We start from the raw sequence: 144179 nt of genomic DNA, 5'->3' as shown, positions 1-144179 counted from the left end.
CCTACGAGAGGCTGTAAAGTTCGGCAGGCGAAACCGATAAGGCAACCTACAGGCCAGTGTATTTGACTCCCTCCTTATCGCCCGCGGGCATGGTGGATAAGAATAAGTCGCCCTATTCCGTGTATATAAGTGGTTCAGTACCCTAGCACACACACGCACTAATCACGAGGGAAACTCTGCCACAACAAAGACTAAGTGTAATATCAGTCACGACAGAAGTCTGTCCCCGCAACCAGCACTAGCATGAACCGGAGCACCGAAATATATAAATAAATTTAATAGGAGACCTAGTCTCAATTACTGTCGACTTCAGTGGGCCCAGATTACTCCGGATGACGCGCACGTGACGTCCCCACATCCATCTAAACAGCTGGGCCTTGAGACTAGTGAGATAATTCGTCTCTTATGTTGATATAAAAGAGACGCCAAGTCCTCTCAAACTTGGAGCAATAGACTCCTAACCATCCAATCCTTTGGCACCGTTAGGCGGAGTGAATGTTTAGCTGGACAAACTGTCAGTCCAAACAATGATCTGGCTTTTAAAATAGCAAAAATACCCCATAGAAAAACACTAAAATAACTAAGTTATCACTAAATTAAACTATGAGTTAGTGAAAAGTGAAATTCCCCTAAACACTGTCATCTATATTTAACGTTACGAGAATTTCTTCCCGCAAAACCAAACACAGACACTATTCCAAGCCCCGGCTATGCATTGACATTGTCCCTGCATAACATGACAGCACTTAGAACACACAGCGTAGAGAAAACTTCACAATAACTAAAAACCCACACATGGTAGTAAAGAATCTCCACAACAGTCTAAACTTAGCGTTACGACGATTAAAATCCCCGCAAAACCAAGCACAGACACAAATTCTAAGTTTAAATTCACTAGGATAATTCCAAGTAAAAAACAAACACAGAAAAAGTCGCGGAGAAACTTCACCTCCCCGCACTACGTTACACCCGAAAACCAGAGTCACTGCTAGCCCGGTCGAAGAATGAATGCCCCTCCCAACGCTCCGCACCGGCCTTTTATACCTTTTACTATGGCGACTGAATGGCGACATAACGGCGACATAACGGCGACTGAGCGGCGACTGAGCGGCGACTGAGTGGCGACTGAGTGGCGACTGAGTGGCGACTGAATGGCGACTGAATGGCGACTGAATGGCGACTGAATGGCGACTGAGTGGCGACTGAATGGCGACTGAATGGCGACTGAGTGGCGACTGAATGGCGACTGAGTGGCGACTGAATGGCGACTGAATGGCGACTGAATGGCGACTGAACGGCGACTGAATGGCGACATAACGGCGACTGAATGGCGACTGAATCAAAACAAAGATACTGGCGACTGAGTGGCGACTGAGTGGCGACTGAATGGCGACTGAGCGGCGACTGAGCGGCGACTGAGTGGCGACTGAGTGGCGACTGAATGGCGACTGAATGGCGACTGAGTGGCGACTGAATGGCGACTGAATGGCGACTGAGTGGCGACTGAATGGCGACATAACGGCGACTGAATGGCGACATAACGGCGACTGAATGGCGACTGAATCAAAACAAAGATACTGGCGACTGAGTGGCGACTGAATGGCGACTGAGCGGCGACTGAGCGGCGACTGAGTGGCGACTGAATGGCGACTGAATGGCGACTGAATGGCGACTGAATGGCGACTGAATGGCGACTGAATGGCGACTGAGTGGCGACTGAATGGCGACTGAATGGCGACTGAATGGCGACATAACGGCGACTGAATGGCGACTGAACGGCGACTGAATGGCGACATAACGGCGACTGAATGGCGACTGAGTGGCGACTTAATCAAAACAAAGATACTGGCGACTGAGTGGCGACTGAGTGGCGACTGAATGGCGACTGAGCGGCGACTGAATGGCGACTGAGCGGCGACTGAGTGGCGACTGAATGGCGACTGAACGGCGACTGAATGGCGACTGAGCGGCGACTGAGTGGCGACTGAGTGGCGACTGAGTGGCGACTGAATGGCGACTGAATGGCGACTGAATGGCGACTGAGTGGCGACTGAATGGCGACTGAATGGCGACATAACGGCGACTGAATGGCGACTGATCGGCGACTGAATGGCGACTGAATGGCGACTGAGTGGCGACTGAATGGCGACTGAATGGCGACTGAATGGCGACTGAATGGCGACTGAATGGCGACTGAGCGGCGACTGAATGGCGACTGAGCGGCGACTGAGTGGCGACTGAATGGCGACTGAATGGCGACTGAATGGCGACTGAGTGGCCACTGAATGGCGACTGAATGGCGACTGAATGGCGACATAACGGCGACTGAATGGCGACATAACGGCGACTGAGTGGCTTCATATTGAGATAAACATTATTCCAAAAGTACCAGGATACCAGAATTGCAGAAGAGGTCGTTTGCCTCGGGCGGGTAACAAGGTTCGATTCAAGAAGAAAGATCATAAGTTACAGGTTGTTTACTAAACCATATGTCTTAAATATTAACGTTCATTATTGCTTACTTCAGAGTATAAATCATGTCCTTTTTTACTCACGCAGTTTAGAGAAAGACGGAGCTATTTTTAATGACATCTACGCACACATTCATAGGCAATAGTCGAGTAGTCAGTTGGAGTAGACTAAATTACGATAAAAGGGAACGTTCGAAAACTCATCGCGTACGAATTTGTAAGCATTATTTTACTTTGAGATATTTTAAGTTTATTTCTAAAAAACGTCCCTGTATTGAAGTATTTTATGTTTATTAGTATCAAATATATTATTTAAGACATCCGGAATTTAGAAGAGTAATTATTATAATATTTTTATTTATCTTATGAATTTTTAGATTTTATGTTTCGAAATTGTACTAAAGCATCAGCGTAACGGAACGTCGAGCTGTCATCATCAGTTTTATTGTCAACGTCAATACCAATTTGTTGTTGATTATTTCCTGAGGGTTTATTTTGTTTATTTCTAAGTTAAAATAAAGATTTAAAAAAAAGAAAGTCACGTGATACCTATTATGGATTACCATGGAATTGCTTCAAGTTTCAACTGTTAGAATATTCGATGGAATCATGAATGAAATATGCGACTGAAGAGGTCTTTAGTTTTACAAGGTATTTCCTTTTATTTTCTGTGTTTCAATGAAAAATGTGGTTAATACTAGGCAATAGGCATACGACTAGTCACAGTTCGCCCCCGATTTAAGTGTTTTATGAATTACTACAGTAATTTGTAAAAGACTTCAATCTACTCTAGATTAGTCGGATATATCCCCCCTTTTCTAAACGTGTAGTGTGTGTCTCAATACTAAGTGACCGCTAATGATTCAGTTCTGAAATTAGTTCATCAGAATTCTGTCAATGAACCATGACAACTTTTTCCCCAGTCACCTCGCTCCACCAAAGATATTAGGTTGTGAATCTAATAGGCTACTAATTAACCCGTCCTTGCCAGCTCAACCCGGCCGCGTCGAGTATTACTCTTGTCTCTACCCGAATTGCGCCGTACACTTCCGTAGAAGAGCATCTGATGAGACAGCAAAAACTCCCCAAGCAAAACGAAGAGACCTTTAATTTTTATAAGTACGAAGCTTTCAAGTTCCATCGCCAAAATTCGAACCAATTTTATTGCCTTATCACCCTCAACCACGTTTTCTTGGCGCGTGTCTCATACTTGAATAAAATATACCGACCTTTAAGTTTGTTTGGGTGTGTATTTTTTTTTAATATATAAACAAACTTAAAATTGACATAAGTAAATACCCCAATATGGTATGATAAAGATGTTTTTGTTTGAAAAAAAAATTCGACCAAAATAAATTAAATATTTGCTTATTATTATACCTTATATTGATGAAAGCTTCACAATATATAATTGTACTTAATTAATCTATTAAAAAGAGCCTCGTCCTTTTAGACGCTCCCGGCCCTCAAATATGTCGAGTGTCAGATATATCTCATCCAAAATGAGTGTGTGGGTTTCGTAAGGGTCTTATTACCTTGTGTAGTACTAGCCATAAAAGCCTACCCTTGTGAATGGGTCGAAATTTTAACCTACCGATAAGGTTTTTCTGGCTAGTTGTGTATCCCCTTCCCCCCCAGTTTGTTCCCCTGCAAGTACCGACAAATCTAGTTTGATTACCCTCCAGCTTTTGTCTATCTGTATCAATCCGTCCTTTCCAAAAAGGTACACCCATCAACTTGACATCCGTCATCTCATATCATACATCTCTTTCATAAATCACCACAGACTCATAACTATAAGCACTCAATACACACACATTTTCATTCCTCCTCTGTTACACTTTCACACTGATTTCTACAGACAGCCAACGCGTCGATTAGTAATCAAAATGAGAATATATAAATTTATATTAATAGCCACATAATCATTTGAAAAAAAAAAAACTTACTCATTTTGTCCTAATCCCATACTAGCCCAACATTTCTAGATGATTCCCAGATGATTTAAAAATCCCTCAATTTTCCAATTAATCATTTTATTTTATGTTTATTTATTTATTTAATAATTACTAGTTAAAAGTACTTTGACACTAAGTATTAGAATCAAATGATATGCACATAGGGCTTGCAAATATTCGAAACTTTCAGGTATTCGAATATTCGACTTTTTCTGACGAGATATTCGAATATTCGAATAATTATTCGAATATTTAAAAAAAATAAGAAAAGGAACGAAAAATCGGTTTATTATCGTTTCATTCAAAAGCTTTTTTCACATATTGCTAAAATTAATGATATTTTGCAGAAATCCACTTATTGACTAGATTTTATCATCCTACTCTGAAATACCCACGTTTATAAAAGCAAGTAAGTACCTAAAACGCAAAAATTAGACATTTTCAATATTTCTTCATAAAACTTTTTATTATAAATGCGTCGTTGCGTGAATTAATATAACTTTAACCATCCAAACACGTATGTAAGAGAGAAAACATTTAATAGGTAATCACTAATCATTTTCTGATTTAAATTAACTTCTTGTCGTTAAGAAGCCTGTAAAATGGCCTTTAATTCCATTGTATTTTGAATCTTTATTGACTTTATTAGTCTTGGCAAGTTTAGTTTTGATTCCTAATGGTCAGCTGTTATATAATAAGTTATATAATTGGTATTGGAATATTTAAGGGAAAAAGTTGGCTGGTGGATCATTCGTTAGCTAAAGGTGCATGGTTAGATTACCTAGTTCGGTAGGTTTGGTATGATCAAATTTGTGAATTGCGATAAAGGGCAAGGTTTAGACTTCCAATATTCGCTTAAGGTACGCTTTTACTCAATAAACAAAATGACCCTTTATCTTAAAACTTACGTAAAGTTACTTGTACCTAGAAAAAGCATTAGCCGCACCGTAATAAAACATACTTTTTGATTTCGTTTCCTTTGAAATTGAGTTAGGTTCTTAGGTTTAACTGTATTCACGAAGCCTATTGAGAGGAATACGGTAAAAACATTATTTCCTTCGCATTTGGGTACCTACGGTTCCTCATTCACTGTTAATACCCGGCAAAATACACAGAAACTGTAACTATAACGGATGAAAATAGATTTTACCTAGTAATAAAAAATATTCGAATATTCGAAACCTGAGCGGCCGAACATTCGAATATCAAAACAGGTCGAATATTCGACATATTCGAACATTCGAACATTCGAATTGCAAGCCCTACATATAAAGAAAAATCTGCACTTTTGTTAGATTTTATGATAACGCTCCGCGATTAATTTCTCTATAATCCCTATCTTTCGCTCACTTACTGTCATTCAACGCGCGGCATCAAAAACCTACTATGCAATAAACCACCGCGGAAGTATACAGACAAAAAAGAGTCGAACTTGAAACGCGCTTAACCGTTCCGCTGCCAAACCATGGCAGTTCACACGGCTGCTTGTAACGTCTAACTATTGCTCATAACCGTACATTGTATAGCCTTTAAACGACCTTAATCTCACTACTCCAAAACCCACGCACAGCCACGAATATATAAAAAAACTGACCTAAAGCGATTATGCGATTAATACATTTAAAACCATAATGAAAGACTCTACTTGTACGTTGTTTTTATATAATTAGCCCATTGGCCAGCCAAAATAATGCAAACATGCTCACAAATAAATAAAAATAAATTTTATAAGACATTTATAATGATGATTTCTATGAATGATGATGATGATAAATCAAAAATTATAGTAGCGACGAATCATAAAGTATAGTAACATAAATGCTGCAAAACATATTTAAATAATTTTTTAAATTTTTATAAAATTATTATCCGTTTTAATGCATTTTTACCAGCCTATTTACATTATAAAACACACACCGTTTGACTTAACGTACCTATAAAAAAAATCCAAATCATAATATTATTAGCCATGTTATTCAAATTACTATTGTGAGATGTACTAACTCGTTTATGCACTGTTAGTGTTAGTGCTTAAAAATGGAGGCCTAGGCACCCTAAAACATCCGCGCCAGTGATTAAAAATACGTGAGTGAACATCTAGGTATTTTAAGAACTAAGTACCCAGGTGCTCCTAATACAAATACAACTGCATTGGAAGGGTTAGGTAGGTAATGAATCCATCTTTGATATAAAGAGTAAGTAGGTAAGTATTTATCTAAACATTGTGCAACAATTCATTTGTGTAAATAATTTTAAAAAAATAGCCTACTGAACATAAGTTTATTCATAACTCCAGTTTATTTTATAACGCTACTCGTAGATACATATCCAAAATAAATTTTATTTATGCATAGTTTTTAAGAATTTTGTAAACAAACAGACCACAGGACTAAAATAAATAAAATAAAATAAAGTTCTAAAGGGATCCTAAATATATTAATAATCTTGCAAACCTGTTAAATAAATTAAAACGAATTATTTAAAAAAAAACTAAACAAAAAAACTTATTTGCTTGCCGGGATTCGAACCCACTCCACGTTCAAGTAATCTTCATACATTTGTCCACCTTGATATCCACTAGACCACGGGAGAGTTACAAGTGACGAAAAATTTAACAATGGCTTTCATAACAAAGTGATTTATTTTTCAAGTGTTTTTCGCACTAAATGACTAACAAAGAATTTTATTTATCACATGAAAACCATGTAATATAATGCAAATACCTATGTATATACCTACGAACACATTATTATGGAATCCATTGAAAACGTGTTACTAACCGAATTCCATTTAGAAAAATCAAGAAAGCATGTGATTATATTCATATTGAAACGCTTGAAAGATCTGAACGTCAATTTAGTATTATTTCATATAATGTAAACAAGCTATATGCGTTTTATATACTAACATATTCAACAATTGTTCTAGGCTTGCCAAAATTTCTACTCACGTGTTTATTTGTTAAACGCACGTTTCTTGCAGATGAATACTATTTTCACCACATTATCACGTCACTAATTTCACCCACTACACTATTCTACTATTTCAATATAGATTTACTACAGAATACTACATGATTTTTGTTATTTGTTTCCAAAATGCACTCGTTACTTGCGTCCGCAAAATGCACGTAAAACTAACCATTTCTCGCTCAAATACACATTTGCACTCAATTATGGACTTTTTCCGGGTTAGTATCTAAACACTGTCCATTCTATTTTATCACTTCTTAATAACATAAATATTTCCGTTCAAACCAAAGTTGTTTCGTTTACGAAACCGCAATATTTTATTTTAACACGTTTTGACCAGATTACCATCGCTATCTATTGATTTTTGCAATTATTATCAATACTAAACGAAATCGTTCGTGTGAACAAGTTTTTACGCATAGACAAAGTACTAATAACCAATTTACAATCGCGTACAAGACAAGCGGCAAGACGAGCCGCGAAACGAGACACGGAACGAGAGTGTAAACGGGGGCGCGTGCGTCCATGCAATGCGACAAAATCAAAAACACATTCTAATACTCCCGGCAACATACCAAGCACAACCCACTCAATTTGGTCGGGTTCTTTGTACGACTTCTTAAGTAACAATTCCGATAGATGGCGTGAATAACTAAGTGGTTTTGAATAACTATTCGAGACTGAATTATAAACGTTCAACAGTGAAACATGAGTGAAACGAAATTTTGTCTTTGGCAAATTATAACTGCTGTCATTTCAGATTATGCTTATTTTTTGAAACGTAATTAATTTATCCTTAATACAAGTAAACTAATCGTGATGTTAATGATTAAAATTACTTCAGTTTCCGGTGACATTTTGATCAAATACCTAAACATCTGACAATCGCTCAAAACATGCTCAGAACAAAATTAAAACGCCATTTTGAATACAAGCCATTGCCTTTGTTTCACAATGATTTCCTACAGTAAAATACCACGACGCAAGCTTTACGCGATGTAGCGAGAAAGGATTGCCTCCAAGAATGCCCTAATGGTTTCCAAAATATAGCCCCTTGAAGAATTTACTATAAAACGAATGAAGTGAAAGTTCTGTTTCGTCGCCGCATGGCTGACCTTTTCTCAGCTTGCGTCTTCTATTTTTCTGTGAACCTAGTGCCCATAACTATGACCTAATGTTTGAACTATCTAGTACAAAGGATGTGTAATGAGTCTAGCTGTCGATACTGCGAATGAAATGGACTTAAATGTGGAAACTGTTGCTTCAAACAAAGGTAAGATTTTATTCCTCTTCTTTCTTTAAACAAGTTGCTCCTATTTAAAAACTGTTTTGCTTATTAGAATATCAACTAGTGAAAAGTAATTGATCACAAATTGACCTATCTATCAATAAATCTGCGTTCTATTTGGTCTTATCGAATACAGACAAACATTAAGGTTTCCCTAATTTCATATCATTACGCTTGTAATGTTTTTACCTAATGTAGTGAGTTGCCTTATTTTTATTCTTTGTTCAGCAACAAAACACATTTTTTTCTGCAAAACTTGAAAGTGATCAAAGTAAAAATCAGTATTAAAGGAATGACATGTTGATTTTTGATTTTATGCTGTCTGTCTAATGCAATATCTGTTCTTCACTACATGTTTGTTTTCTGCTGCAATAAGATTTACAAAGTATATTTGATTTTTCAGCAAGCTGACAACTTTATTAGAATGAACCCCGGTATACATATATCGTTATCGAAAGAAAAGAAGTTGAAATTTTGCTGTGATGACTCCCTTGCTATTTTCGATGAATCAAAACAACTGTGAAACGTAAGTATGATATTTCTACTATTAGACATTTACTCACTGGTTTGACCATACTGCTTTTGGAATTTGAAAAATGTTGTCGCTCTAAAAAGATGACCCGGGTCAATTTCTTTCGGAAATACTAGCTTCCTAAATTTGGAAGTGCAACATATTATAAAAATCATAATTATATGATAATGTCAACTAAAAATAAACAGGATTTCTTGCATGGCAATGAAAATTTGTTAATAAATATGTATTTTCTTTACAAAAGGATCCCGCAGTCTTCCGGTAAATTTAATATAATTTGTGGGCCTAACCCTAGACCTGTCATAAATATTCCTCTTTTTGTAATACATCTTACAATTTATGCTGTTATTTTTCAGCAAACGAAACCCAATACCTAGTTGTCAGTGAGCGGAGCAAATTTCCATTGATGCCCTCATGGGTTCTTCCGAGCCTTTCAACAGTCCCCTAGTAAGTATAACACCCATGCTACTAGAAAACTACTGTAACATATACATATGTACCTAGAAAAACAAACTTCAAAATTTTTCATCACTCTCAAAAATAAAATAAAAATTGATTTTATTTTTATCTTGACTGTAAAGACCCTACTTGTACTAAATAATAAACACTTTTAATGAGACTTATGAATAGGTTCTCTTAAATATACCCTACTTTAGCTAACTTTTATACTTTATCAATTTCAGAGTTCCCGGAGAAATGGCATCGCTCCGCAGTAACAATATGCCTGCCTTCAATGTACTTCTATAGACTGTCTCCAGTCATGACAGGTATTTTATTTCATTATATAAATACCAAACTTATCATAAGCTATAAAAACTCTTAACTTATGTCTGACTCTAATATTTCAAAATAATGAGCGAAGAGGTTCCGGATGAAAGATCGGAGATATGAAAACTGCCATTAACCTTAATCCTATTATGATTTTGTTGACTAAGTAACTTAATCTAGCTTATTTGTGACCTCACTTTATGGAAATGTGCCCTGTAAGGCAAAGATTCTCAAACTTTTTTGGATTTTGAAGAATTTAAGTACTGTCTAGTCTACTTTTGTGAAACCTAATATTTCCTATGAGTGTATTTGACAATAAAATAATGATGCGCCCCCTCTAATGAATGACTGTTGATATTTTACTACTATTATTGTACTTATTCAACTCTTTTCTCTAAGGTTTCCTAATACTTGCCTAATTTATTCCAGGCTACCAAGAACCTCTGACTTCAATACTTCAACACTCCTGTTTGATGGCCGTATCTCAAGAATTTGCTGCTAAGGTCGCTCTAGTCTTCAATGGATACAAGAAAGAAATGTTAGGTACTAGCGTGTTAGCTTAACCAATTATTGTATATTATTACTTAATAGCAATCAGAATACGATTGAAAAGTACCGTCAGCAGAACTGTACTGTAATCATAAGTTAACAGGCTACCTTCATACTACAAATATGTCTTTGTATGCACGCTGTTCGTCCGGCTAATTGGCGCGTTGCATTTCTCAATTGATTTTCATGAAATTATTTGAGCGGCTTAAATAATGACAATAAGGTACACAAGGCAGCTCGCAGGAGCTCTTATAGATAATAGTAATAACTATAACCAGTAAACTATACATATCTCAGCGCTGTTCTCGATAAATGTTGTGACTCTTAGGGTTCCGTACTGAAAAATATGTAGATAAACTTTCATACAAATGTGTATGTTCTACTTATGCTCCAATAGTGATTGCAGCATGTACTATTACTCTTTTCTTAACCTAAATATCTATAAATTGGTTTAAAAATAGTCTTAACATACGATTTCCTATTCAAATCCAAGCTCATGCATACATATATGCTCATTTTTCTTATCCTACAGTAGCAAATGTATGATGTTTTCGTACATTAATGAAATTTAAGCTTATTACTGGCATGTGTGGTTGTCATTCGGACCCACACGTGAAGCAAATAAAACCTAACAGAATTATCTGTAATATCTGTTTCTTACTCTTACTCTATGATCGACAGGCCTATCCAGGACCGTACATACATATTATGCAATCTGTAACTTAACTAGTTTATTATAGTGACAGCTTATCAGTAAACAAAGCATGTAACAAAGATGGAACTCCAATGTTATCTATCACACACGAGTACCTAGCTATTTTTTTTTTTATGATATAGAAGGCAAACTAACAGACATATACCCGGTGATGAATGATTGCCGTTTCCTCGTAAAGCCAGAGAGGTTGTAAGTGCGTTGCCGGCTTTTAAGACGGGAGCATAAGAAAGTAGTGAAATACGCCCCCTATGCCTTAGTATTCCTGCGTGTAAATGAACAATTACACGCCCCCATAATTTTACAACTAATGTATATATTTGTAATACGCCCCCGGTTCTGTAATATTACAAGTAAGCCTACGTGAAATGAACAATTTCACGCCCCCATGATTTATCGACTAAAGTACATGTTCTTACACAACTAGATATCTTATCTGACCACATCCTAGGCTAACTTAGGTAAACTAATCTTATCTCTAGACTATGGTAACAGCCTCCTAACCCAAATTATAGTAACCCTGCCTACAAATGCTGCCTGGCAAAGGCCGTCTACCACGAATATGAGTTTCCAAGTCATGGACATTATTTATTAATCTAAGTATGTATTTATCTATACAAGTATGTACTGCGCCGCCTAGTACCAGCAGTACAAGTTTTGCCTAGCCCCAGGCCAAATTGATATGTGAAAGATTGTCTCTGGAATATTTATTTATTTATTATTGGTACCTGCAATGAAGCTAATTTCTTAATAAATGTATGACAGGAGATAAATAAGACTGATTGTTTTCGCTTAAAATAAGCGTTAATAAGTGCTAATGTTATACTACATAGGGTTTAATTTTGTAACTTTATTTTTCAGATATCAAAGACGCAAGAAGATGGATCATTAGTAGTGATGACAAACATCTTAAGCTGAGGAATATGAAAGTAAATCCCTAATTACGGCGCGCAGAGAACGAGTAAAAAAATGTAGTACCAAACTCATCAAGAGATGGCGCCACCTCCGAGATAGAACGCGCCAACGATGTGTCAACGTAGAATCTTGATATCCGAGATGCAAATTACTAATCGTTTTTAAATGTTAGGAGAAGATTAATGCTTGGTTGGCTGCATAAGTGCATACCCCTGCTGAGGTCTCAGCAGCTACGCACAAGTTATCAGTAATTGTACATAGTTAGTGTTTTAATAAATAAGCCGACTGATATAATTACGTTCTTTTCGTCTGCGGATAGATAACCCTTACTACAGTGGAATAGTAATAATTTTTCTTTGCGTACATAGTAACTATTGAATAATAAACTTAATGTTTCATGACTTTTATATAAGACCTTTCTACGTGTACATAATAACTATTGAATAATAAAATGAATGCTTTATGACTTTTATTTAAACCATAATAAAAACAGAGTCCAAAATCAAGTGTACCCATTCCATTTCACGCCAGCAAAATGTAGCCTGGAAGGCTACTTTTACATACATATACCTTGAAGAACCGTAGTAACCCAGGTAAACTACATCCTGCGTCACGGTTTCACCAAAATGTATCTTCCCCTAACCTACTTACTTAACCTACCTTAATATAACATCCCCTTTAGATTTACCCTTAAAATATGGCCATGTGATCGTCTAGCTAGTGGTTAGGACCCCTTGAAGTGAACCGCGGCAACCTCAAATTCTTTAATGAGTATCAGTTAAATTTTGGACTCTGACTTTATTTATTATTACCTAGATTTTGAGAACAGATATTTATGGTAATAAAATAATTATTTATGCAAGTAAGAAATAATTTAAAGAAAAATGAATTACAAAAATAGAAAATTATTAGAATTTATTAGTGCAATGTAAATGATGGTGTAAAATTTACTATAATGTATTTAAGTATTGCAGCATATATGATGATATAAAATATATAAAAATGTTGTTGGTAAAATCCTGCCACACCTATTAAGCTCCCGGGATAACATAGAAGCAGCACTCCTGAGATAAGCTCTTTTACACCCTAGCATTTCAAGGATATTTATAGTTAACTATCATCTTCTAAACGATGTGTGATTTATTCACACGTGCTGCTCCGTACGCCCGATGCAGGTCTGGAAGCTCTTAGTCCGATTTGCAAGTATCAATCGGAACACCTACCCTACCAGTTTAGCCAGACGGACTATGACCAACACTTCGTAACCTAAACGCACCTAGATGATGATGAAAAGAAGTGTCAAAGTATCCATCAATCATCATAATTACTTATCTTTTTTATATTCAAAAGCTAGGGATGCTAATCCCATAGTCCCATTCCCCAAAGCTGATAATCTAGACAGAATTCCTAGTTCTCTAGATGTATAAACGAAGCACCGAGTTTATTTATTAACTATTATGTTTAGTAGAGGTCGAAATTGAGTATTCACTCAATAAATCCTTTGTATTGCTCTTGCCTGACAAAGGTTCCCTAAAACAAACCGTTCTTCAATCCCAGAATAGTCTGCGTTCCTAAATCCAGATTGATAATTAAGAGTTTATGTTGTAAATACCTGATTTTATTACTCAGTACCTCGTTCCTACACCAGACAACCAGAAATGAAAAGTAGAAATAAAATTTTATAGAAGCACTAATTCTTTCCCCATATAAATGAGAAATTAGAAAGATTTAGGCAGTTAAACTCTTTACCTTTTAAAACACACATATTTTAGGATTAAGAAACCATATTTTAAAACCCTTAAAGATAAATATATATCAACCATTTCAAATTTATAGACCCTAACTAAAAAAGAACGTTAATAGACATCAAACAAGTGTGTGATTCTACCCTAATCCTACCCTTTGTCCCTAATCTAGTATATTCAAAGCATAGTTCGTTCTTACCATCGACCTAATGCTTTGTAATATACGCAAGTGTAGTCCCTACGAGAGGCTGTAAAGTTCGGCAGGCGAAACCGATAAGGCAACCTACAGGCCAGTGTATTTGACTCCCTCCTTATCGCCCGCGGGCATGGTGGATAAGAATAAGTCGCCCTATTCCGTGTATATAAGTGGTTCAGTACCCTAGCACACACACGCACTAATCACGAGGGAAACTCTGCCACAACAAAGACTAAGTGTAATATCAGTCACGACAGAAGTCTGTCCCCGCAACCAGCACTAGCATGAACCGGAGCACCGAAATATATAAATAAATTTAATAGGAGACCTAGTCTCAATTACTGTCGACTTCAGTGGGCCCAGATTACTCCGGATGACGCGCACGTGACGTCCCCACATCCATCTAAACAGCTGGGCCTTGAGACTAGTGAGATAATTCGTCTCTTATGTTGATATAAAAGAGACGCCAAGTCCTCTCAAACTTGGAGCAATAGACTCCTAACCATCCAATCCTTTGGCACCGTTAGGCGGAGTGAATGTTTAGCTGGACAAACTGTCAGTCCAAACAATGATCTGGCTTTTAAAATAGCAAAAATACCCCATAGAAAAACACTAAAATAACTAAGTTATCACTAAATTAAACTATGAGTTAGTGAAAAGTGAAATTCCCCTAAACACTGTCATCTATATTTAACGTTACGAGAATTTCTTCCCGCAAAACCAAACACAGACACTATTCCAAGCCCCGGCTATGCATTGACATTGTCCCTGCATAACATGACAGCACTTAGAACACACAGCGTAGAGAAAACTTCACAATAACTAAAAACCCACACATGGTAGTAAAGAATCTCCACAACAGTCTAAACTTAGCGTTACGACGATTAAAATCCCCGCAAAACCAAGCACAGACACAAATTCTAAGTTTAAATTCACTAGGATAATTCCAAGTAAAAAACAAACACAGAAAAAGTCGCGGAGAAACTTCACCTCCCCGCACTACGTTACACCCGAAAACCAGAGTCACTGCTAGCCCGGTCGAAGAATGAATGCCCCTCCCAACGCTCCGCACCGGCCTTTTATACCTTTTACTATGGCGACTGAATGGCGACATAACGGCGACATAACGGCGACTGAGCGGCGACTGAGCGGCGACTGAGTGGCGACTGAGTGGCGACTGAGTGGCGACTGAATGGCGACTGAATGGCGACTGAATGGCGACTGAATGGCGACTGAGTGGCGACTGAATGGCGACTGAATGGCGACTGAGTGGCGACTGAATGGCGACTGAGTGGCGACTGAATGGCGACTGAATGGCGACTGAATGGCGACTGAACGGCGACTGAATGGCGACATAACGGCGACTGAATGGCGACTGAATCAAAACAAAGATACTGGCGACTGAGTGGCGACTGAGTGGCGACTGAATGGCGACTGAGCGGCGACTGAGCGGCGACTGAGTGGCGACTGAGTGGCGACTGAATGGCGACTGAATGGCGACTGAGTGGCGACTGAATGGCGACTGAATGGCGACTGAGTGGCGACTGAATGGCGACATAACGGCGACTGAATGGCGACATAACGGCGACTGAATGGCGACTGAATCAAAACAAAGATACTGGCGACTGAGTGGCGACTGAATGGCGACTGAGCGGCGACTGAGCGGCGACTGAGTGGCGACTGAATGGCGACTGAATGGCGACTGAATGGCGACTGAATGGCGACTGAATGGCGACTGAATGGCGACTGAGTGGCGACTGAATGGCGACTGAATGGCGACTGAATGGCGACATAACGGCGACTGAATGGCGACTGAACGGCGACTGAATGGCGACATAACGGCGACTGAATGGCGACTGAGTGGCGACTTAATCAAAACAAAGATACTGGCGACTGAGTGGCGACTGAGTGGCGACTGAATGGCGACTGAGCGGCGACTGAATGGCGACTGAGAGGCGACTGAGTGGCGACTGAATGGCGACTGAACGGCGACTGAATGGCGACTGAGCGGCGACTGAGTGGCGACTGAGTGGCGACTGAGTGGCGACTGAATGGCGACTGAATGGCGACTGAATGGCGACTGAGTGGCGACTGAATGGCGACTGAATGGCGACATAACGGCGACTGAATGGCGACTGATCGGCGACTGAATGGCGACTGAATGGCGACTGAGTGGCGACTGAATGGCGACTGAATGGCGACTGAATGGCGACTGAGCGGCGACTGAATGGCGACTGAGCGGCGACTGAGTGGCGACTGAATGGCGACTGAATGGCGACTGAATGGCGACTGAGTGGCCACTGAATGGCGACTGAATGGCGACTGAATGGCGACATAACGGCGACTGAATGGCGACATAACGGCGACTGAGTGGCTTCATATTGAGATAAACATTATTCCAAAAGTACCAGGATACCAGAATTGCAGAAGAGGTCGTTTGCCTCGGGCGGGTAACAAGGTTCGATTCAAGAAGAAAGATCATAAGTTACAGGTTGTTTACTAAACCATATGTCTTAAATATTAACGTTCATTATTGCTTACTTCAGAGTATAAATCATGTCCTTTTTTACTCACGCAGTTTAGAGAAAGACGGAGCTATTTTTAATGACATCTACGCACACATTCATAGGCAATAGTCGAGTAGTCAGTTGGAGTAGACTAAATTACGATAAAAGGGAACGTTCGAAAACTCATCGCGTACGAATTTGTAAGCATTATTTTACTTTGAGATATTTTAAGTTTATTTCTAAAAAACGTCCCTGTATTGAAGTATTTTATGTTTATTAGTATCAAATATATTATTTAAGACATCCGGAATTTAGAAGAGTAATTATTATAATATTTTTATTTATCTTATGAATTTTTAGATTTTATGTTTCGAAATTGTACTAAAGCATCAGCGTAACGGAACGTCGAGCTGTCATCATCAGTTTTATTGTCAACGTCAATACCAATTTGTTGTTGATTATTTCCTGAGGGTTTATTTTGTTTATTTCTAAGTTAAAATAAAGATTTAAAAAAAAGAAAGTCACGTGATACCTATTATGGATTACCATGGAATTGCTTCAAGTTTCAACTGTTAGAATATTCGATGGAATCATGAATGAAATATGCGACTGAAGAGGTCTTTAGTTTTACAAGGTATTTCCTTTTATTTTCTGTGTTTCAATGAAAAATGTGGTTAATACTAGGCAATAGGCATACGACTAGTCACAGTACATTATACCTATGGTTAATAAGTTAAAATATTTCTTTATAATTTTATAATTTTCATTTATATGTATTTTAGCTTAAATTTTACAATAACACGTCATTTTTAATTACTCGTTAGCAATATCTTCCGATTCACGAAAGAAATTTCAGACTTTCGGGTAATTCTGTTTATACTACTGGCAACACAGGATAGCGCTGTGGACATTTGACAATTCGGATCTAGATAACTTCATGCCCTGACCGTCATCCTTGTCGAACGCGTGTTAATTGTTATTTCCTTCTCGCTCAGTGTCAGCAGTCGCAGTGTTTTCCAAACTTTTCACGTCGTAAGCTTGGTAATTAATGTGTAACTGTGAATTAGTTTTTTAAACGTTTGTCTTGTATAGATAAATAAAGTTTAATTTAATACATTAGATTTGTTTAAATTAATGCCGTTAAAATAATTTTCACCGTTGGTTAAAATTCTCCCACATTTCAAAGTTTGAGAACCTGTAAACAGCATGATGACGTAGGCGCGTGTCAGTTAGGTCATACGCGAATCTCGGAATGGAGTACCAGGCGGAGTATATTATTATACCATGAGCGGTACAACCTGAAATTCGGGAATCAGCTGCAAATGGTGTTAAAGGTATGAAAATCGGCGCGATTAATCTTTAGGCCATTTGAATCAATTTCACCCGTAGCACCAAAAAAAAAAAGCAAACGGAAAGGAGTTATGACGTCATCTTTTTTATGCTGATTTAAACTTTCACGATTATTAAACATTATCAAACTGCACAACGGGACCTTTATCCAAAGTAGCAGGGAGCCTAAGGTCACCGAAGGACGTTATTCCGTTCCAGTCACCTGGCGTTTATAAAATAGATTGCAGTTGTGGTAGTTCCTATATCGGAGAAACTAAGCGCACCATAGCAGAAAGAGTTAAGGAACATATCGCAGCTGTCAAAAATCGTCAGGTCAACAAGTCTGCGGTGGCTGAGCATTTGCTGGAGTCAGGACCAAACCACTGGATTGAGCTGCATAACCCTAAAATCCTCTCCACGGATCGCCATTTCTACAGTAGAAAAGTGCGGGAAGCCATTGAAATCAAAAAACATTGCAATTTTAATCGGGACGAGGGTTTTAAGATCTCATCCACATGGAATCCAGTCATTAGTAAATGTAAGCGGAAACGAATATCGACAGTCGATAAATCGAATATCGTTAGTGTTGTGTGTCGACAGAGTGACATCCCTAGTGCGCAAAACGTTCAAACTGATAAACAAGACCAAGTGCGGGTAGTTCGAAAAACTCGCGCGGCTAGAAGATGTTGATGTCAACTTGAGCCAGTCTTCTCCGAGACCACGGGGACAACGCCGTCCTCGAAACGTCGGAGGTAAATCTTAAAACTTAAATACGCGATTAAGTCCCGTTGTGCAGTTTGATAATCTTTTTTATGTATGGAAAATAAATAAAAATTGTTCAGAAACCTACTGTGTGTGGTATTAAATGAAAGGGCATTTTGAGCTGGTTCTAAAAATATATCACATTATTATATTTCCGTCACTTACATTCAATTAAAATAAATATAATTTTCAAAACATACCAAGTTTGGGCTCGGCCAGATACGAAACCGTTGCATTATTTTTTGTAAAATATACCTCAAGTAATACCCAATATCCTCGTATCTAACCCCAAGAAATTAATTTCGAAAATACTTAGGTTTAGTTTATTTTTTTAGTTTTTAATTATTACAAATTGTGATCTATCAATCTGTCAATGAAACGGCCTCCTAGCCTAGTCAATAGTGACCCTGCCTATGAAGCAGGAGGTCCCAGGTTCGAATATTATTTATTCTTCACGGAGCCTAAATGCATCTATGGAGGAAGGGTGTAATGACACGGAAGAGAATTCGCACGAATTTGTCTATTTATTTCATCACACGTGCTCGTAAAAAGTGTTATTTCAAGTAGGCGTCGCGTAAATCCTAAATTTGAACCCAGGGCTGTCATGTAGGTACGTCCGAAATTAGGCAGTTAGAAGTTTTACACGCCTCTATTGTGAGTGCGTGTTCAGATATTTTTGTGCACCTCGCCTGCCTCATCTTATGGTGACTGTACATATATTCAGAGCCCACTGTCTCCCACTGCTGGGCAAAGGCCTCCCCCCTCTTCCTCCACTCGTCTCTATTTAGTGCAACATCTGGCCAGCCTCTCAAGAAGGAGTCCAATTATCCCGCTATCGCCGACGAGGCCTGCCGGCTCCCCGGTTAGACTCGTGGGGCTCCCACTCTGTGGTTAACTTGGCCCACAAGTCGTCCGGCATTCGGCAGACATGACCAGCCCAGTCCCATTTTAACTTAGCCGCTTTCCGAGCTACGTCCATTATTCGAGTCTTAGAGCGCATCGTGGTGTTTCGGACTCGATCCCTTAATGTTACACCTAATATGCTGCGCTCCATAGCTCAACACACATACACTGTACATAGAAAAGATTTTTCACGTAAATCACATTTCCACCCAGAAGATGTCGCGGGCAGCACCTATACTCTGTATCTTTAGTAATTAAATAAAAATAAGGAAATACGTTGTACATTTTCGGGTATTTATAACATTTATTGGTTAACCAGCCTAATACAAAACCACCTGGATCTGCCACTGAACGACCTGACTTTAACCTACATTATTTGATCGTGTAATGTTTTCATCTACCCTCAAGTGGCTTAAGCAGCCATTTGAAGGTAGATTTTGTTAACTTTTATTTAAATATAGATACAGTGTATAGTATGTTATATGTTACATTCCTTGGGTTTAACAGTAATCGAATGCCTAAGGTTATTTATTAATGAAAATTCTTCAAACGCAGTCCGCGACCTACCCTCAGTTCAAACAAATAATTTGTGACGTCATCTACGATAAGGGACCTTGCTGTCGATGGCGCTTACGTCGCTTATTTAGAAATAAAAAACCGGGCAAGTGCGAGTCGGACTCGCGCACGAAGGCTTCCGTACCATAATGCAAAAAAAAAACAAAAAAAAAGCAAAAAAAACGGTCACCCATCCAAGTACTGACCACTCCCGACGTTGCTTAACTTTGGTCAAAAATCACGTTTGTTGTATGGGAGCCCCATTTAAATATTTATTTTATTCTGTTTTTAGTATTTGTTGTTATAGCGGCAACAGAAATACATCATCTGTGAAAATTTCAACTGTCTAGCTATCACGGTTCGTGAGATACAGCCTGGTGACAGACGGACGGACGGACGGACGGACAGCGAAGTCTTAGTAATAGGGTCCCGTTTTACCCTTTGGGTACGGAACCCTAAAAAAGAAAGAAAATAAGTACATTCATTTGACGACCGGTCTGGCCTAGTGGGTAGTGACCCTGCCTGCGAAGCCGATGATCTTGGATTCGAATCCCGGTAGGGGCATTTATTTGTGTGATGAGCACATATATTTGTTCCTGAGTCTTGGGTGTTTTCTATATGTATTTGTATTTTTTTTATAAAATAGAGTAAAAATATTTATATTCGCTCAAACGAATGGCCACGGCTGACCAAATTTGAAAGTATAATTTGAAAGAAATCCCTGAACACTCATAAAAGCTGCAGAAACATCACTACACCTTATAAAACAAAGTCCCCCGCCGCGTCTGTCTGTTTGTGTGTATGTATGTTCGCGATAAACTCGAAAACTACTGAACGGATTATCATGCGGTTTTCACCTATCAATAGAGTGATTCTTGAAGAAGGTTTAGCTTAATTGTGTAACCCATGCAAAGCCGGGGCGGGTCGCTAGTTAATATAAAAATGTAACCTACACACGTCTTTAGTAATGGCGTAAGCGCCATAGACAACAGGGTGCCTCTCGTAGAAGCTAGAAAACATTACATTTGTGTTAGGAATCTATTAGACAATACCCAAGAGACGTAAAGCGGAGGGAGGGACCCTCGGTGAGGGTCACCTGATCCAAGTAATATGCTTTTTATACCACAAAAAATGCCGGTTCTTTACCCGACCGCGGGTAGAGGGTTATGTTTACCGAGTTTTTTGGGTATTTACTTACCACCAGGGGGCCGATTTTTGAATTTCGACCGCTCGTGTATTTCGTTCAATAATATCTCCACTACTAGGCATTTAAATTTTTCTAATAAAATTGAAAACGAGTGGTCTATACCACTCGATTCCCAATTTCTATCGCTCGTATTTCATAAATTAGCATTTCGCCGTTTTCCACCTATTTTCGAGTGACGAAATCGAGCGATCGAAATTCAAAAATCGCCCCCCAGGCGGGCCATATACTTGTTTACCACCGACGTGGTATTAAAAAATACTTACCTAACTCATTTATGAAGTCATTACCGTAAAAAGTTGGTAACCTAATGGAAAACATCACTTTTTATAAAAATCTGGGACCTCAAAGACTAATAGGCTATTACAATTATGTCATTTATGTATATTCAAAGTGGTTCTATTAAGTTAGGATTGTAAAAAAAAAAATTTTTTAACAAAGACGGAATCTTTTTTAGGGTTCCGTACCCAAAGGCTAAAACGGGACCCTATTACTAAGACTTCGCTGTCCGTCCGTCCGTCCGTCCGTCCGTCCGTCTGTCACCAGGCTGTATCTCACGAACCGTGATAGGTAGACAGTTGAAATTTTCACAGATGATGTATTTCTGTTGCCGCTATAACAACAAATACTAAAAACAGAATAAAATAAAGATTTAAATGGGGCTCCCATACAACAAACGTGATTTTTGACCAAAGTTAAGCAACGTCGGGAGTGGTCAGTACTTGGATGGGTGACCGTTTTTTTTTTTGCTTTTTTTTCGTTTTTTTTTTGCATTATGGTACGGAACCCTTCGTGCGCGAGTCCGACTCGCACTTGCCCGGTTTTTTATTGGTAAGTCTGAAAAGATAGAATTTTGTATATACGTTTAATAAGTGTGCATATATTATTTAATAACGTGGCTTGCGGTAGAATCTAGACGCTGCCGTAACTTTTATGCCTTTATGATTATAACACGTATGAAGACTACGTAAATATGCAAATCCTGACGAAATTTTATGTAAAGCCGTATACTAGTCTGTATCTATGTAGGTACGTATTTTATTACAAACAGAATCAACTCTGGTAGTTGAGACCAGACCAGGCGTGTCTCACTCCGCGATTTCGTCGCTTTGCTACAGGTAGCTAAACGTACATCCGTTCGGCCCCAATTTTGGGGTTTGCCATAAGCCGCGCGTGCCGCTGTCGCCACCTAGCGGCCATATCTGTGCTGATCGTAACAGACGCGTTTTGTTAGAGAGTGAGACTTCTGTACTATTATTTATTCTGTGACCAGACTAACAATTTCTTGACATAATATATTTCACAGCACTAATATCTACGATTCGTATTTTTTCTCGTTAAAAATACACGTCATATTAATATAATTCACAAGTTTTTAAAAATCTCTTCTATGGGACGTGTCAAATCGCTGTGAATTTATTCAGCGCAGTTTCACACACCCGAGTCACCCGAGTGGCTCACGAGTCCATACCACAGTTTAAAGGTAACAGTAGACCGACGTCTTTGATAAATGCCGACACCGCCCAACAACACAGTGGAGTTGTCAGTGTTGTCACAGATTTTTGCCCAACTGCCCAAAACTTACACTTCACTTACTAAGACACGCTAGCCCTGCAAGTACCGAGCTACTAACAATAGCGAAGTAATAAAATTTTAAAAAAATTGACCCACCCCTTGCACCTTGCACGGTTGCCCTGTTTAATTCACAAATAATTCGTAATACAACCATCTGCGAGGATATTACGGTTTGTTTTGCGGTTTTTGAAATAAATAGATTTTTTGTCTCTACTCCATACATTTTTTTCGAAAAAAAATCATAACTCGACACTCTTTATGCCAATTCGTCCCAAAAGTTACCGTGATAATGCTGGGCAAAACCTATTTCAATTAAAAAATATTAAAAATAACAACTTTGGTTTCTACGTCAATGAGAGCCGACTTTCAACCCACAGTGCGGCTTCGTCGAATGTCTTGAATGAATGTATTGTTTTACTTATAGACTGTGTCCACGGTGTGATAACCGCATGGCTTGCCCTAACTTTCGACTCGCTCGAGTGTGTATAGCGAATAGCAATAACACCCCTATTCCTTCGCGTTCAGTACTCTCCTGCCCTTGGCATTGTTCGGACGCGCAGCACCCTCCCTTAATTCGTAATCTGGTATATTTCCCGTAAATACTGATAGAAATGTTTGCATAACAGTAACATTGGGACTTGCGAAGTATGACTGTGTTACCAGTTGAATAGGATTTAGGATATTGAGCTAATTTTATTTCTTAAATTATTATTTTTAATTACTCAAGGAGTTCGGCAATTGTTTTTTGTGAGTCTACAATTAGAGATTTGAGACCACGTTTAATTTAGACAGAGCTTACTAGCATATTTATTTTTTATATGTTAATTATGTGACAAAGTTTTTGGACAATTTTGTGACTTTTAAAAGGCTACAGAGGACTTTATTTTTGTAAGTTTCGTCTAATAAAGTTGGAAGTTTTTGGAACTGTTTTTAGACTTGGTGAAGTGTTGAGTGAACAACGTACGGATTTTTCAAATTTGGATTTTGTTGGGTAAGTTGTATTTTTGAATAGTTAAATAAGTATTTGTGCTACGAGAGAGGAAAGTTATTTTTTGGCGCGAGCGAGCGTGATAAGTGAATTATTCATAGGTGGAAATAACTTTTCAGTTCATTAGTAAGAATAAATACCACGAATAAAATTAAACCACCTTTTGTTGTGTTTTACATGTTTTTTTAGGTAGAATTCCTATACTATTGATAGTATATTGCATATTTTATATAAATTCAAATTTATTGTCAAAATTGCAGTGGGTACATTTAATCTTAAGAACCGCCGACGGGATGTCGGTAAATGCTGAATCGGCCTATAAATGTATATTTTAATGATAAAAAAACTGCCATATCACCCAATTACACAACATACAAAAAAAAATAGTGTACACTGCGTTAGTCCGGAGTAAACTTGAAGCGGCATCGGTCGTGTGGAACCCGCATGGGGACAAGTACGTCTTGCTTCTAGAAAAAATCCAGAAAGCCTTTCTGCGGTTCCTTTATAAAAAGATGCACGGTTATTACCCATACTTGTACCCTTCAAAGTTCCTGCTTGGCGTTTTAGGGTTTAATTCCTTAGAGGTAAGGCGTAACTACGGGCTCTTGACCACAGTATGTAATGACTTACGGGGGAACTCGGACTGCCCTGAACTGGTTGCACAGCTCGTACGCCTGTTCGTTCCATCTATGGCTAAGAAGGCCCAATTTAATTTTCGACCACGAAGTCATCACCTGTTAGATGTGCCTAAAACACGCACTATGTCCCATGGCAAATCTACAATATATTACTGCGCTCCTCGCATCAGCACCGGAATGTGATGTATTTGCAAGTAGTTGGATGGACCTGTGTAAAGAATGTATGAAGTTCTGTGAGGCGTTGGATAAGCGTGAATCATCTGTCTTGTATTAGTTTTTCTTTCTTACATTTTGTTCTGTTTGTCCTTTCTAGACTGTATCATGTACCTTGTTTGTACAAATACTGTCTATTATAAATTTCACAGTGTATTAGTCCGCTGTAATGCTGTGTAAATTTTATGAATCAATAAAATAAATAAATAAATACGAAAGGCGCTATTTATAAAACCTTCAAGAACAGAACTTTTATTTATGTCAAAGTATAGTTAATGTGTTCCCGAGTTAATATTAATCAACATAAAACAATATCTGGATCATTTTTAAGGGGTCATAAAAAATATCCGTTTTATGAGTTATGGCGTTTTAATACACCGACGTTTTTCCAATTTTTTTTACGATTTATTCTTTTACGAGTTAACAAGACGCGTTAAAATTAATTGTTTACAACATAAAGGGGATTAAGTGTGGTTAAGCAACATTCATTATCCCTCCTCCTTGTGTCGTATTCCTCATTGCTGAGGGTCGTGGCCTCCGCGAATTATTTTGTGGACTAACTCCTTCCACTTGTTGCGATCTTCAGCAGTGTGCAGTGCATCGTGGATTTTAGATTTAGTGCCTTCGCGGATCTGATCTGTCCATCGCATTGGGCTTCTTCCACGTGGTCGCCTTCCTTGAACTTTCCCCGTTACCAGAAGCATTTCCAGGTTGTCATTTTTCTTTCTGGCTATGTGTCCAAAGAATTCAAAAATTCTGTGAAGACTGATGGTTGACAGCCTGACAGTAACTCCCACGTCTTGTAGGATGGACACATTTGTGTGGTGGGCTGTCCATTCATTATAAGTGCTAAGAAATAAAAACAGTTTTTAGGGTTCTCTACCTCCAAGATTAAGGGAATTTACCCTTAATGAAAATCTCATTTTTTGAGATATCGGCACTTTTATAAGAATCTTGGTTATAAATATGCCCATATCTATAAAAAAAATATTTTCATAATGTGTGTGTGTGTGTGTGTGTGTGTGTGTGTGTGTGGGCCCTAATTAGGGACACTAAGTTCATGTTATTTCAGAATATCGTTTTAAAATAAGAACGTAACTTCAATTTTATGGCGGCAGATGTTCTTGTGACTCTTAAATATAATTAGACATCGAATTTTATATATTATGTAGTTAGGCGCTGGCGCTCTGAGTCTCTTTCGAAGAGACTCAAAGGCCTGTCGAAGAGACTCAAAGACGCCACAGGAGACCGAAGAGCTGGCAGCTTCCTCGCTCAGCGTATTAGTTTTTACAATCCAGCGAGGAAATGCTGCCAGCCTTTTCGGTACTATGCCGCAGGGGCCTTTTTTTAGATTGAATATAGTTTTATTTTGGATTTATTTTGTATTATTTAAATTTTAGTTTAGTTTTTAATTATACTTTTATTCATGTACCTTTACTTTTCCTATTAAAAATATATATTATGAATATGTATCATGAATATGTATCACGATATCCCTGTATGAACTACTGACACCAAAATGATTTCCGCGGCTTGTCCGCCCTGTGGCACTATTAGTATGTTAAAATATCAATTTTAATATTTAATGGCCCCCAAGTTAGAGCGTCGGAGTTCGTAATTAGTTTGATTGAAAATTTAATTGAAATTGTGGACGAGATGATTGAATACGTTAATGATAATACACTTCGCTTGTGTTTGACTTTACATTAGGTGTTGTAAATCGTATTTAATCTATTTAACGTGTAGAACTGGAACTATAATGTGTCTTCTAATATCACTACACCTTATAACCTCCTAAGGCCCAAGGTCCTATCTATAGCACCTCTTCAGTTCAGATACGCGTCATACTCGTGAACGGGTGCTGTTTGTGGAGACTGGTCTGTTTAAGCTAACACAAGCTATTATACTTAGTAACTTTATTTTTATTAATTAATTACAGTGAGACGCCTCATTCTGCTCTCGTATGTTTCTTTTCTCTTAATGAATGTATTAATTATACAGGATATTGACTCTTGGAGACCCTATACATCTCTAAGGATAACTTGATAAACTATATAATCTTATAGTTCTGACACCTAGAGACATTTACACCTCTAAATATTATAGATTTTTTTTTTGTGTTTTGTATCTGTATTTTTTATGTAATTCGACATTAAGAGACCATATACATCTCTTAGTAATTGTAATACGTTAGATTGAATTGTTAGTATTATTTTATAAAATTGTTGATGTTATTATTTTTGCTTGTATGTAAATTCAATGATGACGTGTAAAAGTGCCCTTGTGGCCTATTTGCTGAATAAATGTTGATGTTTGATGTTTGTTTGATGATGTTCGATAAAATTTAAATCCTATTCAATTGGAACAGAGTCGCTTTTGCTTTGTTTCGTTCATTTTTCCGCAAAGCGCATCGTCTCCGCTGGCTTGGCCATCTCGAAAGGATGGGTGAAGATGAAGATCGGGCAGCCAAAAGGGCCTGCTTGGGTCGACCAACTGGGCGCCGTCCTGTTGGTCGTCCTAAATACCGTTGGGCAGATAGAGTGGAGGCAGATCTCCGTGAGCTCGGCGTCGGCGAAAGCTGGCGGGATACCGCTCTGGACCGATCAAAGTGGCGTGCTCTTGTGTTGGAGGCCAAGACTCATTTTGGGTCACCGCGCCAACCAAGTAAGTATTTGTACTTATGACCTCCTTAGGAGGATAAAACAATATCCCCCGCCGCGTCTATCTGTTTGTGTGTTTGTTCGCGGATTTTCATGCGGTTTTCACATATCAGTAGAGTGATTCTTGAGGAAGGTTTGGGTCTATAATTTGTTAACCCGCGCGAAGCCGGGGCGGGTCGCTAGTTTATAATAATAGTTTAACCTATACACGTCCCACTGCTGGGCTGCTGGGCTCAAGCATGAGAGGGCTTGGGTACACTTAGTCCCCACGCTTGCCTAATGCGGATTGGGGACTTCACTCACACAAACATCTTTCCTCCACGCGTTCCCGAGATAAAGAGTCTTAACAGACCGACAGACGGACGGACAACAAAGTGACAAAAAAATTCACCGTTTCGGACAGGATATGCAACCTTTCGAAACACTGGTCCGATAGCTCTTAAAGGGGCCCACTGATTAACAGTCCGCCGGACGGTATCGGCCTGTCAGTTAGAACAAAATTTTGACAGTTCCGAAAAATTGACAGGCCGATACCGTCCGGCGGACTGTTAATCAGTGGGCCCCTTAAGAGGGAGGTATAGCACTTACCTACTCGTCCATACAAAAAGAGAAAATGTTTTTCCACTTCTAAATATTTTCCATTCTCCATGTTTTTTTTATTGACACAATGTAAAACTAAGTTTATAGGTTTTAGGTTTTTCAAAATATGCAATACAAAAAAAATTAAAAGCTAAACATATAAACTTAGAATATATTATGTTGAAGCGATCGGCATCAAAATCAAAGTTATATGATAATATATATTTATTTAGTGGAAACCGTTTTCTCCCGAAATGGAAAATGTATGAAAAAAGTACATTTTCGAATTTAACCTGTGTTGAGACATACTAATATTGAATAATTTTACGGTTTAGACTCACTTGTTTTAAGTCACTCGCGCGACATGTTTCGGAGAGCCTAGGTCTCCTTTCTCAAGCACTATGAGTGAGTGTTAGTACATTTTGTCAGTAGCTATATAAGGTACTTATCTTAACGGCATTTTTTTTTTTTCATTTTTACTTTAATATGAAAAAATAGCTTTGTGTCCTAGTTTCATTATGCACCTTTACCCTACATTGATATAGTAGCTCTGTCCAATAAACAATTATCGGTAAAACTAATATAGTCGGCAGCGGCCATCTGATACCGGTGACGTTGACAAATCGCCGCGCTCATTCCGCCATACTTAATTTATTTTTAATTTATTCATGCGATCCGGTATAGTTCCTGACTGACTAACGGGACAGGGGCTAGTGAATATGAGACTGACAACCTCCGTACATCGTATGTCCCGTGTGCCTCATTGTTATTTACCAGGATTAGATCCCGGGTTAGGGCTTACTTCATTCATACCGTTAGTATTAACAACCAAATTAGCTTGACCTTTGATGTATCAACAAATTAAAGTCTGTGGCAGTACAATCAGTGGCGGATTTGCCCTAAGGCCCAGTAGGCACGGGCACGGGCGGTAAAAAATTAGGAGCGGAAAATTGTGACAAAAAAATTCGCTGATGATAACAAGAAATAGCTTAAAATGTAGTCAATATGATGGGTGTTGCGAAAGGGGCGGCTATAGGGTCTGGGGCCTAGGGCGGCAAAGACAACAAATTCGCCACTGCGTACAATGGCGTACATATCGATGTATTGTAACGCCTAAAAATGTCACTGCAGTATCTTATAGCGCCACCTACAGTCACCATCAGATATATCGCAACGGCCGAGGTGCTCACAAATATCTGAACACGCCTCTATTGTCAGGGCGTTAGAGTGCTTGTTCAGATATTTTGAGCACCGATATATCTTTTTTTTTTTATTGAAAATTATCATGGAAATATAAAATATGTGTACCACAATACAATGATTCGCCAAACTGCCAGTTTGTTGGCGATTGGCGATTTGATGGTGGCTGTACAACAATGACATAAAACTCGGCGTTGTATGGAGGTTAGCAGTCTTGACTATTTTACTACTCTCTGGTTCGGAAGTACTGTTCATAGTGTTCATTAATCTAACTATCGGGCATGTCTGAATTAACTCTAGCATTTTTTTAAATAGATTTTTCTTTTTACACAAAATAAACCAGTTTTTTTTTCATTGCAATCCGAAATAACATTGTTCTTACAGTAAGGGCTCATTTAGACAGTGCGAGAACTCGCATGCGAGTTTCATTACATTGTGTTATTTGATCCGTCTGCTGAGTTGATGTAACCTCAATGGTCCGCAATGTAACTAAAATCGCATGCGAGTTCGCGCGCCGTCTAATTGAGCCCTAAAATTCATAGCTTATGGGCAAGACTCGAACTTTTTTGGGACACCTGTCCAATCGCTCTCAACCAGCTGAGCTACCGAAGTTTACCAGATTTTTTCTATTCCTTCCCTTTGTTTCTACTTACGTATCTGCTTGATAAAAATAAAATAAATAAATAAAAAAACCTTTTATTTCCCGTAACAGTACTAATAATTTATGAATTTGTTTCATTAGCGACTAACTAATAAAGAAAAGTATATATATATATATATATGTATTTAAATCTAATAGTTTTTTTATGTCCTCTCTCTCTGTTTAGTTTTTTTTTTTTTTTTTTTTATTGGGATCCCTTTGGCAGGGTATAGGTCTCCTCCAATTTCTTATCAGCGCTTGATAACAATAGTTCAAATAAACCAATTACGGGAGCATGCATATAGTTGTGCCACTTGTGCCATTCTCGACAACGTTCTCCGTGTACTATGGGGAATGTTCTCGCGCGAGAATCACCCGCCCAATAATATCTAAATTACCAAAAATAATCGACAGCAAAATAGAAATCAACTCAGATAATCATTTCATTTCATTTCCAAGCAGCCGCATATTTTTTTAAGTTATACGAATAGGTTAGTAGAGTCGGACCAAGAAAAGCCTGCAGCGAATTTGATAGCCCACGCAGTGCAAGTGCTATTTATACCTACGTCATAATTTCATAGAAGATTGACGTTTGAAATAACACTTGCACTGCGTGGGCTATCAAATCCGCTGCAGATTTTTCTTGGTCTGACTCTAAACTGTTAGATACGTAGCCGTTTCCAAATTCTTCAAACTAACTTAACTTAGCAATCTGAACGATGCAGCGCTCCCCAACAATGCAGAATTAGGCGAACTTACCAACTTAGGCGAATTCTTCCAAACTCCGTGTTGATTTACGGTTTAGGAGATACGGAGGAATTTCTATATTAAAATCGCGAACTATTCGGGATGATAAATTTTAAGAGTTAAGTTGGGGCACGATGAAACTTATATTTTGAGTTATGGGGCTATTTAAAACGTTTATCGATGGGTAGGTGCTTAAGTTTCCGGGTACTTAAGAGGATAATGGACGACCGGTTACCCATACAAACGTACCCATTTTCCTCCCTGCATCTTGACATTATGGAAAATATTTTTATACAATTTTATACCTATTACCTAGTATTAGACTATTAGTTAGTGGTATCCAGACGGGACTGATCAAATCGGCCGATTAGATCAGAAATGAAATTGGCGTCAAACTCCAATTTTAGATTTATGGTGATATTAGAGCCCTCTAAATTGAAAAAATGCTCAGAACGAAAATACTGGCCTCACAAATTGGTGTTCTTGCGTCCGCACCTCATTTTATCGGTAATATCGGTCATTATCGGCGGTTGAATTCGGCGAGCCAAAATGGTATTTGCGCCCGCACCTTCTGATTCGATCGGGCAATTGAATCAGATTGGCGAAAAATTGACTAATCTGGATACGCCTTAAGGGATATCTACCAATGACCTTTTATTTATGTAGACGTGTGACGTTCATAGTTGACAAAACTAAAATTTGATCCAACGATTTTGACAACTTGACAGGTTGGCGTCACCCATACGACTAACTAAATATAGGTTCCGGAACCTATATTTAATGGCTCACAATCGTGCGCCTTTTTTTTTTTATTTTTTTTTTTATGTTATAGTCAGCAAACGAGCAGACGATCCGCCTGATGGGAAGCGGTCATCGTCGCCCATGGACATAAGCAACACCACAGGAGCCACTTAAGCGTTGCCGACCCTTGAGAACCCTAAATACCCGCTTCTACCTGGTACCATATCTACCTCAATTTACTTACATCTATGATATCTACAGGTAAAGTGTATTTTAACTCATATAGTAAATTAATGCCACCTCCTAAATGTATAAGGTACCTATAATATTTAAATTAAAGCGATTTAAAAAAAAACTTTATTCTTAACACACCCATTACTACAATGTTTATCCTACGAATCACAAAATAAACGAACAGACTTAACTCGTGCAAATAAAATTAACCCTTCCAAAAACAAATTGCAAAAAGTATCATTTCGTACCCGTGGGAACTTCGAACCCGAAACTACCAACTAATAGGACCGGCCAATTGCCCATTTATCAAGTCAAATAATCACTTAAACATACACCAAACAAACCACCCTTATTACAATATCGTAACGACTATTTTCGTACACAATTCATGTTAACGAAGCTAACCTTTGATGCTTTAACACGCTACACGCTCTTAAGCTATGACCTGACTTACGTTTTTCTGCCAAAAAACTATATCAAGCTAAATAGCACTTTAAAACAAGCACATTTAAGTACATTTTTACTTAACGCTTGATAACAATTGACAAACGTCAGTCACGATCGCGATTTAATCCCCGAAAATAATCACATACGAATTTTCACCTTATTAGTAGTAGTTAGGGTTGGTTTTATATTGTCGTGTATAACAGTAGGGTGGCCACGATAACAAAGGACACGCGACAGTCTCGTGCGCAGCGTTGGTCACGCTTGCGTGGGGTGACAAGGATATGGGGAATTGATGCAGTGGTCCGTTAAAGCGGATGGATTTCGGCTGTCGGAAACGCAGCGATAAGAAAAAAAATTGGGATGACAGTTGTCATTATTATTTTAAGATTTTTTTTTGATGGTTAGACAATTAACGAGGATCAATGAACATAGATTCGAGAATTTTATTTATTTATTTAATCTTTATTGCACAAAAGAAAAACCTTATAGTACAAAAGGCGGACTTAATGCCATAAGGCATTCTCTACCAGTCAACCTTAGACGGATTTTCATTGTTGGGGGTCATCCATTAATTACATCACACGTTTAGGGGAGGGAGGGGGTCAAGAAAATGTGACATGTTGTGACAAGGGGGAGGGGGGAGTCATAAACTTTGTGACGTCACTTTAACTTCATCAGTAACCGAAAATGTATTTAAATTATTTTATACGCTAATTATCATTTAAATAACAAGGTTTTGAAACGATACTCGTTTTTATTCGTTTAATTTTATTTCTCAGTTTTGGGTTATAAAATTACTAATATTTCTTTTGTCAAAAATATTTTGATAAAATATTAAATAAATATTTGCCGATTTCGTTGAAGAAATGTGACGTCACACCAGGGGGGAGGGGTTTGCCAAATGTGACCAAGTGTGACAAGGAGGGGGGGAGGGGTAAAAAAACCTAGAAATTCGTGTGACGTAATTTTTTTTTTTTTTTTTTTTTTTATGAAATAGGAGGCAAACGAGCAGACGGATCACCTGATGGTAAGCGATTACCGCCGCCCATGGACACCCGCAACACCAGAAGGGTTGCAAGCGCGTTGCCGGCCTTTAAGATGGGAGTACGCTCTTTTCTTGAAGGTTTGTAGGTCGTATCGGTCCGGAAATACCGCTGGCGACAGTTCATTCCACAGTTTGGCTGTGCGAGGCAGGAAGTTTCTGGAGAAACGCACAGTTGAGGACTGCCAACCATCCAAGTGATGAAGATGGTAATGTTGTCGCGTAGGGCGATGGCGAAAAGAAGCGGCAGGGATTAATCCGAACAATTCCTCGGAGCACTCCCCGTTATACATGCGATAGAAAATGCAGAGCGAGGCTACATCTCTACGCAGCGCCAAGGAGTCAAGCCGTTCCGAAAGACGCTGGCAGTCAACAATTCGAGCCGCTCTTCGTTGGATGCGGTCCAGAGGGAGAAGCTGGTATTGGGGTGCCCCTGCCCACAGATGAGAGCAGTATTCCATGTGTGGGCGAACCTGCGCCTTATAAAGCTGTAGGCGCTGGGCCGGTGTGAAATACCGTCTCGATCTGTTGAGCACACCGAGCTTCTTGGAGGCTAATTTAGCCTTACCCTCTAGATGACCGCGGAACTGGACTTCACTCGAAATGTCGACACCAAGGATTCCGATACTGGCTGCGGCACTCAGGGGAGTGCTCTCAAAACGAGGTGACGCGACAAACTCTAACTTTTTTGCGGTAAACGCGCAAACCTGTGTCTTGCTAGGGTTAAAACGGACTAAGTTAAGTCGACCCCATTCAGAGACTTCCTTTAGGGAAGTCTCAATTTCAGACACAAGTTTGTTCCGGCTCTCGATGACGTTTTCCCGAGAAATATTGGTGCGGCCGGTGTAAAAGGCATCACCTGTACTATCATCAGCATAACAATGAATGCCGCTGATTTGCAGCATGTCATTGATATGCAGAAGGAATAGCGTGGGTGATAGCACACAGCCTTGGGGGACACCAGCATTCACAGACATGGGTTCTGAGCATTCACCGTCAACTACGACCTTTATGCTTCTGTCTGCTAGAAAGCTACTGACCCATACACATAATTTCTCGGGAAGCCCATAGGATGGTAGCTTCGAAAGAAGTGCTTTGTGCCAAACGCGAATTAATGGATGACCCCTTGTCTAAGTAAAAAAACCGGACAAGCGCGAGTCGGACTCGCGCACGAAGTTCCGTACCATTACGCAAAAAACGACAAAAAAACCACATTTGTTGTATGGGAGCCCCACTTAATATTTATTTTATTTTGTTTTTAGCATTTGTTGTTATAGCGGCAACAGAAATACATCATCTGTGAAAATTTCAATTGTCTATCAAGGTTCTTGAGTTACAGCCTGGTGGCAGACAGACGGACGGACGGACAGACGGACAGCGGAGTCTTAGTAATAGGGTCCCGTTTTTACCCTTAGGGTACGGAACCCTAAAAATTATGAAATCTAAGTACTAGAAACATAATCGATACACTAATTAGATGTCTCCCTTGGGGTCTGGGTCCCATCGCATGACGTTTGATGTATATGCCACGTGCCGGATATACCAGTCCCGTGGGATGTATACCAGTCGCGAGGGATGTATACCAGTCGCGAGGGAGGAAGATTGTTATATAAAAATAATGAACACTACCATGTAGATACATCTACACGGCTACCACGAGTTGGTGTTTGATAATTTGATAATTACGTTAGCGTCTGCGAGTACTCGATCGCATTCCCTCTCTATCGCACCAATATATCAGTCCCTAACTAACTAAAACGTCAAGTGTGAACTCGTGGCACAGCTACTGGTATTAAAATGAGTAGAGGTTAAGGTTATAAGCCAAGATTAGCCTCTGTGCGCGATATTGTCCGTGTGGAAACCTTTAATACCGTTTAATTTAACCCCCTTAGCTCCACTTGCACCATTCCAAGAACCCGGGTTAACCTGTTAAACCATGGTTACCAGTACAATTAGACACTTGGTTAACGGTTTATTAAACTTGTAGCAAATTTAATCAGCTTTCGGTTTGTCTAAGTAGTCATGTCGCTAAGACGCAGTTTCCAAGATATAAGTGAAAAACCGAAAAATGGGACCATCTGACCCTCTCTCCCCCCGGCATAGGGGCTACGGCCGGGGACTTTTGATATGTTCACCTCCTAACTAGTCCAAACAAAGTTACGGAGTAAAATATTTGATTCTGATTCTGAGTGAAAAATTGTGTTCCGAGCGTTTCCCTCGACAACATTTTTTGAGCATTCGTTCCTTGGCCTATAATAAGTAGATTAAACATTTCAGCTGAAATGAGATCATACATAAAATGATATAAATGAAAGTGACCAAGCCCTCAGCTCAAGCCCATGGCTCCTTAAAAAAACACAAAACAAAATATCCAATAAAATAATTTGATTTGTTCCCTAAATTGTAAATCAAACATCTTCTATTTTTATTTAAACAAATTGTTGTTGGAAAGACCCTCTCGCATACGAATACAACAAGGAATGGGCGTACATCATGTTTAATTCAATTTAGGTCCATTTCAAATACTTAACTCCGAAATATGGGACCCAGGCGGATACAATACGAACATTTATTTTAATAAAACGGTTTATTTATTTATTTAAGTATTTAAACTTTATTGCACAAAAGAAAACTTATCGTACAAAAGGCGGACTTAATGCCAAAAGCATTCTCTTCCAGTCAACCTTAAGGCAAAGCGGAGACGACAGAGAGACGGTTTCAACAGATTATATTGCTTGTTTTGTTACATTTTTACATTCCGTCAAGATAACATATCAACTTTGCCAGTAAATATGACAGAATTGTTTAGGAGTTACGCGAACCTGACCGCCGCCATACAATCGATGCAAAAATTTTGGAACGAGATGCAAAAATTCTTTAAACTTGGCATGAGCATTTACGTAAAATATGTAGATATTTTCCGTTAATCTGTGTGTGAAATGTGTGTGTAATGTTATTTTCGTTTTTGTATTTTTATGTCGACTAGCGACCCGCCCCGGCTTAGCACGGGTTAACAAATTATACACCTAAACCTTCCTCAAGAATCACTCTATGATAGGTGAAAACTGCATGAAAATCCGTTCAGTAGTTTTTAAGTTTATCACGAACATACAAACACACAGACACACGCGGCGTGGGACTTTGTTTTGTAAGATGTAGTGATTATTTAAATTAAATGAAACCAGTATCTTAGATTAGTTTCCACACAATTTTGTTAGGGATTGTTAATAGAGGTATAAAAGATTATCAATGAGATATAATCAATAATATAAAAGATTGTGAATGTTAACATATTAATAGAAGATTAATAATACATTGAATAATATATGTTTATTAAAAGTAAAAGTTAAATTAATGTATTATTTCTAGATCTCTTTTTTGTTTGTTTTTTGTTACTACCTTTTTTATGTTTTATGTGATATTTTAATATTGTATTTGCATGGCTGTTGTCTATATTAGCAAATAAAGATCTGAATTCTGAATACTGAAATTAAGGGTGTATTTTGTGTTACATACACTTTTTTAACTTTAATCGGTTCAGACTAATGTTGAAGTGTCTTAGTGATAAAATGGAGGTCACTTTTGCAAGTGCTCCATCATAATAATCTCGTAGATGGAGTTTTAATTTATTATGTTAAGATATCAAAATGTCCCGCTTTTCAGTGCCATCACAGAAAACATAATTGTTAAAGTTTTTACATAAATTATTAATATTATACAAAATGGACTGTACGTCGTTACTTCGCCTCTAATTTTGGCGAATTTCCAAAATAAGACCAATTCTAAGATAGTCAGATGCCAACAAATAGCTTTGTTTTAAAATCGGAATGAGCAGCGCTACGCGATAAATTAATTAAATTACTTATAAAATAATTTAAAGTGCGAGTCGGACTCGGGATAAAATTTTTTTCGCTCCCACCCTATAGTGGAGTGTCGTTGGATAGGTCTTTTAAAACAAATAAGGGTCTTCAAGAACAATTTTTTGATAAACTTAATATTTTCGGAAATAATCGATCTGAAAGAAAAAAAGTTGTGTTTTCCCCTTCAGTTCCCCTAACTTTTGAACCATGGGTCCAAAAAATATGCAAAAAATCGTGAAAACATAACTTAGTAAAGACTTTCAAGAAAAACTATTGCGAACCTAATTGGTATAGCTGTTTTTGAGTTTTTGCAAATAGTCTATTTTAACAGACGGGTAACGACGGAACCCTACACTGAGCATGGCCCGACATGCTCTTGGCCGGTTTTATTTATATTTTATCAGCAGGTCGCTTAGCTTGCTTAATAAACGAATTTTTTTATTTACGATGAATAATTACGAAAAAACGACGTTTTCTTAAATCGTTTATTTTTTATCTCTTATTTAACTTTAACAGCCGTAGCTCCTAAAGTATTGATCATAGAGTAAAAATAAACATTTAACCAAATTTGTAGGAAATTTTATGATAAATACCTGTGCCAATTTTAAAAACTACACAAATTATTTCCGCAGATTTTTCTAATTAGCTTGGGCTATATTGACTGTTGATCTTGTCTGCTAAGGGGTTGTGCACAAATCACGCGAGGTCTTTTCGGCTACTTTTTGACGCCCTCCTCCCCCCCTTGTGATATTTGGTGAGGTTTTTCGCTACCCCCCTCCCCCCACACAACATCACGTGTATTTTTTTGATTTTTTTCATTTGACCTAATTTTAAGAAAAATGGTATTGTATATAGAAAATCTTGTTTATTTTTCTATTTTCGTTAAATAGACTCGCTATTTTGAAGTGCAGAGTGAAGATTTATGTTTAACGAAACCGAGAAAAAGTATCTACTCATGTGGTAGGTGTTTTTTTCATAGTTTCGTTCACTGTAGAAAAATACACGTGAGGTTTCCTTATACCCCCCCTCCCCCAACGTGATCTATCGTGATTTTTTCGTGACCCCCCCACCCCCTATCGAACCTTGCGTGATTTGTGCACAAGCCCTAAGAGACAAAATGACAAGTGAAATGAAATTAATTCTCCCGTTTTTCCTTACCTCTTGGGATTTCTTGAAATTAACACTTTTAGTGCCGTCATGAAACAGGGTAAAGTATTCATAATTACGCCAAGGAATGTGTCCCTTGCATCACATCACATAGGGGAGGCCGGGGTAAATTGAAATAAAGGTAGCCCTCTATTTCAGTGAGAAGTGATTCCAATTAGTCTCCAAAAAACTTTTTATACTAGTTTCTGTACCTTTTTTTCTGCTTTTTTAAAGCAGTGGTAAGTAGTTCCATTTCTAACAAACCCAAACTCAATACAGTTGCGTTGTTTTATCACGTAGTTTCTATGGCCATAAGTATTTGGTCTTCATCTTGTCCTTGAATAAATTCAAAGCTCAGCTCCACCAATGGCTTACTCATAGAGTATTTTACTCAATAAACGAGTTTTTTGTTCATAAAGAAGACTCTGTAATATATTAGTTAAGTTAATCGCATGATAGATTTGGTCCTTTAATTTTAAGTGTTTCATTTGATATTCGCACGCCAGAAAAGGCCTAATATGTAGAACAACTTTATACCCACATACATTATATTATATACCATTATACATAATGGTCTTAAAATAGGTTATACCTATTACCATATTACTGCGAATAAACCATTTCTTTGTATTTGCATCATCAGACCAGCTCGATATCATCATAATATGCATTATCACCGATTTTTTAAATAAATTATTTATTTAAACTTTACCATACAAACAACGAAAAAAAAATACAAATGGCTGACTTGAACAATACAACATTCAAGAAGATAGGGTACCTATCCTTACCATTAGGTGATTCGTCTACTCGTTTGCCTCCTATATTATAAAAAAAAACAGATTCTAAATTCTGTTCCTTAAAAAAAATATTTATACGAGATTCCTATTTACCCGAGTTCACCACCCCATCGAACCTTGTTATTCATTTGATGTAAATTAATACGATGTAAATAAATACCTACTTATTAACCCAAACATGTTAACACGCTAAATTATTAACACCCCATTGCATCTTGCTTTTTAATACTTTTCTGTCGATAAAACCACGACCTTATTCTCTATACAAAAGCGTACTTTTTTATTATTTACTGTACGTTTACACTTAATTAGTACATTCAGAAAGGTAACATATTTATTTACTCAGAAAAAAGGGCTTTAGTATATCCCAAACACGTCGCAGTTACGTCATTTTAAAACGAACAGTTTTATAACAAAAGGGCGTAAATGCAATAGCAATTGACGTAACGTTTGACGTTTAGTCCCGAGTGAAGCGAGGACGTAGTGCGTGCAGTTCAAACGTCAAATTACTCGCCCTACGAGCCTTCGGGGCGTGATGGAGGATTAACGAAGCGTTCCCATTGTGTGTGACGAGACGAGAAACGAGAAGCTTAAATATGTACATGCTGGAGATTTCATGTAACAGTAAAATCGGAAGATTAGCCTATGCTTGATGTTTTCTTATTTTCTTACACGGCGATTATCTTGAAATCATGTTTGAAAAAGTGGGTGTGTATCTCAACTATTCCTGCATACTTCACTACACCTTATACAACAAAGTCCCCCGCCGCGTCTGTCTGTTTGTGTGTATGTTTGTTCGCGATAAACTCAAAAACTACTGAACGGATTTTCATGCGGTTTTCACCTATCAATAGAGTGATTCTTGAGGAAGGTTTAGGTGTATAATTTGTTAACCCGTGCAAAGCCGGGGCGGGTCGCTAGTAATATTATAAAGCGAAAGTAAGTCTGTCTGTCTGTTACCTATTAACGCTTAAACTGCTAAACTGATGTATGTAGATGGAATTTAATTTACGTGATATTTATTGTGCGGACCGGCGAAGGGCATATGATTGTTTTTAGCAATCATCATCATGTTCCTTTCATGCTAACTAATTTACGGTGAGAAAACGTAGTCTTGAAATAAGGCCACTTGTAGACTTCGTGATTGTTAGATAAAGTATCTCAATTAATACTTATTATAAAAATGCGTAAATTATGTAATTCTCTATTTGTCTGTTAACTACCTCTTCATTTATAAATTGCTGAGCCGATTGAGATGGAATAAGGAGACAGTTTGATGCTCGGGAAAGGACATAAATACTTTTTGTTACATCATCATTTTAGCATTCAGTCGCCCCCTGCTAAACATTGGCGTCTCTTCGTGTACGCCACTTATCCCGGTCCTGAGCTAGTCTCATCCAAGAGTGCCCCGCGATTTTTCGAATGTCATCCACCCAACGAGCCAACGGACACCCTGGCTCCAATTTCACCACGGTGACAGGTGCGACAATTGTAAAACATCACTGTTGCTGACGTCACAGGCATCCATGGGCTACGGTTACCGCTTACCATCGGGCGGGCCGTATTCCTGTTTGCCACCATCATTGTTTTATTAAAACAACTTTATTATATCGGAAAAAAACAGATATTTCTCTTGCTAAGTTTATGACAATTGTCACAAGAAACACTACAATTGTCACGAAATTCCGACATATAACTCATTACCTGTCAAGAATTACCTACAATTCTTCTAAATCTTGACAATTGTCAGAAACCTCGCAAAAGAAATATCAGTTTTTTTCCGATATAATAAAGATTTTTTAAATAATACAATGATGGTGGCAAACAGGAATACGGCCCGCCCGATGGTAAGTGGTAACCGTAGCCCATAGATGCCTGTGACGTCAGCAACAGTGATTTTACAATTGTCGCACCTGTCACCGTGGTGAAATTGGGGCCAGGCCAGGCGCTTCTTTACATATAAAAATTGTTACATATAAAAAGTTACCCTTATGGTGTATCTGTGGAATTATTTCGCTACCGATTTCTTTTCTAATAATCTTAATTAATTATCTTTTAACCCAGTTCAACGAAAACACGCCCTCCCCTAACAAATGACTCAACCCCCGTTTATTGTTTTACCTTTTACCGACTTGTCACAGGAGGGTGCTTAAGGGTCTATTTGCCTAGCGGTGCTGCTAAAACAATAGTTTATTTTATAGTGCTACTAACTTTTGCCCGCGACTTCGTTTACGTGGAATTCGTACCAGCAGCTAGAGTAAGTACAGCGCCTGGATAAAATCTAATAGCAATTCGAGCATAATATGCTTAATTGTTTACACCAATTAACAGGCACTTCATTAATGTTCTCTTTCACCCCCCTTTTCAACCTCTTTAGGGATGACTTCTGACATAAAAACTATCCTATGTCCTTCCCCGGGACTTAAACTATCTCTATGCCAAATTAAAACTAAATCCGTTCAGCGGTTTAAGCGTGAAGAGGTAACAGACAGACAGACACACTTTCGCATTCATAATATTAGTATGGATTTAGAAAGCGGTTTGTCAAGATACGCGAAATAATCATATTTCAAAGAGGTTTAATCTAAGTCTTATATCGACCGGGATATGGACCGTGATTACCTTTTGTATTGTTTTCGAGCTCCCGATATTTCGACGCAGTTACATGCATCTTCACGGGTAACTGCATGATAGCGGGTGGGTGTCAAAGTTGTGTAGACCGCGCTCGGTCTACCCTCATTCGTGCGCGTCGGCTGCGTTCGCTTTCAACGTTACCACCGGACGCGTTCACACTCGTCACCGTTCATATCCCGGTCGATATATGTCTAATGAAACTAACCGCGAATCATTCAAAACTGTTATTTGATCAAAGTGTTGGTTAATATTACTGCAAATATATCGAAATTTTAAAAAATCCTACACTTTATGCCAACAAAATCCACTTTATTTTGGAAAAGAGCTGATATTATTCAAACTACTTAATCGATTTTTATCATACATATCTAAAAACCACCGCAAGGAAACTCGCTTTCGCGTAAAAAAACCGCATCGAAGTCAGTCCATCCATTTGAGAGCTACGATGCCACAGACAGACAGATAGACAGACAGACATTGGCGTGAAACATATAGCACCCCTATTTTTGTGTCGGGCGTTAAAAATAAAAATAAGTACAATATATCCTAGTCACACAATACACTTCCGGAATAATACTAAGTTTTAGGGCCGGTACAGACGGACTGCAAACCGACTGCAACTTGTATGTGAACTGCACGCCGACGTTGCAGTTGGCGTGCAGTCGGCGTGCAGTTCCCATACAAATTGCAGTCGGGTTGCAGTACATCTGTATCGGCCCTAACGGAATAATACTGAGTCTTAACCCTTAAATGCATGATTTTTTCTTTTTGCCCGAAATTTATATATGTATCACATAATTGTTTGTAGATTCTAGGAAAAATAGTAAAAAAAATATAACTTCGATTTTCACTGCGAAATCAGTGTTAGAAGTTGAATTGGCTAAATCATATTTATGTAAATATGTAATTTTCAGTAATATATAAATGATTTTTTTTTACTACCATTAGAAAGGTACACTATTTGTGATATACTTATGATAAAGTTTTTAAATGTAAAATAATTATGTACATACCCCGAAAAAACCGTTCAAAATCACATACTTACTAAAAATTATCAACTTGTGGATTTTTCCAAGTTTGCCGACTTTTCGTCTTAAAACGAATGTAATTTTTATAAATTAAAAATATTGCGTAAATTTAACCCTTAAATCATCACCCTACTACTTGACGTTTGGCATAAAGGTGCGTTCAAGAACGTAAGCCTTTTTATTTTAAAACTGTGAGCTGTCTAATGGTTTGTAGACATTTGGCAACACTATGCATTTAAGGGTTAAATGTCGTTTTGACAGTAATCATGTAAATTTGACATCTTACTAACATGTAATACATCATCGGAAAGGATAATATGTAATGGATTTTGGTGTCCTAACTATTATTATGAATCAGAATCAGAATCAGAATCAGAAATTTATTGGTAAAAGTCACAGAATTTTACATGTCATGGTCATATTCGATTCACATTCATACTTTTAGAAATAATCAAGAAAAGTTCACTGTTCAACAAAATTTATGATATCTCGGAAGACATTATTTCTCGCAAAATCGTTTAAAACTACATATTCAATTTGTTTCGTACTAAATTAAATGTCGAATTAAAAAAGTAAACGTTTCCCACGCTAAAATTAAAAACGGGATTATCCTCCATAAATAAGCATTGTTCCCTTAAATATGGCCACCCTACAAATCCCCGGATTAGGGGGCAATTGACAATGGGGTATGCAAATTCATTATTTTGGGGGCGTGATTTTAAATCTTTATTGTGTTGTGACCGTTTGGTGTAATGACTTTTTAATTACATCATCATCATCATATTATGCAGAGGATGTCCACTACTGGACAGTACCGTCTTTACCATAAGGGCACACGGGGCCCGTGCCCAAGGCCCCCATCCTCAGGGGGCCCCGAAGGACAGACAGTAACAGTATATTTGATGAATCATAATAAATAAATAGAAGATCACAGTAGAAAAATGTTAGTTTAATTCGCTTTCTTTACTTTCCAAAAGGGGCCCAAATTCTTATGTGCCCAAGGGCCCCAGCATAGTTTAAGACGGCCCTGCTGCTGGATATCGGCCACCGACCTCCCCCAAAGAGTGCCACAATGACCGGTCTTGCCCCAGCCGCATCCAGCGGACTCCAGCTAATGTTTAATTACATGTTATCTTATAATACAAAAAGATAGGAATAAAACCAGTCAAGTGCGAGTCGGACTCGCGCAAGAAGGGTTCCGTACCATTACGCAAAAACGGCAAAAAATAACATTTATTGTATGGTAACCCCACTTAAATATTTATTTTATTTTGTTTTTAGTATTTGTTGTTATAGCGGCAACAGAAATACATCTGTGAAAATTTCAACTGCCTAGCTATCACGGTTTATGAGATGCAGCCTGGTGACAGACTGGACGGTCAGACACGGACAGCGGAGTCTTAGTAATAGGGTCCCGTTTTTACCCTTTGGGTACGGAACCCTCAAAATGAGTAATTGTGGCACATACACAGAGACTAAAGAAAGGACAAGGAATTTCGTACAGCCAGCAGCAGAAGTTGCTAAGCGGGCGAGGTGTTCAAAATTACCTTGACACGTTCTTATTCTCTTAACAATAAAGTCGCGTCAAGATCATTTTGAACACCTGGCCCGCTTAGCAACTATTGCTGCTGACTGTACATTGACTCACCTGTTCCGATCTCTACTGCACGTACGTAATTATATAGCTATCTCGCCCATGACAGTGGGGAGACACTCCTGACTTCGGGCAAACTCGGCTCCGTTCGGCATTGCTCCGAGCAATTAAGGTTGGCACCACTTGACGTCCTTTTGCGTGCACGACCACAGATAAGATGACTTGGCAACCCTAAATAGCCGAAAGGGATAGTGCCATACATTAGAAAGAGACAGCATGATTCGACCCTGAATCGCTGAATTAAATGGCTTCTTAAGCCAGTTGAGAATAGATCAAAACATTACATGATCAAATAAGGTTAAAGTCAGGTCGTTCAGTGACAGATCCAGGTGGTTTTGTATTTGGTTGGTTAATCAATAAATGTTATAACTACCCGGAAATGTACAAATTATTTGTTTACTTAAGTAAGTACCTAAAGATACATAGTATTAGTTTCCATTTTAACCCAATATCATGTTGCGCTTGGATAGGCCCCGACAAAAAGGTATACGGGGCGACAAGGACTAGTTTAATATAAATTTGGGGTGGATGGAACAGGTGCCCGGGACGACTATAAATTGACAAATGTTGGGTATACACGGGTTGAAATTGAGGTTATACACGTCGGGATTCCAATCTAACGCATGGAGCTTAAGAGTCACTGTAGTCTGTATATTTAGGTATTTAAACTAGCAAAAAGCAGCGCTTTGTAAGGGCTCGCGGAGGTTTTCTACCTTAACGTACCGAACCGGTTGCTGTCCGGTACGCCTGTCTGTTACAGCTTTTACTTTGTCCTTTAAAAACGTGTCCAGACGACAAAATCAAATTGCCAATATCATCCACACGTAATATACAATTTCATAAGTGCTTATTACATCCTACACGGCCGCCCAGTACTTTTTGTAAGCAACCCAACTGGCTTTCCTACATAATGTTGGGTCAGCGAGCCAATGTTGTTGAATTTATTTTTGCGTCCACTCCACACAATTGATCGAAAAACTATCCCGTCTGGACACCTACTGGCGGTAATCACGCTGCTCCGCACATAAACTAACACACACAGTTCCACTAGGTACAGCCAGGATCCAGCATCAGCTCTATCTTGGGTACTGCTCTTCCAAGTTCTCATTAAGACGTGTCAGATGACCAAAACAGCGTGTGCCTATGTTGCACCAAACCTGAGTTCCACTAGGTACAGCCAGGGTTTAGCATAAGCTCTATCTTGGGTACTAATCTCCTAAGTGCTCATCAATACGAGTCGGATGGCCAAAACAGCGTGTGCCTATGTTGCAACAAACCTGAGTTCCACTAGGTACTGCCAGGGTTCAGCATGAGTTCTATCTTGGGTACTGTTCTCTCAAGTGCTCATCATGACGAGTCGGATGTCCAAAATAGCGTGTGTCTATGTCGCATCAAACCTGATCGAGTTCCACTAGGTACAGCCAGGGTTCAGCATCAGCTCTATCTTGGGTACTACTTTCCTAAGTTCTCATCAAGACGAGTTGCATGACCAAAACAGCGTGTGCCTATGTTGTATAAAATCCGAGCACCTTTAGGCACTGTCAGGGTTCAGCATCAGCTATCTTGGGTACTGAAAGTACTGATCTACCCAGTGATCATCATGACGAGTCGGATATCCAAAACAGCGTGTGTCTATGTATGTTGCATCAAACCCGAGCTCCACTAGGTACTGCCAGGGTTCGGCATCGGCTCTATCTTGGGTACTACTCTCCTAAGTGCTCATCAAGATGAGTCGGATGACCAAACCATAATGTGCCTTTGTTACACCAAACCTGAGTTCCTCTAGGTACTGCCAGGGTACTGGGTCATTTTGCTGAACTGCACGCCGACGTTTCGATTGGCGTGCAGTTCCCATACAAGTTGCAGTCGGGTTGTAGTCCGTCTGTATCGGCCCTAAGTCACTGATTGAAATTTGATTTAATTATGCTTATCTTTATTTATAATTTTAGCAGTTCCAAGCAATAGTAACACTAAAGGCGCCATTCATTAATTACGTAAGACAATTTTTGCCAGCTTTTGACCCCCTCCCTCCCCTATGTAAGAAATAATAAGAATAGGCTGACCCCGTCCCCCTCCCACCAATATAATTTATTTTCAAAAAAATATTTTTATGAATGTTTATTTGTACCTGTACAATTTGTACAAAGGTACTTGAGCTCGTTTAAGCTAACTCTGCACCGTGTTTGATAGCATAGAGTGTGGAAGTACATATTATTTTAAAGGTCATAATTTCATAGAAATTAAAAAAAAATCGCATCTTTGTGATCTTACTTAAGAACTATGAAAACCCCCTCCCACTCCCTTGTAAGAAAAAATAAGATATGTTCGACCCCCCTCCACCCCAAAATCGTCTTACGTAATAAATTAATGGCGCCAAAACTGTATCTCGAACTGAAAATACCCGATTTAAGTTTGCTAACACAACATGACTGATCATCACATCGTCAGCGTCACAAAACATACGAGTAAATTGACCTCCGCAGTAAATATACAGCAAGATTGATTGTTCTAGTAGGTATTCACAAAAACTTAATTGCTAAAATGGGAATCAAACCAAGTGAAGCGAGGTGGGTTGAATCCAAAATTGTACCCACTTTGGTATTCATCGTTGTTAATGGCGTAAGCGCCATCGACATTATTGAACTTGAAAACACCACATAGGTATCGTATTGTCTGAATACCCACAACACAAGCCTTCTTACTTAGTCAATTTGTATAAGAATGTCCAATATTTATTATTTATTTATTACTAACGCCATCTGTTAGAGAAAGAAATAATTAACATTAGCACGAATGTTAATTCATCATTTTGCCAACAGATGGCGCTAGTAGTAATACAAAGTGTTATTACTTTATTTTATATTTTTAGGTTTATAAAATGATATTTTTATGTTTGATAACACATCTAGACATGAATTTAAATTACTATGTTAAATTTCAAACCTAACAGTGCAGTAGTTTTTCCGTAAAGTGTACCACAAGAATGCATAGTTCGTCGATTAGTGATAGGGCTCGCTTCGCTCGCCCTAATAAAAGTAAACAAACAATTTGTACATTTTCGGGTAGTTATAACATTTATTGGTTAACCAACCATTTACAAACCCGCCTGGATCAGTCACTGAACTACCTGACTTTAACCTATTATTTGATCATGTAATGTTTTCATCTACCCTCAACTGGCTTAAGGAGCCATTTTGTTTACTTTTATTTAAATACCTAAAGATACAGACTACAGACCCCGTCATACAAACTTAAATTTACGCCACTTAACTTTTTAACCGACTTTAGAAATTCCAAAACGGGGAGTTCTTTAATTTGTAATCATAATCATAATCGTCGCATTTATTCGTGATAAACTATAACATACACAAGTACAGAAGAACAAAGAAAGTTAATTCGGTTGTAAGTTATATTTTTATTTTTAATGTTGGTTATCTCAGAACAAGTCGAGGAGAAATTCCACAAATCTTATAGCTACATAAGATGCCTAATATGGAAATATTACATATAGTGATTTCTGTATTTTCATCAATAAATCAAGGCTTAGTCAATTTGTGTAATAATGTTCCCACTGAAAACCAGCGCCACGGATTGCCGCGGCATTATGCTGAGTCCTATTTTAGCGTCCAATGTTTGTTTACGTCTGCATGTCTTCTTTTCTGTATGTAATATGTTGTGGCGTTAAATAAATGTATTTTCTTTCTTTTTCTATAATATTTGTTTATTTATTTATGGGTATTCTATAGCTGATATAGCTCACTGAGACACTTTAGTGTCTATTCTATGTTAAATCTGCGAATAACCACATCGTCCGTACGCGTTTTTTAACCCCGTGTGTTTCCACATTTCTCAATTTTAGCATACATTGCGGTGAGCTACGTGATTTAGAGCGCGTGTAGTGCTTACATGATGCGCGAGTATGGAGTTACTTGTGCTACTCATATATATGTGTACAAATATGTATATGTATCTATTTGTACAGGGTGTCGCGTTCAATATGGATCAAACCAAGGTCAATGTTAAATGTTAAATAAAAAAAGAAGTACACAATAAGCACAGAATAAGTAATAGTACCTGGTACTACCGTACAGAAAGGACACTTCCTACAAAACCGAAGTTTGACAGCGGTTCAGGGTCGAATTATGATATTCCTTTCTAACTTATGACACTATCCCTTTCGAATATTTAGGGTTGTCAAAACTCAAATCTTATCTTTGGCCGTGCACGCAAAAGGGACGTCAAGTTGTGTCAACCCTAACAATTGCTCGGAGCAATGCTGAGCCGAACGGAGCCGAGTTTGCCCGAAGTCAGGAGTGTCTCCCCACTGGCTATTGTGGTTTAGATGTAATGGATGTAAAGGGCTTTGGACAGAGAAGCACGGCGGTCTTTGGTGTCAGAGGCCAAGATCCACTTCGGATCGTTGCGCCACAGCAGTAAGTAAGTATCTAAGTAAGATGTAAGGTCTAAAAAAATTGTACCCTTGAATTTGACAACTGAAGAATAATGGCGCTACGCTCGTGTCAGCACAGTCACCCGCGGGTGACCTGTTTTAATATATTTATTTATTTAATTAATATGTCCGAGTCTCGCCGAACTTTTGTTATTATATTTGTGTCGCTTAGCTTCAAACTCGGGTTAATCGATTCGACCCTCTCAGCAAATATCTACCCTATTTACCTTTTCTTAATACCAAAATCGCATAATCTGACAGGTGGATTTACCCGAGTTTGAAGTTAAGCGACTCAATTATTTTTTTACCGTCGGTAGCAAGGTGATCAGCGAATCACCGATCCCGAAGCCTATGGACGCCTGCACCTCCAGGGGGCTCCCAAGATAACAATCGTACATCCAAAAACGCCAAATGAAAAGTAGAAATGTATCGGGATGACAAATATTACGAAAAGTTGAAAAGTTGTTGTACAATGTTTAGATAAATACTTATCTACTTACTCCATATACCTAAGATGGACTAATTACCTACCTAACCCTTATTATTATACCTAAGTACTGATGTAAAAAGTAATGAAATAAATGTATTTGTATTTGAAAAGTCACGTGACTATTTCCATACATTATTTAAGTTTCGATTGGCGATTTCTATTGACAATTTTACTGTCATCTTGGCAAGGCCCCCAGAGGTATTACACGTACTCTTATTACTCACACGTTGTCGACCCTTTAAAAACTATGATTGATTCATCACACTACCAATCAACACCATGCAATTATTGATTGCAGCGTTGCACAAACAAACATACGGACAAGTGCATAACCAGATGCAGCTTACTACGAACACACCCCTTCACCCCCCCCCCCCCCACTCCTCGGGCCCCCAACTGCGCTAAAAACTACACAAATCCGTTTAACCAAGGCAAAACCAATTTCACTCGAAAATTCAATCGCAGTAATCCAATAGAAAGATTTTTATTCCAACTGACTTGCTCCCCTCAAGAGTGTCTACTAAATACGCGAGAGCTTTCGCGTCATGCCACAAATAGGAGGGCTGGTGAAAACTAGCGTTGGTAGGATTATGAGTTTGTACTCAAAAGTTTGAGTTTAAACTCGAGTCTTTTATTTTATTTTATTTATTTAACATTTTAAATCAGGGGGTTATCCGCAGATGGTCTAAAACGCAAAATGACTAGTGTGTTGTTTTGCCTAAATCGCAATTAGTCTACATCGCAAACGGTCTAGAACGCAAAATGCTAAATTATTTTTTCCGTTTTATCTTAACTTTATAGGGATGACGACGGAGCCCCGCTTCCGCGGGGCTCCTATTTGCTGTTTGGCCTTCGGCCATTTGAAGATACCTAACGAACCTAACCTACCCTACCTATGTAAAATGTGGTGATATAAAAATTAGGCATTTTGCGTTCTAGACCGTTTGCGATGTAGACTAATTGCGATTTAGGCAAAACAACACACTAGTCATTTTGCGTTTTAGACCATCTGCGGATAACCCCATTCAGGCAACAAGTCCCATATTACAAATACGTTACAGACTAACATAATATCATGCATTTTTATAAACTTAACACAAAGGCGACAAAACGGCGTGGCTCCGTTGAATCGTCTGGTCTTGTGTCGGATTCGGCAGTTTGCCCCGGAACCTCCGAAACACGACACCCTTCGAATTATAAACTGATTCCGATTTGTTCCATAGTTTGGTCGAGTCGAGTCTTTTGAGTCTAAATTTGACTCCTTTTTATGAGTGCTAAATAAACTTCTGAATGTTTTAAGTCGCGAATCGATTCTCTATTGAGTTTTTTTAAGTGCAACTCAGAAGGAGTTAAGTCTCCTTCCATCTAAATTACAATAAAATAAGTTTTTGGCAAAAATTTCATTTTTGGTACAAGCTTTTATCGCTGACTGTACTTTTCTTACGACAGACAACTAATACTCATCGAGACAATTCTAAAAACCCCTAACACAATTAGGTTACGTTGTTTCATCACAGAGTTCCTATGGCCACCTCCCTTGTAACGTAGATACGTTACGTAACCTAGGTTACATTTATAAAATTAAATTAGATTGATAAATAACTTATAACACTTTAATATTATGTTTACAAAACTGTTCCTTCTTATTGCGACTCACTGTACTTCGTGCAACACTGTTTTGTTCGAAGTAAACCGGCTAGCGGCGTCCCCGTCCCGCGGACCCTCTCTCCGCGCGGGCCCGCGCGCGAGTCGATCAGAGTCAGGAGGACAGATCTAGCTTTCGTCGCCGGCGCACGCTCGCTTGCCCTCGCGCAGCGACGTCTGTCGTGCCCGGCGAGAATTCATTTGTTCGATTGTATTTATTCATTCCGTTCCTGCACTCATTTAGTGCAAATGGAATTATTTTTTAGTGTTTAAAATCCCCTTTGGGGAGCCTAGTTACGGCTAGAACCGTAGCCGTGAAGACAGCCCGGCAGTTCCTGAGCGGCCCCAGCTGACGTCCCTCAGCTCGTCCGTCTCCCAACCCGCAGTGGCTCCGGCAGCTTCAGGGGAGTACTTGCGTGGTGGAACTGTCCTCGGAGCAAAATCAGTACTGGCCTTGAACCCTACCCTACGACCTATTCATGTGCTTGCGGCGGAGAATAAAATTAGTTACTTTTCTTAACTCTTTGTTTAATTTCCTCTCCGTCTACCCGTAGCACTGGCGCCTCACCGTGGTTTTTTTTAAATAGGGTCTGATTTTGCTCTGAGTGGGTATCTGTGGTTTGTGTGTTATTTTGGTTTTTTATTTTTTTGTAAAACGTTTTTTCCTCTTTTTATTTTTTGGTTGCCAGCAGCTTCAGTGTACGGAGTAGTATTGAGTAAATTTTATTGCAATCTCTTTGTATCGTACGCACTGTATAGTCAGCCGCATTTGTTGAATTAATTTTTATTTTTTCTTACTTCTTTGGCATCTTTTATTGTAATTGTTATTAGTCGTTTTTTCATTAGTACAGTCGGCCTTATCAAAGAGTGTTTTTTAATTTTAACTAAATCTGTTTTTTTTATTTTCTACATTTACGCTCCGTACGCATTAGTTGCATTTAAACGTTTTTTTTATTTTGTGTTGTTTTTTTTCTCTTTCTTTCTGCTTTTCCTTCTTACAATTTTGTTTCGTGCTTTTAAAGGAAAACAACCAAAAACGTTCGTAACTTATTAATTACTATTGTATACAGACGGAGTTTTTTTTTGTTGTTTTTTAAATCTGTTCAACATATACCCAATTTTTCTTGACATATTTAAAAAACTAATGGCTTTTACAATTAAATCTTGTCACTTCCAAATACTGTACGCACAGTGCGGAAATTGCGTAATCAATTGCAAGGTGTGGCCTCGTTTTCCTTCTGGAGATAATCATTTAATTTTAAAATAAGTAGTGATACCTCCTATTTAACAAGTGTACTTGTAGGGTGTCTAGTTCGTGTAACGAGATACCTCATTATTATTTTGTAATTGTGCGTTAGTAATTTTATTCTTGAACGTATTTTCGAGTAATTACTAATGTTCTTTATGCAAGCGTGAAGTATGAATGAAGATTTATGGAAGCGTGTTAACAAGTGCTTAGTTCTGCGGATTTTATTTCATTTAGATGACATAAAATCCTTGACCACGCGCCGGGGTATTGTAACGTAGATACGTTACGTAACCTAGGTTACATTTATAAAATTAAATTAGATTGATAAATAACTTATAACACTTTAATATTATGTTTACAAAACTGTTCCTTCTTATTGCGACTCACTGTACCACAGTATAAGAACAGTAGTGAATCTTCATAGAAATGTGCCGCTGCCGGCTTGAATGTGTGCGTGCGCGCCGGGCGCCGTGTACGCACGCGCTGCCACGCACACATTAGCATAATATACGGGGGAATACGGTGGCGGCAGTGTGGGCCGTACCGCGACTGTGATCGCGCGCATTCGAGTACGCTACCCGCCCGCTCGCATTTGTCTGCTCTGACGGTACGCCTTAATTTTTTTGATCATGACTATGAACAGAGGCAATAGTATAAGTAAGGTACTAGATTGAAAAGCTTGATTATATCACTATTGTATACAATACTTTTTCTACGAATCAACAAAAATAATACTTTAAACTAGTAGAATCATACAAACAAACCAAACCAAAAGTATACAGCTAAGATCCGGGAGCAGCCGCGATACCTTCATAATACTGGTACGCGCCCCGGCCGCCGCGTTGGTTGGTCAATGACACCTTCTCGTAACTCATGAGGCCCTGGTACTTGCTCCGCGCTAAATTCAATTTTTAGACAGTTGTTTTCTCGATTTTGGCCACCGTAGCCTATGGAGACTAACAAGCAACACTAAGTGGTTTTCGTAGTCTATGGATGTTGCTATATTAAGGGTGTCACATGCGCGTTTCTGATTTATCAACCAATTGTTTCTACTATACAACCTAAAATTAATAATTAATTTGAGCTATGGTTTTGTTTCGCCCTCTTGACCGCGGCGAGCTGTAATTGGTCATTTTCATTATAGTTGACTAAACTGTATCGAAATGAATATTATAGTTGAGTTGGGAGCCCGTACATTAAAAATACCCATTTGCAGTTTGGTATAAGAAATCTTAATTCAAAAATTACAGTCGTACAGTAGAAAAAAAATATAGTGTCTCAATAACGACTCCTCAAACCCGGACTTGTCATTCTTCATAATACCTACTTGCCCATGCTTCCCTAAAACCTTTTTACTAAATTTATACGTAAGGATGAGAATTTACTTTACTTTAACCGCTAACAATAAAGCGTTCCGAACATGCAGAAACCAGAGGATTTTTTTCTGTATCGAATTTATAATTTTTTTAATAACTGCCATTTCCTAATGTTAATATTTAATAAGCGTTTTATATATACTTCATTTCTGAATTGATAGAACATTTCATTATATTATAATAAATAGAAACGTGAGTGCTACTCATAATACGCAAATAAAATTTAACTAAAAATAAAAGTGACAACCCTAAGTGCCAACGCAAGAGTAGGCAAATAACTTGCCGAGCGGCCTTAGATTCACTACTGTTCTTAGTGTACTGTGACTGTACTTCGTGCAACACTGTTTTGTTCCATAGTCTAATAAAACATGGTCTTCCATTCCCAGAGTGACACGGGCCTACGTCACAACAACATGGCCGCTATATATAGCGCTATCGCATATTATCATATAGCGCTGTCGCATGATGACGTAGGCCCGTGTCAGTTAGGTGACCTAGAAAAGACGGGAATGGAGTACCAGGCGGAGTATATTATTATACCATGTTTTGTTCGAAGTAAACCGGCTAGCGGCGTCCCCGTCCCGCGGACTCTCTCTCCGCGCGGGCCCGCGCGCGAGTCGATCAGAGTCAGGACAGATCTAGCTTTCGTCGCCGGCGCACGCTCGCTTGCCCTCGCGCAGCGACGTCTGTCGTGCCCGGCGAGAATTCATTTGTTCGATTGTATTTATTCATTCCGTTCCTGCACTCATTTAGTGCAAATGGAATTATTTTTTAGTGTTAAAAATCCCCTTTGGGTAAGTGTTGAACATTTCTTACGCTTATTCTAAGCAGGTAGATTTAAATGTTATTTCTAACGGCTATTTCGCTATGCTACTTCTTTGTGTGATTTTGCTTGCCACTTAATTCAAGTACTCTTGCATTCATTCCACTCTTATTACATCTCGTTTTAATTGCTAAATTGTGTTTCTTTAAAGTCTATGAGTTAGTTTATTTTCCAGTAATTTATAATTCAAAATTTGACCGTTACATTCTATACTCAGTTTTGTTTTAAAGCTTGTTCATTTAAACTTAGCATCAGTGTAAAGTGTAAACTCCGTCTGACTGTACCATTCCGCACTTCACCAAACTTTCACCATCATCATCACGCAGTACTGCTTCTTGCTTTGCTTCTTGCCGTGCCGGGTACAGTCAGCGGAGACTTATTAAGAGCTTTTCCTCACACAATGGAAATAAATTCCAGGGAGCCTAGTTACGGCTAAGACCGTAACCGTGAAGACCAGCCGGCAGTTCCTGAGCGGCCCCAGCTGACGTCCCTCAGCTCGTCCGTCTCCTAACCCGCAGTGGCTCCGGCAGCTTCAGGGGGAGTACTTGCGTGGTGGAACTGTCCTCGGAGCAAAATCAGTACCGGCCTTGAACCCTACCCTACGACCTATTCGTGTGCTTGCGGCGGAGAATAAAATTAGTTACTTTTCTCTTTGTTTAATTTCCTCTCCGCCTACCCGTAGCACCCTTCTCCATCATCAGATCAGCTCGATGGTACCATAATAGTGCATTGTCATCCGATTTATACATGCATGCAAAATTTCAGCTCAATCGGAAACCGGGAAGTGGATCAAGTTTAACTTGCAAGATTTGATTACACACAGACAGACAGACAGACAGACAGACAGACAACAGTCAGGTGAAACTAAATAAAAGCTTGCACCAGCTGTGGTCACGGAAAGACTTACGTCCCAACAAATGTCAACAGAGATATTAATAAAACACCACGGAATTAAAGGTAAAAACAATGAAATTATATCGCGGTAGACCCGTTTGTGCAATTAAATATGTGTACCTACAAAACGCGAGAGTTTAAAGTGTTATAAATAAAAGCTTGTAAAATAGGCGATATTATATGATTTGTGTAATGTAAAATACATGCGTTTCATGTATCTATTTTCTTTTTTACCTACTTTAGCTTTTTTTGTATGATTTATATAATATAAAATACTTCAGTATTTTTAAGGGCATCGTCACCAGGTTTCACGTCATAGGTTTTTAAGAGGCGAATGCTGAATGAAAGAAAACAATAGCAAACGAAAAAGTGGAACTGCAATCGGAATTTCACCCGGCAGCGGTAAACTTCAAAAGTAAACTCCTTTTATGGATATCTGATACTGAAATTACCTTTCGTATGTCCTCTGTTCAACCGTTTACGTCGAGGACAAAAGGAAGGTTATGATTTAAGTCTGCGTATACAGGTTATTTTATCAACTCTGAGAGAAAACCCGTGGTTTACAACCCTTAGCCAAATTTCACGAAAGCACGAAAAAATGGCTCTCCCATACAAAAAATCTACATCTGATCAGCTGAAATGTATGATTCAGCCTATTTTTTTAAAATACCTGTAATATATGATACAATTTCAATAATAGGAATTTAACTAGATAGATATTGTGGTAACGAAACTGGGAAAAATAATAAGCTCATTTTCGAATTTATAAACGTTCCGTATCATTAGAAAATCCGAGGCAGGAAAGAAGCAAGAACATGCGCGTTTAATAAAAAAGATATTAAATCCTATTATGTGCCACTTACTTATATACCTACGTACTTATGTAAAGAAAGAGAAGAGTCGTCGAATTTATTGGGCCCAATACATTCCACGACTGTTCTCTTTCCGCACAGACTCTATATGTGCCTTTATCGATACCTTACAGTCCTATTACGTGAAAGGATTTTTTTGTTTGACACTGACACATTCGCTAGCGTGTGCGTAATTTACTTTCTATGCATCTCGCTCGTCACACATTAATGCGAGCGAGCTGTATAGAAAGTAAGTTACGCAGACGTTAGCGAATATGTCAGTTTGACACTGCTAAGGCAGTCATGGTACGAACGTTGTTTTTTGGCAACTATTTTGACTTCGGGCGTAAAATGCTATTTTTATTCCTGTGACATAATCCAGAGCACTAAATTTATACCACGTGTTAGTTTTCAGAAGTTAATAGCGCGTGCGCGAAGTTTTCGTTTCGAATTACGGCAATATTCGACAACGATAGGAAACAGATTCGGGCACGTAATACAGGGAATCCTTTTCTGAATATTATCTGTAACAGTCAAGGCCAGATCCAGCTTTATGGTCAGAGGGGGGGGGGGGATCACCTGGTCAAATTCTAGAAGACAGTTTTTCGCAAATAAAACATTGTAACGTATTTATTGTACCTAATATAGACCCAGCCCAGGGTTCGGGGGTCTAATCCTAAATAATAATTAATAATGATATGAAAATTTCGACCCACGAGAGGACGTATTATTGAGTGTGTGATCAAATGCCACAATGGCGGTTGTAACATGTGGTTCCTGAACACATCACAGAGATATATACTGTGTGTAGATAAAGCAATGCATGTAACTGTACATAATTAGGCATTAAACCACTCGTGTGATATTTTTATGAAACTCGCTTTCAACTCGTTTCATAAACATTCATATTTTAATACCATCATTATGTAGCGGTCACAGTAATTACTATTGTGGTGCAATCCTTTTGACATGACATCTAAAGGGGCCCACAGATTCGCCGGACGATAATATATAGGTAGGTAGTATATCAACCTGCCAGTTATACACAAAAGGTGACAGTTCCGAACTGACAGGCTGATATCCAGTACCGTCTTTACCATAAGGGCACACGGGGCCCGTGCCCAGGGCCCCCGTCCTCAGGGGGCCCCCAAGGACAGACAGTAACAGTATATTTGATTACCCACAATAAATAGAAGATCATAGTAGAAAAATGTTAGTTTAATTAGCTTTCTTTACTTTCCAAAAGGGCCCTAAATTCTTATGTGCCCAGGGGCCCCAGCATAGCTTAAGACGGCCATGCTGATATCGTCCGTCCGTCCGTCCGGCGATCTGGTAATCAGTGGGCCCCTTTAAGAATATCAACAACCCAACAGTTGTTCTACTTTGAACTGATGCATCTGTCGGCCTATAGCCCCCGGCTGAGGGGGTTGTACAAAGGTTAGATCAATTGATACAACACAATGCGTAATACAAGCATAACAAGCCGTTTGTGGCGATGATAATTAGGATGTCAGGATATAGGAAGATCGCGAGGTTTGCCCAGGCACTTGAAGGACTCATGAACCAACCAAAACTGTGTTAAAATCAAAATATTAATCTTTTGGCATTCATGCTATGCCCAAATATTTTGACATCCATGTGGTATCATTAGATTCGTATGGAGTACGGAAAAAATATTAAAAATATATATATTTTGTGTTAGCACTTTCATTCATAAAATGGTTCAAGTCTCCCGCATCGTTTTCGAATCTTGATGGGTAGGTAATAGATATATTACTTAGGTATAATGAATAATATTTGAAGCAAACTAGAAATTAAAGCTTATTTTGAAATCCAAACCTTTCAAATTCAACTTTTTAGGACTTATACGCGATTAGCCGCGAAGGGTCTCATTGTCACTCTGCCAAGGTACAAAATGGTACAGTAATAAATTCTTTGACCTGATACAAGTACATGCTGCTTACATATTTACTAGGATCATAACCCTTATTTTTGCTGTAGTCGGTCGACTAAACCTGAAATAAGCTGCAGATTCCTGCAACAGACCTGCAGATTCCTGCAGATTCCTGCAGCAGACCTGTCCACACGTATTGGCTCGCCTTTCCTGTGGGATAAGACAGTGTAGCCAAGAGGGTAATGCAGATGCTGGGCATCCCTGTGTTTCCTTAATTCCGTCCCAGGCGGTGTAATGTATGTTACACCATAAATCGTCTGAAATAGACGCAAAGGCCAATGATGATGCGGTCGATTAGGACGGATCTTTTATTCAGCTAACGTGTTTATTGTCGGGATGATCGCGCTTACTCAGCAGATTTGTTTAGCTTTATAAACGTTCCAATAAGGTTTTAAGACATTCTCATTTATCTAGATAAAGAGTAAACGGCGAGTTTACATAGATTAACGGGTTTTAATGGTTTTAACACAGCTGGAGAGGCGGAGAAGTAAAACTCGATTGTTACCGGCTTGCCAAATTTATAGTTAAAGATCGGCATCTTGTGAATTGTGCCTAATATGGGTGCTTTACAATTCCAAGTAAATACAGATACAGATCATTTACCATCGTATTTTCACGGAAACGCACGACCGTGTTATGCTATGTCAGTCAGTCTCAGTACAAAAAGTACTGAAGATGACTGAATTAGCATGACAAATACGAACGTTTCCGAAAAAATATCGTGCACTTGCTATCAAAATCGTTGCAGACTTTTCTTGCTGTAACTGTAACTTGTGTTCCGAGCATTTCCCTCTACAACTTTTGGAGCATTCGTTGCCTGACCTAAGTAGCTTATTGAATTTCTTTAAAAACTTTTCTGTAAAAGGTTGACGGGTGTTGGGTGTTTATATGGTTTCGGTCGATTATTATCATTTGCATTGCCCATGATGACTTACTAGAATTACGAGCACACGAGACACTAATAGTAGTTTGACAAACCTTGGTTTTCAAGAGGTATTTTATATTGACATTTGCTGTCACAAATTTGCTGTCAGATTTAGTCGCAAACCGCACGCAAAGTGCACACAAATGTGTCGACACCTTGTTACGGAAAAGTGTAGACACGGCGACGACACTTTGTTTAGAAACAATTCTAGACACATTGTGTGGACTCTGTTACGACACATCTGACATTTAGTTACCACTTTGTGATTCTGCGACTGGAATGGTTATATGGGTCTAGTGATGATATTTAAATAACTGTTCCAAATTTTAGGTATCTACGTCAAAAGGTCTCTGAAAAAAACGCATTTAATCGATCTTCAAGAGCGAAGTGATCCCATAAAGGTGAACAATTTTTTTTACACAGCACTAAAAACCGAACGTCAAACACATTGTCCCATGATTTATTGATAAATCCGACGAAAGCTCCCTTCATAAATAAATTTATTTACAAGTATTTTAACACGTTTTTTCGTCTCGGTCCACGAATGTGTATAAACCTAAGTAATCAATCATTCGGAAACAAGATATTAGGGTGGCGTCACATCATCATTTATTTATTTATTTACGGAGGGTCGCGGGGCGTGGATTACCACGTACAGACTCCGTTATTCAGCACTAGCGACCCTATCCCGGCATCGCACGAGTTACACAAAACCTTAACAAATTACACCTAAACCTTCATCAAGAATCACTCTATTGATAGGTGAAAGCCGCATGAAAATCCGTTCAGTAGTTTTTAAGTTTATCGCTAACATACATCATGCATACAAATAGACAGACGCGGCGGGAGACTTTGTTCTATAAAGTGTAGTGACATCATCAGGTGACATGTTGACACTACCTATATTTAAAATATCTGGGAGATCGAGCTTTGCTCAGCAAACATGTAAAAACTCAAAAATGCGCGTTTTTTCAGAGATAAGACCAAGCGAGATCGATTTTTCGCCCCCGAAAACCCCCATATAGCAAATTTCATCGAAATCGTTACAGCTGTTTCCAAGATCCCCGATATATACATAAATAAGCAAGAATTGCTTGTTTAAAGGCATTAGATTAGATATATGTACATTTTAAATTAAGTATACCCCTACGTATGTTGACACTATCAATATTTAAATGATAATAATAAAAACATATCGTGACTCGCATAACTATTTCATTTAATCACTGTATCCAGCGGGCGCAGCACGGTTCTATTTTTATCGACTATCACTATGCACGTCCCTTTTGCACTTACATACTTGTTAGAACGTGACAGGCATGGTGACAAGGGATAAAAACGCGACCGTGCTACGCCGCCAGGACTATAAAAAATGTCTACATTAGCCAGTATTTCTTCGAGACAACGAGTGTAATTTTCAAGCTTATAGTTCGTTTTTTTTAGCATTAGAAAGAACTTGTAAGAAGGTAAGCGATCTTGACATGTCTTTTAATTGAAAAACGCTTTTTAAAAATCAATAACTATTACTTATGAAAGCAGAAGAATATAAAAGATCGTATTAGATTCATAATTGTACATATTTGCCGTAACTTATTTTTAAAATGTGTTTTTCAATTAAAAGACACATCAAGATTGTTTACCTTATTTCTAATGCTAAAATTAAGAAACGAACTATAGTAAATAACAATACTCATCTATACGTAAATATTCTGGGAACGAGGGGCTTTGGGATTCTTTCGACGTTCTTGCACATTCAATAAAGGGAAAGAAACACTTTAAGAATGTATGGAGTTTGGGGAGTTTGATAGTTTGTTTTTAGTTTGCAAGTTTTAGAGAATCTTGGACCTTTTTAATGTTGCAAGGAACCAGGCTAGCACATGATTGGCGCGACAGTATCTCGCGGCGAGATAGACTACCCGTCCCTCTTTTGTTAACATAGAAAAATACGGGTAGTCTATCTCGCCGCGAGATACTGTCGCGCCAATCATGTGCTTGGCCTACAGTGCGGCATTTCTGGTTTATAACTACCTATCTACCTAAAAATTTATGATAATATATAAAGTTAAAGTAAGTAGGACGTAAAGGCTTCGTCACACAGGCGCGTTTTCCGGGCGGGGCGTGAGCGGGTCGCTCCGGTTTTACAGTATATAAAATGCTCACGCCCCGCCCGGAAAACGCGCCTGTGTGACGGAACCTTAAGCGTCATGAAAAATAATATTTGACCAAGTTTTTGAGTTAGCATCCTAATTAGGAACAAAGAGAATTTAGTAAAGAGGCGTATTGTCAAAGTAAATTTTGTAGTCACAGTATTTGTAGCCATCTTTCAACACAGGATTATAAGTTTAAGAACGCCATTAGACTTTGATCCTTGTTCCTTCACTGATATGTGTTAAATTTGTTAAATAGGTATCAGACGGTGTCGCCATCTACACGAGTATAGGCCAAAGGTACTTAGGGCGCCATCTTTTCGAGCATACATTTTTCTTGCTTTTCGGAGGCACGTTTTTTTCTTAAAATTTATTTATCTTACCTTTAAGTAAGGTGTAATTACGGTAAATTTGGTTAGTCGACCTAAATCATAGATTTCTTATCTGTATCTGTTCGAATTGGAACTGTCAACGGCTCTGTTATTTATTTTGGTTATTTTTTATAATATCATAATGATATTATTACGCGAAAAGCACTAAAGCATTTCAAAAGAAGTTCCATAACTCATACCTGTGATAAAGTAGGTACCAACAAATTGCCGAATGACATTACAAAAAAACCCTGACAAGTGCGAGTCGGACTCGCGCACGAACGGTTCCGTACCATTACGCAAAAAACGACAAAAAAATCACGTTTATTGTATGGGAGCCCCATTTAAATATTTATTTTATTATGTTTTTAGTGTTTGTTGTTATAGCTATAAAATAGTTTTAGATTTTAATTAGTTACGTTTTACGACATTTTCATTTGATTTCTATTTTATTTTATTTTTGACATTATTGATTCACAATTTACTATTATTTTTATTATTCTTTAAATATTGTTTGTATACACTTGACGATCTTTTTGTGAGTTTCTGCTATTTTTAAGGAAGAATAACATGTAAATTTTCAATCAGAAATAAATATTATCTATCTATCTATCTAGCGGCAATAGAAATACCTACATCATCTGTGAAAATTTCAACTGTCTAGCTAGCACCGTTCGTGAGATACAGCCTGTTGACAGACAGACAGACAGTGGAGTGTTAGTAATAGGGTCCCGTTTTTACCCTTTGGGTACGGAACCCTAAACATGAGATATCACCTTCAATGAATAAAATTGCGATAACGCCGACTCACACTTTACCAATTTCTTCATCAATTTCCCGCCATAAGTGATACCCGTCGATAATAGGTTTTACTGCCTGCAAATAGTGCATTTCATCCCCCTAACCATACATTACAGGTGTATGTATGTGTGTGTTTGTGTATGTATGTATGAGTTACGTAGGGGAAGCGTAATGACGTCATATCGAAGACGATTGCGTATAGGCCGTAGGACGATTGCGTAAACGCGTTCGGTCAAATCATAATTTCGGGGTTTTAATAATCTACTTTAAAGTTTTCGGAGATGAGATAGATAACCATTTTTAAGTAAAAGCGAAGGAATCAGTTACCTTACCGTGTTGACTTTTAGTCGTCATAATCTTCGTAAACTCGTTCAATTGTCAACCTTATTGTTATGCAATAAGTTTCAAATTCACACGGGGGCTACTCCCCCCCCCCCCTCCCCCCCTTCAATTCCTCTCCCCAACCACAATATCCCCGCAACTCACGCGTGATATTTCAAGTATTTTTTCCCAATTAACATTTTCCACCCTCACTATTGCGTTCCGCAAAATCTATTTCTTCTTCCCCTCAATTGCACCCTAGCGATGATCGCCTAACAAGGGTGGAACGCACAGACATATAATATAAATAGACTTCGCATGTGTACTAATGTTAGTTGCAGGCCACTATTTGAATAATTATGGAAACGCTTGTGTTTATTTCTGGTGGGCGACTTTTTGTTTCTATACAGGGTAATTTTCATAGTCTTAAACGACTTTTGGTATGTTGCAAACCAGGAAACTGCATTTTTTCGTTTTTTGGAGGATGCTAGAGGGAATGTCCAGAAAGCGTGACCACCAGCGGCTTAATGGGCTAGGTGCCAATTTTATGGTTGTATCGATCGTTCCTGCGGCCAAAAAGCTAAAATCGAAATTTCCTTATCTGTCGCTCTATTGGATACATATAGGCATTACGCAGCTGCCACGTAAAGTAAGGAATATAAAGAAATATTGCTAAGTAATTTGACTATATTTAAATACTTTTCGAAGATACTACATGAAAACGTAGGTTCGTATCCTACCCACTGCGCCATGTAGGATCTTCAATAAAACACTTGATAAACTTGTTCTTGTATTTGTTTTATAGTTAGTAGCTTCTTAATATTAATTACAATAATTACAATTGTATGTTATACAGCACATCCGTTTGTCTATACCTAGTTCGTTTTTTTTAGCATTAGAAAAAAGGTAAACAATCTTGACGTGTCTTTTTATTGAAAAACCGTTTTGAAAAATAAGTCACGGCAAATATGTAACAATTATGAATCATATACGATTATTTATATTCTTTTGCTTTCATAAGTAATAGTTACTGATTTTAAAAAAGCGTTTTTCAATGAAAAGACACGTCAAGATCGCGTAGTCTTTTTCTAATGCTAAAAAAACGAACTATATTAGTCATGAGATAGGTAAAAGAGAGAGAGAGAGAGAGAGAGAGAGCTGTCAAAGTGACAGCCATAGATAACATATTTTTAAGAGTGCTTTCCTAAACGTTACTCCCCTACAATACAGTTGTCATTACATGTATTCATTCGTAGTGGGTTCGATGGGATGTCTACTTAAATATGTCTGTGCTACAATAAATGAGCCGAATGGTACCGCTGAGACCTTATAAATCTCACTTTTTACTAATTATCTTAGTTTTAGTAATAAATATTATTAAATATGGCAAGTGTACTATTAATTTATCCTTATTTTATGTCTGTAATTTTTTAAATAGGTGTCTCACTTAGGGCTAGTTTATTAAAATTGAGGTATTCATTAAGGATTACTCACATCACGCTACCCGGCTAATTTCTATTTCTATTTCCGGCCCGGCCCCAGCCCGGTCTAGCGTGAGTCATCCTTTATTTCAAAAATGTCATAATATTATCTCTATTTCAAACATTGTGAGGAAACCTGCATAGTTGCATACATCCGCGATTCAAAGGTGTACTTGAAGTCCCCAACCCGCATTGTGCCACCGTGGTGCCACCATAAACCAAAGAGGCCTGTGCCCAGCACATTAGAACATATTTAGGCAGAATTCTTATTCTTTCAAACAAAGCTAGAAAATATCGTTATTTTACATTAGAATTATAAATTTACTAGTGACCTGCCCCGGCTTCGCACGGGTTAACAAATTATATACTTAAACCTTCCTCAACAATCAATCTATCGATAGGTGAAAAGCGCATGAAAATCCGTTCAGTAGTTTTTGAGTTTATCGCGAACATACAAACACACAAACAGACAGACGCGGCTGGGGAGACTTTGGTGGTTGGAGGTGTAATTATAAAATTAACACGCTAAAATAATAACATACCGACAGTGGGAATTTCAAATGTCGTAAGGGACATGTTGTCGTATGTCCCTTACGACATTTGAAATTTCCACCGTACAATCATAGATTCCCAGTATTCCCACCCTATCGGCTGAATGCTCGGCGTCGAAATGCCAGAATCGACACTAATTATCGCCGAAATTCGTCTATCCCGAACAAATGCTAATTATAGCCGAAATATTCGTCTATCCTGAACAAATGCTTTCGCTGATTGCAATCAAATATTCTCTCATTACTAATACTTGGTTCTAAAAGGGTCTAATGATCAATAGTAGGTACAGCGGTATCCAGACGAGATGATGAAATCGACCGATTTGATCAGAAATGAAATTGGCGTCAATCTCCAATTTAATCACCAATTTTAGATTTATGGTGATATTAGAGCCCTCTAAATTGAAAAAAGTGCCCCAGAACGAAAATACTGGCGTCACAAATTCGTATTCATGCGTCCGCACCTCATTTTATCGGTAATATCGGTCATTACCGGCGGTTGAATTCGGTAAGCCAAATTGACGATTGCGTCCGCACGTCCTGTATCGATCGGGCAATTTAATCAGATTGGCGAAAAATTGACTAGTCTGGATATGCCTTATATATACTATGGCCAAAGAGAATTCTAAATAGAGGCGGATTCTCAAAGTAAATTATGTAGTCACGGTAAATTTACTGCCATCTTTCGACAGATGTTAAAAACTTTTAGAACGCCATGTGACTTTGATCCTTATTCTTTCACAGATATGTGTTAAATTTGTTAAATATCAAAGAGTGTCGTCATCTACTCAAGACTAGGCCAAAGGTATGGCGCCATCGCTCGAAAAGATGGAACCATACCTTCGGTCTAATATTCAAATCCTTGTGATGTACAGTCGCCATCAGATATATCGGAGCGGCCAAGGTGCTCACAAATATCGGAACACGCCTCTATTGTCAGGGCGTTAGAGCGCGTGTTCAGATATTGTGAACACCTTGGCCGCTCCGATATATCTGATGGCGACTGTACAGTCACCACATGAGATTGTTATGCCATTTAGGATCACATGCATGCACCATCCCACTAACCTGGGGTTAACCGGTTAAACCTGTAGTTGCCATGGCAACCAGTACAATTTGACACTAGGTTAACGGTTTAACCGGTTAACCCCGGGTTATTCGGATGGTGCAAGTGGCACTTAGGGTTCTTGCTAAGTATTGACCAACCAATTTAGCTAGGACCCAATGGCGCAACAATCGCGGAGCGTGATGGTACTTTACGTCTATTTCGAAACACGACAGATCGTTATTAAAACGGATAACGCTTGCTTGGTATTTGATCGTTCGTCGATCTGTGAAACTATTTGCTAATTAATAATTTACCTGATTATCTAACAGAAGAATTCGATGCATTAATGTAAAGAATTAGCATTGTAAATACACCTATTCATATTATGCTTTGCTGTTCAATTTGCAAGATTAAAGTTGACAATGTTGAATCTGTCATTATCATGAAATATGTATTCATAATTATATAATTAATGTCTGTCTGTCTGTTACCTCTTCACGCTTAAAAACCGCTGAACCGATTTAGTTGAAATTGGGTATAGAGATAGTTTGAGGCCCGGGAAAGAACATAGGATAGTTAGACGAAGTAGCGGACAGAAGCCAGTTATAAAATGTAAAATCCACCATTGTAGTGTTTATTGACCGAAGCGAAGCGAAGGTCTACGTTTTGACTCGGGCATTTTGCTTTCGTATGTCCGGATGTTCTCCTCTACAGGTCGCAATTCTTAACCGATTCTCGTGAAATTTTGTGACCGAATTTTATGACTAAATAAAATTTTTTTGTCAATCCGGTTCTTGGAAATTTTTAAAAATGGCGGAGTCGTGATACCTGGCGCCTAAACAAATAGTCGTATCGATATCATAAGACTTTTTTCTTTTTGAAACATGTTTACAGAGTTAATAGCAAAAAATGCAGAAAAAAATTATCGCTGGTTTAGGCGGTATTTAGATATTTAATTTTAACTAATTTTAATTTGAGAAGGAGTAGCTAAATTTCGTCAACCCGTCTAAGAACTATTTGGCTCAGTTTGTAAACGTTCGCTTTTTCTGTTTGCACAGAGGGTCTGGGTTCGATCCCCAGTAATTGTATGCTGGGATATTATAACTTTTTGTATTTTTTTACACATAAATTTCGTATTGTTTTTCTTTAATTTACTATACACCGTGTTTTTATTGAATTCCGTTAACTTCGGGGTATAGTTAAGTACGTTTATAAGAACTAAATGGCATAGTTAATTTTCAAAAAAAAATTTTTTTTTGTTTTCTTTTTTGTTTTTTTTTTGTTTAAAAAGTAATTAAATGTAGCATATAGCGTTGTTGTAACACGGGCATTACATTTAACTCAACCAAACAATTGAAATCTGTGACATATCAATGTCATTTCGTACATCAATCGACCGAGATTGTACTTAAGTTTAGTAGCAAATGTATGAACTCATTCTAAACACTAATCAATATGTAAGCCGGCCCTAAGGCAAGTGTACACGCTTATAGAGGCCTTATAGTAAAAAAATAAATTATGGATTATCTCCGAAATGGACTTAATTAGAACATCGGTGTCTTTGAGAAAGTTACTTGATTTAAGCTCAGGAATGCACCCTTGAAATTAACGGAATCAAAAAAAACACGGTGTATTTAAAGCTCTTAGCACCATGTTATTTCAAGCTCTGCTCGCGAGGTCTACAGCTCACAGAGCCACTAGTATTTAGTCTGTATCTTTATTAGGTATTTAGATAAAAGTAAACAAACAATTTATACATTTTTGGGTAGTTATAACATTTATAGGTTATTACAAAACCGCCTGGATCAGTCACTGAACGACCTGACTTTAACGTACATTATTTGATCGTGTAATGTTTTCATCTACCCTCAACTGGCTTAACGAGCCATTTGAGGGTAGATTTTATTTACTTTTATTTAAATACCTAAAGATACAGAGTATATTGTTGTCTGTTTGTCCCCAGATGAGGCGTTGGGCGAGGCGGCGTGGCTGAGCGCGATGGAAGGCAGCTATCTCGTTCTCGCCGCGCTGCTCATCGCGGCGCGAGCGCAGAACACCAGAAGTAAGTTCAGACCTAGGTACCGTCTACCGGCAACCATAGGTTTAGAATTAGCGTAGACACTAGTTATTACCATGGTATAATAATATACTCCGCCTGGTACTCCATTCCCGTCTTTTCTAGGTCACCTAACTGACACGGGCTTACGTCATCATGCGACAGCGCTATATGATAATATGCGATAGCGCTATATATAGCGGCCATGTTGTTGTGACGTAGCCCCGTGTCACTCTGGGAATGGAAGACCATGTTTTATTAGACTATGGTACCATCTACCGGCAACCATAGGTTTAGAATTAGCGTAGACACTAGTTATTACGAAAGCGACTGCCATCTGACTATCCAACCCAGAAGGAAAACTAGGCCTTTTTGGGATTAGTCCGATTTCCTCAAATATTTTCCTTCACCGAAAAGCGAATGGTAAACATTGACATATCTTAGGGACTGGCCTTACGGGCAAGAATAATGACTATAATGAGGCATGACAGGGGCCATGCAGTATAGCGGTGTGACACCGCTACAACGCGATTGGTTGATGAGTTCGCATCACACGCGCGATTGGTTGATGAGTTTGCACCACGCGCGCTATTGGTCGCAACTAGTTGCGTTAAACTGCACGATTGGCTGGAATTCGTGAGTGACACCGCTGAACTAGTACCATTTTTTCGTGCCCGTAAGGCCAGTCCTTAGATATATACGTCAATATGGTAAATATCAAATGAATATACATAATACATAAGTTCCGAAGAACTCATTGATACAAGCCGAGGTTATACCCGCAACCTCCAGATTAACAGTCGCACGCTTTTACCGCTAGGCTACCAGCACTCTTCATACACATACCTACCATCTACTTATTCACATAGAATTCTACTAGGTACTAGTAATGAATGAATGAATGAATAATATTTATTTCAGGACTAGTCCCATATTATGTTAGTAACAAGTTTATACTACTTAAATTTAGTGTTAGTGCAAAACAACATAAATAAAATTTAACAAATAAAACTTATAACCTACCTACGTGGAGCGCGATACATGGAGCTGTGTCCATCTCCGCATCAGCGCGGAATCCCAGCGGTCCGCGAACGCGCTCAGGAGCCCGTTGGTGCTGCAGCGAACTCGGGCTAGCAGGGAGGCGCACCGCTTGCGCATTATGGCAGCAAAATCGTCGTAATATAAAAACAAACGGCTCGATTCGGGAAATGAATTAGAGATTCACTAGATATGAAATAGTAAAGATATGTGACGTTCTGCGGCAAAAGGTACCTTATGGCGGCTGGTGCCGCGATTCGGGAAATGAATTAGAGATTCACTAGGGGTGCATTACATTTATTATAATTAATTTTCATATATTATAGTTTGATATATCGTTATTTTGAATAACGTAATAAATGGCATACTACCGTAATACCTAATTAACGGAATGTATAATATTATTATTGGTATAATGGTCATAAGGTATATTTACACTTCGTCTAATATACATTGTCATAATTATTACATACTCTAAAGCATATTATTTGTTATAACAAGTGACATCACATAATTATTTGTGTGGCATAATAGTTGCATGACATAAATGGGTTAGGTTAGGTTGGAACTGCGACTCCGCATAAACGAATAACTACATAACAAAAGGAGGGGTAGGTTAGGTTAGAACTTTGACCCTCCCTAGAATAAATACTCTAGCAAAAAAGTGGTTTAGGTTAGGTTTGAACTGCGGCCCCCGCAGAACGAAAACCGTGAAAAAATTGGTTAGGTTAGGTTAGGTTAGGTTAGAACTGCGACTATTCTAGGGAATAAAATAGCTAGCAAAAGCAGTAGGCTTGCGTACTAGACGTACTAGTTATAATAAGTATGTAAAACTTTACGTTATCAGTAAATGAAATAGGACAAAAAATGTTATACAATATATGTATTTATACTTGATACAATTGTATGAAGTATTACGTTATACAAAAATATAATATAACAAATGTCATTATAAAACATGTATATATATACTATTTGAACATTATATTACATTAGGCATTATATTATTGACAGTTTAGATGAAATCACAATATAATAAAGGAAACGTATAATAAAAATTACATTATAACATACAATAATATATCAAATGGCGTTATAACAAATGTATGATAGTTTTTTTATAATTATATTAAGCATTACACACCCATTCACTAGATATGAAATAGTAAAGATATGTGACGTTCCACGGAAAAAGGTACCTTATGGCGGCTGGCGCTTACGTCGCATAGAGCCGCAATAATATTGGAGTGGCGTTAATAATAGCGTAAGCGCCAACCGCCAGAAGGTACCTTTACCCGTGAGACGTCACATTTACTATATCGTATCTAGTTAATCTCTAATTCATTTCCCGAATCGCGCCGAAAGCTATGATAATTTCCGTACATCTACCTCAACCTCAATCTACCTACATTCTTTCACAAAGACTATCGAGCGATGACGTCACCGCCGCCATCTTGGCCGGAACCGCCGCCGGCGACCGGAAGCCGTGTAAACGCGCTAGTGCTGCCAGTACGTGTCGGTATTATGTTGTTTTGTTATTAGGCCGTTTCCGGTGTAGTTTTTGGTACGGGAAATGATTTCGGGGTCTCGCACATCTCACTTACATATTATATTTTGTTTTTATGGCGTTTATTTTGCCTTTTGGCACTTTGTATGTCCGTTGAGAAAATATTGTTTAGTTTGTGATTGTTTGTGGTTGTGTGACTAAGAGCTAACGAAACCTGTATAGTTGACCGAAACGTTAGCGAATGTCTCCGTTTTAACTTGGGAAAAATGTTCTACTCTGCAGGTCACATTACTCAACGGATTCTCGTGAAATTTTGTGAGCAAGTTCGGGGGTTAGATTATTTTTTCTGTCGTTTCGTTTTTTCTACAATGTTCAAAATGGTAGAAATTGGCCTAAAGGACTTAAGCGGGGTATGATCTATGGCACTTAAGACTATTGTGAGTTCACTGTGATAATGATTCAACGAAGTTATATTTTTTTTTGTCTGCAGCTCACAGAGCCACTAGTATGTATAAAACCTATAACATACAGGCGTACCGGACTGCATACTCGTACTTATTTAAGTGAGACAAAGCCAATTAATGTCCAGTTATCCAGGTTTCACTGTATACATATTTAGGCGCTTTTCCAAGTAAAATCGATTTCAAATCAAGTTCACATTTTTAAAGCTCGAATATGGTTGCTAGACAATTACTCCGCGTTAAATAAGTTAAACAAAATGGCGGCCGGCGCCTCACTTCCGGTGGCGGCCATATTTATTACTTCCGGATTGTCTGTCTCACGCTAGAGAAGATAAGGGGTCCTGATATAATGCAGATTAAATACTTTTACTGTACTTAATGGCCTAATATCCGCTATATACGATCTACCCACATCTGTTATTTTGAGTCAAACCAGTGGGGAGACACTTCTCAGTTCGGTCGAACTCGGCTCCGTTCGGCTCAGTATTGCTCCGAGCAATTATTAGGGTTGGCACCACTTGATTTCCTTTTGCGTGCACGACCACAGATTCTTAGAATCACTTGAATTTTGACAACCCTAAATTAACTGGTGACCGAAGAGCTGGCGGCTACCTCGCACAACGTATCAGCATTGCGATACAGCGAGGAAATGCCGCCAGCATCCTTGGTACAATGCCTCAAGGGCCTATTTTAGATTTAAGCTAGTTATTAATTTCGTTTAGTAGTACCACTGTATATATATTGTATGTAAATAAATGATTTAAAAACCCTAAATAGCCGAAAGGGATAGTGCCATATATTAGAAAGGAATAGCATGATTCGACCCAGAACCGCTGTCAAACTTCGGGTTTGTGGGAAGTGTCCTTTCTGTACGGTAGTACTATTATTTATTCTGTGGTCAAACCAGAAATTACAGATAAAACATACAATGATAAAATGCGCATGAATAAAAGGAGCGTGTTAAGGTATTTCTGTATTTTAAGATTCTGCCAAAAATTTAATTTTACAAACACTTAAGTTAATTATTGCTACTGTACTAAACAACCTCAGTAGGCCTATCACAGGAGCGGCGCGACAGTATTTCGCCTGCGAATTAGGCTACCCGTTCCTCTCTTATTAATACAGTTAGAAAAGAGCAGCCTCCTGTGCTAGCCCTAGGTACTCTACTGGTTGAGTTAGGAAACTACATAATTAATATTAACATTTCATCTCTGCAATGATTCAAATCTCACAATAATTTCTAAGTCCTTATTTATAAAACTTTAGTAACCTGTTACAAAACTCTGTTAAATGTTGTCTCTGGTTCTTTTAAATCTCTGTTAAATTGGTTCTCTTTATAACAAAAGAAATGTCAAAATGACAGATAGGGACAAACAATTATCCGAGCGTTTCTTATATTTTTTGCCATTTTTATATATTGTGACCTTTTTTGCCACTTTTGTGTTATTTCTACTCGCAAATCACGAGCTCTTTCGATCCTAATAGGATAAAAAAATGTCGTAGAGTTTTTTTCCTATTGTGTTACCATTTCCCCATATACTTTGTATGGCGGTAACAATAAGGAAAAAAAAAGAAAAGAAAAAAGGAAGGAAGGAAAGTTAAGTTAAGAAAGAGAATAATGTATGGAAATTTTAGGACACTTTTTTTCTCCTATAAGGATGAAAAGGGCTCGCGATCCTGACTAGAAATAACACAAATTTGGCAAAAAAGGTCGCAATGTATAAAAATGCCAAAAAATAAAAGAAATGCTCATCAAAGGTTTGTTTGGTTTGACAAACGTTTGTAGGTTTGTTTGTTTGTTATGGCTATTAATTATTAATTATACATTTAAATTGTTAAACTTGAATGTTTTGTTACAGATGACGGGCCACGTTTTCTGTCACGCGGGCACTCGTTCCGGACGGTGGTAGGAGACACGTTACTGCTGCCCTGCCAAGTTCAAAACCTAGGTTAGTGTTCCATTTGTAGTCTAGACTATATGACCTGTAACTTTACCACGAGCAGGCTGCGTGGCTCACTCCGCGATTTCGTCGCTTTGCAACAGGTAGCTAAAAGTACATCCGTTCCACACCAATTTTGGTGGCTAGCCATAAGCCGCGCGTGGCGCTGTCGCCACCTAGCGGCCATATCTGTCCTGATCGTAACATACCCGTTTTGTTAGAGAGTGAGTCTTCTGTACCTAGTACTATTATTTATTCTGTGACACGAGTCACTGGTATATTAGTGCGAGCAAGATGTATAGAATAGTACATTACGATACAAGTTCTTAAAGTTTTTTAAATCGACACGAGTTGCGAATTACCTTTTCGCACGTGTATTGTACATATGGCCCTTTAAATTTTCGACATACGCGACGCACGTATAGTGCTAGCACGCACTAGGGCGGTAAATTAGCACCATAACTGTAAAGTAAGTTACGTAGAAGTTAGTGAATATGTCTGTTTTGAGACTATCATGACTCATGATAAGGCTACTGAGGCCTAGCCATGATGCCAATCGTACGTCGACAAACGCCAAACGAATGGAAAACATGTACCGGGATAACAGATGCTATGAAAAGTCATGTGACTATTTCCATACATTACCTATTTAACTTTCGATTGGCGTTTTCTGCTAAAGATTGTCACCTTGGCTAGGCCCCCTGGTATATGTGATACCATAAAACACACTTTCCCTAGTTAAAACTAGTTTTCCGTAACGCCTTAGCGTTTTGGCCGTTGCTTTTTCATTATTATTCGTATGTACGTGTTTAACCCGCTTAATAAATTAACATTTTCTTAATAGAGACACCAAGAAAAGTCTGCAACGGTTTTGATAGCACACGCAGTGCAAGTGTTATTTTAAACGTCAAACCTCTTTAAAATTATGATGGATAAATAACACTTGCACTGCGTATGTTATTAAAATCTTTGCAGACTTTTATTGGTCTAACTCTACCTATGTGTTAAGGGGCCCACTGATTAACAGTTCGCCGGACGGTATCGGCCTGTCAGTTAGAACAAAATTTTGACAGTTCCGAACAACTGACAGGCTTATACCGTCCGGCGGACTGTTAATCAGTGGGCCCCTTAAGTCTCATAAGAGTATTTTACAAGCTTTTATTTAGTGTCACCTGTCCCGTTGTCTGTAATCAAATCTTGCAAGTTAAATTTAATCCACTTCCCGATTTCCAATTGAGCTGAAATTTTGCATGCATGTATAAATCGGATGACAATGCAATATTATGGTACCATCGAGCTGATCTGATGATGGAGACAGGAGGTGGCCATAGGAACTCTGTGATGAAACAACGCAACCTAATTGTGTTAGGGGTTTTTAGAATTGTCTCGATGTCGTAAGAAAAGTACAGTCAGCGATAAAAGCTTGTACCAAAAATGAAATTTTTGCCAAAAACTTAAAGATAACTTCCTCCAGGTTCCTTGGTACTCCTCTGGCGGCGGGGACCGGCTGTCCTGACAGCAGCGAGCCTCATGGTCACCCGGGACGAGAGGTTCAGGCTCGTCGACGGCTACAACCTGCAGATCACCGATGTGGGACCGCAGGTACATAAACATGGTCACCTTACACTAGCGAGGACTAGTCCTGAGCATTGACAGCTTCATGGTCACCCGGGACGAGAGGTTCCGGCTTGTCGACGGCTACAACCTGCAGATCACCGATGTGGGACGGCAGGTACATAAACATGGTCACATTACACTAGCCAGGACTAGTCCTGAGTACTCACAGCCTCATGGTCACCCGGGACGAGAGGTTCAGGCTTGTTGATGGCTATAATCTACAGATTACTGATGTGGGACCGCAGGTACAAAAACATGGACACCTTACACTAGCCATGACTAGTCCTAAGTACTGACAGCTTCATGGTCACCCATCGATGGCTACAACCTGCAGATCACCGATGTGAGACCGCAGGTACGGAAACATGGTCACCTTAAGGCGTATCCAGATTATTACATTTTTCGCCAATCTGATTCAATTGCCCGATCGAATCAGGAGGTGCGGACGCACATACCAATTTGGCTCGCCGAATTCAACCGCCAATAATGACTGATATTACCGATAAAATGAGGTGCGGACGCAAGAATACCAATTTGTGAGGCCAGTATTTTCGTTCTGGGGCATTTTTTCAATTTAGAGGGCTCTAATATTACCATAAATCTAAAATTGGAGATTGACGCCAATTTCATTTCTGATCGAGCGATTTGATCAGTCCCGTCTGGATACCACCTTACACTAGCGATGACTAGTCCTAAGTACTGACAGCTTCATGGTCACCCGTCGGTGGCTACAATCACCGATGTGGTATAAGTATGGATTTTCTCAAATGATTTTTACGCCTAAGACCCTAATCTCTTAAGGCCCCTGTACATATTGGACCAACGCAGGCCAGTCCAAGGGACGCAGCCATGCGGTAGAATGAGATAGCAATATCACTTGCTCCCTCTAACGCATAAATGCGTCCCCCAGACTGGCCCAGGCTGGCCCAATATGTAGGCCTTTAAACAAAAGCCATTGTTTCTTTTATGACGAGCCCAAGCTTCCATCTTTGGCGCGTGGCAAAGCAACAATGCCGTTTAAAAACAACTGTATCGTGATAGTATTAAAGTTCATTATTATAAAGTATTAAAGTTATACCGCCGGTATGTCACATGACATGAAAGATGATTTATTGATGTTTTTATGGCTCAGTACATTTTAGAGGAAACTACAAGCCATAGTAAGATTTTGTAATTTGATTTGATTTTTTTGATACATAATATGTAATTAAATGTTCCATCTACCATTGTAAAACCAAAAATTTTAATAATAAAATAAAAGATAGAATGTCAGAACATTTAACACGAACCTTTTTCATGCGAATAAAACTAGCGTCACCTGTAGGACAGAAAATAATTGATATACCTAACATTGATAAGGATAACTCCTTTATTGTGTGTTTTAAAAATAAATATAGGCCTACGGTATGTAGTAGGTAGTCTACGAGGAAAGTAGTTGAGTGACACAAAGTAGTCTAATGATCCCGTGCCATATAATATTTTCCAAAAACTTGACACCTCATTTTTCAAGCCATCGCAGCGTCCGGTGTGAAATTGGGCACTTTATTCAAAGCCTGCATCCAAATGAGCCATACGTCACGCGGGCGGCGAACCGTCACAATCTTCATACATATGGAACGTCTGTTTCTTATAACGACGCCGTTAGAAGGGTTGACTTTCTTATTGTTGTGTTGTTAAGAGGAAAGTGGACCGCTTCCATACAACCGTAGTCCTCATTTTTCTCTCTGGATATTAACATTATAGAAAGTATGTTTAAACACGATTTTTTTGTTTATAACTTCTGATATTTTTTGTGTGCTAGTGCACGCTTCGAATGCATTTTTCTGGGCATCATGGCGAATCTAGTGAGGTGTCACACGTATTTTTGGGAGTGGTATCTCTATTTTTCGCCGTTTTTAGTTTTTCGAGTAGTCTATGTTTTCAATCTGACTCCACAAGACAGGCATAGCCTAGTGTGGCAGTCATAAGCCCCCCATTCACACTCCTACCGTGTAGGCCGCCTCGTAGTCCGCCTCGTTGGGTAGGATTGTGTATGGGGGTTGCGGACTACGAGCCGTCCTACCGTTTAGCCGTTTGTAGGACGGCTCATAGTCCGCAACCCCCATACACAATCCTACCCAACGAGGCGGACTACGAGGCGGCCTACACGGTAGGAGTGTGAATGGGGGGCTATAGGTTAAGAAAAACTTGTATACTTTTTGGCAAATAAAACTTTTTGCTTTTTACTTTTTTTGTTTTGTTTTGATATTTGTACAATAAAGTGTTTTACTACTACTACTACTACTAAAACTATTTTTTTTTATGAAGGTATTCCATAGCTAGCATTAAATTTGGCTTCGGCATCGATGAAGTAATAATTGTCAGAAAACTTTCATCGTCCACTTTTATTATAATAATAGCAATAACATAAAAATATACAAATCAAATAATTATACTTTCATAAAAATCAAAGCCCTGAAAGCAAACCCTAGAAAAATAATTAAATGTAGGGTAATTGGCCAGTAACTGGCCACTTATAGTAACTGGCCGCCCTAAACTAAAAATGAATTCTATTCACCTATAAACAGAATTCATTTTAGTACCTATAAGGTTTCAATAACTGGCCACCTTATACTAAAATGAATTCTATTTATAGGTGAATAGAATTCATTTTTGGTTTGGGGAGGCCAGTTACTGGTGAATTACCCTATTCAATTACGTTACTTAAACGTCAAACAAAAACAAAATCTCACAAAAGCTGGTCCCCACCCAGGGACTTCAAAAACAAACGCACGTTTGTTTAAAGCCTAAAAAAATGCAAAGCAGACATCTAAACGGTAATTGGCAGGCAAAAATATGATAATCGCCACATAAAAACCTTTGTGGTGCTTCCTCGCTCGTTATTTTTTATGTGTGGAAACACTGAGGTACGATTTTCCGCAATTTTGGCCCGCCATCTTTTTGTACGGCGAAATTGTCTTTTTATTATGTTTTCTTCGATAATTTGGTGGTTTTGACGTTTTATTTGGCTTATTTATGAGGTGCAGAGTCATTTCTCTCCACAGGTAATGCGTGAAGTCAAGTATTTGCAGTTATTAACCTCACAAAGACCAAACTGGGTCAACGGGGTGGGTCGGTTTAAAACTGTTCGTATTTTAACAAAAATATCTGGGAGACTGAGCTTTGTTCGGAAAACATATAAAAACTCAAAAATGCGCGTTTTCCCAGAGATACGATCGATTTATCGCCCCCGAAAATCCCCATAAATACCAAATTTCATCGAAATCGTTAGAGCCGTTTCCGAGATCCCCGAAATATATAAGTATTTCTCGTTTAAAGGTACATTGAAGTACAAATTGTACCTACAGTTGCTCTTTAGACGCGCCTAGGCAATCTTAACTGCGCACGTTCTGACAAACTCCGGTATACACCGAAAGATAAAAAGATAACCTTATTTTCAACGGCTGTAACAACTAAGATGAATAGAAGGTCGTCGTCGTTAATTTAAGAGTTTGACTCTTGTCGGTGTAGCTCTCTCCATTTGACTCTATCCAGGGCCGCCTCCTTGATTTCCTTTCCACATAATAGAAGGAAAGATTGCAGGCAAGAGAGGAAGGGGAAGGCCGAGGATAAGCTACATAACACAAATAAAATAAAATAAAATGTCGAATAGTAGGTACCTTAGCGAAAATTAATCAACAAATTAAAAACAGATTCATTCATACTGAAATGAATACTTGGAAGTATTTTTTGTGCTCTTTATGTATGACTACTGTTTAATATCATTCTTAGTAGGCATTCATTATCTTCTCTTAAGTAATACGTCGAAGGCGGTTTTAGATGATATTATTTATTTACAACAATAAATTTGGCTCTAGCAACGACTTTCGGCGAAAAACAGAGACCAATTTTGGTTTTCTGTCTATATTATGACGTCTATTTCTAATTTTAATCTAAATTATCAATCTTCAAGGTAATAATGTCATTAGAATCGTATATAGGTGCCTAATATTACCTAATAATACAGATGTAGTGCATAATTGTTTTCCTTCGTATTTTCTCGGAAACGTTCGTATTTGTCATGCTACTTCAATCAACCTCAGTACTTCTTGTACCGAAACTGACTGAAATAGCAAAACACGTTCGTACGTTTCCGTGAAAATACGAAGCAAAATAATTATGCACTATTGCTAAGCGGGCGAGGTGTTCAAAAATACTTTGACACGCTCTTATTTTCTTAACAACAAAGTCGCGTCAAGGTCATTTTGAACACCAGGCCCGCTGGGTATGTACCTAGGTACATATATAAGTCCAAAAAACCGTTAAACATTGAAGGTTTAAATGATTCGAATCAAATCCCCTTCCATCAGCCATCTTGATCTCATTTCAGATTGTGCGCTCAAAAGAAAATCATTTTTTAGTTTATGGCCGTCGCGGGGCCGAATCAATTTATTTAATGGCAAATAAAAGTAAAATACCTTTGATTAACAGGTACTAGGTAACGGCTCCAGAGTTGTGGTCACTCACACTACAACAACTGAACAGCTAATTAAATTAATTCATTTATTTCAATAGCATAAAAATATGTTAAAATACGTTAATGTTTCATGTTCAGACTGGGTTATTACCGACTCCCAGATAGAAGGACATTTTAGTGTTAGTTTTCCTACCGATATCGATACAGGGTCTACCCTGATCCCCAGGTACCCAGCCACCTGGTACCCAGCCACCTGGTACCCAGCCACCTGGTACCCAGGTCTACCTAATGAGGGTTTCCGCGATCGAGTTTTTCACTAGATGACAGCACCGTGGCGAGAGGTCTAGCTGTCATAATCCACCAATCATGTTAAACCATGTTTTTTTTTATTGGTGGAGATTAACAGCAGCTGTCAAAAAGACCTCTTGTCACGGTGCTGCCATTTAGTGAAAATCTCGATCGCAGAAACCCTCATTGGTGTTACACATTGTGTACAGCAGCGGTCGGCAACCTTTTAGCAGCCAAGGGCCACATAGTAGTTAACGGAGGTGACGCGGGCCGTACTTTGTTAATATTTATGACTTTATGAGACATTGTCGTTTGTCACTATTACATACAAAATAGCAAGTGACAGGTTCGCGAGCCGCATACTGTTACGCTGAACAGCGTAAGGTAAGTACCCCTATTAACGACCCCATTAAAATTGGCATTGATTACCGTGGTATGTACAAAATAGCGTTTAATAAGAAATCTTATTAACTTTCTTTGAATCTAAGAACACAGAAATAAAGCCTTATCTTTTGACTGTCGAATAAGTATAACACTACTACGAAAACATCACGCAAAAAAGTCGAAAATCGTAAACTAGCGCATCAGGAGCGCAAAATTTGGTTGCTCCATACTAACACGCAACACCTCAAGTAAGTAAACGCGTATTCTATTTAGTGATTAGCGTAATAATGGTAAATATTATGAAAAGACTAAGACTTGAAATTGATTCTTAGTTATTATCTTTATGATTCCCAAATACTTTATTTGCGATATTTGCTCGCCAATAGGAAATAAAATTGGAAATTAAAAACCTCGGTGTTAGGTTCCATTTTCTTAGTGTGACACCTAATTTCGAGGTATACCTCGGTAATAACGGAAACGATATTTTAGATTCGAGCGATCTTATATTCATATATAAATGCACATTTCCTTGACTTTTGATGTTATTGAAATATTTAACCACCTATAAAGCTAAAGAGCTATTAACGTGGTATGAAATCCATGCAAGAACTCTTAATTTTGATTACAATTTTAGACACCTTCTCAGACGTTTTCTTAGAAACCCTTATATGAGAAACTCGTTCAAGTATTGATATAAAAACAGAAGTATGGTTATAAAGTTTATTTTAACCATTGTTTTGTAACATTTGGAATCATCCATATTGATCGTTTAAAAAAATACAAGAAAATTATTTATTTTTATTACTCGTAAATGAGTTTTAGAATTATTTGAATTGAACTGATTAACGATGGTTAGAAAAGACATCACTCGGTAATAAGCTGTATGAGAACCTAATACAGACCTTCATGGCTTCGATATTAATAGGTTCTTAAAATACCTAATTAATAATACTTTTGATAGTCTTTTGTATACCAGGTACATAATAAGGGTTCTTAAAATTCAAGGACCGAAGACAGGCCCGAGAATTTTCAGACTTAATTATGTACCTACCGTTGCACACAATATTTTTTCTAAGGCAGCAAACATAAAATGATATACCGGGTGTGGCCTGTAACACGAGCAAATAATTAAAACATAGATTGTACTCCTCAAACGGTGACATTTTTGTTTAACAACTTTTAAAAATTATGAAGTATTTAGAGTCCCTATTTTACATACAAAATAAATATTATCTTCAAAGGACGCCATCGCCACGTCATATCATTGTGATTGACGTTGCTTGTCACGCCTTAAACATAACAAAATTCGCAATACATTGCGTCTTAGAATAAACTTTAAAGTGTATTAAAAATCAAACCACAAGTTATTTTTAAAAGTTGCTGATCAAATGTTGGTCAATATGAGGGATACAGCCTACAGTTTAATTTTTTGCTCGTATTACAGACCACAGGCTATATAAAGTCAAAGTAAATATTGGTTTTTAGATCTTTGCCTAGAAAATAGCATTTTTTTTAATACAACACTTGGCTATTGTGATATTTGTTTTCATATAGACAAAGGACACGGCCCCCTACGCACTGCGCATCAAATGTAGTTGGTTTAGATATCACGCAACTGGCAGTCATTAAATCGACAAATAGAAGTGTTGGAGTAGAAAAATATATTTTATGTTATTTTAATAATAAAATAGACATACAAACATACAATATTAACATTAACTTACACAGATCTTGTATATTGTGTAGAATATAATTCTGATAGCTTTCTGAACGTTTTGGCGCAACTTGCCCTCCACGTCCGGTTAAAATAATTAAGTACCTATTTAATAGATAGATATTTAATAGGTAGATAATAAATTAAACAAGAATTTCGACGCTCGTAAAGGGTAAGCCACGATGTTTTTAGCGTTAAAGGAACCAACTAATTTATTTAAAATTCATTAATAGTAGTCGTAGGTATTGAATATACCATTTTTATCCATTATTGTCAAATAAATAAGATTTATCATGATTATGGAACTAAAAATGCGACGGGATATCCACCCTCGTAAAAAGGAACCCACATCCGCGGTATTTGGGTAACAGTGGTCCATTACCACGGTAATAGGCGATTTCGACATTTTGGTTTTGATAATTATTTTTTCCTTTATATTTTTCCAAAAAAAGGCCAGAAACTAAAATAATATAAACTTTAATTAACAAACTAACATAAAAAAATATGTCTTGGTCCATACACCGCCGGTTTATGCTTAATTTTTGGCTCTTTTTGGAAAACTTGCTTAACCCCCTCGTTAATAGGGGTACTTACCTTACCATAATATATGCGTAGTTTTTAGAAAAACAGGCCTGTGTGCTGTAGGCATTTCAGAAAAGTGTCGGATACATGACGCTATTTTTTGAGACTTGTGGTACCTAATGATAAAGCTAAGAAACCGATATTTAAGCATGACAACGTTTGATAACTTAGCGCCAAATTCAACGGTACCTATACAATGTGTAAATCCAATACGGGCAATAAATTTAATCATATATTAATTATAATTATTTTTTGTCAATTTACCGAGCCACAATGTACTGCAAACATTACAAGACAAAACATGACATCAAATTACGAGATACGAGCTTATACAGGGTGATTCATGAGACGTAAGCAGGACTAATCCTGCACACTCAGTAACTGATAATCGATCGATCACCGTCGTATTTAGGTGAAACAACCACACTTTTTCCTATTTTTTTACTTTTTGGTGAAGGCAAATTTATTTCTCTACAATCATGGTCACTACTAGACCTAATTAATAAACATAAAACCTCTTTAACCGTAATGACAGCATTTTGATTACGAAGAAAATAAACTGTCAAACTTGAGTGAGACACGAGTTTTCAAAAGTAACCAGACCGTGATGACAGTGATGACATTCAATTTGACACAGAATATCGGTAGTTTAGTATTCTAATTGTAGGGTGACCATGCATGTCGTAAATAAAATAATAACTTTTTTTTTTCAACACGACTAGAAAATTAACGTTAACCTCACTAATACCTAATACTGATACGAAACAGTTGCTTATAATTTACGGAACGCGCAGTGTTAGTCCTGCTCACGTCTCCTGAATCATCCTGTATAGTAACTGCCAACAAGCGTTGACAGTTACTTTAAAAATCACGTATCTCTTAACTTTAGTGTTGCTTTACATTGCGGGCCGAATTACTTTGAATGGTTAATATTTTCATTGAATTTTTAAGCAAAATTTATCTCAATATACTTATAGGACCTATGCTGGTTACCATTTAAATATTCGCCCTTATCGGATTTACACATTGTATAACACAGATTTCTACAGGTTTTTACAGTACATGCCATACGCGTCACGAACCCGGCAAAGTAGATATTTTAATGGTATGCCCCAGTGCATTGTGCTACACAAGCTCTGGTCACAATGTAAGACAAAGGGTACACAGTACAGTATATAAGAACCCAATGGGTGCATTACATTTGTTATAATTACTTTTCATATATTATAGTTTGTTATATCGTTATTTTGAATAACGTAATAAATGGCATACTACCGTAATACCTAATTAACGGTATACATGATGTTATAATTGGTATAATGGTTATAAGGTATATTTACACTTGGTCTAATATACATTGCCATAATTATTACATACTCTAAAGCATATTATTTATTATAACAAGTGACATCACATAATTATTTGTGTGGCATAATAGTTGCATGACATAAATGGGTTAGGTTAGGTTGGAACTGCGACTCCGCACAAACGAATAACTACCTAGCAAAAGGAGGGTTAGGTTAGGTTAGAACTTTGACCCTCCTTAGAATAAAATGCCTAGCAAAACAGTGGTTTAGGTTAGGTTTGAACTGCGGGCCCCGCAGAATCGAAAACCGTGAAAAAATTGGTTAGGTTAGGTTAGACTGCGTCCTCCCTAGAATAAAATGCTAGTAAAAGAAGTAGGCCTGCGTACTAGTTATAAAAAATATGTAAAGCTTTACGTTATTATCTTATTATTAAATAAAATATGACAATAAATGTTATACAATATATGGATTTATACTTGATAAAATTGTATGAAGTATTACGTTATACAAAAATATAATATAACAAATGTCATTATAAAATATGTCTATATACTATTTAAAAATTATATTACAATAGGCATTATAGCAATGACAGTTTAGATGAAATTACAATTTAACAAAGCAAACGTATAATAAAAATTACATTATAACATAAAATAATATATAAAATGGCGTTATAACAAATGTATGATATTTTTTTATAATTATATTAAGCATTACACCCGAGCCCAATTCAATTTCCATTTAATTTTGCACTACCTACGCAAGAATTGCCTCACAAAATTGTATTGGTACAGAATAATTTGGTATCGAAAGCGACACAATTAAACCCGTTGTATGTATTTGGCAAACAACGCATGTCGACTCCAATACAAGTTTCAATACAAAGGATTTTATACATCGTGTGTCCCAATAAACCCACAGTTCAACCAGGTATTTCTAGCGGTATTTCGATATATATTTCATATGAACCAGTCGTATTTGCTATTTTATGTGTGAATGTGTGCTACACAATCGAAGTTACACTGTCTTTTTCATTCAAAACAACGTGTTTAAATTATATGAAACTTGAATCATCCTCTCTTTCCACTCGCTCTGTCTTGAATGAATGAAAATCTTTATTTTCAGTGAACTATTGGCCCATAGATAACTTAAAGGTGTCCACTGATTACCAGTTCGCCGGACGATATCGGCCTGTCAGTTAAACGCAAAATTTGACAGTTCCGAACATCTGACAGGCTGATATCGTCCGACCATAGAAGGTAGCATCCTATAGAAGTGGTATACGCGTGCCTCCGTGAGGGACAAAACATACGCAATGCGACACTATAGTAGCATGAACCCCCCCCCCCCTAGCCCGGCCAAGTCATGAATAATACTAATTCCCACGTTTTTCATAGCTGTCATCTCGGACCGGAAAAAAACTGTCCGGAATGGCGAAAAGTAAAATGTCGGACGGTAAAATTACGTCTAGTGCACAAGCTACTATATACATTTAATGGACAGTAAAACTCGGACTGCCGGACAGTAAAATTCATTGTAGTGCACAATCGCCCTATTAGGGCCCTATTAGTGGCCCTATTATTAGTAGGTGCACAAGCCAATCATCCGTTTTTTCATGCCACTGCGCCGCACCTGCGAGTAAAAAGACGGACAAGTGCACAAGCCAATCATCCGTTTTTTTCATGCCATATCGGACCATGAAAACTCAGACTGCCGGACAGTAAAATTCATTGTAGTGCACAATCGCCCAATACTAGATTCATGCGTCCGGCGAACTGGTAATCTGTGGGCCCCTTAAAACTAGCATACATACATCTTCGTTTTCTTTTTATAATATTTTCCCCGAAATAGACGCGACTATTTAAAAATTTTGATATTAGGTACAGTCTCAGAGAATTTAATTTCCTATATTGTACTTTATCACAATGGGAATAGTATGAGTTCTCTAGCGACTTTCATATTGATTATCACTAGGGCTTCCAAATACCGGACTTCTTTCAATACCGGTATTAATACCGAAACTCTCTTCATCAATACCGGGATCCCGGGATCCCGGTATTGACTATGAATCGCTTAATTTTTTTGAGTTTTATTAAAAAAAGGCTCTTTGTAACACCAAATATGTATGTCCTTAGCTTAGGCACAGAATAAATAATAGTACTAGGTACAAAAGACTCACTCTCTAACAAAACGCGTCTGTTACGATCAGGACAGATATGGCCGCTAGGTGGCGACAGCGCCACGCGCGGCTTATGGCTAGCCACTTGTAGCAGCAGATGTACTTGTAGCTACCTGTTGCAAAGCGACGAAATCGCGGAGTGAGCCACGCCTGGCTTCGGATATTAAACAATAATCGCCATCTGCAATAATTATCATTTCACCCTCCAGGTTGGCAATCATTTTATCCGCCTTGTTGAATTCACCAGTCACATTTTTAGTTCAACCTAATAAACCAGCCAATAAATATTCAAATTTGGCACCAAAAATTCGTGTGCAATCAATTTCTTTCTACTTTTTGATAAAATTTTAAGAACGAATTATGTTAATATCATATCCTGAACATCAGAATTCATCGCCAAATATTTATCTAACACATACCTATGCACAGATCTTGTTTCAATTAAATGATCTTCTTTAATTAAATGGGCAAGTACTCTTCTTGATACAGCCGAATTTGATCATTTTAATGGATTTTAAACGTTATAATCGGCATATTTTCCTTGTTTTGAAAATACCGGGATCCCAGTATTGCATTAAAAAATACCGGTATTGAAAAATGCGTTTAAACAGACGGGATCCCGGTATTTCGGGATCCCGGGATCCCGGTATTGGAAGCCCTAATTATCACTGTGATATTATATACCAAAGGTACGAAACGGGTTGGCAATTAAAATCTTTGACAGTACCTACCTACATATGTATATGCATTTTTTATTCAATTAAAACGTTGTATACATATGTCGGTGTCGGTCGAAGCGGTGGTGGCCGAGTGGATCTGAGTTGGACTTTCAATCCGGAGGTCGCAGGTTCAAATCCTGGCTCGTACCAATGAGTTTTTCGCAACTTATGTACGGATATCATAGGGTATCATTTGATTTTTACCACTAGCTTTTTGGTGAAGGAAAACATCGTGAGGAAACCTGCATACATCCGCGAAGAAATTCAAAGGTGTATGTGAAGTCCCCAACCAGCATTGGGCTAGCTCGGGGACTACATCTTAATCCCTTTCGCGCATGAGAGGAGGCCTGGGGGGCGATTTTTGAATTTCGATCGCTCGATTTCGTCACTCGAAAATTGGTGGAAAACGGCGAAATGCTAATTTTTGAAATACGAGCGATAGAAATTTGGAATCTAGTGGTATTGACCACTCGTTTTCTATTCTATTAGTAGAATTTAAATGCATAGTACTGGAGATACTATTTAACGAAATACACGAAATCGAGCGGTCGAATTTCAAAAATCGGCCCCCTGTGCCCAGCAGTGGGACGTATATAGGCTGAAATATTATATTATATATACATATATGTAACTGTGCGTGTAATAATTCACCACAGCTCTTCTGCTATTTTATTTCAATTCTGTTTGTGTATTTATACACATTAATTCCGAGGTTATTTGAATTCGACAAAACAACATTTATGAATTATTAGGCTTTGCCTACATGATAAAAGTATTTCGAAACGTACCCCGCGGGAACCATGTATTTTTAGATAAACATCTAAATTACGCGGATCCGTTGCCCCATTTTTTCGTAACCCGTGTAAAACCAGAGCTTTTACGAGTTTATTATAAAATAAAATATATCTATAACAGACAGATGAAAAGTAGGTACACGAAATCCATAACATGAGTTAGGAACATATATTACAGTGAAACCTGGATAAGTGAGACTTAAGGGACGAGCAGATTTCTCACTTAAAGAGGTATTCCACTTACCCAGGCTCTCAGTTAGCCAGGTACAAATAAATTTCTGTCTCATTTACAGAGGGTCCCATTAACAGAGGTGAGAATAGAGGATATATCTCAGTTATAGAGGTGGTTAATAAGGTATTTTGTAATTATCTTTAAATGTTTAGGGGTCATCCATTAATTACGTCACAAGAATTTCTAGGTTTTTTTACCCCTCCCCCCCTCCTTGTCACACTTGGTCACATTTGACAAACCCCTCCCCCCTGGTGTGACGTCACATTTCTTCAACGAAATCGGAAAATATTTATTGAATATTTTATTCAAATATTTTTGACAAAACAAATATTAGCAATTTTATAACCCAAAACTGATTAAGAAATAAAATTAAATGAATAAAAACGATTATCGTTTCAAAACCTTGTTATTTAAATGATAATTCGTGCATAAAATAATTTAAATACATTTTCGGTTACTGATGAAGGTAAAGTGACGTCACAAAGTTTATGACTCCCCCCTCCCCCTTGTCACAACATGTCACATTTTCTTGACCCCCTCCCTCCCCCTAAACGTGTGATGTAATTAATGGATGACCCCTTAGGTAAAATAATCCTTGTCCCTAAATATTTTTTAAGTCTGTTTAAATATTTCTTTGAATTTATTTTGAATGATTTTCCTAAGGATAGATTTTATCAATTAAATTTAATACGGACTTCATTGCGTCTTAGAAATTAATTAAATGAAAATTTGTTTATTCTTGTTACTTATCAAGATTTCAGCTTTCGTTTCGACAGTTTTAACTACATAAAGTAACTAAATGAAACTTGTAGTCGTTTAGACACAATTAAGCTAATGCGGAATTTGTGGATAGACTAAGAGTTACTAAGAATACGGAAATAGATCATTTATTGATCTTAGTCCAAGTTAGAGAGGTCATAGATTGACGTTATCTCAGATACAGAGGTAATTCGTATAAAATTCTAAAAAAACAATTAGGAAAATGTAATCTTATAAATATAGTCTCAGTAAAAGAGGTAAAATAGACTCTCTGTCTCAATTATAGAGGTAAATGTGACTATAAAATCACAACAACTAATCCCAGTTATAGAGGTTCGTTTTATCTCACTAACAGAGGTAATTCAGTGCTAAAGTGTCGGGACCGCACCACGAGTCCCGGCTATAGAGGTTTCTCACTTATCCAGGTCCCACTTAACCAGGTTTCACTGTAATACATATAGTTTATATTATAAAACCTTCTCCTTTAAAAAAAATATGATTAAAGTCTTCAAAATTTTATCCAATGTTGACAGAAAAGACGCCGGTTTCCCCTAAAGTTGTTAACCAAACCTTAATTTCAAGTGTACACTACCCACTACGATGTAGTGCATAAAACAATTTTGTTTTTCAACGTATTTTCAACTTAAACGTTCGTATTTGTCATGCTACTTCAGTCAACCTCAGTACTTTTTGTACCGAGACTGAAAAGCAAGACACGTTCGTACGTTTCCGTGAAAAAACGATGGAAAATTAATTATGTTCTACATATAATTCTGGCCAACTTTAATGCCCCACCTGCGATAGAATTTTTAGAAGTAAGTTTGGCTTTACCGGCTATATCAGAGCTCACGCTCGTAACTAGCTAGGGTCGCCGTTGCCGAATACGGCATGGATACCTATATGATGTACTGGGTGTTTTAAAACGATAATTCTAAGCCCCGTTGTTTTGTCATTTTTTAAATAGTAACACTTCTTCCACAGGACGCAGGCGACTACGTGTGCCAGATCTCGGACCGCGTGGCGCGCGACCAGGTGCACACGGTGGAGGTGCTGGTGCCGCCGAGCGTGCGGCCGGCGCCCGAGTCGCGGCACGCGGCGGCGCGGCGCGGCGGCGCGGCCGTGCTGGAGTGCCGCGCGGCTGGCAACCCGGTGCCCAGCGTCACGTGGCATAAATTGGTAACTTCATCATTGAACACTTTCTTTGAAAGGGGATCTTCAGTAGTGATATCTTTTTCACTCTTAACTACACGCGCGAACCGCATATAGCTATCAGAATGCGAGCGGTTGTGCTGTCTCTGTCACTCTTAATTTAGTGTTACTACTTATGAACTGAATTTGTTTAAAACGGGAACAAAGTTGTTGTTTAAATAACTCCTCGTATGTAGATACGAGGAGTTATTTAAACAACAACTTTGTTGTAATATTGATATTGATACCCGAGCAAACGAAAGACTCCAAAATTTTACCACGATACTAACAAGTGCCGGCGACTAAAAGTGATCAACATTTTCCTCATTTGGGGAGCTACGTGGCATTGAAAAGGTTAAGGGTTTTAAGTCACTTATATACAATTAACTCTGCCTTGTTGTTACCAATATTAAGGCTAAGCGTATGCTGAGACGCAGGCGACGCAATTCACGCAGCGCAGCGCAGAGCAGATTTTGTAAAGTATGGAACCTCCTTGAGATGTGCACAGCGTGCGTAGCTAAATGACGTTCTATACTTTACAAAATCTGCTCTCGGAAGCGCCTCTCTGCCACGGAAGACCAGCGTCGGAAACCTCAATCGTTCCTTGACATGATGCTATGTGGAGACCATTTCAGAAACGCTTTATAACCAATCTAAGATGTCAATATTATTAGTTAAGTTTAAATTAAGCGTTTTTGAATAAAGCATCTTTTATTCTATTCTATCTTCTATTCTAATCTTCGTGTCTGCTTCAGCCCCACACCGCGCAGAACGCGACGGCGCGACTCGGCGAGGGCCCGCAGCTGCAGCTGGCACGCCTGGAGCGCCGGCACTCGGGCCGGTACGCGTGCACCGTCGACAACGGCGTCGGCCCGCCCATCGTCACGGAGTTCCAGCTACAAGTGCTATGTAAGTGTGAGGCCTAAGGGGACCCACCTTAGCCGAGTGTTTGTGTCTGGTTCAGCCCCACACCGCGCAGAACGCGACGGTGCGACTCGGCGAGGGCCCGCAGCTGCAGCTGGCTCGCCTGGAGCGCCGGCACTCGGGCCGGTACGCGTGCACGGTCGACAACGGCGTCGGCCCGCCCATCGTCACGGAGTTCCAGCTACAAGTGCTATGTAAGTGTGAGGCCTAAGGGGACCCACCTTAGCCGAGTGTTTGTGTCTGGTTCAGCCCCACACCGCGTAGAACGCGACGGCGCGACTCGGCGAGGGCCCGCAGCTGCAGCGGCTCGCCTGGAGCGCCGGCACTCGGGCCGGTACGCGTGCACGGTCGACAACGGCGTCGGCCCGCCCATCGTCACGGAGTTCCAGCTACAAGTGCTATGTAAGTGTGAGGCCTAAGGGGACCCACCTTAGCCGAGTCTTCGTATCTGCTTCAGCCCCACACCGCGCAGAACGCGACGGCGCGACTCGGCGAGGAACCACAGCTCCAGCTCGCACGGCGCCGGCCCGCCTATCTTCACGGAGTTCCAGCTACAAGTGCTATGTAAGTGTGAGGAAGTGGACCCACGTTAGCCGAGTCTTCGTATCTGCTTCAGCCCCACACCGCGCAGAACGCGACGGCGCGACTCGGCGTCGGCCCGCCCATCGTCACGGAGTTCCAGCTACAAGTGCTATGTAAGTGTGAGCCTTGAGTGGACCCACGTTACGACTCGGCGAGGGCCCGTAGCTGCAGCTGGCACTGCGTCGGACCGTCCATCGTCACGGAGTTCCAGCTACAAGTGCTATGTAAGAGTATATTGTATTGTATTGTATTGTAAGTACATAGGATACAACAAAACTTCCGTGAGACACAGACATATTAAATATATTAAGAACGGGTCATTCACGTATTTAAAGTCGAAAAACGCTCTTCGTTACGGGGTGAAACATCTCGAGCGTTTTTCTGCTCGCTCTTTCGACATGTTTCACTCCGTACCGAGGAGCGTTTTTCGACTTAAAATACGTGAGTGACCCGTTCTTAAAATATTTAATATACATAGGATACATCTAAAACTCGGGAAATAATCACGTTTATGTTGATCAAATTTTCCTTTCCTTATTCTCTTTTGACGGTATAGTGTAGTAAATAAAGGTAGTGGACCCCGCAGTAATTCCTCAGACAGAAAAAACTTTACAGTATGATAAAGTAGGTATCAATAAATAAAAAGTATTGTATACATTTCCAAAGAATAATAATAATAGAATTAAAGTAAATACCTAAAGTCTTAAATCGTTAATAACTTTTTACGGAAAAATGCTCCGTTCAAACTTTCTTCATCGGACATATTCATGTAACGTATTGCAACAATATATGAAATATCAAAAAAATAACCGAGCAGAAATCCCAGTATTAATAAAATATAATTTTTTGGCGTGTCTTGGACCGGAAAATTGCTCAGTCTAATTTTTTCACTGGAATGCCATTTTATTGCCGTTTTATAGCTACAAAATGAAAATCTAAAAATTTTCCACTCTCAGTTTTTAATAGTTCTATAATACATACATTTGGGTACGCATTTTTTTTTTGGATTTTCTTACCCACTGCGCCAAATTATATTCTAAGATCATATAAGAAGAAAAAAATGACAGAGCAATTTTCCGATGAAAATGAGCGGCAAAAAAAGGAATTATCATAAAAAAATATTCTCATGTTTGACAAAACTTTTAGATTTTTTTCTAGTATCACATACTGATACAAATAACTTATTTTGTAAAATAATTTTGGACTGAGCAATTACTCGGTTCAATATATAATCAGATTTGTGTTTTTACCTAACTTAGGAGTGTTTTTCTTGGATATTTATATTTTGGTCTCGGCTCATGCTATACAATAACCTAGCTAAATTTCATCGACTGAGAAATTAATGCATGGGTCTCCATACAACAACTTGCTTCATTTACTACACTAGTATCCGTTGTTCTGCGTCTCAGCACTGAATACTTAATAAATAATAGTACAGAAATGAAGCTTCCTACAAAACCGAAGTTTGACAGGGATCAGAGACGAATCATGTTGTCCCTTTCTAATGTATGGCACTATCCCTTTCGCCTATTTAGGGTTGTCAGAAATCAAGTCTTTACCTTATCTGTGGCTGTGCACGCAAACGAACGTCAAGTTTTGCCAACGCTAATAATTGCTCGTAGCACAGCTAAGCCGAACGGAGCCGAGGGCGCCCGAAAGATCGAGTTTCACCCCACTGCTCTCAATGTAACAACACTGCTCTAATATTTTACATTACATTCCAGATCCTCCTGAGATCACGGTGGAGAGATCCTGGGTGCACACAGGGGAAGGGTTCAGAGCCGAGCTGCTGTGCACCGTGCTGGCCGACCCTCCGGCAGAGGTGGGCTTTCACTCTGATTTAGTTTGGTTTCCAGATCCTCCAGAGATCACAGTGGAGAGATCCTGGGTACACACGGGGGAAGGGTTCAGAGCGGAACTGCTGTGCAGCGTGCTGCCCGACCCTCCGGCAGAGGTGGGCTTTCACTCTGATTTAGTTTACCTTCCAGATCCCCCAGACACTGTGGAGAGATCCTGGGTTCACACAGGGGAGAGTACAGAGCGGAGCTGTTGTGTACCGTACTGGCCAACCCCACGGCAGAAATGGGCTTTCACTCTGATTTAGTTTGTTTTCCAGATTCTCCAGACACGGTGGAGAGATCCTGGGTGCGCACGGGGGAAGGGTTCAGAGCGGAGTTACTGTGCACCGTGCTCCCAAAGGATAAAAACGGGACACTATTACTAAGACTCCGCTGTCCGTCTGTCTTGTCTATCACCAGGTTGTATATCATAAACCGTGATAGCTAGGCAGTTGAAATTTTCACAGATGATGTATTTCTGTTGCCGCTATAACAACAAATACTAAAAACAGAATATAATAAATATTTAAGGGGGGGCTCCCATACAACAAGCGTGATTTTTTTTTGCCGTTTTATGCGTAATGGTACGGAACCCTTCGTACGCGAGTCCGACTCGCACTAGCCTGGTTTTTTTATTATTTTAGCTTTATATCGTGCGATAGGTCTTGTTCTTAAGCCCCCCATTCACACTCCTACCTTGTAGTCCGCCGCTTGTAGTTGTTTTACTCTGTGAGCTGTGTATATAATCATTCACCTCAATGCCTACAGCTACACACAGCTATGAACCGAGAATGGCTACGATCAAATCACAAAACTTTAATTATAAAATTCAACTTATTTCCAGGTATCCTGGTACCAGAACTCTTTCCCGCTGAGCGCGACGGAGCGAGTCACGATGGCGGCCCGTGGGAACAACCACACTTTGCTCATCGCCAACGTGCAGCCAGAGGACTTCGGGAACTACAGGTGCGTTACCATAGATCTAGGGATATAGTCCGTCTAGGCTAACTTTGGTACCAGGGTGGCCAGACAAGATGCCAATGCTCTCTGTCGCTCTTCCATATTAGTCCGGCAGAGACAGTTGCGTTTCGTTCGCTACGGAGCGTTAACGATTGGCATCTTGTCTACGCACCCCGTACTCCTCTCGCTGAGCGCGTCGGAGCGGGTGACCATGGCGGCCCGCGGGAACAACCACACGCTGCTCATCGCCAACGTGCAGCCAGAGGACTTCGGTAACTATAGGTGTGTTACCTTAGACCAGGGCTCTCCAAACCCCGGCCCGGACTCGTTCCAATCCAGCCCGACACCCAAAGTGTCCGGCCCGCGGTAGCCAGGCTCCAGGGGTTCAGCCCTAACAGCAGCAACCAGATGCGCCGAGGATGGCGAAAGTTTCTGAGGCGCAATATGGTCCTCAGGTAAAAAAGTTTGGAGACCCCTGCCTTAGACCTAGGGATATAGTCCGTCTAGGCTAACTTTGGTACCAGGGTGCGTAGACAAGATGCCAATTGTTATCTCTCTCTGTCGTTCTTCCATGTTAGTCCGACAGAGACAATTGCATTTCGTTAGCTTCGGAGCGTTAACGATTGGCATCTCGTATACGCAATTACGCATCTGCTGAGCGCGTCAGAGATAGCACTAATACTGCTCGCGTTCTAAATCTATATCCGCTTCTCGAATAGATAATACACATAGTTAAAAGTGTCAGTGCGCTCAAGCTAAACAGTCAGGCGAACCGTGGTATTCACCGGGCGTCTGTGGCACCCAAAATGCTACAAAGTCGAGCAAAGTCCGAAGACCAGAAGCGCGCTCAAAGGAAGGTGGCCTGCGGCGCCTCACGGCCTCACGCTAAATTTATTCGGGCGGTTTGGAGCGCGCTTCACGCGCTCTAATACAGAGCTCCTATTAAATGGGTTGTTTTGTACAATCTAAATACTATTATAGTGTAGCCAGTTGTGTGCTTTTCTGTCCCTATGAGTGAAAATAAAAATAATTTTGCCTATAGGTAGTATAGCCTGTGCCCAGCAGTGGGACGTATCCACTGCTGGGCACAGGCTTCCTCTCAAGCACGAGAGGGTTTGGGCTATAGTCCCCACGCTGGCCCAATGCGGGTTGGGGACTTCACATACACCTTTAAATTTCTTTGAATTTGAATTTAATTGATTTTATCTATAAACAATCTAACAGAGCAACCCACGTATTTGATTTCAGTTGCGTGGCGGACAACAGCCTGGGGCGCGCGCGGCAGCACGTGGAGGTGTCGGGGCGGCCCGGGCCCGCGCGGTTCACCTCCCCGCCGCTCGCGCGCGCGCCGCGCGTTTACACACTCGCATTTAGTGTGGACAGCTACCCGCCGCTGGATGAGCTGCGGCTGCTGTATCGACAGCTAGCGGTGAGTACATGTACAGCCAGGGGTGCGAAACTCCCTTCGGGCAAACTCGGCTTCGTTCAGCTCAACATGGCTACGAGCGTCCATGGGCGGCGGTAATCGCTTACCATCAGGTGGTCCGTCTGCTCGTTTGCCTCCTATATCATTAAAAAACAACTCTGCTTACTAAATAGGTATAACCTGTACTTTAGGGTAGACGTGCGCGCCGCCGCGGCGCGCCGCCGCCATAAGGAGACAGCGCGCCGCCGCCGCCGCCGGTAGTCTAAAATTCGCGCCGAGACATAACCCGCAAGAGGGTACAAATTTAAAATCAATGGATATAAAGCACGTGCAACGTGCCTAGCTTTAGCGTTCCGACTGTTCCGTTTTTTTTTAATTCATTGCTTGATTTATTTTAACCCTTAAATCGATAACGTCACCTATACTGGACATCCCAAGAAAAAAATTCTGCACCACATATAGCATAGCGTTACTTTCCCCTGGTAGCGTACTTACACTACCAGGAAACTACGACTACTACTACTTGAATGATATGTGTTATTTTTAAGTAAGTAAGAAAATACAGTAGAGTCCGGTTAGTACGACTTAGCTTATAACAACCAACCGCTTATAGCGACGTAAGTATAGGCACTTGTTTGGTTTTAGTACAAGCTACTATGAAAGTACAACCGTTTAGAACGACTCCGCTTATAACGACCGACCGCTTTTAACGACGGAAATTGACACAAAATCCGTCCGTTAAGTCCGGTACAACGACGAGCGACCGTAGTTTTTAAAAATAAATTGTTGGTAAGAAACTTACTCCGTCTCACGCACTCAACTCCTCTCCTCCCTTTGCCTATACGCATGCAGCAAGATGAAATAGTCATGCGACTTTTCGTAATCTTGCAAACAAAATAAAACCTAAATCCCATTATTCAATTGAGCTTAAACTTCATATACACAATTATCAATAGTTGGGTGACAATGCAATATTTCTGCACCTTCGAGCTGATCTGATGATGGAGTCAGGAGGTGGCCATAGGGACTGTGTGACAAAACGCATCCTAACTGAGTTTGGGTTTGTAAGAATTGACTCAATTGAGTATAAGTTGCTTGTTGAAACAAAAGTACACAGTCAGCGATAAAAGCTTGAGTGAAAATTGAAATGCTTTTTGACTTTTTTGATTGTCGATGTACGATTGTCATCTTGAATCAAATCAACCTTACGAAGACAACCCCAAGAATTACGACTTTTTATTTTACGGGATTCGAGTAAAATTTGCGAATGATGAGTCTTACGCGGTGCCTACAAAAGTACCTTCTTCTAAACGCACAAAAGTTTCTTCATTGAGGACAAAGGGTTGTAATACTAACGTAAATAAATATTTTAATAGAAATGTTTTTTTTTCTTTGATTATCGCATATGTATATAATAAATACAAAATTATGTAATTAATTTGTTTAAAAAATATATTTAAATTGGCAGTTCGTTTAGTGCGACGTCCGGTTAGTACGACGTAATATCAGCAGTCCCTTGAGCGTCGTTATAACCGGACTCTACTGTATTGGGAACCAGTGTGAACATAATCTTTTTGTCAAAGTCCTACAGAACGCAGAACTTGCAAGGAAGCATCCGACAGACTGACATTTTCCCCTTATTTAATTTTTTTTATATGACAGTATTAAGCAGCGTTAAAACGTGTAATAGGTTACTAACTGGTCTGTTTTTTACGTGGCAATATGATTTACATAAAACTGTTTTGTGTTTATGGGTAAAAACAAGTGTAAAATAATGTCCATTATTTTGCCCGTTGTCGATTAAACGGCACTTTTGCTAAGTCCAATACAGGACGTTGCCAAGTATGCGTAAGAAGAGTAAAATTATTAAATTTTCTTGTAGTTTTTGTGGTAAATAAATTAAATAGAGGGATGTTAGGTGTTTCTAAACGTTCTAAAAAGTCATTACTTGCGGTAATACAACGTAATGAACCAAATAGATTAAAAAAATATATTTTTATGTTTTTTTTTTCCTGTGGATGTGGTGTATGTATGAGTGTGTGTGGATTTGTTTTCATCAAGAGACAGACCCGATTTCATTTGAGAAATTTATTACGAAAATTTAGATAAAAGTGCATGCATTATTGTAAAAACCATTGCTCAGATGTGACTGCTTCCTAGGATACCCCGCTAAGTTAGATTTAATGTGAAATAAATTACGTCAATGACTGGTAAAATTTTACCACCTACGAGATATGAAGTTATTGCAAAAATATAAAAATAATAGGTTTCACTTACTTACTTAAATTCATTACATAAGTTGACATTATCAGTAAGTGTATTTCTAATTAAAAAATGCAATTATTCTATATTTATTTAAAAAAATATGAACTAGACTAAAAAACCCTTATACACCGTGTTTTTTTTTACTTCCGTTAATTTCAGGGGTGCATTCCTGAGCTTAAATCAAGTAACGTTGTCAAAGACACCGATATTCTAATTAACTCCATTTCGGAGATAATCAATAATTTATTTTTTTCCTATAAGGCCTCTACAAGCGTGTACACTTGCCTTAGGGCCGGTTTACATATTGATTAGTGTTTAGAATGAGTTCATGCATTTGCTACTAAACTTAAGTACAATCTCGGTCGATCGATGTTCGAAATGACATTAATATGTCACAGATTTCAATTGTTTGGTTGAGTTAAATCTAATGCCCGTGTTACAACAACGCTATATGCTACATTTAATTACTTTTTTAACTTAATTTTTTTTTTCACAAAAGCAAAAAAAAAATATTTTTTTTGAAAATTAACTATGCCATTTAGTTCTCTTAAACGTACTTAACCATACCCCGAAGTTAACGGAATTCAATAAAAACACGGTGTACACATACAGTAGGTAGGTACTCTATACTCGGCGTGTCCAAAATACTGGACGTATTCTCATTACGCGGCATATCTTTTTTTTACACCGATCATAGCAACGTCCAACATACTTGACATATGTTTTTTTCAACATTATAATTAGTTTTTTTTTCATGATTTTTTTTCTACAATAAACCAAAAAAACGATGTAACACAGTTTTTTTTGAGATTTTTTCCCTTGTTGATTTAGAGTTAATCTTGGTTTTTCATTATACGTATATTGAAAAGTTGAAAATCCCACGCCGCCGGCGTTACGCCGCCGCCGTGGATTTTTTCGTGGCGCGCCGCCGCCCGATTTTTTTCTACCGGCGCGCACGTCTACTTTAGGGTAAACAGCCGCACCTACCCAGAATATTATTTGCAGGAGATATTTTGTTTATGAAATAAATAAATAAAATAAAAATATATACCTATATAAAAAATATAAAAAAGCGGTGCTGGCCGAGTGGATATGACGTCCGACTTTCAATCCGGAGGTCGCGGGTTCAAATCCTGGCTCGTACCAATGAGTTTTTCGGAACTTATATACGAAATATCATTTGATATTTACCACTAGCTTTTCGGTGAAGGAAAACATCGCGAGGAATCCTGCATAAGTCTGCGAAGAAATTCAAAGGTGTATGTGAAGTCCCCAACCCGCATTGGGCTACTACCGTGGGGACTATAGCCCAAGCCCTCTCGCGCATGAGAAGACTGTGCCCAGCAGTGGGACGTATATAGGTTGAAATTATTATTATTATAAAAAATCTTATCTTATTTTGCAGATAAACGAGTCATTCCAGCAGCCGGGACGGTGGCACGACGTGGTGCTGCCTGCGCCGGCGCCGGCCGGCTCGCTGACGCACCGCGTGTCGCACGAGCTCAAGGCACTGCAGCCCGCCGCCGTGTACGAGGCCATCGTGCAGGCCAAGAACAGATACGGGTGGAATGAGGTACTAGTCTGTCACACAACATCTGTCACTCCGGACTATATGTATTAGACCTAGTTTCCCGTCTGGGTTGGAAGGTCAGATGGCAGTCGCTTTCGTAAAAACTAGTGACTACGTCAATTCTTGGGATTAGTTGTCAAGTGGAGCCCAGGCTCCCATGAGCCGTGGCAAAATGCGGGGATAATGCGAGGAAGAAAAAGAGGCACAACGTCTGTCAAATGTATCAAAAATGATTTTCGTAATAGACGAGTTAGAAACTTTTTTAGTATGAGTTAAGGTTATGCGACTTTCCTGTGGACATCATAAAATAAATGGAATTTAGATCCTAATTTTCTTGCCGGACCCTTAAAGGCATGTTACAACCTTCTAGTTCTTAAAAGCTGTATGATTAAAACCTCAGTAAAAGTACTTTCGTGTTGTCCACAGAAAAGACGCCAGTTTTCCATAACGTTTTTGACCGAAACTTATTAAGCATACAGGATTGTTTGATAGAAGGCTATGGAACAAACGAATTATTTTTTTCTTAAATATATTTTTGCTTTCAGGTTAGCGACATATTCCAATTCCACACACTGGGAGGTCCTCACACGGCGCACGCAGACGAGCTCACACCAATGTACTCGTCAGCTCACGTCAGCATCCTCAGCAAACACATGGCATGGTCGCTGTCACTTCTCGCCTTTTATGCCCTACGCGGCGCTTGATCTGACAGCCTTACGATTGGCTGACGCCAGCCAACCAGCGTCGAGCGTTGACCGTTCGATTTTTGAATTTTGTAACCGTTATTCGGGGTTAGTGATAGTTTTTTTGGTTTTTAAAGCAATCGTCACTCGTAAAGTAAAATTTACGTAAGAAAACTATTATTTGTAATATAAATAAAACGCCTTAAGCAATTTGTCAAGGACAAAATTCTTAAAATAATGAGGTGTGTCCTTTTTTTTATTGCCATTATGTGACATTAATATAATACAAATGATTTTATAGTCATATGCCAACTGCATACCTAAGGATTTCATTTTATCATTTCGATATAAAAAGTTCCGAAGCTTATTTTTTTTTGTCGGTGGGGCTTTGTAACTTAGGCCTATTAATTTGAAGGACCAGTGCCTATGAACAGTTTCCTATCAAAAATTGCTTCATTTAAAACTTAACTATACTTAGAAATTAAAATTTGATATTAATTTACAGATACAGATGCAAAAAGTTTCCGAAACGTTGGAAAGGTTCTCGAAAGAAATAAACAAAATTGATTATTTATTTCTCATACAAAATTATGAGAATTTCACTATTTTGGATTCTTTTCGACGGCACATATTTTGCTCGATAATAATGTTCCTTGTATTTCGCACAAAATAATTCGCACAAGGCGTGGCAGTTATTTTTTTAAGGCATATGGTTTTCTCATCTAAATGGAAGGAAAATGAATAACACAGTTTATTTTAGCAAATTTAACAAGATTAACCATTTCCTATCAAACAGGACGTTTTAGGACAATTATTATAGTACCTAATGTTTAATATTATTTGCGCTTAAAATGACTGATTTTTTAAAGTAATTTAATTGATACTAATATTTTTGTGAAATCTTAGGAATTGTGTGGGAGTAAATGTAAATATTTTATTAATCGTGAAGATTTCTAACCTTCGATCTGTCATAACAAATATGTATGTTTTTAATTATTTAATTTCAAAGCTAACATTACCGCATTAAACAATAAATGTATACTTACAGTAATGATTTGAAGATTTATATCGTAAAGCGCTTATTATAGGCCTGTCCAGACGGGGACAATCTTTCGCCAATCTGATTAAATTGTCCGATCAAATCAGACCGTGCGGACTCAAACGCCAATTAGGCTCGCCGAATTCCAGCGCCGGTTATGACCGATATTACCAATAAAATAGGGCGCGGACGCAAGAATACCAATTTGTGATGCTAGTATTCGCGTTTGGGGGCATTTTTTTAATTTAGAGCGCTCAAATATCACCATAAATTTAAAATTGGTGAAAGTGGCCAAATTGGCGTATGAGTCCGTACGGCCTGATTTGATCGGACAATTTAATCAAAAAAATTGTCCCCGTCTGGACAGGCCATCTACACGGTGTCTGGGGACTTTTTGTCGGAAAGCCGGTCTGTAGATGATCGTGTAGATGTAATAAGCACTTAAATGGGTTATTACGTCTGCCCTTTCGCCGAACTCATCAGGAGTAATGCTTTCACGAAAGGTTAGATCACCAATACAAATGAATTTTATATTTATACAAAAAAAATACCATGAAACGCCGTTTTTTTTGTTGAGTAATATGTAAAAAGTTTTATTTTACCCTTATTATAGATTATGTTATTTGTAACGATAGGTTCGATATTTCAGGAAACGTTAAACTTGACTCCACGGCGTAGGGATACTTTTAATAACCCCTATTCTAATAAATACATAATATTTTACTAGTTTCAGATAAAACTAATTACAAATGATATTATTCACTGATAACTTGATCTAATTGAAATAATATAACAATTTGAAAACATTGAAATAAACAACTTCACTGCATTACCCCTCATTCCCACGAGCGCTTTTACAACGCGCGTTAAAAAAGGCTTGAATCTATCCGCACTCTAAATTCGATTTAACGACCAAGGCTTAAAGTCGAAAATCCAACAACGCGTGATATAAAGCGCCACCGCCATCGTGTGAACAAATACACATATTATAATTATATCCATGTGTGTCATTCAAACGCTTTTATAACGCGCGTTGTAAAAGCGCTCGTGCGAATGAGGCGTTAGGCTTATAAATCTTCAAAAGTAATAAAGTTTTCTTTTTAGTAGGTATAGTTTATCCTTAGTATTACCACATCCATATAAATGAATTTATTACTATGTAGTAATATTATATTATAATTAAGCAATAAAGAGTGTTAGTGATATCGCTATTTTAGATTTAATGTGTATTAAAAAGTCTAGTTTAAAATGTCTTCTTTTAAGTGCAATATTAATTTAAAAGAAATTTATAAGCAATATTGGTACACATCATTAGGATCCTAATTTAATATTTTATAAGAATAGTGAATATTTATTTCGGAGTAGACCTAACTGATGGTAAAAATGACTGCCGATTTTTTTTTATTAAATGTTTTATAGAATATGAATATTTCCAAATACTTCGGCCATTAAAGTGAAAATTAAACTAGTCGTAATTTTTTCTAGAAATTATTGGAGAAGTAAAGAAAATGTAAATTGTTGGGCTGTAGAAATGCCTTTTTTTGTAATATTTTAATTTATTTAAAAAACAAAGATTCTGTAAGTAGATAATAAACGTGTAAGTTTATTATAATGTCGTCTTCTTATTTATTTATCCGTGCATTATACCGCATTTTTTTAATAACAGGTAATATATTTAGCAGGGATGTTGCGGATGCAAATTTTTTGACATCTGCGGATGCGGATGCGGATATTTAAAGCCTCATATCCGCGGATGCGGATGCGGATGTCAAGATTTGGTACTTAAAAAACGTCAAATATTACATTTTTAGCATTTTTTATTTAAAAAAAACGAAACGTTTAGTATTTGAGCAAGAATATAGGTGCGTTTTATTTAATACACAGTAACTTGGCCGACTTTTCGGGGTCTAGACGATTTCGTTATTACCTAGCACTTACGCCGCCGGCGCCGCCGCTAATACGTTCCTGTTACCGACTTGGTCGACATCCGCATCATGCGGATGCTCCGCATCGATTTTATGCGGATGCGGATGCAGATGCGGATGTTGAAAATAATGCGGATGTTCCGCGGATGCGAATATTCGCAACATCCCTGATATTTAGCTATGTGATTGTCATAAGACCAGTCCAGACGGGAAGAATTTTTCACCAATCTGATCAAATCCATTGAGATATTATTACTATAGAGAAGCCATATATCAAACAATGAAATTGTCGCAATCGCAACTTGTAACACACGAACAAAACGTCGTAAGCGCCGTACAAGTCATGGCGCTTACGCGTTTAGGTCGCGAGATTCACGCTCCGTTTCTATGGTTTGTTGTCAAAACAACAACTCATGGCGCAAAATACTGGTTCTGTGTGACGTTCTTGTTCAATGATCAAATCAGAGGGCCTACCGCGAAAACCGAAATTCGCCAATTGCGGGGATTTTTCTCTTTTACTTCAATGAAGACGTACTTAATTAGAGTGACAGAGAAAGATGCCCGCAATTTGCGAACTTCGATTTTCGCTGCGTTAGCTGAAAACGATGTCCGGAATAAAGCGAAGTGGAAAGAAAAACAAGGAAATCGCGCCCCGTAACAGTACGGGACAAACGCTAGGATGATGATGATGATCCTATTGGCAAACACATCCCTCGCTACGCATCCTCGCACACCTCTGCCAGAAACGTAGAGTTAAACCAAGAAAAGTCTGCAGCGATTTTGATAGCCCACGCAGTGCAAGTGTTATTTTAAACGTCAAACGACTTGGTCTAACTCTAGTCTTATGGAGGCATATGCCATTTTTCGAACCTACGCTCAAGTGATTATATATTCTCTTTGCCTACGCTCTGCTCGTTTATAGGTTTTTATTTTATTTTTAAAGCAATTCTCAAAAAGTTTGTAAATTTCGATCACATCTTAGATTTTTATAAAAATTGGTAAGCTGGTAAAGTACATGAAGCTGAACAACTTCCACCATATTTCCCAAAATGTCCCAGAAACTTTCTAAGAAATATTCCTTTTTTGTTACCAGATTTCTTTACACATTTGGTAACAAAAAAGGAATGTTTCTTAGAAACTTTCTGGGACATTTTGGGAAATATGGTGGAAGTTGTTCAGCTTCATGTACTTTACCAGCATACCAATTTTTATAGAAATCTAAGATGTGATCGAAATGTACAAACTTTTTGAGAATTGCTCTTTAGCGCTCGAATCTCATCATAAATCAATCATACATTTAAATGAGAGCGAGAAAGAGATGTGCTGACCGAACCACAATTGGTCCGGTACGCTGGTCTGTTACAGTTTAAAAAAAACTTATTCCAACTGTGTGGAACATTAGGTACTGATATTTGAACGCTCGTCATTGCTTTCACGAAATGCCAAATTTGACAATGACATTAATACATTCTGATTTCTGATTTTTTTTTCCTACAAAGTTTATTTTTGCGTAGCTTTTAATTATGTTAAGATTTACTATAAACCAGTGATTAATATACACATATTGAGGATGGAGTCGTCAGCGTTACAGGCTACAAATAGCGTTTGCGTGAAAATTGAGCCCTGTGAGGATGTGTGTATACCAGATGAGGCCACGTTCGACGGAGTGTATGTGAAACCTGAGCCTTTACTGACTGTATGTGTAAAAGACGAGCCCAGGTGCGAGGGTGTGTGGATAAAAGCGGAGCCTTCGTGCTCAGATGTGTGTGTAAAAGACGAGACGCTTGGCGGGACTGCGGCGGAGCTGTGCGCCGACGACGCAGTTAAAAATGAGCCCGTGCTCTGCCCCGAGCTAGTCGAGCAGCGCAGCGTGCGCCACGCACCAACAGGTCAGTTATGGACTAACCCCCTTATTCATAAAACTTTATGGGCCTGATTTAGTTAATTGATGCTATATCCCTTTTTACAAGCTTTTATTTAGTTTCGCCTGACCGTTGTCTGTCTGTAAACAAATCTTGCAAGTTAAATTTAATCCAGTTCCCGGTTTCCGATTGAGCTGAAATTTTGTATACATACGTAAGTCGGGTGACAATGCAATATTATGGTGTCATCGAGCTGATCTGATGATGGAGACCGGAGGTGGCCATAGGAACTATGTGATAAAACAACGAAACCTAATTGTGTTTGGGGTTTTTAGAATTGTCTCAATGAGTATTAGTTGCCTGTGAAAAGAAAAGTACAGTCGGCGATAAAAGCTTGTACCAAAAATTAAATTTTTGCCAAAAACTTATTTACAAATGCATAAGTCAAAATGACAGATAAAGACCAACGAATATTAACTAATATGAGGCTTGTAGCGCGTTTGTGAATAAGGGGGTTTAACTTTAACCATGAATTATGGTGTATAGACATTAGGGCTTGAAAAATAGTTGCTTTGCAAAATCATTTACTCGGCAAAGAAAGACAACGAAACAAAGACAATAAACATAATTTGTTATCTACTGGCAAAGCCCTTTCATTTTGATACCCCACATGGTATGATTTCAGTAAAAAAAAGTGTATTTTAGTAGTCTACTGTAACAGAACATTATATTGTTATTTAAGTTGATGTACTTCTGTCATTTTTTAATATTTATGGTTCACGACCGGTCTGGCCTAGTAGGTAGTGACCCTGCCTGCGAAGTCGATGGTCCAGGGTTCAAATCCCAGTAAGGGCATTTATTTGTGTGATGACACTAATATTTGTTCCTGAGTCATGGGTGTTTTCTATGTATTTATCTATATAAGTATGTATATTGTCGCCTAGCACCCATAGTACAAGCTTTGCTTAGTTTGAGGCTAGCTTGATGTGTGTAAGATGTCCCCAATATTTATTTATTTTATTTATTAGTTTTGAACATTATACGTTAAGAGTATATTCACAGTCCCTTGGTATGTATATCTATTCAGTCGTTTTCAATCTAGATAACTATGCATTATGAAATTTTTGGTAGTTTTCTAATAGTTTGATTGTTTACAAGAACGGACAGCCATCAGGCCCCAATTTCACATCGGTGACAGGTGCGGCGAATTGTAAAATCACTGTTGCTGACGTCACAGGCATCCATGGGCTACGATTACCACTTACCATCGGGCGGGCCGTACTTCTGTTTGCAACCATCATTGTATTATTTAAAAAAACTTTATTATATCGGATAAAAACAGATATTTCTCCTGCGAAGTTTCTGACAATTGTCAAAGATTTAGAAGAATTGTAGGTAATTCTTGACAGGTAATGAGTTATATGTCGGAATTTCGTGACAATTGTAGTGTTTCTTGTGACAATTGTCATAAACTTAGCAAGAGAAATATCTGTTTTTATCCGATATAATAAAGTTTTTTTAAATAATACAATGATGGTTGCAAACAGAAGTACGGCCCGCCCGATGGTAAGCGGTAACCGTAGCCCATGGATGCCTGTGACGTCAGCAACAGTGATTTTACAATTCGTCGCACCTGTCACGTTGGTGAAACAGGGGCCTGGTCAAGCAGGGTCTCCGCTGGCATGCGGCCGGCAGTAGGCGGTCGGGGAGGCCTTGTACTACATGGAGGCGATCAGTTGAGAAAGAGGCTGGCTCAACTGGACTCGGCTGGAAAGAGCTGGAAGAAGCCGCTCAAGATCGTGACAAATGGAGGATTCTTCTGCGAGCCCTATGTCCCTAATGAGGGATAACAGGAATGCATCATCATCATTACAAGAAAAATAAAATTTCCTTGTTCCACCGACTTTATGACGTCATCGTCCCAGTTACTACCCTCACCATTTTCTTGCTTGTCATCACATATATTTGTGTTCAGGACATCATACTGAATACATTGGCACTAAATATACCCCTATCGGGGATCACTTGAGCGATAAGTAACCCCTGATTTACCACCCTACTATGAAGGTGGCCTGTCCATAATATATCTCACATACTCGCTGCTGCTATTTGAAAATATAAATATTAGGGGGACATCTTACACAGATCGACCTAGCCCCAAACAAAGCAAAGCTTGTACTATGGGTGCTAGGTGACGATATATAGATAAATACATACTTATATACATAGAAAACAGCCATGACTCAGGAATAAAAATCTGTGTTCATCACACAAATAAATGCCATAACCGGGATTCAAACCCAGGACCATCGGCTTCGCAGGCACTGTCAGAACCCACTAGGCCAGACTGGTTGTCAAAAGCAAGAATATTATATGAATAGTACTATTAAAATAAAAATGTTAATGCATTTTGGGCAAATATACTTCAACCATAGCATATATTTGAGGTATATGACTTGAGTTGTTAAATATTTTACCACAACATTTATCTACTACTATACCTCGTTTTAGGGTTCCGTACCCAAAGGGTAAAAACGGGACCCTATTACTAAGACTCCACTGTCCGTCTGTCTGTCACCAAGCCCCATGAACCGCGATAGCTAGACAGTTGAAATTTTCACAGATGTTGTCTGTTGCCGCTCTAACAACAAATACTAAAAAGTACGGAACCCTCGATGGGCGAGTCCAATTCGCACATGTCCGGTTTTTTTAGCGTTATAAAACAATTTTGTGCATGTCTTTTTAATGAAAAACGCTTTAAAAAAATAGTAACTATTATCCCACCAAAAACATTCTGTAAAAAACTAGCCAAGTCTCGATGGAGCTGCTTGTTTATCTCTAAAAAGTAATGAAATCTAGACAAAGTCGTGCCAAGTCTAAGGTTCCTTACTGCGATTTCTTTATTATTATAGTTAATGTTGTGTGACTTGGCCGTTGAAGGGTACACAAGGGTACAAAACCAGGTGCTCCATGACACCATTGCACCAATCTGTCGCCAGAACCGCTACCCATTGACGATGGAAAATTGCCACTTGGAAAACGTTAATTCAATAACCAGTCAATTGTAGGCTTGATAAAGCTGCGTATTTCAATAATACTTATGTATAGGCGAGCCCGAAACAAACACTTCTTTTTGAAGCGTCAAATCGACCATCGATCTAACATAAAATAGACGTACAGACGGACTTCTATCAATGATTAGAAGTCCGTCTGTACTGGAAATATTTTTTTATACTGTATGTTTGGTGTCATGGAGCACCTGGTTTTGTACCCTTGTGTACCCTTCAACGGCCAAGTCACACAACATTAACTATAATAATAAAGAAATCGCAGTAAGGAACCTTAGACTTGGCACGACTTTGTCTAGATTTCATTACTTTTTAGAGATAAACAAGCAGCTCCATCGAGACTTGGCTAGTTTTTTACAGAATGTTTTTGGTGGGATTTCACTTCTTTTTGTAGAAACGTGGGCATATTGATTTATTTTATTAGATTTTCCTATTTGACATATTTTTTTTCTTTTTAGTAGTTTTTTTATTACCATATCTCTAAAGGCTCCGTCACACATGAGCGTTTTCAAAGCGCGGCGTGAGCGGGGCACGATGCGAGCGTGACGCGAGCGCGTGGCGCTCGCGATCTGCGCTTGGACGCAGCGGCCCGCCGGCGCGCTGCGCGCGCGACCCGCTTTGATCACGCCCGCGCAGTCACACACAACACAGCGCGTGTTGCGAGCGGTCACTCGATTACTGAACGTTGGACGTTGGAAAGCATGATCATGGACGTTGAATAGTTTCACGAGCGTTTTGTAGCCTGCAGCAGTATATTGCGACAATACTGCCGACTGCATTTCTGCAGCAAATGTCAAATACGATGATGCTGACCGAATTTTTGATATTTACCTCAGTAATTCAGTCGGCAGTAGTGCATGCTGCAATCCTGCTGCAGTATAGCTGCCGACTGCATTACTGCCAAAAATGTCAAAGTTGATGTATTTTTAACCAAAACAAAGTGTGCCTGGGTCAAAAACATTCTGTGTTCGCGTCTTTCCTGTAGACATACACAAGAGTTAAGGGCTATATAAAGGTTAATTTTCTTATTTAACCCTTATCCACGTGAAAAGGTCCAAGAGAAAAATGTACAGTTCGCGCGAACACGCTAGTTTTCTCTTCTGTGGGCAATAGTTAACAGCTTGTGGGCATGTAAGTAATGATTTTATCACAGTTCTCTGAATAAAAGGAGGACCTTTTCACGTGGATAACGGTTAAATAAGAAAATTAACCTTTATAGCCCTTAACTCTTGTGTATGTCTACAGGAAAGACGCGAACACAGAATGTTTTTGACCCAGGCACACTTTGTTTTGGTTAACCGACTTGTCGTCGTGTGCCTGTTGCAGAGTTCCACTAGGCGGTCATCAAGATGTAACGGATGACCAAAATAGCGTGGGGCTATGTTGCACCAAACCTAAGTTCCACTAGGTACAGCCAGGGTTCAGCATCAGCTCTATTTCAGGTACTGCTCTCCCAAGTGCTCATCAAGATGTGATGGATGACCAAACTAGCGTTGGCCTATGTTACACCAAACCTAAGTTCCAGTAGGTACAGCCAGGGTTCAGCATTAGCTCTATCTTGGGTACTGCTCTCCCAAGTGCTCATCAAGATGTGCCGGATGACCAAAATATCGTTGGCCTATGTTGCACCAAACCTGAGTTCCACTAGGTACAGCTAGCGTTCAGCATCAGCTCTATTTCAGGTACTGCTCTCCCAAGTGCTCATCAAGATGTGACGGATGACCAAAATAGCGTGGGCCTATGTTGCACCAAACCTGAGTTCCACTAGGTACAGCCAGGGTTCAGCATCAGCTCTATCTTGGGTACTGCTCTCCCAAGTGCTCATCAAGGCGTGTCGGATGATCAAAACAGTGTGTGCATATGTTGCACCAAGCCTGAGTTCCATTAGGTACAGCCAGGGTTCAGCATCAGCTGCATCTTGGGTACTACTTTCCCAAAGGCTCATCAAAGCGTATCGGATGACCAAAACAGTGTGTACATATGTTGCACCAAGCAAAACGCCTATGTCTGACGGAGCCTTAATACAGCTGAGACCAGCTGAGGGTTCTTCATCAGATACTTCAGACCTTCGATTTTTGACATCAAATGAAGCGGCCCACCAATTTGAATATTTTTTGTAAAGGCGGTATGTCGATCTCCAATAGTTTGGTTGGGCTCTTGTGTTTTCTAATCAGGGTCACCAGGTACTCCAGATCTTCGATTATCCTAGTTTTTATAGTTTTCCCTTTATGTGGCCATTAAACCCTAACTCTGTACCAAATTTCAGCTCTCTGAGTTTATGGGAAGTACTAGTTCTATTCTGATGATCATAAGTGAGTGAGTGTGTGTCATAAATGCGAAACTTTGCTTTCGCTTAACTTCGGAACTAAATGACCTACAGACTTGAAATTTTGGATTTTAAGTATGTGATTATAGCTTACTGGATGACGAAAATTTCTGCGTTCTGGTCTTATCCAGAGGTTCTCAATAGGGACCTGAAAATGCGGCGAAATGGTTCCAGTAAAGGATGGTACGGCAGTGTTTGCTTCGCGCTCGACTTGGCGGGGGCACTGCCGTGCCCCCCGATTTATGAAAGTAAAAGAATGTAAATGGTCATAGCTATATAATTGTTACATGTTTGCAGTAACTTATTTTTCAAAAACGTTTTTCAATAAAAATATTGTACATCAAGATTGTTTACCATTTTTGTAATGCTAAACGAGGTATATCATATTATATCGAAGAGGATAAACACGTGTTTAAGGGCCCTTGCAGACGAGCGATAGCACGCCAGCGACCGCCCGCGACAGCAATCGGCGATCATCGGCGACCGTCGCCAGCTGCGGCTGGCGAACACCCGCGACGGTCGCCGATACGCCGCGGCGATCGCTGATGTCGCAGCGCGCACTCTTCGATGTGTAGTCTACTACACACACACACACATCGACGAGTGCGCGCTGCGACACGATAGCGATCGCCGCGGCGTATCGGCGACAGTCGGCGACCGTCGACGACCGTCGCGGACGTTGGCCAGCCGCAGTTGGCGACGGTCGCCGACGTTCGCCGATGATCGCCGATTGCTGTCGCGGGCGGTCGCTGGCGTGCTGTCGCTCGTCTGTAAGGGTCCTAAAATCAAATATCAGTACATGCAGTTCAGTGACATGTTTTATGTAATTAATTGAGAAAAACTTTCTTGTTGCAGGGCAAACACCAAAGAAGAAACCAACCCAGAAAAGTTATGTATGCCCCCACTGTGGGTATGAATCAGCTATAAAACTCTGCTTAGATAGGCATTTGAGCAGGCACACTAATGAGAAGCCATACAGATGTAATCACTGTAGCTATGCTAGCAGCCGAAAAGATGCTTTGGTAGTTCATATAAGGAAACACACTGGCGAAAAACCATACAAGTGCGAGCAATGTAGTTTCGCCACTGCCCACAAAAGTACTTTGCAACTTCATGCAAGGGGGCATAGGATGAATATAAGTGAGAAACCTTACAAGTGTGACCGTAGTGATTTACAAACACATGAAATGATAGACACTGGCGACACTGGTGGTACACTTTATAAATGTGACCACTGCACTTATGCTAGCGGACGTAAAGTTAATGTGCAAACTCATGCAAGGATACATAGGAATGGTGAACATAAGCCGTACAAGATGTTACATCTATATTTTCAAGGGGGTAAACCCTAAGGTTATTTATAAAAAATATGGTGACAGACGGACGGACGGACGGACGGACGGACGGACGGACGGACGGACGGACGGACGGACAGTGAAGTCTTAGTAATAGGGTCCCGTTTTACCCTTTGGGTACGGAACCCTAAAAACGTCCTCCAAATCGCTGCCGCTGGAAAGTGTGCCCAGAAGGGTGACCGCATTGCCACGTTGTATAGCAATGCTTATACGCTGAGCGAAATACTGACGTCATGCTCTGTGGCAACCCCTCAGTGCATTTTGCCATTTTTTTATTATATACATATTTAATACAAATTGCACACATTCATTGCCGACGCATTACGGTTAATAGTTTCGTGACGCGAATTCGCGTCTTCGGAAATGAATGCGTTAATTAATTCGTACTTCGTACTTATATACCTATTAGAAAAAAAATTGTACCTCATTTGTATCAGGGTCGTCCCTTCATCTCTGTTTTGGTCTTCCTCTGCCACGAGATCGAATGGATCTGTGGGACCCAGTCTGTGGCTAGTTTTAGAGATGCGCAAAGCGCTTCACCGAATTGAAAAGATCGAATTAATGGGTTATTCAGCGTCCGAAACTCGTACTGAGCAGTCTGTGTCTAGTTGTAAAATCATTAAAATATATTAGCATTTGCTTAAAATTACACGATATCGACTAAGAAATAAGATTGCAATTTCACTACTCATCTTTTGCATTCCGTTGCCCGTTTATCAGTGCACGTGCGGCCAAGCGTAGTATATTTAAAATCATCGCATCAAACATGCCTGATTCACCTGATGGAGACCGATCAGCGTCACAACCAGATTTGTCGAAGGAACCGGACACATTAAACTTTGTGGCTACGAGGAAACGAAAACAACGGCACGACACTGAAGACATAACATCCTTGAGGGCAGAAATTCAAGATATGGTGGCTAGTGTGAAGGCGGACCGTGAAGCCCAAAACTCAAAATTTAATGAAGCCATTGATGAACTGCGTTCTCAAAATGCCCAAATAATTCAAACAAATTCAAAGATAGAAAAACTTCTTGAGCGCACAACCTTATTATATGAAAATTTACATGAAAAAGTTGAGAAAATATCCGCAGAGCATAACGAAGCCTTAAACAAAATAGATCAACTTGAAAACCAAGTAGAGGAACTGCAAAGAACACAACGCGCAACAACGCTGGAAATTAGAAACATTCCGGAAGCAAAGGGCGAAAACCTAACTGATCTGCTGTCAAAGGTACATAGTGCTTTACAAGTTCCATTTAGTCCAGATTATATCCGACAAGTTAAACGTATTAAAAGTGGGCAAAACAAATTGATTGTGGCTGAATATCAGACCACGCAGCAAGTCAAATCCCTAATTAAAGCGTTGAAAGACTATAATAGTTCGCACCAAGAGGACAAATTGAATACACACTGCATTGATATCGAAGGAGACAAGCAACCGATATACATTTCTGAGTCTCTGACACCTGCAGCTCGAAAACTATTCTACTACGCTCGTGATCTGCGCAAAAACCATGGTTTCAAGCACTGCTGGACTGGACAAGGCAGAGTTTTTGTTAAGAAAACTGATGCATCGTCAGCTATCTGGATAAAAACAACAAAGCAAATAGAGGAGCTTCAAGGAAACGGTTTAATCCAATGACTATCTACCATGCTAGCTTGTAAGTTTACTTTGTTCATAAGCACGCGTACATACAATGTCCTTAACACATTCTTAATAATACCATATACAAATAATGCTAATATTCGCTTCACAGAGAATAACCTATTTAACAATTGCATACACAGAACACATTACTCGCACATAACACTCTCCGTTTACTACACTAAGTTTGAAAATTTCCATTTCCAGTATATGAGAGAAGACTGTACCCCGACTATCTTTGTAATTTGTATAATCGCGATATACACATATATAGACTATGGCTAATATACAGGATTTAATGAAAGATATTGACACGAGTGTCAGTATCGGCAAGTCGGTGGCAGTGGACTCTCCTGAATGCTGTAAATGTGTTTTTGCAAATTTAAATGAACACACAAAAATTCTTTCACAGAATATCAGAAGCATTAATCGCAATTTTGATGACTTGCAAGTATTAATAAAAAGATTCGAAATGGTTTTCGATATTATAGTATTGACAGAATGTTGGCTTACAGAGGATACCTCCATACCTAACATGGAAGGCTATAATACTGTCAAAAGTAACCGACACATAAATCAAAATGATGGAATAGTTGTTTATTTTAAGTCTGATATCCCCTTAAAAACTTCTGAACCTCTAGAATGTTTAGAAGCAAACTGCCTTGTTTCAACACTTGGAGTAGAATATGCATTTGTTTCGATTTATAGACCTCCCTCGTTTAGGAATACAGACAATTTTACTTCATCATTAGATAGCATCTTATCGAACCTTAAACAATTTAAAAATATAATTTTACTAGGAGATTTAAATATAAATATAATAGATAACAACTTAGACCCCAAAGCAGCGGACTATCTAAATATGCTAGCTTCTCATGGACTTCTTCCTTCACATACTCTTCCTACACGTGGTAACAACTGTTTGGATCACTGCATTATAAGAACTGTACTTCCTAATATTACAATCGTTTGTGATACATCAACCACGGATCACTCTTCAGTTATTTTGGCTATATCTAAGTTCACGACACACAAGTCATACCAACAACGTACGTTTAAGAAAACTAACTATCACTCAGTCATCTATGAGCTAAAGCAGATAGACTGGGTTAGTGTGCTCGCCGAACCCGATGTAAATAAAATAACTAATACATTCTTATATCTAGTTAATAGGACTATACAAAAATATACGACTTATGTTAAAATCTCAAGAAGGAAAACTAACATAAAACCTTGGATCACTCCTGGATTGATAAGATGTCTAAGAAATCGAGATAGGCTACACCAAAAACTTAAGAGGGATCCTAATAACTCTATAGTTTCTACTACCTATAAAAGATACCGGAATACATGCAACAATATTCTTAAAAAATTAAAAAGAGAGTATCAAAGATCACAAATAAACAAACACCGTAACAACTTAAAGGAACAGTGGAGACTTATAAAGAATATAAGCAACCTAAAATCTAATTGTGATACTTCTGATCCACAAAATCATATCCTTACACTTAAAGCGACTCCTCAAGACTCACTTGATTATGCAAATGAATATTTTACAAGTGTAGGGAAATACTTAGCTCGTGACATCATAAATAAAACTGGATTATCAGAAACGCAGCGTATAAAAAAGATGGTCTCAAACGTATCCCCGGTCAATTCTATGGTGATGTTAGACACAGATGAGCTAGAAGTAAAATGCACCATAAGAAGCCTAAAAACAAGTTCGACCGTAGGGTGGGATGGCATATCTACATATTTCTTAAGTCTGGCCGCAGATATTCTAGCCCTGCCTATAACTATTATATGTAATCTATGCTTAAAAACAGGTACATTTCCTGATAATCTTAAACGATCTGTGGTGATCCCTATATACAAGTCTGGAGACAGAAACTGTATCTCAAATTATAGGCCCATATCCCTTTTACCTACATTGTCGAAAGTGTTAGAAAAAATTATAAATAAAAGATTAAAAAATTACCTCGAAACAAACAATCTACTTAGCAAAAATCAACACGGCTTTAGAGTATCCAAATCTACGGAAGATGCGGTACTACAACTAACTAATTATATTGTTGATAAACTTGATCATAATAAAAAAACTATTGGAATATTTTTAGATATAAAAAAAGCTTTCGATACAGTTTCTGCCTCATTGCTTATTAAGAAAATGGAAAATATAGGCATACGGGGTACGCCACTGCATATCTTCAGTAACTATCTACAAAATAGGAAGCAGTCAGTAAGAGTTGGAGACTTATATAGCAAAGAGGACAATATCGAATATGGGGTGCCGCAAGGCAGTGTCCTAGGCCCAACCTTGTTTCTTATCTATATTGATGAACTATGTCGCCTTAATATTGGTAATGCCGAAATAATATCATTTGCAGATGATACTGCTATCTTATTCTGTGGTGACTCTTGGGAGGAGGTTAATAAGTTAGCCCAAAATGGTTTTAATCTGGTACATGAGTGGCTCTCGCATAATCTACTTACACTTAACTACACTAAAACGAAATATCTAACATTTAGTATTAAGAACAATAAGCAGTCGCTATGCACGAACGTATCAATTAAAATACATTGTTGTCGAGGGGAAGCTAATTGCTCATGCCAATCTATCTCCGAAACGTCATCTATTAGGTACCTAGGAGTTTTAGTTGATAAAAATCTCTGTTGGCGTGAACACATCTCTAGTCTTGCGAATAAAATTAGAAAATTAATATTTATATTCAAAAATCTCAGACATGTGTGCGATAAGAAACTTTTAATATCTATCTATTATGCTCTTTGTCAATCTGTGACAACTTATTGCATTACTGCTTGGGGTGGAGCATCAAAAACTTCTATACTTACACTCGAAAGGGCTCAACGTGCAGTGCTTAAGGTTATAACATTTAATAAATCTTGTTATCCAACCACCATCCTGTATAAGGACACCTTAGTACTAACGGTAAGACAACTATTTATTAAACAACTAATTATAAAACAGCATAAATATATTCCAGACTTCTCTGCCTCTAGAAGGAGAGATGACTTCGTCTACTCTATTCCACCACACAAAACTAAATTTTGTAAAAAATTCTTTAACATTATAGGTCCCATGTTATACAATAAAATAAGCAAAGTTATCAAACTGCGAACACTAAATTTACATACACTCAAAAAGTCATTACAAGGCTATTTACAAAATCTTAATTACGATAATACCGAAAAATTACTAAAAAACTTAGTGTAACACACGCACACACACATACACACACACACACACACACACACATACATACGTACACACACACATACACATACATACACACACACACATTATAGGTACGCGTGCTTTAAACATTATCAATGTAACTTAAATATAAAGTTCTAAAAAACAAATTATCTTAAGTTTTTGCATATACTACTTGTTTACGTCTAATACGGCCCGGCAACGGCCGCAGTCCAGATGTTAAGAAATTGTTTTGCTATTCATCTTTTGTTTACCTTGTCGTCATGTTAAATATTACGATTCTATTATCTTGTAATACAAATATGTAATATTATATTATAATTGCTAAGCATAAAATAAATGGATTGGTACCTGTGTTGAAAATAAAATGTAAGGACGGTGAATCCTGACCCACCGTGATACAGTTCACACTAGTACGGGGGTCAGATGACACTTACTTGCCATTTGGTTTTGTACCATAATACAATGTAAGTTATGTAAGTAGTTTAAGCACCTTTATTAACTCAATAAAATATCTTTATTCTTTATTCTTTATTCTATTCCCACTAGTTACCAACAAGTTCTTACCTGTGGTAACTACTGGGAATTTATTTCCCACCTTTTACCACTGGTAACTACTGGAAAAAAAAATCCCACTAGTTACCACCAACATGGCTTGGCTAAATATAAAATATTTAATTACACAAACGGGTCTACCGCTATACTTATTCAAATAACAGGAGAGATCTTGTTATGTTGTTTCGAGCAGGAGCAGGGAGTATGTATTGAAACACCTTATGTGTGATAGTGTAAGAACGTATATTCTCTAAATGCCTGCCTATATATACACGTTAGGTTGCGCTGACACAAGCAATACGCGTTTATGTCGCAGTAAACCAAAGTGTTACTGCTAAACACTAAAAGTGGACAATCGCCATATTACACCTCCCCCGAAAGTTCCTCTCACCGCCGGGGTGGCAGAAGAAAAAATTTAAACGCATGTTACTTGTTTACAATTTTTTCTGAAATCAATAAAAAAAAATGTTAATAAATTATATAGGTATAATGCAAACAATCTTTATTTAGCTTGACTTTATGTGTCGTATTAATGTCGTAGTCCTTGTAAAAAAATATCGTTATCTTAGAGCGCTCTTACAAGAAAAGTCGAAATAATGCAAAATTGATGATACTAGTCGACGAAATTCAGGACTTTGCGCTCATTATTAGAAACAATGAGTACTTGTTCCAGTAAAAGCGTCTTCTTATCTTTATAAATATCGTTGTAAATATTAGAAAAAGGACTTATTAAATTAGTAATGATTTTTTTTCTGATGGTCGTTTCCGAAAAACCCCGTGAAGCACTGAATGGCGAGCTCTTATTTGGAAATGTTGAGAATTTTACTCTGCTAAACCTGGCTATTTTGTATTACTAATACCCTGTACTTTAGGCATATCAAACTATATTTTTCCTACATACCTTTGAGAAAGAGAAAATCAAAGTAAAACGAACTCGATTTTCTCTCCGAAACAAGTGTCAATTCCTACGAAAATCTACTTAATATCGAAGTCATTTTCATACTCAAGCAATCTGCAACGTTTGCTTATACTGCTGGTATACATTAGTGTTTATGAAATTCTACTATAATTTTTTGGCAATTTTTTGAAAACTACTCTATATTACCGATGACGCGCGCTGCGCCAGCTCAGTGCCGCGGCAGAGCTTGTAGAGGCAGGACGTGTGTCGGTCGGCTCCGCACATTTTCAACGGCGACGACGAGGTTTTTTATCATTGTGTGCGGCGGGCGCCATGTAAAACGCTATACTGTGTGCGTGTAAACCGCAACGAGAGACTTTGATCCTAGCACTGTTTTTATAGTATTATAATTTATAATGGTACAGTTTAATAAACTACCGGACAGGATTAAAAATATTTGAAACGACCTGACATTCTATATGTATTTAATTTATTTGACTCAAGATAGTACTCAGGGTCTGATGATGGAGCCGGAAGGTGGTCACCGGTACCAATCAACCATGCAACTAAACCACTTCGTGTTTAGGCTCGTTTTATTCATCTCAACAAGATCTTTGACACAAGATAGTACTCAGGGTCTGATGATGGAGCCGGAAGGTGGTCACCGGTACCAATCAACCATGCAACTAAACCACTTCGTGTTTGGGCTCGTTTGATTCGGCTCAACAAGATCTTTGACTTAAGATAGTACTCAGGGTCTGATGATGGAGCCGGAAGGTGGTCACCAGTACCAATCAACAATGCAACTAAACCACTTCGTGTTTAGGCTCGTTTTATTCGTCTCAATAAGATCTTTGACTTAAGATAGTACTCAGGGTCTGATGATGGAGCCGGAAGGTGGTCACCGGTACCAATCAACCATGCAACTAAACCACTTCGTGTTTGGGCTCGTTTGATTCGTCTCAACAAGATCTTTGGCACAAGATAATACTCAGGGTCTGATGATGGAGCCGGCAGGTGGTCACCGGAACCAATCAACCATGCCACTAAACCACTTCGTGTTTAGGCTCGTTTTATTCGTTTCTATAAGATCTTTGACACAAGATAGTACTCAGGGTCTGATGTTGGAGCCGGAAGGTGGTCACCGGTACCAATCAACCATGCAACTAAACCACTTCGTGTTTGGGCTCGTTTGATTCGGCTCAACAAGATCTTTGACTTAAGATAGTACTCAGGGTCTGATGATGGAGCCGGAAGGTGGTCACCAGTACCAATCAACAATGCAACTAAACCACTTCGTGTTTAGGCTCGTTTTATTCGTCTCAATAAGATCTTTGACTTAAGATAGTACTCAGGGTCTGATGATGGAGCCGGAAGGTGGTCACCGGTACCAATCAACCATGCAACTAAACCACTTCGTGTTTGGGCTCGTTTGATTCGTCTCAACAAGATCTTTGGCACAAGATAATACTCAGGGTCTGATGATGGAGCCGGAAGGTGGTCACCGGTACCAATCAACCATGCAACTAAACCACTTCGTGTTTAGGCTCGTTTGAGTCGTCTCAACAAGATCTTTGACACAAGATAGTACTCAGGGTCTGATGATGGAGCCGGCAGGTGGTCACCGGAACCAATCAACCATGCCACTAAACCACTTCGTGTTTAGGCTCGTTTTATTCGTTTCTATAAGATCTTTGACACAAGATAGTACTCAGGGTCTGATGTTGGAGCCGGAAGGTGGTCACCGGTACCAATCAACCATGCAACTAAACCACTTCGTGTTTAGGCTCGTTTGATTCGTCTCAACAAGACCTTGGACACAAGATAGTACTCAGGATCTGATGATGGAGCTGGAAGGTGGCCACGGGTACCAGTCTACCATGTAACTGAACCACTTCGTGTTTGGGCTCGTTTGATTTGTCGCAACAAGATCTTTGACACAAGGTAGTACTGAGGGTCTGATGATGGATCCGGAAGGTGGTGACCGGTACCAATCAACCATGCAACTAAACCACTTCGTGTTTGGCTTCGTTCGATTCGTCGCAACAAGATCTTTGACACAAGTTAGTACTCAGGGTCTGATGTTGGAGCTGGACTGTGGCGACGGGTACCAGTCTACCATGTAACTGAACCACTTCGTGTTTGGGCTCGTTTGATTTGTCGCAACAAGATCTTTGACACAAGGTAGTACTGAGGGTCTGATGATGGATCCGGAAGGTGGTCACCGGTACCAATCAACCATGCAACTAAACCACTTCGTGTTTGGCTTCGTTCGATTCGTCGCAACAAGATCTTTGACACAAGTTAGTACTCAGGGTCTGATAATGGAGCTGGACTGTGGCCACGGGTACCAGTCTACCATGTAACTGAACCACTTCGTGTTTGGGCTCGTTTGATTCGTCGCAATAAGATGTTTGACACAAGATATTACTCAGGGTCTGATGATGATAGACAGGTACCAGGGTTGGGCAGTATTTCAATTACATGTATTTGAAATACGTATTTGAAATACATTTTTGTATTTTGTATTTGTATTTCAAATACTACCTGGAAAAGTATTTTGTATTTGGTATTTCAAATACTGCAGTCACATGTATTTTGTATTTTGTATTTCAAATACTTAAAGCATCAAAATACATTTCTACAAAATACATTTAATTAAATTCTATAATCCTAAAATGGAACGTTTATTTAAATATAATGTACGACTTGTACGAGGGCAAATACAATGCGCGAGCTATTTACTGCGCGGAACTTTTCGTCAACAGCCAGGGTATAGGGTCATTGCAGTAGTTTCCGTCCATGCTCTAGTTTTAGACTACTTGAGGGATTAGCAAATAATATATTTCATTTTTAATTTACTACTTGCGAAATATAATTTTGATATCATCATCATCATCATCAGCCTGCTCTCGTCCACTGCTGGACATAGGCCTCTCCTATTGCACGCCATTGAGCATGATTTGCGGCAACTCTGAACCAGCTCTTGCCAGCCGCCTTGCGAAGGTCATCGCTCCATCTAGTCTGAGGGCGTCCTACGCTACGTTTGCCGATGCGCGGTCTCCACTCGAGAACTCGTCTACCCCAACGGTTATCGGTTCTACGGCTAATATGACCGGCCCACTGCCACTTCAGCTTGCTAATCCGGTGGGCTATGTCGACGACTTTAGTTCTCTGACGGATAACTTCATTTCGAATACGATCCCTCAGAGAGACTCCGAGCATAGCCCTTTCCATAGCTCGCTGAGCGACTTTGAATTTATGGACCAGTCCTGGTCTGGCCCATAATTTTGATATGTAGACAGATATATATATTGTTTCAACATTAAGGATTGAAATCAGTCCAAATCTGTGCAGCAATGTAGGTTTATATTCAAATTTCGTCAAGTGGACGAAAACTAGCGCAATGACCCTATAAGTTTTTAGGAAAGGATATTCGTTAAAAAAAACTAAATGATTAAACAAAAAAATTGAAAGGTATTTTGTATTTGAAATACATTATTTTAAACACTGTAATTTGTATTTTGTATTTCAAATACCCGTCACCAAAGTAATTTGTATTTGGTATTTCAAATACTTTTAAAAATGTATTTTGTAATTTGTATTTGAAATACGTGGAAGCCAGTATTTTGCCCAACCCTGACAGGTACCCGTCGCCACCTTCGCGCTCCATCATCAGACCCTGAGTACTACCTTGTGTCAAAGATCTTGTTGAGATGAATAAAACGTGCCTAAACACGAAGTGGTTTAGTTGCATGGTTGATTGGTACCGGTGACCACCTTCCGGCTCCAACATCAGACCCTGAGTACTATCTTGTGTGGGTCAAACAGATCACTGTGTTATGTCTTTCCTGTAGACATACACAAGAGTTAAGGGCTATAAAGGTTAATTTTCTTATTTAACCCTTATCCACGTGAAAAGGTCCTCCTTTTATTTAGAGAACTATGATAAAACCATTGCTTACATGCCCACAAGCTGTTAACTATTGCCCACAGGAGAGAAAAATGTACTGTTCGCGATAACACACTAGTTTTCTCTCCTGTGGGCAATAGTTAACAGCTTGTGGGCATGTAAGTAATGATTTTATCATAGTTCTTTAAATAAAAGGAGGACCTTTTCACGTGGATAAGGGTTAAATAAGAAAATTAACCTTTATAGCCCTTAACTCTTGTGTATGTCTACAGGAAAGACATAACACAGTGATCTGTTTGACCCTTGTCAAAGATCTTGTTGAAACGAATAAAACGAGCCTAAACACGAAGTGGTTTAGTTGCATGGTTGACTGGTACCGGTGACCACCTTCCAGCTCCATCATCAGACTCTGAGTATCACCTAGTGTCAAAGATCTTGTTGAGACGAATCAAACGATCCTAAACACGATGTGGTTTAGTTGCATGGTTGATTGGTAATGGTACCTTCCAGCTCCATCATCAGACCCTGAGTACTGTCTTATGTGAAAGATCTTGTTGAGACGAAACAAACGAGCCCAAACACGAAGTTGTTTAGTTACATGATAGACTGGTACCCGTGGCCACCTTCCAGCTCCATCATCAGACCCTGTGTATCTTCAGTGTCAAAGATCTTATTGAGACGAATCAAACGAGCCTAATCATGTTACTACATGGTTGATTGGTATCCGTGACCACCTTAATCATCATCAGATCCTCAGTACCAGTTCGTTTTTAAACCCTCGTTGATACAAACTTTACAACCTATAGGTACCAAATGCAATGACGAAACATGTAAATAAGCGAGTAGGTACCTATAATTTCTTTCGAGTAATATACCTTCATAAGTACGAGTATGGGGCTATTCATAAATTACGTCGTTTCAAATGGGCGGAGTGGGGGGGGGGGGGGGGGGTCTGGACATCGGATGATGGTAACATGACTTAGGAGGAAACAGATTCATCCGAAGCTTGATTTTTGGATGATTTGAGGGGCGGGGGGGGGGGGGTCAAAAATCGATGACGTAATTTATGAACAGCCCCTATGTACATTTGCACTGCATTTAGTATTTTCGTACTTACCAAATAACAGTTTTAGAACTTTAAAAGTTAAGTACAGTTAGTGTTGTTATGGTTGATTTCAATATGCTTCGCGAAGGATCAAGAATGTTTAATCCATCATTGTAGTGCGAGTGTGGTAGAAGGGATCGGCATACTGAGCTCGCACGGCCTGCCGCAGCGCGTAAAATACCTAAACTCGCTCAACGCCGAAATGTAATAGCGCTCTTAAAATGTTATCATCTCTCAAACGTTAAAATATTAATTTACTTCCTTTTCTCATAAAATATAAATCTCGTTCTTTAAAAACATTTACCTACACTTCATCTTTAAAACATTTACTATTCAACTTTAAAACATTTAAAAACATTTGGTATTCAACTTTAAAATATTCACTCTCGCTGTTTATAGTTACGGTACCCTATAAATCTCGTAATAAAAATAACTAATGCCGTATTAAGAATTTCATTGTTTTTACCATTAATTCCACTAATTTAAATAATTCAGATGCGTTGCACGAGCTGTGGTCACGGAAAGACTGGAATTAAAGGTAAAAACAATTAAATTATATCGCGGTAGACCCGTTTGTGTAAGGTTTGTGTAATGAAATATGTGTACAAAACGCGAGAGTTTAAAGTGTTATAGGGTCAAACAGATCAGTGTGTTATGTCTTTCCTGTAGACATACACAAAAGTTAAGGGCTATAAAGGTTAATTTTCTTATTTAACCCTTATCCACGTGAAAAGGTCCTCCTTTTATTTAGAGAACTATGATAAAATCATTGCTTACATGCCCACAAGCTGTTAACTATTGCCCACAGGAGAGAAAAATGTGCTGTTCGCGATAACACGCTAGTTTTCTCTCCTGTGGGCAATAGTTAACAGCTTGTGGGCATGTAAGTAATGATTTTATCATAGTTCTTTAAATAAAAGGAGGACCTTTTCACGTGGATAAGGGTTAAATAAGAAAATTAACCTTTATAGCCCTTAACTCTTGTGTATGTCTACAGGAAAGACATAACACAGTGATCTGTTTGACCCTATAATGTAAAATATCGTTGTTTTTAATACATTACTTTAAATTGAATGTTTTTTTTTTCCCGACTTAAGTCCCAAAATCCCGAAAAATTTATATTTTTTCTCGATAATAGCGCCATTCGATCTGGCAACCCTAGACGCGACTGACGCCACAGAATAATTTTATTAATAGTACTATCGAACAGAAAGGAAACTTCCTACAAAAACGAAGTTTGACAGCGGTTCAGGGTCGAATCATGATGTCTCTTTCTAATATATGGCACTATCCCTTTCGGCTATTTAGGGTTGTCAAAAATCAAGTGATTATCTTATCTGTGGTCGTGCACGCAAAAGGAAGTCAAGTGGTGCCAACCCTAATAATTGCTCGGAGCAATGCTGAGGGGCTACCGCGAAAACCGAAATTCGCAAATTGCGGGGATCTTACTCTTTTACTCCAATGAAGGTGTAATTAGAGTGACAGAGAAAAATGCCCGCAATTGACGATTTTCGGTATTGGCGGTAGCCCTACTGAGCCGAGCGGAGCCGAGTTTGACCGAAGTCAGGAGTTTCGCACCCCTGCTGACGCGACCAAGGCCCCAACCTTGCCCCAACGCTGTCTGTTCTCTTTGACGGCGCAGCAACTATAGTTCGTTTTTTTTTGCATTAGAAAGAACTTGAAAGAAGGTAAGCGATTTTGGAATGTCTTTTAATTGAAAAACGCTTTTTAAAAATTAATAACTATTACCTATTACTTATGAAAGCAGAAGAATATAAATGATCGTATTAGATTCATAATTGTTACATATTTGCCGTAACTTATTTTTAGAATGTGTTTTTCAATTAAGAGCCCTTCAACGTGCACACTAGCGCCACAGCTAAATAATCGTGATTATTTAAATTTAACGAAAGATATTGAAAAAAGGGGGCCGCTACGTACTGTATTGTGTATTTAAGTACCTTTTGAATACCTCAGACTACTTTTTATGTTGCTGGATTCGTCAATCTATGCGTCCAAGGTTAAAACGGCCGTTTTTGTTTTGAGTTCCTAGATCGACGAAACCAGCAACACAAAAACTAGTTTGATGTATTCAAAAGGTACTTAAATACACAATACAGTACGTAGCGGCCCCCTTTTTTCAATATATTTCGTTAAATGTAAATAACCACGATTATTTAGCTGTGGCGCTAGTGTGCACGTTGAAGGGCTCTTAAAATACACATCAAGATTGTTTACCTTATTTCTAAGGCTAAAAAAACGAACTATAGTATCATTTCTCTCTCCTTGCTCTTTTAAAAATGCCGTTTGTCAAAAAAGGACAACCATACTATTGACCATAGACTTATAATATATAGAGACGGTGTCTCAGCGAGCTGTCACTGTTGCCACTTTTGTTTAGTGTACGATTAACAATGAGGCCCACCTTGCTGTAGCCATGTCGATAAAGTCATATCGATAAACTATCGACATTTCTTGCAATTTTAATTTTACTTCAAAGGTTTAACGGTACCTAAAATGAACAAAAACGCTTTTATTCTTTATTGTGGTTATCAGGGCTATAACCGCGAAAATCGAAGTTCGTCAAATGCGGGCATTTTTCTCTGTCACTCTAATTACGTCTTAATGAGAGTAAAAGAGAAAGCTCCCCGCAATTGACGAATTTCGGTTTTGGCGGTAGCCCCTCTGATCACAATTTTATAGTCACGCCCCAGCAGGGAACCAAGGGAAAGTTCAGATATTTAGTTAAAATACATAAATACCTCTTAAAATAGGTGTTCCGTAATAATTGAATTATATTATTATATTATAATATATTAATTATCCATTAGCATTTCAATTATGTTCATGTTTAACGAAGATATTGAAGCTTCAATTAATCGCTATTTCGTTCCGCTGTGTAGCGTTTATCGATATATAACATGATTAAAATCGACTTTTCACATCCCTAAAAGAGTACACATATACGCTTTTACGCACACATACACAGCCTGGGCGCATCAAAAAAGGCAACACTTGATTTGAAGTCCATCTTGTCAACAGTATGGTTGTCCTTTTTTGACAAACGGCATTTTTAAAAGAGCGAGGAGAGAGAAATGATACTAGTTGCTGCGCCGTGAAAGAGAACAGAAAACGTTGGGCCCTTGGACAGCTCGCTTGGAAGGTATCTCTGTATATTATTATATCTATGGACGCGACGCCATTATAATATACTTATCAGTTTTGACACTTTTGACACTGTCGTCTGTCTGTTGAGGGCCTCCCGCGAACCACGTGGAACCACGTTCTTCGTGTTGTCTCCCTGTCACACTTACGTACGAATTTAAAAGTGCGACAGAGAGGCAACACGTCGAACGTGATTCGCGGTAGGCCGTCTGTTGGCTATGCTATTTTATAATAGCGTGTAGCGTGGTTATTTGTTTTGTTGTCGCTATTAAAATGTTTTGTTTGGTCTATTTGTTTGATCAGTAATTATTGAATCACGAGGGTTTTGTGCGTTATGGAACTTATGGAAGCGAGCAAGGGCGGCGCCGGCGGCGGCATGGCGCAAGTGAAACAGGAGCCCCAATGTGTTGCTGACCACGGTAAGCTTAAGCCCCGTCTCCATATCGCACGGCAAACTATCGAACATTGGCTCGCGAGGCAGCCGCGCGCAATGGATACAGGGTTGGCTCGCGAGCCAACTCGATCTGATCGGCCATCGGCCAGCCCGGTATCCATTGCGCGCGGCTGCCTCGCGAGCCTATGTTCGATAGTTTGCCGCGCGATATGGAGGCAGGCCTTTACAATAACATTAAATTTAATTCATAAGCAATATATAATTTATATTAACTTTATTATATAATATATATTCTACTTCTGTTTGGATAATGTCAATGAGTGAAAAGTGTAATGATATTTTGTGATGATTCAAGAGTATTTGGATGTTATTTACGCAAATTCTGTTTAAAAGAGATATATAAAACCGGCCAAGTGCGAGACGGACTCGCGCACGAAGGGTTCCGTACCATTACGCAAAAACATCACGTTTGTTGTATGGGAGCCCCACTTAAATATTTATTGTTTTTAGTATTTGTTGTTATAGCGGCAACAGAAATACCATCATCATACAGCCTGGTGACAGACAGACGGACAGCAAAGTCTTAGTAATAGGTTCCTGGTTTTACCCTTTGGGCAAAGTGAATTAATTTGGGTACGGAACCCTAAAAACTTTGCCTAGTTTAATTTAGTGTTAAAGATTGACCAAGCCTGTTGCGGATTATATCATTTGTTAGTAGGTGATGAAGCCTGTAGCGGATTTGTTTTTGTATCTGCTTGATGAATCCTGCGTTGTGGATCACAAACTATGAATGGATTTGTTTTTATTTGTTTTTTTCTGAAATAAATTTGATTGAAAAAACAAATCCATGTATAGTTAATTACTGGTGACTTTATGGCTCCTCTACACCATTGGCCATGACGGGCAATTGCAGGCTATCCCGATCGTGTTAAAGGCTTAATGGCCTTCAGTGGCCCATGATTGGTGATGATGGAGCATAATCGCCTTTCTGTAGATTTCGGTCAAACATCAAAGGAAGTGGCGGCCATGATTGTGCGCGTGTCCACATGATGGAATCGTCGCCCATTCTGGACCATTATTGCCGATGGTGTATTCTTCTTCTTTATATTTAAGAGCTGTGCTCTTGTCGGTGGAGCAATCTCCAACTCGTCCGGTCCTCTGCCAACTCCTTAACCTTCTGGTATACACGACACGACCTTAACCTTTTATTTGGTTGAAATAATTTATTCTCGGTCTTCCTCTTCTTCTTTTTCCCCTCTATTTTTTCTTCAATGGTGTATGCTTATAGCCATTAAAAGTACACATGATATAATGTTTGCATTCATCTGTTATTTCATATCACAAAAGGTAAGATAAAAGATAAAAAAATTGTTTATTCAAGTAGGCATATTACAATGCGCTTATGAACGTCAAATAAAGCTATACCGGCTCTAACCCTACACCTCTGCCTCGAGAAGATTTAAATCCCCCCTCAATTGGTCCTCCAATTGAGGGGGGATTTAAATCTTCTGGGTATCCCAATATGGTACCGCAATAAACAAACAAATATAATGTGTGCATCACACACAAAATTTACTAAATAGTATTTATTTTTATTTATTTAAAATTTAAATCAGGCAACAAGGCCCATATTACAAATACCTTACAGACTAACATACATATATATATATATTATAAACTTAAAAACTAAACACTATTTATGCGACAAAACGGCGTGGCTCCGTTGAATCGGCTGTTCTTGTGTCGGATTCGGCAGTTTGCCCCGGAACCTCCGAAACACGACACCTTTCGGCCAGAAGTCGGCCGAAATTTAGATTTGAATGATATTTAGATATTGAGGTGCTCTACATCATAGCATCTTGTTGATAATAAATTGCATTATGTTTTAGTGGCTGTTAAGGAGGAAGCAGAATTTGTGGATGAAGAGGAGCATGAAAATAGCCCAGACGTATATAGGCTGAAATTATTATTTTATTATTTTGATTTGATAATAATTGCAACTTTGTTTCAGTCCTTGTTAAGGAGGAAGCTGAATTCACGGAGGAGGAGTGTGTGAAGGAGGAGTGTGAGGACAGCAGAGAGTGCGGCGTGAGCGAGGCAGCCATGCTGGCCGGCCTGTACGACGACCACGAGGTGAAGGACGAGCTCGTGCTGGGGCCGGAGCGCCCACATCGCCCCATAGTCGCAATGGAGCTGAGAGGTTAGTTAATCCATTAATTCAATATCATTCCTTTATCATATCATTCATTCATTCATCATCATTATCATTCATTTTATTCACATGTGATCAAAGTAATCAAATGCAATTTTTCAGTTGTTTTGTTAAATTATGTTTGCTGGTTGAATTGATTTATAAATGATGATTTTGAATGAACATTCATTTGGATTTGATTTGGTTTGTTTTTGTTTGATATCTTACAGTTAATATTTTCTTCAGGTTGGTGTGGTTAAAAATTTTGTGTTTCACTCGGGGGCAAATTTTGATTAACCGCTCGTGCTTTGAAACCCTCGCAACGCTACGCAATATTAGCACGAGCGGTTAAACAACAACTTTGCCCCCTTGTAAAACAAATAACTATTATACTTATACATATAGGCCGGGCTGTAGATGCACATGGCACGCGCGGAACACAGCTCGTACGGGACTGCTCCGTGCGGCTCGAGCGCCTCCCCACACATGCACACCGTCTCGGCGCACACCACCCCGACACCGCACACACTGTCACGGAATCTAAATACAGTAAATATGTTGATCATTTTTCTAGAAGTAGCTTTACGTAGGACGGTCAGCTAACCGGATTCGAATTTTTAAAAATATTTTTAAAACGGCATAAACCATACTAAAAAATAACAACCACACCAATAAGGATGAGTTCCTAGATTCCAAATACCAAATTATTTATTTGTTAAACATAGGTACAACAGTAGATCTTAAATGTATAATACAGTATCACTATGCTTCGCCACATGGCACACAAATAGCTACACGTAGCGTGCAATTATAAACTAAATCTTAATTTAAACTAAATCTTAGAATTCGATTATGTGCCTGCTTTCTAGTACAGCCTACTATGGCTACCTATTTGCTCCATTTTTTTTTAAATGGAGCAATATTATAGTAGGGGGTTACGTATTTCCTTATAGGAGTACATGCATTTTCCTATTATTTTTTCACAAAAACGTTTGTTTAAAGACCGAGGCAGACAACAGGCCTACTACGTTATCTCCATCACCATCCATCCATCCCACCTCTCTCGCTAGCTCGGTATCAATCAATCAAACAAATAATCAAAGCATTTATTTCAAGCCCGCTCCACACTTGTGTGCGCAACGCGGCGCGAAGCCGCGAACGTGAGTGTGGAGTCGATTTCGCTGATCTGCGATCTTGACTCCACACTGGCGTTCGCGGCTCCGCGCCGCGATTCGCGCACGAGTGTGGAGGGGGCTTCAGGCAACTAAGGCCCATAGATACATAATAAAATCTTAAATAAAATAAAATATATATTCGTGACGCATTTTACCTCTTTCACTTTAGTATCATCTGAGATGATCCAGTTAGAAGGTCGAACCATACTGTTCTACCTTAGGGATGGCCAGGGGGCGCCATAAGCCTTCAGTAAGAATAAGAAGTGCATATACTTGAAAAAATTCGACCTATGCCGCTGTGGCCCGGTGGCCGAATGGCATAGGCACGTGCCGCGATAGCAGAGGACGCTGGTTCGATTTCAGCCTGGGGCACTGGAGGCCTTGGTCACTTTTTCTTAGTATATGACATTTATTTCAGTTTACGGTATCTATTTACAGGATTTTGTTCATCATTTCGCCCCGCGTAATGTATCAGGATAAATTGATTGTGCACGGTCTTAAAGTAGATATTAAGTCATTCGTTTTGTCGTGTTGCAGCGCCCGATCTTGTCTCCTCTGCTCTGGTGTCGGGCCGGCGCCGCTCGTGCTCGGTCAGGCTGGAGCGCCTGCTGGTGGACGCGGAGCGGCGCACCTGCCGGGTCGGGCGCCGCACATACAAGCTACACGCCACCGAGCCCGCACCCACACCCCATGTCACCTCCACCATCTATCAATGTCACCAATGCAGCAAACGGTTCAGAAACAAGTCGGTTTTGAAAAAACACGTACGCACTCACTTGTCGAGTATTAAGAAAGAAGATTTACGGAAACACCAGCTTAAACACACCGGTGACAAACCTTATCAATGTGGGTTCTGTAATTACAAATCCAAAGAAAAAACAATCTTAAAGAAACACGAGATGACACACACTGGTGAAAAACCGTTTAACTGTAACTACTGTGACTACAAGTGCAATGATAAAAGTAGGTTACGAAAACATCTCATGATTCACACTGGCGAAAAGCTATTCAAATGTAGCTACTGCGATTACAGGGGCCTTTTAAAAGCTTATTTACAGAGCCACCTGAAGATGCATAATGATAAAAAGCCTTTCAAGTGTAACTACTGTGACCACAGGACCCGTCATATAGGAAGCTTACGGGCTCATGAGCTGATACACACTGGTGAGAAACCCTTTAAATGTAACTATTGTGATTACAAGTGCAATAGGAAAAGAACGTTACAGACTCACGAGATGATACACACAGGTGACACTCGCTTTAACTGTAAGGATTGTGATTTCAAGTGTACGCAGAAAGGACACTTTTTGACTCATCTGATGATGCACACTGGCGAGAAGCCTTACAAGTGTAGATATTGTGACTTCAGCAGCCGTCATAAACGGTCCTTACAGAATCACGAGCTGACACACACGGATGAAAACCCATTTAAATGTACCTACTGTGATTACAAGTGCAAGCAGAAATCACATTTACAGATTCACCAGATGACACACACCAATAATTCATTTCAATGTAGCCACTGTGAATACAAGTGCCATAACAAATCATATTTACGGTATCACCTGATGATTCATAGTGACAAGAAGCCTTACAAATGTAGACACTGTGACTACAGGAGCCGTCTAAAAGGGAGCTTACGAAGGCACGAGGTAACACACACTAGTGACAAACCCATTAAATGTAACTACTGTGATTACAAGTGCAAGTTGAAATGTGACTTACGAAAACACGAGATGAAACACAGCGAGGAAAAGCCTTTTGATTGTAGTAACTGTCACTACAAGTTCAAAAGCAAAGCGGCACTAAGACGTCATCAAACGTTACACACAGATGTATATCCTTTTCAATGTAGCAATTGCGAATATAAATGCAAACGCAAAGATCTGTTGTCGTATCACATGTTTACTCACTCTGCCGGCAAGAAGCCTTTCAAGTGTAGATACTGTGACCACAGAAGCCGCCAGAGAGGAGCCTTACGGGATCACGAGATGACACACTCTGATAAAAAGCCTTTCCAGTGTAGTTATTGTGAATACAAATGCAAACTGAAACATGCCCTAAAGAAACATGAAAATATACACACTAATAAAAAGCCCTAATATAGGCATTGCAATCTTAAGTGTAAAAGATACACACTAATAAAAAGTAGGGATGTACCGACTAGTCGCCGACTAGTCGGGAAAGCCGACTATCCGGCCACATTTGTAGTCGGCGATTAGTCGGCGACTAGTCGGCAATTAGTCGGCACTTTATTAGTGAAAGGAAAACAGAAAAAAAAGAAATCAACGGTCAATATTTACCATATATTTTATGTTTATTTTACTAAAATACCTATTCAGGGTGCATACGAAAACTTTTGTTCATATAATTGACCGTTATCGTATGTCGGTGGGCTGGTGTTTTTTCCTCTACAGGTTTTTAATGGTGGAGCCATGAGGAACTTTTAATGTTCTTGCCAAATTTAGAGACTTAGACAGGGCACGTTGTTCGTAAAGACGCTGACCACAGGGGATAGGATCTTAACTGGCGACTACGTACGGGAAATAGAGCCTTGGGAATACCTCCTACAAGCTGTACTGACAATCTGCACAGGATCGCAAAATAAAAAAAACTAAACACAGAAATTTTACGTCCATGTATAATTTGTAATTTAACTGGTTGATTGATGTAAACAAATGTATTTTCTTTCTTTCTTTCTTTCAAATTGAACGAGGATTCATGTGATATAGGTCTTTGAACCTGTAGAGAACACCTTTAAGCGAAGCTAATATGATGAATAGCGCAACCAAAGGAGCAAAACTATTGTTTTTCACCTGAACTTATACGAAACTAATGATCTGGCCGACTAGCTTGGCATGGTGTAAAATAATTTATTTTAAATACAGTATAATACCATATTGTGTTTTAAATTTCATCGCATCGTTTTTGCAGTCCATTAAGTTTGAATAACATACCATATAAATTGAGGTTATCGCAAACGGAAATGAAATCCTATTCGTTTCCAGGTGAATGAACGAAAAACCGTTTTGAAAAATAAAACGGTTTTCGAGCCCCGTAGGGTAATTCGTCAATTACTGGCCACATTATACTAAAAATAAATTGTATTCACCTATAAACCGAATTCATTTTAGTATAGGATGGCCAGTTATTGGAGTGTGGCTAGTTATTGAAACTTTATATTAAAATAAATTCTGTTTATAGGTGAATAGAATACATTTTTGTTTAGGGTGGCCGATTACCCTATATGACATCTATTCCAGGTTATAATTGATAAATTTGTTCAATGTTCAGTATACCTTTGGGTGACAAAATCTACATTCTATTACAGTTAAGTGGATATATACAAAATATAATTTAATTTCCATTAGCTTTTGCAATAAGTACCTATTATAGAGTATTTGAATAACATCAAACTTTTTGACGTATACTATCATATATGACTGTATGTGTTCTAAATAAATTAATAAAAATAAAATATAAACATACCGATTTTTCATTCCTTTTCTTTTTACATACCTACTATTCGAATTCGTCAAAAAAATTGAAAATTCGAATACCTGAAAGTTTGGAATATTTACAATGGCTAATCATAACCAGAAATGAACGAATTCATTGATAAAGTCGCCGTGCACTTTTACGGCTGATGGTATGTCGGAAGGTTTCAGAAACACTAGTATAGAGTTAGACTAAGAAGTGTTATTTTAAATGTCAAACTTCTATGAAATTATGACGTATAAATAACACTTGCACTGCGTGGGCCATCAAAATCGCTGGCAGTGCATTACATGAAATTGTCTACCGTTGTCCCGTACAAACGCGAGTTTTCTGAAGATTTGCAGGTATATAGGAGTTTCTTATTCTGTAACAAATGATCAAAAATATGACCAGAAAAATAATCGTCGGCTTTAAACGCCGAAAAAAAGTTCTAATATGCAAATTAAAATGCGTTTGTGCGGGACAGCCCGTGGAATACTCAGTCTGCAGACTTTTCTTGGTCTAACTCCAAGGACTCTATGTTTAAATTCAAGAATTTTCTCCCAGGAAGCACAAAAGGGATACTGGTACAGGTGGTTGGTTATTCCAATTGGGCATTTCTATTTAAAGTGCCTCCAATTTTAGATTTTGAAATTTTCATGTTATTTCCACTCAGAGCCACGAGCTTTTTCGATCGTAATAAAGGTTGACTCACGCAGGGAGACACTCCTGACTTCGGGCAAACTCGGCTCTGTTCGGCTCAGCATTGCTCCGAGTAATTATTAGGGTTGACATTGACACCACTTGACGTCCTTTTGCGTGCACAGCCACAGATAAGATAATCACTTGAATTTTGACAACCCTAAACAGCCGAAAGGGATAGTGCCATAACTTAGAAAGGGATATCATGACTCGACCCTGAAACGCTATCAAACTTCGGTTTTGTAGGAAGTGTCCTATTCTGTGCTCACGCTAGACCGGGCCGGAGCTTCGTTTTCTATGCAGGGGTCGGAAACCGGTATTTGCTCGATACAAAAATACCGGTATTATTACGTTCTTTTTCGTTCTTTGCTTTATTATTTCATTTTGAATGGGACAATCTAATAACACAAAGTTGTTACCTAAATACATTATTCAGTCCTACGGAAAGAGCATAAAATAATTCAAAATATTGGGCTAATTCGGGGGTTTTTTTTTAAATACCGGTTCCGAGCCCTGTTTCTATGGAAGCACCAGGGACCGGCCCGCTATCCCTTACAGAGGGTTTTGTAAGGGTTTTGCATAAGGCTTAACTCACCATACCCTTTGTCAGACGAAACCCTTTCATTTTGCTTTTAAAACCCTTATATAAAGCTATTAGCTTATAAAGCTAACCCATTTGAGTAATCGGTAGTCGGTGCTAAATCGTCTACCGGCCTTGTTCATAAAGCACACATTACTTCGAATCCCGACTTCCCGAGCGATGGCCGGCGGCGTGACTAGCGTAGATATATACTAATCCTGTCTCTTTCACGCAAGGCTGAACTACGACATTAGTAAAGGGAAAGCTTTATAAAAAACGCTTAATGATAAGGGTAACCCTTATTAAGGGATTGCAAGGCATACAGGTACGTTTTTCGGTAAGGGGTAGTCAAATGAATGGGCTTGCAGATCAAACTGGGAAGTCTTTCAATGTGTTAGCCGTGTTTAACCCTTATCTTGGCATTGTAACACCCGTGATACATGGAACATTAAAAAATCTAGCAGGTTCACTTTATTACCTAACAAAATAATTCTGTCATCAATATGTCGAGCTACCCTCCTTTCTTATATAAAAAAATAATGGACACAAGTGCCATTGTAAATTAATTAGTAATAATCAACATGGCGCCACGGAAACAACAGATTTCGGTTCGCACTGGAAGTTTTGCATTTATTTCTTAGATTAGTATATATTTATCCATATTCTACATTTTGATGCATTCACTATCTGTTAGTGAATAAATATTTACAATGCGTTCGAATTTAAAAACATTTAATACACAGAACCTTACATGAAACTGTTATGTATTATATTTGATACATTGCCAAGAACTCAGAAATAAATAAATAAATAATAATAAATAAATAAATCGGGGGGCACGGCAGTGCCCCCGCCAAGTCGAGCGCGAAGCAAACACTGCCGTACCATCCTTTACTGGAACCATTTCGCCGCATTTTCAGGTCCCTATTGAGAACCTCTGGATAAGACCAGAACGCAGAAATTTTCGTCATCCAGTAAGCTATAATCACATACTTAAAATCCAAAATTTCAAGTCTGTAGGTCATTTAGTTCCGAAGTTAAGCGAAAGCAAAGTTTCGCATTTATGACACACACTCACTCACTTATGATCATCAGAATAGAACTAGTACTTCCCATAAACTCAGAGAGCTGAAATTTGGTACAGAGTTAGGGTTTAATGGCCACATAAAGGGAAAACTATAAAAACTAGGATAATCGAAGATCTGGAGTACCTGGTGACCCTGATTAGAAAACACAAGAGCCCAACCAAACTATTGGAGATCGACATACCGCCTTTACAAAAAATATTCAAATTGGTGGGCCGCTTCATTTGATGTCAAAAATCGAAGGTCTGAAGTATCTGATGAAGAACCCTCAGCTGGTCTCAGCTGTATTAAGGCTCCGTCAGACATAGGCGTTTTGCTTGGTGCAACATATGTACACACTGTTTTGGTCATCCGATACGCTTTGATGAGCCTTTGGGAAAGTAGTACCCAAGATGCAGCTGATGCTGAACCCTGGCTGTACCTAATGGAACTCAGGCTTGGTGCAACATATGCACACACTGTTTTGATCATCCGACACGCCTTGATGAGCACTTGGGAGAGCAGTACCCAAGATAGAGCTGATGCTGAACCCTGGCTGTACCTAGTGGAACTCAGGTTTGGTGCAACATAGGCCCACGCTATTTTGGTCATCCGTCACATCTTGATGAGCACTTGGGAGAGCAGTACCTGAAATAGAGCTGATGCTGAACGCTAGCTGTACCTAGTGGAACTCAGGTTTGGTGCAACATAGGCCAACGATATTTTGGTCATCCGGCACATCTTGATGAGCACTTGGGAGAGCAGTACCCAAGATAGAGCTAATGCTGAACCCTGGCTGTACCTACTGGAACTTAGGTTTGGTGTAACATAGGCCAACGCTAGTTTGGTCATCCATCACATCTTGATGAGCACTTGGGAGAGCAGTACCTGAAATAGAGCTGATGCTGAACCCTGGCTGTACCTAGTGGAACTTAGGTTTGGTGCAACATAGCCCCACGCTATTTTGGTCATCCGTTACATCTTGATGACCGCCTAGTGGAACTCTGCAACAGGCACACGACGACAAGTCGGTTAACCAAAACAAAGTGTGCCTGGGTCAAAAACATTCTGTGTTCGCGTCTTTCCTGTAGACATACACAAGAGTTAAGGGCTATAAAGGTTAATTTTCTTATTTAACCGTTATCCACGTGAAAAGGTCCTCCTTTTATTCAGAGAACTGTGATAAAATCATTACTTACATGCCCACAAGCTGTTAACTATTGCCCACAGAAGAGAAAACTAGCGTGTTCGCGCGAACTGTACATTTTTCTCTTGGACCTTTTCACGTGGATAAGGGTTAAATAAGAAAATTAACCTTTATATAGCCCTTAACTCTTGTGTATGTCTACAGGAAAGACGCGAACACAGAATGTTTTCGACCCGCCTATGTTGCACCAAACCTGAGTTCCACTAGGTACAGCCAGGGTTCAGCATCAGCTCTATCTCGGGTACGCTCTCCCAAGTGCTCATCAAGATGTGACGGATGACCAAAATAGCGTGGGCTTATGTTGCACCAAACCTGAGTTCTACTAGGTACAACCAGGGTTCAGCATCAGCTCAGATATATGTATACTAAAACGTTTACCAGAATGTAACAAACACTTTTCTGAAAACCACATCAAAATTGGTTCAGCCAAACGCGAGATAATCGCGAACAAACATACATACGGGTCAGGCGGTTAAAAATACATCAACTTTGACATTTTTGGCAGTAATGCAGTCGGCAGCTATACTGCAGCAGGATTGCAGCATGCACTACTGCCGACTGAATTACTGAGGTAAATATCAAAAATTCGGTCAGCATCATCGTATTTGACATTTGCTGCAGAAATGCAGTCGGCAGTATTGTCGCAATATACTGCTGCAGGCTACAAAACGCTCGTGAAACTATTCAACGTCCATGATCATGCTTTCCAACGTCCAACGTTCAGTAATCGAGTGACCGCTCGCAACACGCGCTGTGTTGTGTGTGACTGCGCGGGCGTGATCAAAGCGGGTCGCGCGCGCAGCGCGCCGGCGGGCCGCTGCGTCCAAGCGCAGATCGCGAGCGCCACGCGCTCGCGTCACGCTCGCATCGTGCCCCGCTCACGCCGCGCTTTGAAAACGCTCATGTGTGACGGAGCCTTTAGAGATATGGTAATAAAAAAACTACTAAAAAGAAAAAAAATATGTCAAATAGGAAAATCTAATAAAATAAATCAATATGCCCACGTTTCTACAAAAAGAAGTGAAATCCCACCAAAAACATTCTGTAAAAAACTAGCCAAGTCTCGATGGAGCTGCTTGTTTATCTCTAAAAAGTAATGAAATCTAGACAAAGTCGTGCCAAGTCTAAGGTTCCTTACTGCGATTTCTTTATTATTATAGTTAATGTTGTGTGACTTGGCCGTTGAAGGGTACACAAGGGTACAAAACCAGGTGCTCCATGACACCAAACATACAGTATAAAAAAATATTTCCAGTACAGACGGACTTCTAATCATTGATAGAAGTCCGTCTGTACGTCTATTTTATGTTAGATCGATGGTCGATTTGACGCTTCAAAAAGAAGTGTTTGTTTCGGGCTCGCCTATACATAAGTATTATTGAAATACGCAGCTTTATCAAGCCTACAATTGACTGGTTATTGAATTAACGTTTTCCAAGTGGCAATTTTCCATCGTCAATGGGTAGCGGTTCTGGCGACAGATTGGTGCAATGGTGTCATGGAGCACCTGGTTTTGTACCCTTGTGTACCCTTCAACGGCCAAGTCACACAACATTAACTATAATAATAAAGAAATCGCAGTAAGGAACCTTAGACTTGGCACGACTTTGTCTAGATTTCATTACTTTTTAGAGATAAACAAGCAGCTCCATCGAGACTTGGCTAGTTTTTTACAGAATGTTTTTGGTGGGATATTATAGGACAGTTTTACACAGATCGACCTAGTTCCACAGTAAGCTCAATAAGGCTTGTGTTGTGGGTACTATACGATGATATATATAATATACACATATATATATATATATAAATACTTATATACATAGAAAACATCCATAACTCAGGAACAAATATTTGTGATGAACACTATAAATGCCCTTACCAGGATTCGAACCCGGGACCTCCTGCTTCGTAGGCAGGGTCACTACCGACTAGGCTAGGAGGCCGTTTAAGAAATGTACCTATCGAAAGGATTGTATTACATTTAATACATTGCCAAGTTGTCGTTAAAATAGTTTTACATGTTTTTTTAATTTTTTTATATTTGTGGGGTTACAAAACATGTTTTTAAAGTATTTTATATTAGTTGTCGTATTATTTAGTTATTGAACTTTGATTTTTTTAAAGTACTAGATGTTATTTAACTGTATATTAGTACGCTGTAGCATTATTGCTACGCCGTAGCCCGTAGCACGGAAAAATATGTGTATGGCAAAAAATGCACCCAAAGTTAAAAAAAAATATTTTTATTTTTTACTTTTAATTATTTGTTAACTTTTCATATTTTACTCAACTTTTTGCTGACGACTTTTTTGAAACTTTACGGGATCAAATTTTCCGCCCATGTGATCAGGTATTCGTAGATCGGGGGGCACGGCAGTGCCCCCGCCAAGTCGAGCGCGAAGCAAACACTGCCGTACCATCCTTTACTGGAACCATTTCGCCGCATTTTCAGGTCCCTATTGAGAACCTCTGGATAAGACCAGAACGCAGAAATTTTCGTCATCCAGTAAGCTATAATCACATACTTAAAATCCAAAATTTCAAGTCTGTAGGTCATTTAGTTCCGAAGTTAAGCGAAAGCAAAGTTTCGCATTTATGACACACACTCACTCACTTATGATCATCAGAATAGAACTAGTACTTCCCATAAACTCAGAGAGCTGAAATTTGGTACAGAGTTAGGGTTTAATGGCCACATAAAGGGAAAACTATAAAAACTAGGATAATCGAAGATCTGGAGTACCTGGTGACCCTGATTAGAAAACACAAGAGCCCAACCAAACTATTGGAGATCGACATACCGCCTTTACAAAAAATATTCAAATTGGTGGGCCGCTTCATTTGATGTCAAAAATCGAAGGTCTGAAGTATCTGATGAAGAACCCTCAGCTGGTCTCAGCTGTATTAAGGCTCCGTCAGACATAGGCGTTTTGCTTGGTGCAACATATGTACACACTGTTTTGGTCATCCGATACGCTTTGATGAGCCTTTGGGAAAGTAGTACCCAAGATGCAGCTGATGCTGAACCCTGGCTGTACCTAATGGAACTCAGGCTTGGTGCAACATATGCACACACTGTTTTGATCATCCGACACGCCTTGATGAGCACTTGGGAGAGCAGTACCCAAGATAGAGCTGATGCTGAACCCTGGCTGTACCTAGTGGAACTCAGGTTTGGTGCAACATAGGCCCACGCTATTTTGGTCATCCGTCACATCTTGATGAGCACTTGGGAGAGCAGTACCTGAAATAGAGCTGATGCTGAACGCTAGCTGTACCTAGTGGAACTCAGGTTTGGTGCAACATAGGCCAACGATATTTTGGTCATCCGGCACATCTTGATGAGCACTTGGGAGAGCAGTACCCAAGATAGAGCTAATGCTGAACCCTGGCTGTACCTACTGGAACTTAGGTTTGGTGTAACATAGGCCAACGCTAGTTTGGTCATCCATCACATCTTGATGAGCACTTGGGAGAGCAGTACCTGAAATAGAGCTGATGCTGAACCCTGGCTGTACCTAGTGGAACTTAGGTTTGGTGCAACATAGCCCCACGCTATTTTGGTCATCCGTTACATCTTGATGACCGCCTAGTGGAACTCTGCAACAGGCACACGACGACAAGTCGGTTAACCAAAACAAAGTGTGCCTGGGTCAAAAACATTCTGTGTTCGCGTCTTTCCTGTAGACATACACAAGAGTTAAGGGCTATAAAGGTTAATTTTCTTATTTAACCGTTATCCACGTGAAAAGGTCCTCCTTTTATTCAGAGAACTGTGATAAAATCATTACTTACATGCCCACAAGCTGTTAACTATTGCCCACAGAAGAGAAAACTAGCGTGTTCGCGCGAACTGTACATTTTTCTCTTGGACCTTTTCACGTGGATAAGGGTTAAATAAGAAAATTAACCTTTATATAGCCCTTAACTCTTGTGTATGTCTACAGGAAAGACGCGAACACAGAATGTTTTCGACCCGCCTATGTTGCACCAAACCTGAGTTCCACTAGGTACAGCCAGGGTTCAGCATCAGCTCTATCTCGGGTACGCTCTCCCAAGTGCTCATCAAGATGTGACGGATGACCAAAATAGCGTGGGCTTATGTTGCACCAAACCTGAGTTCTACTAGGTACAACCAGGGTTCAGCATCAGCTCAGATATATGTATACTAAAACGTTTACCAGAATGTAACAAACACTTTTCTGAAAACCACATCAAAATTGGTTCAGCCAAACGCGAGATAATCGCGAACAAACATACATACGGGTCAGGCGGTTAAAAATACATCAACTTTGACATTTTTGGCAGTAATGCAGTCGGCAGCTATACTGCAGCAGGATTGCAGCATGCACTACTGCCGACTGAATTACTGAGGTAAATATCAAAAATTCGGTCAGCATCATCGTATTTGACATTTGCTGCAGAAATGCAGTCGGCAGTATTGTCGCAATATACTGCTGCAGGCTACAAAACGCTCGTGAAACTATTCAACGTCCATGATCATGCTTTCCAACGTCCAACGTTCAGTAATCGAGTGACCGCTCGCAACACGCGCTGTGTTGTGTGTGACTGCGCGGGCGTGATCAAAGCGGGTCGCGCGCGCAGCGCGCCGGCGGGCCGCTGCGTCCAAGCGCAGATCGCGAGCGCCACGCGCTCGCGTCACGCTCGCATCGTGCCCCGCTCACGCCGCGCTTTGAAAACGCTCATGTGTGACGGAGCCTTTAGAGATATGGTAATAAAAAAACTACTAAAAAGAAAAAAAATATGTCAAATAGGAAAATCTAATAAAATAAATCAATATGCCCACGTTTCTACAAAAAGAAGTGAAATCCCACCAAAAACATTCTGTAAAAAACTAGCCAAGTCTCGATGGAGCTGCTTGTTTATCTCTAAAAAGTAATGAAATCTAGACAAAGTCGTGCCAAGTCTAAGGTTCCTTACTGCGATTTCTTTATTATTATAGTTAATGTTGTGTGACTTGGCCGTTGAAGGGTACACAAGGGTACAAAACCAGGTGCTCCATGACACCAAACATACAGTATAAAAAAATATTTCCAGTACAGACGGACTTCTAATCATTGATAGAAGTCCGTCTGTACGTCTATTTTATGTTAGATCGATGGTCGATTTGACGCTTCAAAAAGAAGTGTTTGTTTCGGGCTCGCCTATACATAAGTATTATTGAAATACGCAGCTTTATCAAGCCTACAATTGACTGGTTATTGAATTAACGTTTTCCAAGTGGCAATTTTCCATCGTCAATGGGTAGCGGTTCTGGCGACAGATTGGTGCAATGGTGTCATGGAGCACCTGGTTTTGTACCCTTGTGTACCCTTCAACGGCCAAGTCACACAACATTAACTATAATAATAAAGAAATCGCAGTAAGGAACCTTAGACTTGGCACGACTTTGTCTAGATTTCATTACTTTTTAGAGATAAACAAGCAGCTCCATCGAGACTTGGCTAGTTTTTTACAGAATGTTTTTGGTGGGATATAATGTATTTTTACAGGTGTAATAGTCATCTGATGCTTTATATTGCGTTTAATTAGCAATAAATGATAATTTCTGTTGCATTACATGTTTTATAATTATTAAAATACACATTTTTCTTCTAAAATGTAGGTAACTAATTTATCGAGGGATTGGCATTGTATCAGATATGATACATATGATTTTCCGAAACTGGAAAATCCTGGATTTTTTCCCTTATTTTTTAATAGTCTAGTATGCTCAATACGTGACGAAAAACTAAAAAAATGTTTATATTTACGATATTTTGAGCCTTGCCAAGATAAGGGTTAAGGGACGCCCATTGAAAGGCTTTTATCGCGGAAAGGGTTCTCCGGTCCCTGGAAAGCACCACGTGATCGATCAGCCGTCATATACTGACACCATGATGACGAAAGAAATGAATCTTATTAAATTGCACAACTAAGTCCCGTTGTGCAATTTAATAATATTTAAAAAATCGTGAAAGTTTAAATCAGGAAATTAATTTTTGAATAGACAATTACATGTCGGACGCCTCGGCACAGAATAAGAAGTACATGATCTGTAAAAAATTTAACTGCCTAGCTATCACGGTTCATGATATATACAGCCTGGTGGTGACATACAGACGGAAAGCGGAGTCTTAGTAATAGGGCCCCTTTTTACCCTTTGAGTACGGAACCCTAAAAATGACCTCATCGTTCGATCGATCGGACTACAAGGAAATATATTGTCCCATTAATTCGACCATTCCGGGAGTGGGCAGTCAACGTGAAAAAATGTTCAAACGCTGGAATGTGCAGGGGTCAAAATGTCCATACGGAACCGGCTGTCTATGTAACTAGACGGAGCCCCGCTTCGCGGGGCTCCTATTTCTGGGCGGTTTGCCCTTCGGGCATCTGAAGCTACCTAACGAACCTAACCAACCTACCTACTTTTTGCCATATAGACAGCCGGTTCCGTATGGACATTTTGACCCCTGCACTTTCCAGCGTTTGAACATTTTTTCACGTTGACTGCCCACTCCCGGAACGAATTCGACAATCCGACTACAAGAACTTTTACAGAGTTCGATCAATCCACATGGCCTAAGGGCTTCTCTGACTTTTTAACCAATCTTTGAAGAAAAAAATCATTGAAGTATAGCTTAATAAAGACTTTACTGTTAGTTTTATATACATATTGTAAAAAACTAACCTAAAGGGAAAAATGAATAAAGGCATAATAATAGGTAATTTTATTTATTCCGAAAATCAGTCCATAGCAACATTATATTACACTAACTTAAATTAAACTAATACTATAACTGAAATAACTAAATTAGCCCAACACCAAAAGCACTTCTCCTGACCATATGCATGGCGTTTCACTTTTGAACTTTCTCCAGTGTGTTTCCTTCCATACATGGTTTTGCAAATGACATTTTTGGGCACTAGCGGAACTACACACTTTTAAGGCATTTCACCAGTGCGTCCATATAAATTCATTATATCCATGTGTTTATGTAAATGGAGTAGCAGACTATTTCTATAAAACGTAGTATAACTGCAATGTCCGCATTTGTGAGGCTTTTCATCAGTGTGCTTTTTCATATGGACTCGCAGATGTCTTTTATCCTTACTAGCATAACTGCAATTGTCACATTTGTACGGCTTCTCACCTGTGTGTTTCCGTATATGAATTAGTAAACCAGCTTTGTGGGTACTACAATAATTACATTGGTCACATTGAAAAGGCTTTTCTCCAGTGTGTTGCTTTACATGAACTTGCAAATAACATTTTCGGGCACAAGCATAACTGCAATGCTCACACTTGTACGGCTTTTCACCAGTGTGTTTCCTTACATGAACCTTTAACTGATATTTTTTCCAGCTAGCATAACTACACTGATCGCACTTGTACCGCTTTTCAGCAGTGTGTTTCTTTAGATGGTCTCGCAAATAACCTGCGTGGCTGCTAGCATAGCTACAATACTCGCACTTATATGGCTTTTGACCAGTGTGGTTCCTTACATGAACTGCAAAACGACCTTTGTCGCTGCCAGCATAGCTACAATGTTCACATCTGTATGTCTTCTCATTGGTATGTTTCCTCAAATGCCTTATTAACCGTGACTTCATAGCTGTTGTATATTTACAGTGGGCACATTGGTAATTTTCGCTCGGTTTCTTCTGTGTAGTTTGCCCTGCAACAAGATTATTTTATTTTACTTTAATATATAAAATACGTTGGCCTATGTATATTGTGACAGTTCATTTTTGTATGGAGTAACTGTCATTTGTCAACCTCAAAATGTTTCTGGACTTTTTTTGGTACCATAAATGTGTTATACATGACACATTTTTATAGCCGGAGAGATAGCCACGGAAATAGGTAAGTATGCAATTTATAGAGCAACGAAATCCCTCTAGTTAGTGTGTCATTCTATCATTATTTATTAATTTGGGCGCCTGGCAGCTGTTCAGCGGTGGGTGCGGGAGTGGATGGGCAACAAAAGGTTTGTAAAATCAATTGAAGGTGTGCAATTTATAGAGCTCTGAGTTTGGTGTGATATAATAGCTAATTATGTATTTAATTCAAATATAACAATGCCAGGCGTTTTATTTGGGGGAAAAGCAGTGCCAGGTGATGAAAATACACAATCACTTGTGCGCCTGCAGGAAGATCACGAGCAAATTGCACCTGACTCACAACTGCTTTACGCATAGTGTCTTGTGCCATTGGAGGCGAGATCTAGTATGCTTAGAATAGCGGGCGCGAG

General features: G+C 39.0%; 3 protein-coding genes and 1 long non-coding RNA gene across 4 annotated transcripts; all 4 read left to right on the top strand.

The window, feature by feature from the left end:
• The first annotated feature begins 9577 nt into the window (after positions 1-9577).
• LOC134802305 (uncharacterized) lies at positions 9578-10512 on the top strand. Its single transcript, XR_010145835.1, has 3 exons — positions 9578-9668; positions 9905-9988; positions 10419-10512. It is a non-coding gene; the product is annotated as an uncharacterized LOC134802305 (long non-coding RNA).
• Positions 10513-23885: 13373 nt separating this feature from the next.
• On the top strand, positions 23886-101716 carry LOC134802499 (limbic system-associated membrane protein-like). The gene is made up of 11 exons (XM_063775178.1): positions 23886-23932; positions 67532-67630; positions 72490-72579; positions 74045-74172; positions 88586-88780; positions 89548-89701; positions 92023-92120; positions 92981-93102; positions 94345-94525; positions 98193-98360; positions 98903-101716. The coding sequence occupies exons 2-11, from the start codon at positions 67567-67569 to the stop codon at positions 99059-99061; spliced, it is 1359 nt and encodes a 452-aa protein (XP_063631248.1). The 5' UTR covers positions 23886-23932; positions 67532-67566; the 3' UTR covers positions 99062-101716.
• Positions 101717-103490: 1774 nt separating this feature from the next.
• Positions 103491-110626, top strand: LOC134802436 (zinc finger protein 626-like). Its single transcript, XM_063775099.1, has 2 exons — positions 103491-103893; positions 110116-110626. The coding sequence occupies exons 1-2, from the start codon at positions 103575-103577 to the stop codon at positions 110610-110612; spliced, it is 816 nt and encodes a 271-aa protein (XP_063631169.1). The 5' UTR covers positions 103491-103574; the 3' UTR covers positions 110613-110626.
• Positions 110627-125340: 14714 nt separating this feature from the next.
• On the top strand, positions 125341-131910 carry LOC134802090 (zinc finger protein 354C-like). The gene is made up of 6 exons (XM_063774683.1): positions 125341-125553; positions 127540-127728; positions 128125-128268; positions 129432-129639; positions 129928-130058; positions 131903-131910. The coding sequence occupies exons 1-6, from the start codon at positions 125469-125471 to the stop codon at positions 131908-131910; spliced, it is 765 nt and encodes a 254-aa protein (XP_063630753.1). The 5' UTR covers positions 125341-125468.
• Positions 131911-144179: the final 12269 nt, after the last annotated feature.

Source organism: Cydia splendana, chromosome 24 (genome assembly GCF_910591565.1).
Source record: "Cydia splendana chromosome 24, ilCydSple1.2, whole genome shotgun sequence".
In the NCBI taxonomy this organism is placed as follows: domain Eukaryota; kingdom Metazoa; phylum Arthropoda; class Insecta; order Lepidoptera; family Tortricidae; genus Cydia; species Cydia splendana.
Note: the sequence above shows the minus strand (reverse complement) of the source record. Positions and strands in the feature narration are given on the sequence as shown.

Bases quoted from the DNA above. Each gene is read 5' to 3' on its own strand.
- LOC134802436 (XM_063775099.1), top strand. From the start codon at position 103,575: ATGGAGTCGTCAGCGTTACAGGCTACAAATAGCGTTTGCGTGAAAATT. The intron at 103,894-110,115 runs GTCAGTTATGGA...TTCTTGTTGCAG, and splicing joins CGTGCGCCACGCACCAACAG to GGCAAACACCAAAGAAGAAA.
- LOC134802090 (XM_063774683.1), top strand. From the start codon at position 125,469: ATGGAACTTATGGAAGCGAGCAAGGGCGGCGCCGGCGGCGGCATGGCG. The intron at 128,269-129,431 runs GTAAATATGTTG...GTCGTGTTGCAG, and splicing joins TGTCACGGAATCTAAATACA to CGCCCGATCTTGTCTCCTCT. The intron at 129,640-129,927 runs GTCGGTTTTGAA...CTGCGATTACAG, and splicing joins AGCAAACGGTTCAGAAACAA to GGGCCTTTTAAAAGCTTATT.
- LOC134802499 (XM_063775178.1), top strand. From the start codon at position 67,567: ATGGAAGGCAGCTATCTCGTTCTCGCCGCGCTGCTCATCGCGGCGCGA. The intron at 67,631-72,489 runs GTAAGTTCAGAC...GTTTTGTTACAG, and splicing joins GCGAGCGCAGAACACCAGAA to ATGACGGGCCACGTTTTCTG. The intron at 89,702-92,022 runs GTAAGTGTGAGG...ATTACATTCCAG, and splicing joins GTTCCAGCTACAAGTGCTAT to ATCCTCCTGAGATCACGGTG.